Here is a 144179-nt window from a genome sequence, read left to right on the forward strand (position 1 = left end):
TACTGTGTTGACAATGTGTTGAATCACAGGTGACATCCATTTTGAAGACATAAGGAGTAGGAAGTATAGATATTTATGTTAAAATACACAAAAGTAAAATAGTCTGAGACATAAATAAGTACAGATACTTGAAATGGCAGATTGTTCCGGCAGCACAGCAGTAAGGCCTGACCCTTCAGTAGAACTAAAACATAAACCAGCTGCTTAACTCACTAGATATTATCGTTAATTAGCACATCTTCACCAGCAGAAGAACAGGAGATATTCTTAGTGGAAATGACACTGCAATGTGTTTATTAGAACAATTTTACATTTCATTTTACTGCTGTGAATGTTAGAAATGCTGGCACTGGACAAATAAAAACAGGTTTCCTTATTCCCTTTATGTATCGTACCAAGAGGAGTTCTTTTTAATTAATTTTAATTTTTAATCTTTTCTATTTGAGCAGGTAATTAGACTTTAAATTTCAGTTGTGTGCTGTAGTTTGGCACAAGAGTGTTCCTTAATGTCATGAACAAAAACAACATGAGGGTAAGTTATGACATTTATTTGTATACATCAGGGGCACGTGGTGGACCCTTCATAAAATTCTGTCGAAGTGGTGGTAGTGGGGGTGTTAGTATACACGAGGGGGTGCGTTCCATAACTAACATCACTTACGCTGGTGTTAAATGAAACTGAAACTTAAGATACTTTCAATGTCCAACTTCCGACTTCTGTTTCCTCTATTATACAGCGGATCTTACATAAAATTTTCACAGCTTCTAACCTGAATCCACTGGACCCCCTCCACTATTTTAAGGGCCCCCCCACAAATGCTGGGCCCCATAAATTTGTCATGTTTACTCCCCCTTTACGGCGTCTCAGGTATGCATCATAACATTTTCATGTACAACTGAAGTTTCTACTTCATAATAATAATAATGGATTGGATTTCATATAGCGCTTTTCTAGACACCCAAAGCGCTTTACATTATTGATCCATTATTCATTCGCTCTCACATTCTCCCTCTGGTAGTGACAAACTACAGGGTGTCCCATAAGTCTCCATACATAGGAAAAATAAACGTTTCTTGACATAAAACATTTTTATTTATATAATATGCTCTATATGACTGCCATTTTGTCGGGAACACATTTCAATGCGTGTCCTCCACTGCTGAAGAACTATAAAGAAGAAATATAACGAAATACATGTTAGAACCATATATGTATGGAATATATTATGTCTCCTATGTATGGAGACTTATAGGACACCCTGTACATATGTAGCCACAGTTGCCCTGGGGCGGGCTGATGGAAGCATGGCTGCCAATTCACGCCTACGGCCCCTCCGACCACCACCAAACATTCATACACTGGAGGCAAGGAGGGTGAAGTGTCTTGCCCCAGGACACAACAGACTGACTAGGATAGAGTGGGATTCGAACCGCCAACACTTCAGTTATTGGACGACTCGCTCTACCACCTGAGCCATGGCCACCCCTATTTATGACCAGAAAATATACATTATTTTCATTCCAGTCTAGATGAGTTGACACTAGTTGACAAGATGCAACAACTCTGTGGTCTAACCATAGACTGTATACAGGGTGGGGAAGCAAAATTTACAATATTTTGAGGCAGGGATTGAAAGACAGTGTATGACCATTTAGTTTATTGAAAGTCATGAGAATTTATTTGCCACAAGAACATTTACATAATAGAAAATGTTTTTATTCTGTGTCCTCCTTCTTTCTCAATAACTGCCTTCACAAGCTTTCTGAAACTTGCGCAAGTGTTCTTCAAATATTTGGGTGACAACTTCTCCTATTCTTCTTTAATAGTATCTTTAAGAAAGTCGACATTACTGTGTGATGTTCTATTGGTAGCATGTTCTAAAACGCCCCAAATAGCAGAATCCAGAGGGTTTAGATCTGCGCTAGAAGGCGGCCATAAACATGATTCCCAAAAATTGCTAAAGTTGGATTTGTTGCTGTTGTCAACAAGTGTTTTGGTGTTCTTGTGTAAGATTTTAACTTCAAATCATATTTTACTGCATTTCTAATGGCCTTGTTGTCTACCCCAAGTTCAATTGCCATTTTTCTCATGGATTTGGTTGGATCCTTTAGGATTTTGGATTTGAGAGCTTTAATAAAAGCTTTGGTACGTTTTTTGTTGCTTCCTCCACTTCCAGACTTTCTCGTAATAGTTTTGCTCATAGTCATTCTCTTCTTTACATTATAAACAGTCTTTATGGACACTCCAACTATTTTTGAAATCTCCTTTGGTGTGACGAGTGCATTCAGCAAATCACACACTCTTTGACGTTTGCTTTCCTGATTACTCATATGGGCAAAAGTTTCCGAAAAGGTATGGATAATAGTGTTAGGTATGATTATGACATCAATATATGTTTGGTTTCAAAACAATTGACGTAGTGCCTGCTGAGAAAAAACAACTAAATGTTCATTGGAAATTTTGCTTCCCCACCCTGTAGATTTGGACGTTGTGAGAACCAAAATTTAGAGCCATACATGGATTATATGTAATTAATGAACAGAAGAACAGTGGCATCAAACATTTGATTCCAGTAGTTTGCAAATTTCAGTAGCTGGCTGTTCCTATGTTGACTTTTTGGAGGCGGAAGTGACCGTATGTGGAAAAAAGTGTTGGAGCTGTAGGGATGGCAAAGAGTCAGAGCCATCTGTGGTAATGCTAAACGCTATCTTACTGCTTCTATAATATGTTCAACTTCAGAAAGTGACGTTTAAGTCATTCGCAGCAACAACAGTCTGTCTGTCAGGGAAAATTTGATCTAATTAAAGGAGGAAAATTTTAAAGACGGTCCACTCACATGGGGCAGAAACACCAGTGCCCTTGTGAAAAAAGCACGGCAGCGCCTGTACTTTTTAAGGTCACTGAGAAGGGTGAACCTGTCCCAGGAACTGCTGCTGTCCTTCTATAGATGTTCTGTGGAGAGCATCCTTACCCACAACATCTTAATGTGGTATAGGAGTAGCTCTCGGGCTGACAAGAAGGCTCTGGAAAGAGTCAGGAAGTCAGCCCAGAGCATTATAGGAGTCCATCATAGGAGTCCAGGTACAGGTCCATCCAGGCCCGCACCTCCAGATTTAGCAGTACATTTTATCCATGTGGAATACGGGTACTGAACACACTGCAATGACAATACCTCACAAAGGACATATATTTAACATATGTCATAGTGTTCAGCCAGGGTCAAAGTGCAATATATACTTAGCTCTACTGTTTTCTTGGTTGATGACGTGCCTGGTTTTATACTGTATATATATATGTCTACACTTCTTAAACTTTTGCACTGCGCGCCACCAGAGAGTTGTCTCTTATAATTTCGTTGTGTATATATATATATATATATATATATATATATATATATATATATATATATATATATGTATATAATGACAATAAAGGCATTCTATTCTATTCTATTCTTTCATTCATTTTCTGAACCCGCTTTATCCTCACTAGGGTCACGGGGGTCGCTTGGAGCCTATCCCAGCTACATAGGGGCGAAGGCGGGGTACACCCTGGACAAGTCGCCAGTTCATCACACCTATGGGCAATTTAGATTAACCAGTTAACCTATCAGTGCATGTCTTTGGATGGTGGGAGGAAGCCGGAGTACCCGGAGAGAACCCACGCAGACACGGGGAGAACATGCAAACTCCACACAGAAAGGTCCCACCCCCAGTCGACTGGTGTTGGAATCGAACCCAGGACCTTCTTGCTGTGAGGCACGAGTGCTAACACGAGTGCTAACCACTGCACCACCGTGTCGCCCCTATTCTATTCTATTCTATTCTATTCTATTCTATTCCAGATTTCCTCGGAAAAAAAAAATCATAAAAAAAATTCAGACTTAGTATGTCTAGAGCGAAGTTCAGTGTAAATATGGGAGCTTAGGCTTTTTTGGCACCAACCTCAGGGTAAGTCATTGATATTAAAGGTGCCCTGCCACACAAATCTGTTTTTACTTGTATTTTTTGAAATATGTCAGGTCCATATCCATAGGTGTTTGTGATATGTAGTGAATTTGAAAATGAACAGCTACCTCCTCTGTCTGCTATTGCCACTGAAAAGAAATTATTGGAGAATTCAGGTCAATTAGTAGAGCTGATCAGTGTGACGTGTTAATGCCTGAGCTAATTACTATTCATGAGCTCACATGTGTGAGACCACACCCACAGAATTCATCTAGCTCAGTGACAGTTTTCGTATGAAGCAAGCTGGGGCGCCATAAGGGGGGGTAAATATGACAAATTCGGGGGGCCTGTAGAGCAGTGGAAGAGGTCCAGTGGATAAAGGGTAGAAGTTGTGAAAATTCCGTTTAATTTCTGCCGTACAAGAGCGGCATAGAAGCTGGGAGTCGGACGTTCAAAGCATGTTAAGTTTCACTTCGGGTTTCTGCCAGTTCCTCTGTTGCGCAGGGTAAAGGATGCTGAAAAGCCAGGCTCTCATTGGTTAACTGTTAGCCAATCAGAGTCAAGCTGATTAGCATGTTGAATATTCATGAGAACTGGAACAAACTGAGCTGAGTCTTCCAGCAGGCTTTCATTTCATTTTTTTCATTTTATTTCGAACATGCAAAGAAAATAAAACAAAACAAAGCAAATTAAGACATAAACAAAATAACATTTAAATGGACAGAATCTATCTTCAAGCACATACAAGTCTGAATTTTGCATGGTTGAAGTAAGAAGTATAAACTTATTTAATCCTACCCCTCAGGGCTTTTACACCTTTATCGTTAACTTTATACAGCAATCAGCCTATACTATTTCCCTAATTTTAGCATCGAACCACAACAATCCATAATGGAGTAACTGAATTATCCACAACAGTATGTTCATGTCAGTATAGTCGTACAAACAAAGACTCAACAAATCAAACATTCTCTTCAATAATTACAGCAGATTTATCAGTACAACATCATTCATAAACAAACAGGCCTCATTGTCATTATTAAATACTGTACCTCTCAAGAATCAATTCTTTATATTTTTTTTAAACTGAATTATGTTTGATATTTGTTTTATCTCCACACACAATTTGTTCCACAGTTTTACTCCACAAATGGTGATACAGAAACTTTTTTAATGTAGTGTGTACTTTATGAATTTTTAAATTTAATTTTACCTGTAAAATCATAGCCTCCCCCTCTTTCACAAAACATTTCTTGAATATTGCCCGGTAGTAAATTGTTCTTTGCTTTATGTACGATTTGAATAGTTTTGAATTCCACAAGGTCAATGAGTTTTAAAATTTTAGACTGTAAAAATAGTGGATTTGTGTGCTCCCGAAGACCAACATTGTGAACAATTCTTATTGCTCTTTTTTGCAGTATAAAAATTCTATGTAATGAACTTGTATATGTGTCTCCCCATACCTCTAAACAGTAACTTAAGTAAGGTAAGATCAATGAATTATACAGAATCTGAAGTGATTTCTGATCTAACATCCCCTTTGCTCTGGCCAGGACTGAGATGCTTCTGGATAGTTTGTTTTGTAGATATTTTATGTGATGTTTCCAGCAAATTTTATCATCAATTATCACTCCAAGAAACTTGTTTTGATTCACCCATTTCTATATCTACACCATCTATTTGTACCTTTATCTCATTACTTGTTTTACATTTGCAAAAAATCATGAATTTTGTTTTACACAGGTTTATCAAAAACTTATTTTTGTCAAACCATAATTTAGTTTTATTTAGCTCAGAAGTGATTATGTCCAAAAGTTGCTGTAAATCCTCACCGGTTCCTAGAATATTTGTGTCGTCAGCATATAGTAGAAATTTCATTTGTTCAGACACTTTACATATATCGTTAATATACATTAGAAACAGTTTAGGGCCCAACACTGACCCCTGGGGGACACCACACTTTCTATACCACGTTAGAATGGCTTGAAATTTGGCAACCAAGGCATTTTGTCCATGGTAGAACTTCAGACATGACCACAAAAGTAATGAAATACATGTGGCAGGGCACCTTTAAAACTTTGTGATACTTGCACATTGACATCATTTTACATATAAAGTTCTTCCCCTGTAAGCCAACATGTCTCAATCGCTCTCTTGTGGCTTTGTGCAGTATAGATCGTACATTGCAACACTCGTTTAGTCAAAGAGACGACAAATTAAAAAGAGTACTTCCTATAACTTTCTCCTCATGGTGTGTTTGGACAGATTTCATCAGGTAGATTTGTGTCCAAATCATCACCTTTCTTAATAGCATATTTTACTATTATTTATGTGATGTTATAAAAATTAGTTGGTGACATCTGTACTGACCTGTTGTGGTGTCAGATCCGTCAGGTTTGCATCAGGAAACCGATTAAGGAGGTTGGATGTGACACTCCTATGTCCCTTACGTCACACAGGAGGAAACAACATCGCTATTTACACCTTTATGTGCAGTATATGGTTCACTTTTATATCTTTTTGTGTTTAGGTGTAATTTGTAGCAAAACCCTAAGATCAGGAGAAAATCAGAGCTCCTGTGAGCAATGATCAATATGTGTGAATTATTCAGAATACTGTGAGACGTTCAAGGGCTGCACAAACAAACACAACACACTCAGGCAGTTAAATATCTGAGACCTGATATCTTCTGATCTACGAGTACCTGTAATGTCAAATATCGGTGACCCAGCAATAACAGCAGTAAAGACAGCCGACCAATGAGAACGCAGGCTTCTCTGTTTCAACCACATCAGCTCCCTGAACACAGTCTCACCTCAGCAGTGTAATGTATGGTGAGCATAATGATTGTCTCAGTCAGAATAAATTCACACATAGACACACACAAGCTTTTCAATTACTTGAAAAAGCAACAAAGCACAAACATGTTCCTGTTGAGTCACAGCAGGAGCAGGAAGGTACCTGTATTCATGGCAAACTTATTTATTTACCTCCATCTCTTTGTGGAACAGTCAGTCCCTGCTGCCTGCTTCTCTCCAGTTATTCTCTTCTCCATATTCCATTCTTTTCTACTTTTTTTTGGTGCAAATATATATACATATCAACTTGGGTCACTAAGCTTTGACTGAAATTAAGTTCAGTATTGCAGTGTACGTTGGTACGTTGTCTTACAAGTACACCAACTTACGAGTTTTCCGAATTACAAGGTCATTTTTTTGTTTTGAGTTGCAAATCAAAATCTGAGTTACCGGAAAAGATCTTGGGCATCTTTTGCATGCAGAGGAAAAGGAATTAGAGACCCTCAAGAAGTGGTTTGATATTAACAAATTATCACTGAATCCATGTAAAACATTATATTTGGCAATAGTAAAATGAATATGTAGTGGGAGGTAGATTGTCCCTCGGCAGCTCCTGTACCAGGTCCGCCCTGGTTTGCGCTAGCTTCCGCATTCCAGTCATTTAGACAGAGTATATAGATGTGGGCGGACAGGGCACCGGTAAGCTGCCGTTTTGTTTATTTTACCCTACTGCTGATGTGACTGGTGCTGCGTTAAGCTGGACACCCTGTAGACACCAGCCTGGGTCACTGCGGTGGATGGAAGGACGCCTGTGGGCCACGCGTACCTGTTTCTTTGTTTTTCTTTGGAGCCCAGCCATTGCTGTTTTTATTTGGATCTTGTTATTATGATTTGGGTCTAGCGTTTCCATGTTGGTTCTTGTTTTTTTTGTTTGTTTGGGCTACGTTTAAATATATGTTCTGGCGATTTATGTGGTTGGTTGTTCACCGTGCAGTGCCCTTTTTTGTGTGTGTGTTGATCCATTTTTCCTTTGTATGGTTTTAACCTGTGTTCCTTTTGCTGCAGGTTCTGGTCTGAGCACAGTTGCCCAAGCCGGTGGAGGGTCCGGTGATAGAGTTCCTCACTGGTGCCCCATCACTCCCCGTGTGCGGTATTTTGCACGTCCTCACTCACCTTTACATGCTTTTGTTGTCCTCGTAGTTTTCTTGTTTTGTGTGTGTGTGTGTGTTGCACGGAGCGTGTAGTGAGTACTCTGCCCCGATTTAATTCTGCCTCTCGCCGTGTGCACCCATGGCCAGCCAGTCCCTAGCATTTTACATTACTGGAACCTTTTACTGTGTTGTGTTTTTTTGTGGTTTTATCCTTTTTACCATTTTTAGGGTTTAGTTTTTAATAAAGGTCATTTTGTTTAATGATATAAACATTTATAAATAAATTTATGAATGATCATTTTTTTGTCTCAGGCTTTCTTTGACCACTACATCCAGCTTTATTAACTTAAAATGTTTACATGGGCTTGTGCCTCCCTCATGCTCGGTTACAAATACAGGGTGGGGAAGCAAAATTTACAATATTTTGAGGCAGGGATTGAAAGACAGTGTATGACCAATTAGTTTATTGAAAGTCATGAGAATTTATTTGCCATAAGAAAATTTACATAATAGAAAATGTTTTTATTCTGTGTGTCCTCCTTCTTTCTCAATAACTGCCTTCACACGCTTCCTGAAACTTGCGCAAATATTCGGGTGACAACTTCTCCCATTCTTCTTTAATAGTATCTTCCAGACTTTCTCGTAATAGTTTTGCTCATAGTCATTCTCTTCTTTCCATTATAAACAGTCTTTATGGACACTCCAACTATTTTTGAAATCTCCTTTGGTGTGACGAGTGCATTCAGCAAATCACACACTCTTTGACGTTTGTTTTCCTGATTACTCATATGGGCAAAAGTTTCTGAAAAGGTATGGATAATAGTGTTAGGTATGATTATGACATCAATATGTGTTTGGTTTCAAAACAATTGATGTGGTGCCTGCTGAGAAAAAACAACTAAATGTTCATTGTAAATTTTGCTTCCCCACCCTGTAGATCAGTCAAACTATTGATAAATGGTGTGAAAATCAAGAAAGTTTATGAACATACTGTAAATTCTTGGGAATCATTATAGACAGTAAACTCAGCTGGAAACCACATGTAGATAATATACAAACAAAAGTCTCAAAAACAATTGCAATACTACATAAAATGAAGTACACACTGAACAAAAACTCACTTTACGTACTGCACTGCACCCTCATACTTCCATACTTAACATATTATGTGGACGTATGGGGAAACACATATAAAACAATCAGTTCGACAGTTTGGTTCAGGTGAACGTTAGTGCCAAGGTTCAAGGTTCACTGTTTCACTTTTATTGTCATTACATATAGTGTGCACATGAAATGAAATCAGTACTCAGGTCCAGCAATGTACATGATAAAAATCCTATAAAATGAGTCCTATATTAAAAATAATAACAATAAAATCTGATAATAACAGTAAAACCTAATAATAAATAATGAATAAATATGCATAAATACAACAGTGCAAGATTAAAATGTAGGATACAGTGATGTAGGATATAGGTGTAAGAAAACTCAGTCACAACCTGCCTGTTATTTCAATTGGTTGGTTGCCCCCCCCCCCCCCCCCCCCCCTTGTAAAAAACAAGAGGGGGGGTTGATTCCCCCCATCCCCCCCAACAAATTGCACCCTGGCTACATGTCACATAACTTGCGCTATCTGCTGGCACCACAACACAGGTTAGGTTATTCATATCGAGGATGTTTATGGAAACACATAATTAGCATTTTTGTCTTTGTGCCTTTTTGCTCAACATTTCATAAAAACACAGCTAATTTTATTATTTTGTCCCAGGTCACATTTCACTGCCTAACAAAAGATCATGACAAAGATATTGTATTTTTTCCTCATCTTTCAGCTGGGATGAACCGCACCATACCTGTCTGAAAATGGCTTATATCGTCATGCGTCTTTGGTTCGTACTGTCATTTGAAGTTATCATGTAATTTGGAAATGTAAGAGCTGAACAAACCTAATGGGGTTGATTGCAGTGGATTCAGTGATGAAATTGGATTTACACTACTGTGACACACTTTCTTAAGTGCTGATTGAGATGTTTCAAGTAGCTTTCATCATACATGTCTGCTGAAATCAATGGAAATTGGCCTCAGTGGCCAAAATCCTACCAATGATGGTGTCTATCATGTTTAAAATTATGCTGTGATACAATAGTGATCCATATATTTCCTGTTATTTATATGTCATTGTTTGCATTTGAGGTAATCAGGCTGATTGCATTTTACACAGCAGTCTTGGCCGGGTTTTAGGGCTTCTTGCTCAAACAAAAAGATGAAGGGGGAAAAAAAGGAAACATTCATAATCCATATTCAGTGGCTGCTCATGGGTGATAATCACAAGTACTGGCACTAGCATACTTATTCAGCCTCCCACAGAAGTAACACACTTGAAGGACCTATTACAGCATCAAATGAATATAAATTAAGGATGGTTGTTTTGATCTAAGGACCTCATTGTGCCTTGACTGGATATGATCCCCCACGCAAGGGGACTAAAACCCTAACCCTGCTAAAGCTAGCCTATTCCTCAAGTGGTTTCACCTAACACACACACACACACCAAAAAATGAAGCTACTAACTCAATGAAAGTTACATAAACCTTCCTCTAGATAATTACATGCAAAAAAGCAAGAAAATAATTAGAAAAGAAAGGGATTTTAAAGCTAAATGAGAAGCGACACAAAGGGAAAGTAGAGTAATACCCTGCATATTTCATCAAAGCTCAATGGTATTGGTATGCTCATTGAAAATCAGCCTTTGACACAAGAAACAGACGTGTGTGACCTGATGAAGAATAGGAGCATCTAATGAATATGAAATAAGTAATAATTTGTACAATTTGATGGATTCTTTGATCCAAAGTGGCCTCAAAAGTCAGCAGTGGGTGACCCCACAATAGGTTTAGAGGTAAGAACCTGATGGTGTCACGAGGGGGGGATTGGCTGAGGGAAGAAGAGAACAAACCGAGAAAAACAATGTTTAATATTCTCAAATTTGCACAGGAAGAAGAAGAGCTACTCCAGACTGTTAAGAGGGACCCAAAGAACATTTGGTGCATGAACAAAGCCCTCCCTCCCCTCCTCTGCACACCTGGCCTTTGTTAGGGATGTTTAGCAGATATTATTGCCGAGTAATGATACGTGCACATCTGGCAAAGTACTTTAAAGCAATGTCCCATGACTGCTGTTATCAACAGCTCTACACACCTGGTTTGAGAACATCATTACATCACATCCCCCATCAGCCATCTGCATTTGCATAGCGTCATATATCATCATATATTTGGCATTTGTCAGCAACAGATTTTATATTTTCAGATGACTTCTTTTTGAATCACTTAATTTTACCAAATGTTGCTGCTTCTTGAGCCAAAATACACAAACTAATTTAAACTAATAGGACTTGTATTAATAATCCTGATACTATGTTGTGGTTAAATTAGACTTTTTTTCAATTTTAGAAGTGACAACATAACTTCTATTTAGCCAGATAAAAACAAAGCGTTGATTACATCCTCAGCATATCTACCATTCTTTTAAAGGGGTCATATGTTGCTAAACGCACTTTTGTTAGTCGTTGGTACATTTATTTGTGTATTTGGACCCTAATACTTCATAAAGTTTGAATTTAAACCCTCCAGGTGCTGCAAAGCTATCTTTATATTAATTTTGGCAAAAATCAAGTGGATTTCTACAACCTGTTTCAATTCCTACTTAATTTGTTACGTTTTATAATTAGCTACATCATAACATTTGCACATATAAGGTCAAGACTTCGACAAACATTTCTCAGACTACGCCATAGTTGTTTGTCAGCAGCAGCGGTTGTAGTCCATACTTAAAATATGTCCAAACTTCGAGCCTATTACCTAAAATGTTCAGTTGTTGGTTGTAATAACGAACTCAAGTAGCTGAACGGGACACAGCAGCACAGTCAACAACCTGGAGGGGGCAGGGCATGAAGTTTGCATTTAAAGGGCCAGTGCTCAAAATGACCTTTCTTGACCTTTCCTCTCAGAAATATTATTGAAGATGGACCTGTGGAGTTTAATTAATGAAGAATTCAGACCCAAGCATAGCATTTACAATTTATGTAGACCACAGGGAAATGTTTTAAAATGTATAATTCCATTTTAAAAAACTAAATATCACTCCTTTAATACATCATAAATGAATCTCAATGGTCTTCATAGCTTGTAAAATACACAAACTGTGTCTGCAGCTGTAACTCAAGATCTACAGCACCTTTCAAAATGAAGACTTTACACAGTGAAGGTCTGTGCAACATCTCAATCATCCTAGAAAATGGTTCAGATCCAAATCTGGATTCTTTAGAGGATCTTTTAAATGGGCTTTTTTTTTTTGGACATTTTTGTTATGAAGACAACTATTACACTGAAAAATCACATGTAGTGCATGACAGTGTCTATTTACATGATCATTTTTTTAATGATGCAGAAAATGATGCAGAACTGAGTGCATTTTCAGTTCTCGTCCATTCTTGTTGCATAGCCATGTCCTGGGGTGCCGTTAAGGGAGGGTAAACATGACAAATTCATGGGCCCAGCACTTGTGTGGGGCCCATTGAGAAGTGGAGGGGTCCATGGGATGCAGGTTAGAAGTTGTGAAAATTTCGTGTAAGATCAACTGTATAATAGAGGCATGGAAGTCAGGAGTCAGATGTTGAAAGCATGTTAAGTTTCAGTTTCATGTTGCACTAGTGTAAGTTATGTTAGTTATGGACTGGACCCACATGTATTCACTCCCCTACAGTCCGACAGATGAACAAGATAGTGAATTTTATCATGGGTCCACAACGTTTACCTTTCATGCCTCCCACAGTTGGTAGCAGCGCCCCTGGCAATGCCTAACCTCACTTTGGAACAAAGTAAGTTTTGCTACTTACACTCCGTTTCACACATACAGCATGTGTGTAGTTTTAGCTAAATACATGCTGAAACAACTGAGGACAGAATCATGAATCCAAACCCTTCCATCCATCCATCCATCCATTATCTTCCGCTTCTTCCGGGGCCGGGTCGTGGGGGTAACAGTCTAAGCAGGGATGCCCAGACTTCCCTCTCCCCAGACACCTCCTCCAGCTCTTCTGGGGGGACCCCGAGGTGTTCCCAGGCCAGCCGAGAGACATAGTCTCTCCAACGTGTCCTGGGTCTTCCCCGAGGTCTCCTCCTGGCAGGACATGCCTGGAACACCTCCCCAGGGAGGCGTCCAGGAGGCATCTGAAACAGATACCCGAGCCACCTCAGCTGGCCCCTCTTGATGCGGAGGAGCAGCGGCTCTACTCCGAGCTCCTCCCTGGTGATTGAGCTCCTCACCCTATCCCTAAGGGTGCGCCCAGCCACCCTGCGGAGGAAACTCATTTCGACCGCTTGTATCCGGGATCTTGTCCTTTCGGTCATGACCCAAAGCTCATGACCATAGGTGAGGGTAGGAACGTAGATTGACCGGTAAATCGAGAGCTTTGCCTCTCGGCTCAGCTCCTTCTTCACCACAACTGACCGATACAACGACCGCATCACTGCAGATGCTGCACCGATCCGTCTGTCAATCTCACGCTCCATCCTTCCCTCACTCGTGAACAAGACCCCAAGATACTTAAACTCCTCCACTTGGGGCAAAGACTCCCCACCGACCCGGAGAGGGCAGACCACCTTTTTCCGGACGAGAACCATGGCCTCGGATTTGGAGGTGCTGATCCAAACCCTGTGAGTATGTTTTAAGTGTCTGCAATCACGTTTTGTTTTAAATTTCTCTCAAAAAATGAACCTGATGTCATGTTTGACCTCCTAGTAATTATAAGTGGTTTATGCAGATAAATACATAGCAAATGTTGCCAAACCATCATGTATAACAAAAAAGTCAAACAAATCATGTAATGTGATATTTTCTAATTCCCATGTTTAGACATTATACAAAGGTGACATTCAATCACACACATAATAACTTTAATGTGTTGACATTTACCAAGAAGATAAAATCAAATGGTTGTTCTACTTCTGCTTTAAAAAAAACAAAACAAAAAACATGGTGGTGCCCAATATGTATTTAAGGCTTCAAAACTGTTGCTCACAATCCTTTAGGTGATATTACAGCATGTCCACTTATGTCAAGTTCACAGCCTTAACCTCATCTCTTTCCGAAGCAGCACCTGTTGCTGATAACATGAGTATTTTAAGACTAAGAAAAAAGACAAAGAAAAGAAGAAGGAATTAAAGGGCTTTATCTCTTTTATGTTGTCCCATAGAATGAGATGTGAGAATGGACATTCATGACAATCCAAACAAGTTATTTTCAAATAATTTTGCCTCTGGTGTTTCCATAAAACTGCTCTGCCTATTCTTTCTAATATCGGCTTTTAAACTAAAATGATTTGTACATTGTTAGTTAAATGTAGACTAAGGCACATAGAATACGACAGTAGTTATATCCCTGATATAGTCATGGTGGATAATAAGTTACTTAGCAGATAAAACATTGTGCCGGATGATGAGTTTTTTCAGAGCTTGTTAATGAATTTGAGCACAGGGCAATACTCTTTTGTGGCCAACAGAGGGGTTAAATTAATTATTCAAAGGAAGTTACATGTGATTCTCTTTTTTTTATCCTTGCTGTAACTTTCCTTGTTGCGTAGCATAAAACAGAAGACAAAAGCTCTGGAAACGGTTCATGCCAACACTTCAGGTAATTAAGGGATTTCTGTCCGACAGTATTTCCTTTCCAGCCTTCACGAGCTGAGCTAAAGCTGAGACATTGTCTGTTGAACAACAACGTGGAGATGTCTTTGGGTTAATTATGTGCCAAGATGTAAGTTGCTGCAGCCAAAATATCCAGTCAATTCATCTCTTGGCATTGGTGCTCGGCTTATTTTTTTCTTTGTTAATACAGTCACTTTTAATACCCGTGAGAGTCATTTGGCAGGCATGTACCATAACTTCATTTACATAAACATCTCACTAAATAAATCACAAACCACAAATGAGAAGCTTGTGTAACTTAGGAGTAAATGAAAACTTCAGAGTTCGGTCATGCACTGAAGTCTGAGTGCGTCTGGGTCTTTGGAGCGTTTCTGTGTGCCAACACAATAGGCTAATGTTTGGAATAAAACCAGGCTCGCCACTAACCCACTCAACAGTCTGTCAAGTGGCTACTTAGGTAGTGTGCTTAGAAGTGGCCACTCATCTGCTTTAGCTTTTGTATGAAATTAGAAATTAACACAGTGACCACTCCAGTTTGCAAATGTATTTCAGAGGGCCACAAAAACGCACACTGTTGCCATTAAACAGGAGTGTTACAATACAGCGTGGGGTGGTCATGCTGGGTTTAGTGTTGTGAAGTGTGTGGACCAACTAACAATAATACTAGTAATGGATTAGATTTCTATGCTTTATAGTAGTGATCCATTATTCATTCACTCTCAGATTCACACACTGGTGGTGGGAAACTACGTTTGTAGCCAGCATGGCTGCCAATTCGTGCCAAACGGCCCCTCTGACCACCACCAAACATGCATACACATTCATGCACCTAAGACAGGTTCTAGCAGAAGAGTTTCATACAGTTGATCGTTTCACTGGTCTATTCCAGCACATTAGCCCTGATTCTTCACTTGTTTTGTTCAGAATTCTTGGTCTTGGTTTATTGAAAAGGATCACAAATCCAATGTCTCCCATGGTCAGAGGAATGTATGCATATTTCTACTTGTAGGGGGGTTGTAATTATTACCTCCGCCAAGGAGGTTATGTTTTTGCCAGGGTTTGTTTGTTTGTCTGTCTGTCTGTTTGTCTATCCGTTAGTGTGCAACATAACTCAAAAAGTTATGGACAGATTTTGATGAAATTTTCAGGGTTTGTTGGAAATGGGATAAGGAAGAAATTATTAAATTTTGGTGGTGATCGGGGGTGGGGGGGCCCACGGGGGGGGCCCATTTCCAACAAACCCTGAAAATTTCATCAAAATCTGTCCATAACTTTTTGAGTTATGTTGCACACTAACGGACAGACAAACAGACAGACAAACAGACAGACAAACAAACAAACCCTGGCAAAAACATAACCTCCTTGGCGTGGGGGGGGGGGGCGGGGGGCGCTGATCAGCCTTGGCGGAGGTCTGCGCTCTCCGAGTGCTTCTAGTTCATTGTGGATTTATTGATGACTTAGTGCTCAGGTAGTTGAGATACTGATGAGCTGTCATGTTGTCACGGTTCATTGCACATGGGTTGGTCTCTTTGCAAAAGTGGACCAAATACACATTGAGCAATACTCAGTGGGTATCTGCACAATTTGAGGATTGGTTTTGAAGGCCTATATAAAGGCCCAAAAAAGGCCACCATTGTTAGTCCAGCATCATGCCACGTCTATCATGTGAACAACATCTCCAGGAACTGGGTATGGTGGAGGCCGGTTTGAGCTACAGTGATATAGCCAGGCCTATGTATGGGCTGTTCCCAACCCACAATCAGAAACCTGGTTGAACGCCTGGTTGAATGCCGCAACACCACAGGCTCTGTTGACGATAGACTGTGTCCAGGGCGAGAGGGAGTGACAGCTCCCGATCAGGACCGCTACTGGTGTGACTTTGTGTTTGGCAGGTGCCATTTTCTTTTCTTAAGTTGTTTGTTTTGAAAATATTCTTGAAACTTTAGATTTTTGTTTCTGTATGCCAATATCCTAAACAAATGATTCATATGAAAAAATTCCAGTTTAGGGTTTCAAAATAAAAATTATGTCGAAAAATATGGTCTCAAAGTTTTCACTGATTGTGAGTGTACTTCAGTGTCCTACTCTATGGGATTCCTAGAAAGCACATCCAGAAACTGAATTTTATTTGAAACAGTGCTGCCAGAATCTTGATGTGAGTCCATAAATCTCTTTAGCTAAACCAGTCCAGTTGAACCAAGAAGAACTACCAAGAAGAATGATGACCTGGGCAAATGAGACCCTACACAGACATTTTAGTCCATAAACAGGAACGTATCACACCAATTCTCCATAACCTCCACTGGCATCGACTATAAGACGGCTCTCTTCACCTACCAGAGCATCCATGGCAATGCCCTCGACTACCTCAAGGACTTCCTCACCTCTCATACATCTCCGCAAAACCTCTGGCCCCACCGCACCAACCAAACCACCCTCACCCCGTCCCCCAGACCAAGCTTCGGACCATGGGGCCTTCTTCTGCCACTGAGGAGGACCTTGGAAAATTCACAACAGATCATAGTGTGGTAACATTTTATCCTGTCTAGCCTACCCTTTGTGATGTCTTGTCCAGGGTGTTGGGCAATATCAAGGAATTACAGATTAGATTTAAGACTCCCAAATGTCCCATTAAACTCAAACACATCTGATGTTTAGGAATCTGTACTTTCCCAATAGGATGTCACCAGCCAATGACAAACGCAGCAGCATTAATACCAATGAACAATAAAGATCCTAAATAGGTTTTGAACCTGGTGAGGCTAATGTTAGCTAGCATATTTCCTATAACAGGTAATAAATGTTCACTAAAGCCGTATAATATGTATGAAAACTGGTGGCTAAGTTGAAGATCCCAGCCAAGTGGGTACCCACAGTGTATTTCTACAAAGTATGTGCAACTTACACATCAGTACCAAAATCAGTGTTCAATGCAGCAAAACAACAGTTCAATGAAATAACAAATTTTGCTTGATATGAGACTCCAAGTCACTGTCTCAGTCTAAGTCAGTTTTTTCAGAGTCTCTTTTTCTGGTGTAGAACAGTCAAAGTAGTGTTCTGGCTTCTGCAGGGGAATTTCCAGTATGTGATTGTGAGGTTTGTTTTCAGGATGACTGCCAGGCCAATGGATGAAGTGTGGGAAGTATTCGGTGAAGATGGGAAATGCATGTGTTGAGGTGGACAGATTATGTGAATGAATGCTAATAAATAACAGACTGAATATGTTGGTCAATCAGTCAATCATATTTTATTTATATAGCACCAAATCATAACAAAAGTTATCTCATGACACTTTACATATAGAGCCATTTGAAACAAGACTCTAAGCCAATTTACAGAAACCCGACAGAATCCTCCAGGAGCAAACACTTGTGACTGGTGACAGTGGTGAGGGAAAACTCCCCTTTAACAGCAGAAACCTGGAGCAGACCCTGACTCCTAGAGGATGTCATCTGCCATGACCAGTTGGGGTTAAAGAAAGAGGGTAAAGGAAGAGAAAAAGAGAGAGAGAGAGAGAGACTGGGGGAGAGGGAGATGGATGGACAAGTTACAGTGGCCTGGGATAAGCTAGTTTTGTGCCTTGTCTTTGTGTTTAATTCTGACCATTACAAGTCACTGGTTTGTCAATTCTCCTTTTTTGTTAAGGGAATATTAACTCTGGACTACAGTGAGCTATAATGGGTTCCAGTAATGTGTATTAACCCTTTATTGGTCAAGTGACTGTTTTTGGTAATTACCGCACTCATTACAAGACAGTGACAACAACAGTTGGAGTGAGGACAGTGAGTCAACAATCTCAGGTCCAATGTGGTCTACAGGGTCTATAAGGTCCACCTCTGCATGAACAGTGAGTGCACCTGCTTTGTTAAGGACCATGAAGTAATGGTACTAATGTAAGGAATGATGTTCAAAGGGATAATGTGGCTGTTGACAGGTGTCTGGATCAGCACTCAGGATGTGTTCTAATGCTCTAAAATACATGTTCCTTTCATCTTACATGCGCTTTTCTTGTATTTTTATATAAACTTCTCAGATATATATTTTTTTTTTCTCCCAGGCAAGGAACCAAACATGGTAATTTCATTGACTTTGATTTTCTACATGACATTAATAAATTTTTGAAAAAATTCACAAAAGTAATAAAGTCTTGTCCTGGTAATTTCCGCACACATCACAAGACAGTGCCGGCAACAGTTGGAGTGAGGACAGTGAGTCAACAATCTCAGTTCCAATGTGGTCTACAGGGTCTGTAAGGTCCACCTCTGCATGAACAGTGAGTGTACCTGCTTTGTTAAAGCCCATGACGTAATGATGCTAATGTAAGGAATGATGTTCAAAGGGATCATGTGGATGTTGACAGGGGTCTGGATCAGCACTCAGGATGTGTTGTAATGCTGTAACATACATGTTCCTTTCATCTTACATGCACTATTTTTTTTTTAACATATACTTCTCATATATATATATATATATATATATATATATATATATATATATATATATATTTATTTATTTATTTATTTATTTTTTTTCCCTAGGCAAGTAACCAAATATGGTAACTTCATTGACCTTGATTTTCTACATGACAATAAGAACATTTTGAAAAAATTCACTGAAGTAATAGTGTCGTCCTCCAATAACATGCTAACATTTAAATTTTGAATTTCAGAGTATTTCTATGACTGCCCTGTGTCATGTCGGCTCCCAGACAGTGTCTGGATTTTTGTCTGTCTTTGATGTTGTCTGTCATTTCCTGTTTTATTTTGTTAAGTTTCCCTCATGTGTCTTGTCTAGTGTCTTTACTTCCCCTCTTTGATTGTTTCACCTGCTCCTGATTACCTGACTCCACCCTGATGTGTTCCACCTGTGTCTAATTGTCTTCCCACCCTCTTGTGTATTTAAACCCTGTGTCTTCCCCTGTTTCTTTGCTACACTTGTTGTGCTTACTCATCAGCGTTTCTTGGATCCTGTCAGTCCGTTGTGACCCGTTTTATCTACCGACCACCGATTCTGCCTGCTCGTCTGTTTGTGATCAGGTTTGTTCATCCGACTTCCGATTCTGCCTTTTCCCCTGGTTACCTCAGCCTCCAACGATTACCTGTGTGTTTTTACCCTCGCCTGGATTTTGACTGTGAGTAAGCCTGTCCCTCATGTCCCGTTGCCCTCTGTTTTGCTCTCCCGTGTGTGACCTGGCCTGTTTTTTGACATCTCTCTGTTTTGCCCTAGTCGGGTTGCTGTCGGGATTACTCTGGCTCGGCCATGCTGACCGCCCACTGACCCCGCTCACAGCCCGGACGTCGAGTCCAGATACCCACGCCTTCAGACGTGTTAACTATTGTGTTTTTTTTTTGTTTGTTTGTTTGTTTTTTTTTTGTTTTTGTTTTTCCCCTGTGATTGTGTTTAATAAACACTCAACTTTTCATCTTTTTGCTGGTCTTTCTTTGGGTTCAGGCTTTGTACTCAGTCCGTCACACCCTGCAAAGGGTTAATGGATGCCACTCACTACAAAACAATACAAAAGAAACCTGTTCTGAACTACTGTGGAAACTTGGTGACGTAACATGGCAGACTGAAGGTGACCCACTCCCTCCATTGGTTTATTCTAAGATAATAAGAACACAATGAGGTCACTTGAGGTGATCATACACTAATGACAATAACTATGAATATAAAAACTATGAATAATATATTGTATTGCTGCATTTAAGTCCCATTAAATATCACAAATTGAACCTTTAACCAAGTCTCGTCAACCATTTCTTCATCAAGTTTTCTTTTGTTGTTTTACTGCAAAGCGTCACTGCTTTCCCACAAGATTATGTTGCAAAGGTCTTCCCTGATAATCTTTAGAATATCCTCTAATGCACAGGTGTCAAACATGTGGCTCGGGGGCCAAATCCAGCCTGCTAAAGGGTCCAGTCTGGCCCCTGGGATGAATTTGTGAAATGCAAAAATTACACTGAAGATATTAATCATTTTAGTTCAGGTTCCACATACAGACCAATTTAATCTCAAGTGGGTCAGATCAGTAAAATTCGATCATAATAACCCATAAATAGTCACAACTCCAATTTTTTCTCTTTGTAAATGTAAAAATTTTCATGTCATTTTACTGGATTTACACTAAAACATTTCACAACAACAGGAATAACCTCAACAAATAAAAACATTTTGAAATGTCTGAAGTGTAATTTTACCAATATTCTGCCTGTTATTAAATGTTTTGTGTATTTGTTGATCTGCTGTGATCTGTAAATTGTAATTTACATGTTTAAATAATAAACTGAGACATAATATTGTTAAAATTGCACTATTTTTCTTAATAAATTTAAATTTGTTCATGTTATTCACAGTGTTTTAAAGGATAGTTTGTAGATGTAAACATTTTCATCACATAATTTTACTTTTTTTGCTCTAAAACATAGAAGAAAGTTTGGAGTTGACATTATTTATATATTATGTTATTATTTCACTGGTCCAGCCCACTGCAGATCAAATTTAGCTTAATGTGGCCCCTGAATGAAAATGAGTTTGACACCCCTGCTCTAATGTGTGATTATTTTCAAGTCTTGTGTATGTAGCTTTGAGATTAGTGAGAAGAACATCTGTAAAGAATGTCCTTATGTGTGTGATGCAATGTGATTTCAACACTGGTGTGGGTTTTACAACTCCTACAGTCTCAGCTTATATATTTGCACATTGTGGAACTATATTTTGTCGTGCTCCTCAAAGCTCAGGAGATGACTAAATTGCTCTCAAACACTGTTTTTTTTTTTTTTTTTTTTTTTTCATACTGCTGCACATTTTATCTTGTTTTTCTCCATCCTTTCATTCCAAACTGTAGGATATGACATCCCAACTGATGGTGTCAGTACTCACACTTCAGGTCAAGAAAAAGCTACTATTTTTTTCGGTTACAGCTGGGAACCAACTTTCTGGGTTACAAAACAATTTATTTTTTGATCAAAATACTCTGAAAGGTTCAACTCAACAGGACCCATTCAGTCAAGTGTTTTTCTTTATTTTCATTCTGTTTGTATTCAGATCTGGTACAACACCCACCAGAATATGTTATTTTGTGAATTGAATTGAACTGAATTAAGCTTTAAGAAGGTCATTATGAAAGTTTTCTAAAGGCTTTAAGCTTAAAGGGCATAAAAAGTGAATGACTTGTTGATTAAGAACGTTAAATCTCCAAATGCTATGGAATTGAGATTCTCAGACACGACTGAAGCTTCAGGTCTGAGTTGTTTACTTTTGGACTTGTTTCTTTGGAGAATCTCTTGAAAGGCCCAATCAATAAACCTGTATGTTTAGAAAGTGCTTGTTTGCCTTTTTAGATGCATAAGTAGTTTGGAAAGGCGGCTGAAAACACATACGCTCACACATGGAATTCTAATTTTCTTTTTTTCCAAATTTAAAAAGCAATATATTTCTTCTAAGAATGATCATACCAGACTATGTGAATGCATATGTCCTTTTCATACATAGCTGTACACGTCTATACATGAACCAAACTGCCTTGTGTTTCTATGTACTTCTTTATGAATATCTGACTGACTGTCTTGTGAAAGTACGTAACCAAGGTAAACTCAGCTCAGGTTAAGCACCACTCACATGGACCAGTTACCTTGACTACACTGCACTGTAGACCACCTGACTTTGTTCTTGGAAAACACTTAAAATACTTATAAATAAATGTAAGATAATATGTAAATGCCACAGACATAAAGGGGTAGTGAGTCACTCTGCAGGTCTTCTATGGAGTTGAATACCAACACTATGGTGAGTTGTGGATGAGAACGAAGATAAAATAAGAAATTTCATCCCTATTCCCCACTCCCCTCTGGGGGAGTGGGAAAAAGTGTTTCAGATGTAGCCACCTGGGGCCCAATGATGACAGGACCTGAGGTGACTCATCTGTACCTTGTCCTGACCTGTGACCCCGGACCTCCTCCCTCACCCGTCTGGTTGGACCTCCTCACCCTCATCCGATTAGATGGACCCCCTCATGTGCCCCCACCCTCCTGCATCCTTACAGACTGGAACTCCATCCACAAATGGACGTCCATCAGTCCTGGTTACATCTACAGCCTGTCCGTCCATGGGAGTGGATCTCTCCTTCACTGTGGTTCTCCCCAAGCTTTCTGTTTTCCTACTGGGTTTCTGGAGTTTTTCCTTGCTGAGAAGGAGGTCTAAGGACAGGGGATACCCGGGGCATTAATCCATTTCTTTCATCGACTGTTTATTTGACTGTTATTTATTTTTATATTCAATGAATTCTGTAAAGCCGTGTGAGGTGACCTTGTTGTGATATTGGGCTCTCCAAATAAAATTGAATTGAACTGATGAAACAACTTTTAGAGTCACAGTCGAAGTATCGCTACTGTTTTCACCATTGGACACCAAAGTAAAAGAAATCATTTTGATGCTGAAATTTCAGCGACACTTGTGTGTTTGATTATAAAACTTACGACATTATGAATATAGTACATTTTTAGGTTGGCAGTTTATTGATTCACATTTCAGACCTTGTTTAGATGATTCCAAACAGATCTTTAACAAACAACTGACAACAATTGACAACACAAAATGTAATGAAGGTGATTTGCGGTTTTACTGTGGCTGTTTTCCATCTAAAATCACAGCTAAGCTAACAGAGCTATAATGTAAACTATCAGCTGAACATACACTACCAGTCAAAAGTTTGGACTCACTTTATTTTTCTTTATTTTCATGTCTATTTACATTGTAGAATCTCACTGAAGGCATCAGAACTATGAATGAACACATATGGAATTATGTAGTTAAAAAAAGTGTGACATAACTCAAAGCATGTTTCATATTTTAGATTCTTCAAAATAGCCACATTTTGCTTTTATTACTGCTTTTGTACATTCTTGGCATTTTCTTGATGAGCTTCATGAGGTAGTCACCTGACATGTTTTCCAAAAGTTTTGAAGGACTTCCCAGTGATGCTGAGGACTTGTTGGACGTCTTTGGTCCATCTCATACCATTTAAATTAAAAGGTGAGTCCAAACTTTTGACTGGTAGTGTATGAATATTAGAAGACATAGTGTTCTTTTGATTGACAGTTTGGAGGCACAAACTCAAAGATACCATACAGATGGGTGTAAACCAGGGGTCTCAAACATGCGGCCCGGGGGCCAAATGTGGCCCACCAAAGGTTCCAATCCGGCCCCTGAGATGAATTTGCAAAGTGTAAAAATTCAACGGTCAAGGCTGTCAAATTCATTTTATTTCAGGTTCCACATACAGACTAATATGATCTACAGTCAAATAACTGCATAATAACCTACAAAAATAGTGACTCCATATTTTCTTCTCGGTTTGATGTAAAAAAAAAAACATTACATTATGTCTATAAACAATGACAACTTCAAATTTTTGTCTTTGTTTTAGAGCAAAAAATAACATTAAATTCTGAAAATATTTATATTTACAAACTGTAACAATAAAATGTGAATAACCTGAACAAATATGAACAACCTGAAATGTCTAAAGAAAATTAGGCACAATTTTAACAATTTCCTGCCTGTTACTATGTGTTTAGTGTCTTTGTAGATCCAATCCGTAATGCACATGCAGAAATGATAAGTTGAGGCATAATATTGTTAAAACTGCACTTATTTTTCTTAAGAAATTTCAGTTATTTCAGGTTACTCACATCTTTTTGTTTGATAAGTTTATAAAAGTAAGTATTTTCATAATTTAATTGTTTTTTTTTTTTTTTTGCACTAAAACAAAGACAAAAATTTGGAGTTGTCATTATTCATAGGTTATGATGCTATTATTTTACTGGTCTGGCCCACTTTAGAGCAAATCAGGCTGAATGTGGCCCCTGAAAGAAAATGAGTTTGAGACCCCTGGTGTAAACAATGAGCTTTTTACTTTATTTAGTGAATGATGCAATCTACAGAGGTATAGTATTAAAAGAGTGATATTTTGCTTTTTAAAATTGAATTATGCATTTTAAAACATTTCCCTGTGGTCTACATAAACTGTAAATGCTATGCTTGGGTCTGAATTCTTCATTAATTCAACTCCACAGGTCCATCTTCAACCCTATTTCTGAGTAATGACACAAGAAAGGTCATTTTGAGCATTGGCACTTTAAATGCAAATGAGCCACTTCATGCCCCACCCCCTCCAGTTTGTTGACTGTGTGCTCTGTCCCATTCAGCCATTTGTGTTTGTGAATACAACCAACAACTGAACATTTTCAGTAATCTGCTCAAAGGTTGGACATATTTACCTCTGCCAAGGAGGTTATGTTTTTCCCGGCATTGGTCTGTTTGTCTGTCTGTCTGTGTGCAAGATAACTCAAAAATTTATGGATGGATTTGGATGAATATTTCAGGAAATGTTGATACTGGCACAAGGAACAAATGATTAAATTTTGGTGGTGATCGGGGGTGGGGTGGGGTGGGGGGGCACTGATCTGCCTTGGAGGAGGTCTGCGTTCTCCGAGTGCTTTTCTATTTTCAGTATGGACTACAACTGCTGCTGCTGACAAACAGTTTATAGCGTATTCAGAGAAACGTTTGTCGGAAGTCTTGACCTTATATGTGCAAATGTTGTGATGTAACTAGTTAAAAGACGTAACAAATTAAGAAGGAATTAAAACACATTGTAGAAATCCACTTGATTTTTTTGCTGGAATGAATATAAAGACAGCTTTGCAGCACCTGGATGGTACAAATTCAAACTATGAGAACTGTTATGGTCCAAATACACAAATAAATGCACCAAAGACTAATAAAAATGGGTTTAGCAAAATATGACCCCTTTAATTCATTGGTAGTTTTGGTAGCTATGGGTGCATTCTAGTGTGCCTGCTGTACATATAACCACTTTAAACAATAAAACATGTGCCTAAGAGATGTGCTATAATAAACAGAAAAAAAATTGATTGGTTTACACATGGTTGCAGCACTTGCTATCTGTCCTAAAATGTGACTCACCAGTCTAAAAGTCACATAAGTTTAACATTGTTTGCCATCCAAACATGTTTTTGGCTTCGTGTCACCTGCACTGGCTCTATGGCTATAATATAATATGGCTGCAATATAACATCAGAAATTATTAGTTGGGGAGGAAAAGTTTTCAAATACTCCACACACTCTGACATTCAGCAATATCCTAGTAAATTGAGGGCACCTTTTCTCTAACCTGGTGATCTTTACAGCTGGGACTGTGTCATTCCACTGTCCTTGCTGCAGAAAAGGGAAAAAAAAAAAAGTCTGAAAACGAGACAGACGGGTGGGGAAGGAGGCAGACTGATGTATTGGGACTCTCCAGTGCACCCAGGGGGACCATTAGGAGCACATCAGCCTTACAGAGTACCACATCACCTTCTAATAGGCTGTTTTCACACACACATTATGGAATAATAGGTGGAGTTGTAGCAGGACATCAGCAGTATTTTCCTAGAAATGACTTGCAGTGATTGTGCAGTGTCTTCCAAGAGCGCAGGCACTGGCCCTTAAGCAAGACAATCATAACAAAGGCAAATTAGAGTTGACTTATAGCTAACAGCCTTTTGTCCAGTCTGCAGTTACATTTCACACAACTGTGAGGGTAATTAACCGTCTGTTGTGGACCACATTGTTGATATTTTCACCAGATACGCAGTTAATTAACATTCATTATGCTTACCCAAATGACCAAAAGTGTCGATTATATTTGCAAAAAGAAATAGAGGTAAAACTACACGTTCAAAAACCTGCATATTTGACATGATCATGAAGCAGTTGCAGTAGGGCTTGGATCAACAGATCACAGAAATGCTGCACAATAGGCAATTTAAGTTCAATCACAGCTGAATCCAGTCATAATCACACATAGAGCCAGGTGTTGTTCTTTCAATTACACAGGCTGTTTTGTATTGATTTTGTTCAGTGTCGATACACAACAACATAGAGGAAAAAAGAGACAGAAACATGTCTAAAGCCAAGAAAAGAGGAGCTGGATGACTCTATGTTAGTGTTGAGATGTCATGTTGAAGATGACCAGTTTTTCCCCTGTATGAGCTTTACTTTATGTGTATTTTATTTATACTTATTTGGAACCTAAAACCCTTTAGTATTAATTTACTGTATTTTTATTTTATTATTTTATGTATTTATGTTTTGTTTTTTTATAAGTAACTGTGCTGCGACTGTTTAGTATGATAATTTTATGCTTTGTGACAATGGCCCAATTCTTGAAAATGTTCAGAATTTGTGCTATTGATAAGACGTTGGATGGTTTGGCATTACTAGTGCAAATGCAGATCCCTTTCTTCTAATTGAAAGGAAATTTGTTCATTCATTCAGTCATTCATTCATTCATTCATTTTCTGAACCTGCTTTATCCTCACTAGGGTCACGGGGAGTGCTGGAGCCTATCCCAGCTACCTATGGGTGAAGGCGGAGTACACCCTGGACATGTTAACAGTTCACTGGGCCGACATATAGAGATGAAAAACCAGTCACCCCCACATTCACACCTGAGGCGATTTCTCATAGACTGCAAGGGAAGCTCCACTTACCCTAAAATTATGAAAATTAAATGGTCAAATATGTACGGTTGTGTTGACATTTCATTGACTACAAATGTGTTAGAACACGTTCATCTCAAAGACAAGTTCGTTCAGAATCAGCTTTATCACAAATCAACGATGTTGTTCACTTCTCATACATTCCCGTTGCGCTGTTTTCTCACATGATCTATGCTCAGTGCATTTGCCTGTAGGCGCCCGGCGTCCATGCACTTCAATGGGACTTCATAGAACAGTTTTTTTCATTGCCTCAATACTGGACGGTAATTGGATAAATGCCATGATGTTGTCCCACCCCCGGATGCTCGGCGTCTCTGGGGGTGAATGGAGCTGTGGGTGGACCTCGGCTGGGCTGGACGCTGGGCTTCCACATGCTGATTGGAGGATCAGTTGAAAGGCTGAATCCTGTTTGATTGACAACTATTTTGAGATCTACTCCTTCACTTGACAGAATTCAGTTTAATACTGTTGCACATTCTGCTATGAAATCGAGAGAGAAACCACTACGAAATTACTTGTTCATTTCTTGCACTGTAAATAAAAAACACTCATAATTTCAACGTTTTCTTGTTTAGTTGGTACGATAAGGTCACTGACCATTTCCTTCAAAAGGAACGGAGGGCCAAATTTATGTTTAAATAACTTGACTTTTTTTTTTTTTTAATGTAAGCTGACAATGAGCTTCCTCTCTCTGAAAGACGAGCAGTCGCCACTGATTCACACCTATGGACTATTATAGGTTGACCAATTAACCCCTAACCGTAACTTTAACCCTAGCCCAGGGGTTAGGCAACCTGTGGCTCCAGGGCCAAATGTGGCTCTTTAGCATCTCTCTATGGCTCCTCTGGTCAAAAAATATAAGGAACATTTTGAAATGAACTGAACATTGTTATAGGCTCAAATCTATTCTTATTTTGTCCGTCTGCAAAAATGCGCAGGCTTTACATGGAATAAAATAATTTTTTGACAGCATAAAAACCAAAATGGATTATTTTCTTGGCAAATTCAATACAAGATGCTCAATTTGCTTTTGTTCGTAGTTCGTAAGTAAGCTACTATACATGAAAGTTGCGCTTTTTTTCCATTACACAACAAAAATATGTTTTGGATATAGTGTCCATCATTAAAATAATTGTACAAATCTTGAATGTTTTCTTTCTTGTAGTTGTATAATTTCATACATGCACCAGACATTGCATTATTATAATGTAAATACAAAGTTAAATAGCAAACTAATCACAAATAGGCTACAGCAGAGCAGCCACCTTATGGTAAAATGTAGATGGATTTAAATATTTTTTTCATGGCTCTTGTCAGATTTCTTTCTTTTTTTTTTCCAAGACAAAATGGCTCTTTAGTTTGTAAAGGTTGCCAACCCATGCCCTAGCCGAACCACTGCATGCATATCTTCTTCTCGGCGTATGTCTTTGGATGAGGGGGGGAAGCTGGAGTACCCGGAGGGAACCGATGTAAACACAGGGAGAACATTCTCTAGTCGGAATCGAACCCAGGACCTTCTTGCTGTGAGGTAACTGTGCTAGCCACTGCTCCACCATGTCACCCCACTATTCATTCTCTAAAAGGAAATTTAGGTAGCCTTTAGTGCATATAAAATTAATTAAAATAATAAAATTAAATAATTGCTATTTTCTTTATACTGTGACAACTGATTTCAAAGTTTCCTAAACTGTCAAATATTCACGTCACCTTTTTTACATTGCTACAATGAATCACAGTATATTGACTCAATCTTTATTTTCTTATGAGACTCGTAACAAAGACAGTCCAAGACACTCACAGTCCATTTACAAAGATGGATCATGTAATGCTGTTTCCTCTTGCTGTGACGCCAAAATCCACAAGTAAAGGATATGCCATGTTGCATCTGTGTTGTAATCTGGAGCCACAATCTGAGCAGCAGAGATGTTGGGATATGGCGTCTACCCAGTGTCTGGCTTCCAGATTTGTTTCTTCCCCATCATCTGATGAATCCTAGACAATGATTGGCCATTACAGCTGTCAATCACCTACTTTTGTACTATTGAAAAAGTTTAAAAAAAAACAAACAAAAGATGACTGGAACAGTCAGCCTCATGAGCTGTGATTCTTTCTCCATGAAAGAACAGAAATCCTGAGGTAAAAAAATAGACATGTGTTTTGAAAGTCCTACTGCCTAACATTGAAGTGGTGAGATTTATGACTTCTACTGCTGCCAGCCACCAGGAAGAGACTGAGATGTTTTGGCTTCACTCTGAGGAGCTGTCACTCCATCCATCTTACGCTCTTCTTGGATAGACAGCATGTGTAGACTTATGAAATAATGACTGGATATTGAGTCCGGTTTGCTGTGTTTTGTTAGACTAGGTAGAGAATTTTTGTTTTGCATTTTGAAATGTAGGTGTTGGAATTGAAAAATGAACACCTTGTGGTTTTGGACCAGAATGGCTCACTGGGTACATTCTGCAAGACTATGAGTGGACACTTCTGCGTGACAGAACAACAACCTCCGAGCTATAGCTACAACCATCAAAGACACACCTTTTTATGTTCTTTCTTTTGTAAGGATTCATTATTAGAGGTGGGGTAGGAGATGTTTTCCTGGAGCATTTTTTACTGTATTGCAAAAAATCCCCTTTGCACCCCGATTACAACCAATTAATTTAATGCTCTAACACAAAATAAAAAAAACTTAGTCACCCGTGGAACTGACAGGACTGAAAAAACACCATCCAATTATTTTAACCGGCCCATTGAAATGATTGGATGGTGATATGTCTATCAAACTCAACTGTCATTTGTCCCCCCCCCCCCTGCATGAACCCCTCTTTGTGCACTCTCACAGGCTTGGAGCACTTGTACAGGAAACAAAGCCAGAGCTTGGCTAGCTGTATTAGCTATGTTAGGATGGAAATTTCACCAGGGCATTTGATGCTGTGCAGCACTCGTGAACCCTTGGGAACAAGCATTGCGCATTCCGGCACTCTGGAGACGTGGCTTCAGGGGGAAATCTGAGGAAAGGGGTTTGAACTTTTGAATTGTGTATTTTCAAAATGTAGCTTGCTCGAACCATTTTTTAAGGAATCTCCCACCCTACCTTTAATAGCATTACACATTTACTCATGTGCACGTTCCAACAAAACAACTTCTCTCCTGACACTGTTTTGCAAAGCCGCTGTTGTTGCATCCTGTGCTCAGTGCCGTCCAAGATGAGTGTGATTTGTTTAAATAATCAGCTGATCAACCTTTAGAAATGTTACTGCAATTCCAGAATGATATTTGATGGTACCAGATCAATCTACAGCAGTGGGAAAAAGCACAGCACTAATGGAGTGTGGAGATAGGTCTGGCTGTGGGAAAATTACAGTGAAAGTGAATGCTAAATCATGTTTTTGAGCTGAGTTATATGATTTAACCGTGATCAATAATACACATGAAAGTCAGCAGCATATACAGATAGTAATTTTATTGGTAAAACCTGCTATTAGCACTTTACCTGTTACTGTGATACCTGTTTTAAAATCATTTTGAGCCTTCCCAAGTTGATGATCAAGCTGATGAGGAGTCCTACATTTTGTACTACTCTACATCATGTGATTTGAATAAAAATCAATCTTTAAGTCCTTTAATCCAGTATGTGTGACCTTCAGTGGAGTCTGTCAAACGTTGTTCAAGTACAATTTGACTCCTTTCATCATATTATCACTGGATTAGTTTGAAAATACTCGATAATCTTTTAATGCTACTTCAATTGACTGCTTTATAGTAAATCTGGGATTGAAAGCGGGTATCAAAAGTGTAAAATCACAAAGTAACACATGCAGGTTTGGATGATTGAAGCAGTCAAAGAATTTTCATTATTGTCAGGTGAGTTTAGCTTGAAGAAAAGTTCATTTCCATAGGGGGAAGGACAGTATGATTGCAAGGAAGGGGCACAAATATTCTGAATATAATGTATAATTTAAGTGATCAGTTTGTAGGTGGGTCTTTTTCATAGGTGATGAAACTATGTAAATTCAACAAGTGGTGCCAGGCACAACAAACCCCGCTCCTTGCACGTATTGTAGCTCATTTTTGCATCAATCCAGCTGAGGTCATGTGTATGCATGTGCTGATATCAGCATATCAACCATCTCATATGTGCCAAGTTTGAAGTAAACTGAAACAAAACTTATGTTTTTATTAGACGCTTGAAATTTCACCCATTAATAGAAAATGGGAGAAGAAAAAAGATTTTAAAGATTCATAACAAATAAATGGAAGTTTGACCTACTTTTCCCAAAATGTAACCACATCTATTCTGAGTTACTGGCAATCTATAAACCCAATTTGGTATAAATTCAACCAGTAGTTTTACTGCTACAGACATGTGAAATATCACCCATTATACGTCAATGGGGGAAAAATTTTTTTTTTTTTAATTCTTAAAAAATTAGAATTTTAACCTACTGTTCCCAAAATGTAATAAGATCTATTCTGGGTCACTGGCAAGCTATAAACCCAATTTGGTATGAATTCAACCAATAGTTTTTCTCCTTTGGGGGCGGGGTGGGGCTGGGGGGTAACTTTCAGAGACTGCATAGCGTTAGCTTCATAGAATCACAAGACACTCTTGAACTACAGTCACACACGTCTATATATGGTCATACAGACCTGTGTGTCTATCTTGCGTTGTAGCTCTACGAACTGGTTGTCGTTTAACATTGACCAACTCTATTTCTCTGGTAGCTAGTGATGCATGATGTTATAACTGCAAAAGAGTAGAAGTGATGCAATAAGCACCGTCTTCTACAAAGAAACCAGTGTATCATGACTACTGTCATGGATGTAGGCAAGTGAGCATTTGCAAATCATTCATACGGAATCTTTAAAGGAGTGATATTTAGCTTTTTTAAATGGAATTATGCATTTTAAAACATTTCCCTGTGGTCTACATAAACTGTAAATGCTATGCTTGGGTCTAAATTCTTCATTAATTCAACTCCACAGGTCCATCTTCAACCCTATTTTTGAGTAATGTCACCAGAAAGGTCATTTTGAGCACTGGCACTTTAAATGCAAATGACCCCACCCCCTCCAGGTCGTTGACTGCTTTCTGTCCTGTTCAGCCACTTGTGTTCAATAATACAACCAACAGCTGAACATTTTAGGTAATCGGCTCGAAGATCGGACATATTTTCAGTATGGACTAGAACCGCTGCTGATGACAAACGATTATGGCGTACTGGGAGAAATGTTCATCAGAACTCTTGACCTTATATGCTTATATGTGCAAATGTCATGATGTAACTAGTTAGAAAACATAATAAATTAAAAAGGAATTGAAACAGGTTGTGGAAATCCACTCGATTTTTTCAAGAATAAATATAAGGATAGCTTTGCAGCACCTGGAGGGTTCAAATGCAAACTTTTTGAACTATTAGGGTCTAAATACACAAATAAATGTACCAAAGACTAATAAAAGTGGGTTTGGCAAAATATGACCCCTTTAACTAGTTGTGTCATGTACACTGTTGCATTAATAAATGAGAAAAAATCATAAGATGTCAGGTTTGTGTTTCTAAGGAAAGTATTTTCATACTAATCACTGATCTACAGTCTAAAACCAAGAATACAAAGTCCTTAAATTCCCAAAGAACCTTTCAGTTGACTTTATTGACGAAGTTTCCTGTATATATAAAATTTTAATTAAACACAAGCCTACTATACAGTACTTATTTATCCCATTAAACAACTCTGTATTGATTGTCCCTGAGTTTACATTCTTCTTAGCAATTATCGAAGAGAACTGAGGCTCAATAAAAATTCAGACTATGTTTCCAGCTATTGATTTAATAAAGGCCTATACGAGGGCGAACAGCCGGATTCTATAACACCAGTCACCGCTGACAGCATATGAACGCTACATTACTGGACTGAAGCCTGCCAGTAATCTTATAATGGCATGAATCAATGCAGCTATCAGATTTGTGCTTCTTCATCACACACTTGCTCAAAGTGGCTGCCGTGATGGATGTCACCAGCCGTGAGACGCAAACCGAAACATGATTATGGTCCTGAGTGAGTGGGTGTATGACAGTAATGAGGTTAAGATCCGTACGGTGTGTGTGTGCGTGTGTGTGTGTGTGTGGTTTTGCATGTGGTATGCATGCAGGACTTTGTGTGTGACTCTAAACTCCCTCATCTGTCCTGCCCAGACACTAACATCGTGCATGTATGAATCAATGTACATGTTTAATGGGCAAAACAGATTTTCTATTGTTATATGACCAAGACCATCCATTTGTTGAAGAACCACAGGCCATGTTTATTTATTTATTTATTTTATTTTAATCCTAGAAGAGGTCAGACATCATGCAGGGTTTATTCACTGCCTGTAAAGTAGTGATAAAAAATACCTTGAAGAAATTATCATCAGGTTTATTTCCAGCTAAGACACATTTGCAAGAATAATTTACAATAGGAATATGAAATGGACTGAATAAAAATCGAGGATATAAAAAGTCTGTTCTGATGGAAAAGAAAAACAATGACGAAATTAAAGGGGAAAAGACTCCAACATATTAATGCTAAAAGAGTAAGTTATTGTACAAAATCAGTGAAATGTTCTATTAATGTAATTAATGACTATATTTCAGCTGGAAATCAAACTGATGTATGGGGATGGGAATCAAGAACCGGTTCTTTTAGAGAACTGGATCCCAGTAGCTCAATTCCTTGGAATTGTTTGCCTGCCTACTTAACGATTCTGCTTATCAATTCCGCCTTCGTTGCGCATGCATGATGACGTCACGCGTATGCTGCATTGTTTTGGTCAAAACGTTGCCAACATGGTGTTGAGGAAGAAATGGTGTAAAAAAGACGACACCAGGTCCATTTGTAACACTGTCAAAGCTTCCATTTCTTCAAAAGGGTGGAATCCCTCCACTAAGCTCAAACATTTGTCCACATAGCATGTGATTCATTTACAGGAATGTCACATATTTGATACACTACTTAACAGCACTTGTTAATCTAGCGGCAGAGTGAACACCTACCTGTCATCCAGGCCCACTTCTGGTTCCAGTGTGGGCAACAAACATCGTACCCCCTCAAATACAAGTTTCCAAAGGAAGGGGAAAGGAAATGAGGTGCACAACAACAGGAAATGGGCCGAGTCAAGTCGAACTGGTTTCTGTGCAGAGATGGAAATATAAAAGACAGTTAATGCAAACACACCCGTTTGTACTCTTTTATTCCCTCACCCAATGAGAATCAATAATAGAATCGATAAGGAATCAGATTGATAAGCAAAATCGATAATGGAATCAGAATCGTTAAATTCTTATCGATTCCCATCCCTACTGATGTAGTCCCTAAACATCAGTTTGATAGAGAGCATAGAGGTTGGACTGTTTCAACAGTAAAAGGTCATGTGGTCTGATGAGTCCAGACCGATCCTGTTCCAGACTGACGGATGCATCAAGATGAGAAGAGAGGTGGATGAAGTGATTACCCATCATGCCTAGTGCCTACAGTACAAGCCTGTGGGGTCAGTGTTATGATCTGGGGTTGGTTCAGTTGGTCAGGTCTAGGTTCAGTAACATTATGTCCATAAAATGAGGTCAGATGAACTTGAATAAACTAAATGACCAGGTCTGAACATCAGTGGATTTTTTTCTTCTCTGAAAACACAAACATGTTCTAAGATGATAATATCAGGATTCATCAGGATCACATTGTGAAAGAGTGGTTCAGGAGCATGAGACATCATTTTCACACATGGACTGGCCTCCACAGAGTCCAGACCTGAACCCCATTGAATGTCTTTGAGACATGGTGGATGTGACGAGGATCAATATTAGGGATGCACCAATCTGACTTTTTCAGTTTTGATGCTGATACTGAAGCTGGGGCCTTGCGTATCGGTTGCTACCCGATACCGATTCAATATCATTGTTGATTTAGAGCAGAGGTTCTCAAATGGGCGGGGGGGGGGGGGGGGGGGGGGGGCATGAGTGACATCGTTGTGCATGCGTGCGGTTGGGTTAGCAAGTACTGTTGTACTTCATACCAGTATATGTCACGCAGCATATATTACCCCCCCCCCCCCCAGCTCATGGATTGAGGTCCTCCGGGGGGGCATATCATTCGGCACATCGCCCCACATCGCAAATTTGTTCAGTAGTACTCACTGATAAGGTGAGGGGAGCTCATTTTCACTTTCTCACACCTTTATCTACACAGCTACAGTACTACAGTATATAACCCACCACGTCCTCCACATACAGGTCCATCATGTTACTTTTTTTATTACATTCGGCATGCATGACATAGCCCGTGTCGCAAAAATTTAAAGGGGAAGGATCGGTCTTATGAATCGGTTGCTTTTACAGATCCCCAGTCTAGCTACAATGTTGATATCGGAGCCAATATTCGATCCTAATATCAGATTAGTGCAACCGTAATTAAAATAAGATCTTGGCCAAACATTAACAGACATATAGCGCATTTATTAGGCCTGTAACGGTACATAAATTTTCAGTTCAGTACGTTTTCGGTTTTGAAAGCCACGGTTCGTTTTTTTTTTTTTTTTTTCGGTTCCGTACGGGAAGAAAGAAAACCCCTCAAAATGTCTTTAAAGTATTTATTATGAATTATTAAACATTTTTCCCTCAATTTTTGGAGACAACAGAGTATAGAAAACCAAGAGTAATACAATTCTGTTGATATAAATCATATAGAAAATAAAATAAGTCAAATATTACTAAAAATACTTTAAACATTAGTACTGCACTTTTCCCTGAAGGTAATTTTAAACAAAGAACAAAAATCTAATCCCAGTTCTGTCAGTTCACATTCTGCATTAAAATAACAGCAAAACTCCACATGACGTGCAACATTAACAAGAGGGCAAACTAGTATTCTGTTTTAACAAACTGAGGAGCAACATTAACAAGAAAATTAACCAAATAATTTATTTTAGGACAGTGAACAAACTGTTTAGGCCACTTTGTGTGTTTGTGTGTGTGTGTGTGTGTGTGTGAGAGAGAGAGAGAGAGACAGAGTTAGTGTCAGTGTTTGAGAACTACCGGACATAGGCGGCAAACAACATTTGTCTTATCAGCATCTCTTTCCCCATTGTTGTCTTTCACTTGAACCTGTAATGATCCCAAACAGGACTGGACTGATAGTGGACGGTTTTCAGTCTCTTCCTTCCAGGTTCATATCATATTTGTTGTGGGTTTTTTTTACCTTATATCAGCTGCTATTTCATATTTCAGGTCAATGTACGCTCCTTCAATATGTCCGTATGAAACTTGCATGGATTTAAAGGTCCCATATTATGCAAATTTCACTTTGTGAAAGTTTTCTTATAGTAGTGTGTGTTGCAGTAGCCTCATTATGAGGTTCGAATTTGAAAACTGTCTGTTTCCTCCCTGCCTTGCTACACCACATTTAGTGAAAATACCTGCTCAAACGGCAGAGTTTGAGTTGGGTCCGCTTATGACGACATAAGCGGATTTAACTCCTCCCCCTGAGTGTGCCCCCACCCTGCATGAAAAGGTTAGCCCCACCCTGGCAAAGTACCTCTTGGACAACAAACATGGCGAAGGCGAGACACGCAAGTTGTGGTGTTGTTGGCTGCACACACCAACACGAAAGTTTATTTTTGCTCCCCACTTCCGAGCCTCTCCGTAAAAAGTGGCTGGATTATATCTTTGATGGTCATGTACCAAACAACATTCCAAAACGCTTGTATGTGTGTGCACGGCATTTCATGGACGAGTGTTTTTCGAACATGGGCCCATACAGCTCCGGCTTAGCACAAAGACTCCGAATCAAGAAGGACGCAGTACCAACGCTTCGTGACCCAAGTACAAGTGTGGGAGATGTAAGTTCTTATCATTTTTTTGGATCTTTACTGCATAACCCTACATTACGGACAAGCTGGTGGTTGTTGATGTGTACGTCTAACGTTAGCATGGCAGCTAACATAGCTCGGTTACCGCTGCTAACATTTGCATCCCCGTTAACATGCAAGAGCTGATAATATCAACAGACATTCAACATAACTACTTTGAACACAGGCCTTTTGTGGTTGGCATCAGTATAGTTAGTATAGTTAACATCAAGCTGGCTGATCTACTGCGTCTCGATGAGCCATGGCTTCACAGTCAACATTAGCGCGTAGTACCGCTAGCGTAAGCCGCGTCCTCTCCCAGAGAGGGGAGGGGGAGTGGGCGTGGACAGATGCGTTCATTTGCACACCCGGAAGCAGGCCCAGAAACAGCCTGTTCTGAGGAGGGCTGGTGAGAGTGACTTTTTCGACCGCTCAAACTCCGAACAAAGGATGATTTTGGGGCGAACAAACTTAAATACTATGTTTTTGGGCTTCTGAGACCTATATGACGTGACTGAAAAATAACATAATATGGCACCTTTAAAGTTCCGCATCGAACGACATCTTTAGTTCCTTTTTCTTTTTCTCAACATACTGTGCTGTTTCGGTACAGCTGTGTACCTAACCGAACAGGTGCGTACCAAAACAGTTCGATTCGGTACGTGTACCATTACAGCCCTAGCATTTATGGTGACATTACAAAACCAAACGCCCAAATGTGTCTCATTATTAAAGTGGCAGGCCAACAAAATAATGTGTGTGAGTTGTTTTGGCCAAGCAGCGTATATTGCGAGAAAACCCAAATTATGATGCAAAAAGTATTGTTTCCTTGTATTCTTGTCTGAACATCATATAGAACCAGTTATTTCCAGTTATTTCACTATATTTCAGAGTTTGCGGGTCAGGTCCTGTCCACAGACTTTCTAAAATGGGTCACGATGAGTCGATGAACCTGTTTTGCACGTCTACAGACATCCAAGAGATGTCCTAGTGAGACATTCACATATTGCACCGGTATTGCATGTCCATCCACCAGATGTGTAAAAGTAGGTCTGAACTGATGGACATGATCTGAACATAGAAGAGGTTATCGCTCAGAGTAAGAGTAAAGACACGCTTATATAAGTCTGGAGGTTTGTGTTGTTTATCAGTGTTAGAATAAGAACAGAAATATCAGCATGTCTGCGGTTGCATACATGTGTAATCTCCCTACCTTTTCCTTTCTGTCTTGGATTCTTTCTTTTTTTTTCCTCTACTGTCTGTGTGACTGTCTCCCTCTCCTGCGGGATGCTCCACATGCTGGGTGGTCCGATGTTTAATCCTCTGCTTTTCTTTGAAGTCAGCCCAACTTTCTCCTCTGTTCCCCTCTTTGCTTTTTCTCCCCACCCTATTTCCTCCACTCCCCATTTTCTCTCATCCTCCCCGTCTTCCCTTTCTTCGTCTCCTCTGCTCTTATCACCTCTCAAACTGCCTCCTCACACCTCCCTTTCCATTCCTCCTCTCCTCTTGTTTCCTCTCCTCCCCCCACCGGTGCAGCCGCCCAGCGAGTGGCTATACTGTGTACCCATGCATCACCGTGACCACACCGCCTGCACCCGCTGTTAAACTATTCCTCGGAGACCTCACCTGTGAGTGGATGGCTGTGTTGAGAAAAAAGGAGGACGATGCAGAGAGAGTAATGGAAAAACAAGTTCCATCCCCCTTAACAGCTGGAAGTGACCAGATACTGTGCTTTGTAAAAATGTGATGTACAGGTACATGGCATCAAATGCAAACCCTACTGAGGAAGACTGTATATAAATTCACTTTGAAGCTGTACATCTGTGAATACACTAAAGAACACATTAAAGGATAGGAGGAAGGACAGTATGGAAAACAATTGAGAGTAATAGACTCTTACTTTAAATATGAATATCTGACATGACAGGGCAAGGGGCACGACCTTTTGTGTCATATCCTCCTGAGACCCAGCAGTGTATTTTTGTCCTCTGTAGGGGACGGAGAAAAAAAAAAAGTCCACTGCAAAGCATGTTCACATTATTTACTGTGAATCTCCTTTTCTATGCATTATTTAATGTTGGGTTTTTTTGGGGTTTTTTTGGGTTTTTTTTTAAAAAGGCCACAACTTTTACTTTCTTGTTTTTGTTTATTTTAAAGGGGCTATATGAAATGTATCATTTAATTTGAATGTTATTTTATTTCCAAATAATTCATTTTTGTTTATTATTTTGACATTTGTTTATGTTGTAATTTACATATTAGTTCATTAATTATTTAGTCAATTTTTATTATATATTCTTTTATTATGTTTCTTCTTGCCTTTCTTAATATTTTGGTTCCTGCCTATTGTTTGTGGTATGACCTGTTTTGGCGTGACACAAGAGTTATGTCCGTGATGGTGTGCAAGCAGCCCGGTGAGACAAGCAATATTTCAGGGTTACAGTAATATGTCTACTTTGATATATAAAATATGGATTTAACTCATAAAGACCCCGTGCTACTTTCATGTCACTTCCCAAATGAATTTTTCTCTCTATTTAACCTTTACTACTACTACTACTACTACTACTAATAATAATAATAATAATAATATCACATTTTATTTGTAATGCACTTTCATTTTTATCTCAAAACCTCGAATTGCTGCAGGCAGGGTACAATACGATTAAAAGGGAAGTTGGACAATAAAAATAGAAAGCAAGTAAGACAGATAAAAACAGTTACAAAAGACAGTTAAAACAGGTGAAGCATGCCCAGATGTGGGCAGATTATGGATCTGCTTTCCTGAATAAAAAGGTCTTCAGACCTTTTTTAGACATCTCCTCAGTCTGTGGGGCCCGTAGGTGGTCAGGCAGGGCGTTCCACAGACGGGGAGCAGCGGCCGCGAAAGCCCTGTCCCCCATGGTCTTGAGCTTTGTCCTTGGTGGGGGGGGTGGGGGGCTCAGACAGTGTGATTGGCCTGACCGGGTTCTGGAGGTGGTGTTGGGTGGGAAGAGTTCAGTGAGGTAAGATGGGGCCTTTCTTAATTGATTTTTTTTTTGTCATTTATTACAATATTCTCCACTGTATTTAGATTTTTTCCAGTAAAAATCTAATATTTTCCTGTATTTAATTTTCTGATCATGTAGATGTTCATAAAAATTCTGATTAAACTTGAGGAATATTATATCAGAACCAGAGAAAACTGACAAACCTCTGTCTCGGACCACTGATTCAAGTCAGTGAATCTGTCCATCCCTAGTGTGGATGTGTGCAAAAACAAAAGCACACTGAGCCCAAACCCAATCCAGTTACTACAGCTTCTACTTCACTAAACGAAGGGCATTTTCACACAGTGTACCCGTGTCTGCACCGTACTTGGGTACGTTCACACCTTTCCTGGAGATGTTTCGTTCAAAGGCATGTACCATGGCCCGTGCCCGAGCACAGGTGGGTGTGACAGGGCCGAAACAGTAGGTGGTGATGTGGAAGGAATTCTGTCGCTGTCCAACAAACACGGAAGTCAGAAGACGACAAACCCCTACGTCATCAACTGAGCGACTGTTCTGTGTATTTGTCTACAATCGTGACATTACTTGTATCTGTTAGCATGTTTGAGGCAAAGTGAAGAAGAGCAACTGTCGTTGTCCCTGATATATCACCGAGTGGTTCGGTCGATAAGGCGGGCCCGTGCCGCACGATCTGAGGCTTTTTCAGGAGACAACAGGAGCGCCGTCTATAGTCTCGTGGTGATCAGGTCACTTTCGGTCTTGGGCACTAGGGTGGTCCAAAAAAATTTTTTTAAGATTCTCTGGATTAGAACCCTGTATTTGGTTCCATATCTGGTCCAAATTACTTCGGTCTAAATTTATGCAAATTAATAAATATTTAGAGGTTGCACAAAACACATGAAGATTGCGCTATATACTATAACATAACTAGCCAAATGAATAAGGCATATTAGAATAATTTGTAATTTTATTCTCAAAATCAAACTGCAACTCACATAAAAATGTTACTTAGAAAGTCCAGCAACCACTGTTGCTTTATTGAAATTACAAAAAATGTTCCTGTGTTCTTTGACAACTTGGAGCAAGTACTGTTTCTGATCTTCATGTTTTGTACAGCTACAGTTGAAGTCTTGAATAAGCTCCACCCCTCTTTCAGCAGCATCATTGCCAACTTTTCTGGAATGCACAATTTTAGCAATCTTCTGAAAGTCTTCATCATCAGCCCAGTCTTCTGGAGGAATTCTTAAGAATGTTTGTGGCAGATCCAAAGTTTCAAAGTGTGCTGGTGGTGACAAAATCACTGATCTTCTTCCCTTCATAATCTGCTTGATTAAGGGCATCACAACACTTTAGTGGAACCTCTGAACCTTCATTTTCCATCATGTTGTCAACCATCAGCTGCTTCTGCTCTTGTGTCACACTGGAGTCGAAGAATGCCAGGCCAACCAGTACTTCACTCAAGTAACAAAGATGTCGGCCGAAAGCTGTTAAGGCTGCTTTCTTGACAACTGAATTTTCATACTGTGACAGCTTTTTAAGGAATGCCAAATCATTTGCAGGGGCTTTTGCTGGTGATGGGGCTTCAAACCATGCTCTGATGTAGAGGCTTTGTGCAACCTCTAAAACATCTCCTTTTTCTACCAAATTTTTTCCTAAATCATCTTTTGAATGCCAAACCTAATGCAGGGTTCTAATTGAGGTTATCTGAAACTTTATTTTTTGCCATGATTGTTGGACCACCCTATTGGGCATGGATGGATTTCACAGGGCAACGTACCGTACTGGAGTCCACACAGTCCTACCTTCTCAGCTGGACTTGGGTACAGTACTCGAGCATGGAACGTTTGCATTCACACTGTAAAATTAAGCGGACTTTGGAGTCAAACGGACTCGGGTACGTTGTGTGAAAGTGCCCCTAATAGGTTGAACAGATCCAAAAAAACAAACAGAAGAGCAAACAGTTAGGTTTCTACTGACGTGTTGCAAATTTGGTAATAATTTGCAATGCATGTGGATGGAAACATGACTGTATTCTTCTTGAACTTTAGTATTCTCTCCAAATTCAGCATGTAGGGTATTATTTTAATATTAGGACAGAGTGCCCGTTTCCAATCCAAAGTCGTCACATTCTGCTGCTTGGTCATTAGCTCCTGGTGTCTGATTGCAACTCCCAGGATACCCCTATATTTGTCCATTTACCTTATAGAAGTCAATGTTAAGTACTTGTTAAGTACAGCTGACATTGTGAAGGAGCAAAACCATTAGGAGGATGTGGTTGGGACAGTAATGGTGGAACATCAAAATGTCACAGAGGATACCAGGGTTCTTTCTGTCTTTCCCAATTTAGCTGTTCCCCCAACTCTTTTTTTTTTCTAACCCTAATGCTGTTGTCTGTATGTCTAATGTGTTTAACAATTATACCTACATTACATGCAAAAAATAGTTATTGAGAGGTGCTCTATGCATCAAAATGATCTGATCACGTCACACTGCAAAAATCAAAGTGCTACCAACTGTATTTTTCTCATTTCTAATCAAAATATCTCATCACACTTAAAATAAGACAATCACCTAAAGAGTAACTTGTCAGTGAGATATAAGAACTTATTTTTAGACAAATGATCTTGAAAATCCTTTTTCAAGAAATCTTACCAAGATCCTTTTCACTTGTTCAATTGGCAGATTTTTTTTTTTTTTTTTTTTTTTTGCTTGAATTAAGCAAAAAATCTTGAATTAAGCAAAAAAAAAAAAAAAAAATCTGCCAATGGAGCAATTGAAAATTATCTTGGTAAGATTTCTAGAAGTAACATTTTCAGAATTTATTGTCTAAAAGTAAATTCTTATATCTCATTTATAAGTTCCTCTTTAGGTGATTATGTCTTATTTTAAGTGTGATGAGATATTTTGACTAGAAATGAGAAAAACACACTTGGTAAGATTTAGATTTTTGCAGTGCAGTATGAGACAATGTACCTTGAGGGTAAATTTTGGTGTAAATAATGTGGGTTAAGGATGATAACATTCATTCTCTTGGAGTTCTTTTCTTTTTATATTGTGTTTACCTCAGCAAACATCCAAGAGCAATGGAGTTCAGGGGAAAAAAAGGGTGAAATATAGCAATGAACATGTGAGATTAAGTAATAAATCATCTCCTTTCTACACAACAAAACTAAAGGCCGACCAGTGAACGGAAACATATTATATTAGAGTTTTTCCATAAACAGTTTATTTATAGGTCTCGTAATTAAAAAAATAATCCACCTGTGTATATGATTCATATATCCGTGTACATATGCACATATGTTGCACGGATCTCCACACAGAGCCTGAGGCCGTCCACCAGCTGCACATTTTTTTTTTTTTTTTTTTTGCATGAAGCCTAACAAGCAGAGCAATGATGCTGTGGATGCTGAGGCAGCATTCGTATACGTTACTGTCTCTAACACAGAGCTATCTGACTAATGCGTGTTGTTGCTGAGAGCCAAATGAGCTGAGTCTAATGAATTAAAATTAGAATTGTCGGCTTACAGCATAAGATATATGGTATGCAAAGGCTGCATATTTACCACCGCAAGAAGCTGCACGTGTTGAACACCTATACATGAAGCTACCTAAAGGCATCGAGATCTGCTCCCATGATACTTGCTTCAGCATCAATGCCTTGTTTTCCCATCTATTTTTGATTAAAGACGTGAACGGTTCACAGACTGCTGAATGCTAAACACCCTCTGTCGTCTAAATTTTATGACTATGGGTTTTTCGCTTGACTTAAATATGTGGCTTAAATATTATTGGAAATACTTTTTTTTGTTAAAGTCTCACATAACTAGATCTGCCTCCACACTTTCTTTTACCACTATGCAAGCACTGGAGAATCTAATCGAAATAGAAAGCAATAGTAAATAATAGTAATAAATAATAAAAACATAATTGTAAATAATTATACAGTCTACTCTCGTTAAACCGCCCGCCGTTATACCGCCATTTTCGCTCACCGCCAACCAAAACCATTGCACAAAAATCCCCAATGCATTATTCCATTAGCTACCGCCATTTCCGCCTATCCCCATCCGCCAGCCCAGTTCCATGCACAAACAACACTTATATCATTGATTTCCCGACCGTTATACCACCAGTGCCGCGGCGCGGCACCTCCGAGGTGCGGAAACCGGCGTGGAAACCGGGTCGAAATGGCTCTTTGAGTGTTAAAGGTTGCTGATCCCTGCCTTACAACATAACAGAATCAAGATTTATTTAGAAACGCAATTAGAACGGGTTAATGGAGGCAGCATAGACATCATATAGTAAAGACATGCACATTATGGACGCAACCCGTTGTAACGCCATTTTCGCTATACCGCCAATTTGGCCGTGAACGGAAGTTGGCGGTATAACGAGAGTAGACTGTAGTAATAATATACAAGTGATAGTAAATGATAATAGAAATAGTTGAAAGTAGTGCTGTTAAACGATAAAAAATGTTTTATCAAATTAATCACAGTATTGATGTGGATTAATTTCCATTAACCCTGTAAAGCTTGAACCATTAAATCATTGACAGAAAATTCCAGTTCTTTGAAACTGGAGCCTTAATTGGTTTTTCTGAACAGCCAAACTTTTTTTTTTTTTTTTTTTTTTTTTCCAAATATCAATTTCTATACATGAGTTTCAGTTTTGTATCATATTTGATACATTGGGTCTCAATGCTCAAATAATATTATTGTTGAACAAAAACATAATATAACACAAACATGTCTAACAAATTGGTAATTCCTTTTCAAAATTGGCAAAGTTCTGCCTCCTTTCTCATTAATGACAATCTTGTAGTGTCACTGGAAAGGCCTCTGGTGAACAAATTCCTCCCCCCGGTGGATTATTTGTGTATAGCATGTATCTAATTGTATACATCAGGTTTTTCGAGAAAGAAAATATCACACTGATCATGTAGAGAGCTTCAAAACTCATGTATCAGATATGATACGTTTGGCATTATGGGGTTACTCATGATTAAATAGAATTCAATTTTAATCTATATTTGCATTTTATTTTGCCTGAGCAAACAGACTCAAGAAAGAAGGGAATATATATGCACTTAATGTGTTTATTAAACACCTTCAGCAGTTTCAATGAAACAACTTAAAACAAAACAGCAGTCTTAGTTTTTTTTGTCCTCATATTTCCAGCCAGAGGTCCAACGCACCCTTTAGTGTCTTCCATCTTTATGGGTTGGTTCTGCTGCCTGTCACTACCAGATCAACTGCCCTTTTGCACATGTGCGGTGCTAACTCTATTTGGACGAACTGTCCTAAATGTGTTGGCAGAGACGTTCAGAATCATTCTGTACTGCAGATGGGTTAATTGTGTTAACATTTTTAATCAGATTGATTATGATGATGGATTAATCTGTGTTAATGTGTTAATTTTGACAGCCCTAGTAGAAAGCAATAGTAGTATTTCAAATTTGCATTAAAACCAAACAACAAAAGGATTATATAAAAGAAAATCCAAGATTTGAAAAGGAGTGGGATGGAGTTTAATTGATAATCTCCTGCCCCCTTACCCCATCCTTCAGCCTACCCTTAATTCCTACACAAAACACAAAATTGTGATACATGTCAAGGATAGATTGTCCAAAAAAACAAAACAAAACAAACAAAAAAAAAAACAAAAAAACAAAAAAAGGATAGATTGTCCATTTTGCAGTAGCATTTCACATTTAAGTAAACTTGTTCAAATTAATCCCAGTTGTCTTGGTGGAACTTTTACTCTGTAAGACCCAAACTATGGCATTAAGGAATGAGTAAAGCCCCATAAAAATAAAAAAAATACATGAATTAAATGCTGACTATGTCATATTTAAGATGTGTAACACGGAGGCTGCTTACTTCAGTGTTCACTGGGGGCTTTAAACATGCAGATAAGACTCTCCAGCATTCGCACAGGGCTAAAATAAGAACAAATAGCAGGAGAATGCCAAGTTCAAGTCAGCCGATGGCAGGCTTATTGCAACAAACCACTGCCTGTGAGTCAGACTAGTTTTGCTCACGTTGAAACCTGTAGGGCAAAAAAAAAAAAAAAAAAAAAAAAAAAAGCCAATGTGAGAGTGAGAAAAACATGCAGTTCTATAAAATCCTGAGTAAATTGTAAAAAAAAAAAAAAAAAAAAGCTTAAAGGTTAAGAAAGGGTGTCATCCCAAGTAACCTCAGCTAGTACAAATAGTCCATTTTTGGATCAGATGGTAGGTAGATGGAGTCAGATACTAAAAGGGTAAATGCCAGAGCTACTACTACAGATCTTTGAAACTACTCTGCAGAAGATATTTAAGCTCGGACTAATTTCCCAATTTGATGCAACTCATTGCAGTCAATCACAATTTTCTTCTTAATACTGAAGGTTGAAATGATGGATATTAAAATGTAAAATCACAAAAATTATTAGAATATCAACACAAAAAAAGTGCTTTTAAGACCAAGTGTTTTTTTGTTTTTTTGTTTGTTTGTTTTTTAAACATGGAGCACAGGTTCTCACCTTAGGAGATATACAATGAGTTCATCAAAATCAATATCAAAACAAAACAGAAATAAAAGTAAAAATTCAAGACCATGTGTTAAAATGCCATAGGAATTTCACAACTATCAAAGCCATCCAAGTCAGATATCAGCTTAGATGGCAAGAATTTCTTACATGTACTAACGTAAAGGACCATCGTGTCGTTCACACAAATATGATTCAACTGAGAGGAATCTTTTGACTCTATAGGAAATAATTTGGCTTTGTTTCCGTTTGCATTGAGATTTTACAGTTGCTACAATAGAAGTTATGTAACTCAGAAAACATCAGGTTACCACCAAACTACAAGGACACATTTAATAGAAACACTACTACTTGTAAAGCTGCTACCGCTCTGCAACGCATAACAGGAGGTAAATAGGGCACAGCTGCCTTTTAAATACTTGAAAAAATTCACAGAAATGAATACATTAAGTTTAACTGCACTAATTTCAAGTTTTTGACTCTGTATCAATCATGTCAATTTTGATGAACAGTCAAGAGTGTAAGATTTGTTCTAATAAATGGATAAACAGGGGGTCCATAAAGTCACTTTACAATTTAACAAATGTATTACAAAGCAAATGAAAAGACAAATCTGTGTTTAATTATTACAAAATGAAAAGTAGATACTGAAGTTGTTTTGTTTTTTTTTTGGCCTCATTTAATACACCTCTATACGGGCACCCTTTGTTGCATGAAGCACATTAAGACAGTACTGTAGCATAGCCTCATCATTCGTGTCACTGGCGTCAGTGATCTTTTGCTTCAGGTCATCGATTTCCCGTATCTTTATATTTAGCATAACCCCATGGAAAGAAACCCAAAGGAGTGATATCTGGTCTGAAAATGTTTGATTTAGGGTGTTTTCACACAGTGTACTCGACTCTGTATCCGAGTACGCGGGACCCCAAAGTCTGCTAAATTTTATCCATGTGAATGCAGCTGTTCCGTGCTCAAGTACCGTGCCTGAGTCCAGTTGAGAAGGTAGTCCAGGGTCCAGACTGCCCGTACTCCAGCACGGTACGTTGCCGTGTAAATGCAGTTCGTGCCAGTCCAGAAGTGGCCTCATCACCAATCCAACAACAGAAGTGGGTTAAGCACCATGAGAGAATATGTGATGTTCCCCAGTATGAGGGTCTCTGCACAAGCCCGACAAACAAATTTAACCCAGGTACAAGGAGAGCCGGAGACGTGCATTCAAGTTCAAAAAATATTTATTATATAAAAATGATGCCAAAGCATGATGATGGCCTGATGAAGAAGGGAAGAACCAGAATTAGTTTTAAAAACAGTACTTTTAATACCACATGATTTATAAGTATTTAAAAACTACAAAGTAACTGCTAGAACAAATTACAATAGATTAGGACCAGCAAGATGTGTAGAACACTATCTGCTGGTGGAAAAGAAATCAGGCAGGGTTAGGGTTACAATTCCAACTAAACACAATAACCCATTACTAATTTCTCTGACCATCGCCAAGAAAATCATTTTTCAAAATCATTTTTCAAAACTGGAAATCCAAACACTCCTGCCATATCACCCACTGGACAAATTTACTCTCAGAACACATATCAATAGAAAAAATAACAGCTTACAAAACAAACAATATATCAGCCTTTGAGGAAATATGGAACCCTTTCACAAACTATCTAAAGTCCACCCAGAACTCGTACCAAAGCAGTAACCAAAACCACAGCCATGTACACGATCACATATCAGACCACATCCAACCCATAACAAACATTTTTTAATTTACATCATCCACATTAACTTCATTCTTTCTCTCTACTTCCACATACAGACAAACCAGGATCCCTGCTCCCTTCATTCCCACCTACACTTCTTTCTCCCCCTTTCTCTCCCCTCCCCTCTTTCTCTCTTCAACCAAGCCCCCCCCTTGCTTTTTTTTTTTTCCTTTTCTTTTTTTTTGGATTAGAAAGTAATATTTTTATTGTTATCATTATCATCATGTTATCATTATTATTATCATATTGCTATTTACATTTCTGATCTTTTTCATTGTAATATGACGTTGTTTGTCAATACTCTGTCATTGTTGTTGTTTTTTGTTTGTTTATTTGTTTGAGTTTCCTTTTGTTTATGTGTTGTTGTTTTTCTGTCCACATTGTCTTGTTAACTATCACCAATAAAATTAAAAAAAAAAAAAAAAAGAAATAGGCAGGGTACTCACCGCGGGGAGACGCGATCGCAAAACCCAATAGCAACCACCACGTGCACACCGTGATCACTGCAACTCACTGTAAAATGACACTGCAACAATTGAGGCAGACCTACAAACTACTAAGGGTGCTCACCACACTTCAGACCTACCACACTGCATGCAAAAAACGGGGTGCAGATACCACGGATACTCCCCGCAGCTCCTCCCGCTGCCTGACAAACAAACAAAAGAAAATGCAATATTCACAGTCGGTTGGTTCATAGATAATAGCAATTGGATCACACAATAAAACCAAACAGCAGAGCAACAATGACTGACAGTAATAATAATAATAATAATAATAATAATAATAATAATGGATTGGATTTACATAGAGCCTTTCTAGACACCCAAAGCACTTTACATTATTGACCCATTATTCATTCGCTCTCACATTCTCCCTCTGGTGGTGGTAAACTACATCTGTAGCCACAGCTGCCCTGGGGCAGACTGACAGAAGTGTGGCTGCCATTTTGCGCCTACGGCCCCTCTGACCACCACCAAACATTCATACACCAGTGTGGGTGGCACTGGAGGCAAGGAGGGTGAAGTGTCTTGCCCAGGGACACAATGGACTGACTAGGACAGAGCGGGATTTGAACCGCCAACCCTTCGGACCCGCTCTACCAACTGAGCCATGGCCACCCCAAGACAGTTCATTACCAACTAGGCTAAGTCCACACTAAAAAGAATGTATCTTGAGACTTCAACTGGACCGCATGGCACATCGGTCCAGGCAAAGCAGCAGTCTGACAATATGTCTTTAAGACACTGGCAATGGAAGAACTGACTGGCTAATACTGCAGTTCAAGGAGAAAAGGGTGAAGGCCAACTCATGTCCTCTTCAGCATGGGCCTACAGAACACTCAACAGAGTTGACAGAGGAAACAACTGCACCACAGTTCTGCACAGACAAAGCAGTCCCACCACACATCTACCAGGCCTCAAACGAAGAGGCCCTAATTGCTGACAGCTGTCTTTATAAAGGAGAGGAGCTTTCTAGCCCTGCCTACAAAGGGCGGTAACCGACCCAGATACCAGGCCTCACCCTGAACAGTAGTTTAGAGTGAGTGAGTGAGTGAGTGAGTGAGTGAGTGTGTGTGTGTGTGTGTGTGTGTGTGTGTGTGATGACATTCCAGCTCTCACACATAGACGACGCTTCTGTTGTCTCCTGAAAAAGCCTTGGATCCACGTGGCCCGGGCTCGCCTTATCAACTGAACCACTCTGTGATATATCGGGGACAACGAAGGTCGCTCTTCTTCTCTTTGCCTCAAACAGGCTAACAGATAGGTAAGGGTTTGTCTTCTTCTGACTTCCACATTAGTAGGATAGCAACAGAATTCCACCGCCACCTACTGTTTCGGCCCTTTAACACCCATTCATACTCAAGCACGGGACACACGTGTGAACGCGACATCTGCGTAAAAGGTGTGAACATATCCAAGTACGGTACAGACTCCAGTACACTGTGTGAAAACACCCTTACGAACCCATCAACATGCAGCCCCAATGTGGTGGTGCACAATCTACCTGGAAAATCATGCCACGTATTCAGTCAAAAGGTCAAGGTAAACATTTGCAGTAATTGATCTCTAGTTGAAGTAAAATGGACCAATGATTCGATTGCACATGATCCCACAATATGATTAAAAACTTTGATAACCACTGAGTACAAAGAACAAATCAATTGCTTTTGAAATTGCTTTGTGGACACCCTGTACTTGATGCGAATGTCCTGCAAGAATATGAAGCTAAATGCAAAAGATGCTGTATTAAAAGTGTTGCGATCGCAGATGTAACATCTCCTCAGGGTTTCTTTTCCCGTCCTGTCTGAACCAAGAGGACGCCCTCTACAGAAATGCTACAGGACCCACAGGACCCACATCCATGTCTTACTCCTCTGAACCCTAAGTCACACAATTTCACATTTTATGTTTCTATTTGATGTAGGTTTGGTCGTGTTATTTAAAAAATAAATGTAACTAAACATAACACTTCCATGATTGACATTTGAGCAGTCGGTTCAGTCTGCACTCAAAACTGTTCACAGGTTTTTGTGGGTTGATAGTTTGACCTTCAGTTCCATCAGTCTTCATTTTGTCAGCACTTACACAGCTTGATAATAATAATAATATGGTAATAGTTTAATAATGAAGTGGTCATTATTAAGTAATATGTCATAATTACTTAAAGCTGCGCATGACTTTCATCACAATTTTTTTTTTTTTTTTATTTGTAAAACCCCAGTGATATCCTAATTATCACTAATCCATTACTCTTTCCGTGCTTACGGACCTGAATCACTTCATGGTGAACAACTTTGAAGATGACTCCATCATAAACACAGTCCACTTGTTTACATGACAAACTGAAATGTCACTCTGGCCTTTTTGGAAATTTTGTCACAAAGTGCATTGTGGGAAGCAAAAGCAGTTTCTCACAGATTTGGCTAGAAAACGAGCCAGATCGGTAGAACAAAAAATTCTCCAGTCCACCAGGGTTGTTTTAAAGAATGAGTATATTCGGTAGATGGAGGTAAAGGCGACATTTGGGTTCAGCACTCATGAAGAGACAGCGGAATTACTGCTACATGGAATTCCCATTCCCAAAGTGCACTTCACGACAAAATTTCCGATAAAGCCCAAGTGACGTTTCGGTTTGTTATGTAAACAAGTGAACTGTGTTTATGATGGAGTCATCTTTGAAGCTGTTCATCACGAGGGAAGTGATTCAGGTGTGTAAGCACGGAAAGACTAATGGATTAATGATAATTAGGATATCACTGGGGTTTTACAAATTTGAAAGGAAAATATGTGATGAAAGTCCTACACTGCTTTAAATTAAATAACAAAATTACTGCGCGCTACCTTAGATCATAAGATCTAGAATTATTGTGGAAGTACGGTGCAACATGTGCAAAACCAACCTCCAACCATTATGCACATATCAAAAAAACAAACAAAAAAGATAATAATACAGATAAACAATACAGGATATCTGGAGCATACCAATAAACTATACTTACACATACATACACACAAGTTTAGGGAAGAGAGAAATAATTTACTTCTTGGTAATATACAGAAGATATTCACAGACAGAGAAAGGAGTTGTAAATAACTATGGAGAAACATTATATATGAAACAACATTTTGTAAGAACAAACCTTAAAAAGATGTGCATTTCATAGTGTGGAGTGGTTTTGTGAAATGATATTGAAGAAAATATCAGAGTAATATTGTTCAATTTTACAACATGTATAAAAAAAAATTTTCAGAGGTATAGTAATGAAAAAAAGAGTGGTAGCAGTTAGTATAGTTAGATAGAGATGGGCTTATAGCCAACTTTGTTTTGTTTTCTTTCTTTTAGGAACTGAAAATTGACCTAATTTTGTTTATTGTATTCACACTGTCATGGTGGCAGCCCATGCCCTGTGAGTGGGTTGAACCTGTGTCCTTTGTTCTCAGGCTCTGGGCCTGGTTCTGGGTTGGAGTGACAGGGGGAGCATGGGTTTGGGCCTGCTAGCTTAGCTGGTCTAGTTTTGTTTGTTTCTATTAATCATATTTTCATTTCATATTTATTATTTTTGCATCCTTAGAAATAGCTTCATAATGGGCCCACAGATCAAAACACATTTTGCATAGCTTAAGTCTGGTTCTTTTGTTCCTTTTGTTACCTAACTGTTTGATGCTCACTCCATGCTCTCTCCATCCCATCACCAGATCCCAGGCCTGACAGACAAACAGGAAGAGGGAGGTTCCCAAACCTTTTATAGTAGAGGGCATCAGGAACTTACCAAGGGTGGCAGCCATCAGAGGGGAGTTTTGTGAGTTGGCCAGTAGTTAACCTTAAAAATGCTCTAAACCAGGTTTAAACTGTTAGAGACTTTTTGGGGAAGTATTAAATATAAGTAGTGAAATGAGGTATAGGTCAAGATATCAGTAATATTCTGGTAAATGTTAATTGAAAGGTAAACTGAACATTGGGGATTGGTTTGTTCATGTGGGAGGGGCAACGGGTATAAAAAGCCTGGAGTAGAAGCTCCTCGAGGAGAAGTGTGACTCTGCTTGAGTGAAGCAGGTCACTGAAGCTGGCTGCCCTTAGCCATGGGCTGAGCTTTATTTTCTGTGGTTTAAGACTGATTTTTCTTATGTTTTGTTACGCTGTTTTTCATCAATTAGTTGAGTTTTTTTCTGTTTTTAGTTTTTTTTTGTTTTTTTTTTCACTAACATAGCTCAATCGGCGATGTCACCTGGGCAAACACTGTAAATAAATCATACTGCGGTGAAGATTATTCCAGCCTCCTGGTGTGTTTCCTCCTCCACATGGTCAACCATCACACACACATTGATCTGTCAAGTAACACAACTTGGGGTAGGACAAGATAAGCTTGGCTTCGTCCTTTATTATTCATCACATAGTGCTATTAATGTGCTACGCTGAAATGGTTGTACATTGTTTCATATTTTTGGTCTTGGCTGGTGGGTTTCTGTATTCTGCAGTATTCTGTTTTTGTCTTTTCCTTTCATTTACTTTAATCATTTAGTTCTTTCTCATGTTCAAAATAAAGTCTGTCATTATCACCAATAAGTATGTGATAGCCCTGTCTTAAAGGGTGATATTAGACTAAAGTGTATGTAACGGGGTAATAATGGAGAAATACAGTTAAAGATAGACTGAGGCAAAGTGATTCCATTCCCTTTTGTGTAAATATAATACTATTGTGTACTGATGTTATACATTTAATGCTTTGACTTGTTGCTTGGAAACTTTCAGAACTCAGCATGTTAGTTGTTATCTTATCAGCAGTCCACAAAGCAGGCTAATTGTATTTTAGATTGTGCTAAAGAGCCCTTAAACAGCTTTGAAGGGACACATCAGGACCAGCTGTTCTCTCAGCTGGAGCTGAAGAACTGGATGATACAGTTTATTACTCGGATAAACCCATTCTTAATACAATTACCTGCTGATTATTTTGGTAATTACATAGCATTATTGAATAATTATCCCTTAATTATTAGCATTAACACATTTCTTATCAAACTGTGTGATATAAAGTAGTACCTTAGTTTGTTATACACAGGGAAATATTAAAGGAAAAAAAAAAATCAGTCATTTTCTGAACCTGCTTTATCCTCACTAGGGTCACAGGGGTCACTGGAGCCTATCCCCGCTACTTATGGGCGAAGGCGGAGTACACCCTGGACATGTCACCAGTTCATCACAGGGCTGACATATAGAGACTAACAGTCACTCTGACATTCACACCTATGGGCAATTTAGATTAACTGGTTAACCCAGGGGGGTCAAACTTATGTTAGTTCAGGGGCCACATACAACCCAATATGACCTGCAGTGGGCCGGATGACTAAAATAATAACACAGTAATACAAAAATAATATCAATTCCAAAATTTGTATGTCTAATTTCTATGTTTTAGAATGAAAAAAGCAAAATTAGATTATCAATTTTTTTTTACATCCTTTAAAAAAATGTGGAAAAACATGAACAACCATGACCAAAATGAAATTTATTAAGAAAAAAAGTGCAATTTTAACAATTTATGCCATTATTTGGCCTCAGCTTCTCATTTTCACATGTTCATTACAACTTACAGATCACAGTGGCTCTACAAATACACAAAACATTCAATAACAGACAGAATATTGGTACAATTACCCTTAATTCTCTTAAGACATTTCAAGTTGTTCATATTTGTTCAGGTTTGTCACATTTTTTGTGAAAGGCAAGTTTGTAAATGTTAACATTTTTGTGTAATTTTCCTTTTTTTAACACTAAACAAAGAGAAAAAATTGCAGTTTTCATTATTTATAGATTACCTCCGCCAAGGAGGTTATGTTTTTGCCAGGGTTTGTTTGTTTGTCTGTCTGTCTGTTTGTTTGTTTGTTTGTTTGTTTGTTTGTCTGTCCGTTAGTGTGCAACATAACTCAAAAAGTTATGGACAGATTTGGATGCAATTTTCAGGGTTTGTTGGAAATGGGATAAGGAAGAAATGATTAAATTTTGGTGGTGATCGGGGGGGGGGGGGGGGGCACTGATCGTTAGTGTGCAACATAACTCAAAAAGTTATGGACAGATTTGGATGAAATTTTCAGGGTTTGTTGGAAGTGGGATAAGGAAGAAATGATTAAATTTTGGTGGTGATCGGGGGTGGGGGGGCCCACGGGGGGGGCCACTGATCAGCCTTGGCGGAGGTCTGCGCTCTCCGAGTGCTTCTAGTTATGATGGTATTTTACTGGTCTGACCCACTTTAGATGGAACTGACCTAAAATTATTTTGACATCCTTGATTGTTAATATCTTCAGTGTAATTTTTGTGTTTCACTAATTCATCCCACGGGCCGGACCGGACCCATTGGCGGGCCGGTTTTGGCCCCCAGGCCGCATGTTTGACACCCCTGAGTTAACCTATCAGTGCATGTCTTTGGATGGTGGGAGAAAGCCAGAGTACCCGGACAGAACCACACAGACATGGGGAGAACATGCAAACTCTACACAGAAAGGTCCAACCCCCATCGACTGGTGTTGGAATCCAACCCAGGACCTTCTTGATGTGAGGCACGAGTGCTAACCACTGCACCGCTGTGTCCCCCCTGAGAAAAAATCAGTTTAGTGTTAAAATATGATGAAATAAATCCACATTCGTGTAGCCTTGAATTTCCAATGCAAGACCTCTGCATAGTAATGCACAAAAGTTCTCAAATGTCAAGTTAGGTCAATGAAATGTACCTCCTAGCCAATGAAGAAATAGCTGGAACTTGTTGGATCAAAGGGAAACAGGAGACAATGGAGGGGGGAAAAAAGCAGACAAAGACAGAGAATCCATGTCACACCAGGACCAAAAGTTAGCACAACAGAACAAAAACATAACGCTGGAGAAAAACAAGGTTAAGGGTTATGAAGACAGACGTAGAGATAAGAGATGAGCAGATGAGAGGTGCAGATAGAGGAGAGGCAGACTGCAGAAGAGAGGAGAATACACGGCTGCACTTCAAAGCAGCAGCACATTCAAAAGTGGACCACCTTTTCATGGAGACCGCCCACTGAGAGACGGATTGGCAGAGACACTGAGGGGGGAAATGCAGGGAAATGAAGGAAGAAGGGTCGGGCGGTGCAGAGAAATACCGAATGTTAGGCAGGTTGTTAAAGGTACGGAGGAACAGCGAGGGGGACTGTCCAAACCCCAGTACAAGTGGTCTGGAAACTGGTTCTATAACAGATTTGACAACTTTGAGCCTTTATTGTCCTTTGGTGATGATCTAACAGTATCTCACATATGCAGCTGCTCACCATTTCTCCATTTGTTTCATTGATGCAGACATTCGGGCAGAATATTTGGCTCCTACTCCTACTGCTTTTGATAGTTCCCTTCATATAGACCCCATCAAGGTTCAAGGTGACTTTATTAATACCCGTAGGTAGATTTGTTCTGCAGTGTGGAGAGGGCATTTCAAACACAAAAACCATTAAAACCACAGGACTAGGGATGGGAATCGATAAGAATTTAATGATTCTGATTCCATTATCGATTTTGCTTATCGATCCTCGTATTGATTCTCATTGGATGAGGGAATAAAAGAGTACAAACGGGTGTGTTTGCATTAACTGTCTTTTATCTTTCCATCTCTGCACAGAAAATATAACATATACAGTATGCACAAATGATGAAACTTGAGACGTTTTACTAATTACTGTGTCTCCCGTTGTTGTGCGCCTCATTTCCTTTCCCCTACCTTTGGAAACTTTTATTTGAGGGGGCAGGACATTTGTTGCCCACGCTGGAACCAAACCAAAACCATGTCTTATGTCCATTTCAATCCTTTTTTCCTTTTAAACCCTTTTATATTGATGTTTGTTTTTGTTTTTTTTTTGCATTTATTTATTTATTTATTTGAAATGACAAATGTGCACCCCACCATGCCTGTTCTAGGGAGTTTAGTTCTTAATTGTGTATTGTAAAAATTAGATCTTTGGTATTGCTGGAGGACAAATGATCCTTATTTGTATTGTCTGAGGAGTCACGGATGCATCGCTATGAGAGTCAATTGTAATTATCAGATGAATGGATGAGAATGGTGAATTGCTATGTGAATAAATATGTGAACAATGGAAAATACCAATAAAAAGAGAATTGAAAAAAATAATAAACAAATAAAAAATAAGCCAGATCCCAAGAATTAAAATAAAGTGAAGTGCATCAAGGCTTATTTAAAAGAGAGACAGCAGCAGGAAATGTGACACTATTATATTGTCAGAAATTATTTTCTTTTTTTTTTTTTCTACAGTTGTCTTCATTGTGTTCGTTTTAATGATTTAAGCAATAATCTGAGACAATGTTTATGTTCATTCTTTTTTCATAATTCATATTTCTTAGGCACTTAAAATGTTACACTGATGCAACAAGTTTTTATTACATCGATAAAACTGAAATGAATCTGGAACTTTACCAGATATCTATATAAACCTTTTCAAAGTTAGAATTCTTAAAATACTTAGAATTATTGGAAAAAGTGGAGAACTGTTTTTGTGGTCAGACTGCTGTAACGGGATTATTTTAGTTCTTTAAACAACATTTTAAGGTTTTTTTTTTTGTTTTTTTGTTTTTTTTTTTAGCTCCCTTTAAAGGGTAGGTACTTTCACTGCACAAGGGAAATTAACAGTGACATGGTACATTTTGTTTGGTACAAATGTGAGCATTGGTTTATTCCGGCACTGAAAACTGCAGTGTTTAAATACCTTTAACCATATAGTAAAACAGTGATGTACACAACAGGCCCATAGTAACCAACAGCCTTAAAAACATAAATCATAAATTAGCTTTAACCCTTTACAGCGCACTCATTGAAATACCTTTATATGTTATTGGACATCATCATCTCTCTCCTCTTGCCATAAAACATCCAAGCAGGACTTGCTAAAAGGTAAAGACATGCAATAAAACAACTGTTATAAGGTCATAAACTAACAAAAATCCCACATATTCACTATTTGTAGCGTCAAAATGTCTCTAAAATCTCTCTGAATCACTGTATACTGTTATAAAAACCAACATGCTTCTTGACCTCACTGAGGTACAGGATTGGCCCCATATTTAATGTTTGTGAAAATGACTAAAAATAGTCACTTGCCTGTTAAAAGGTTAAAATGGAGCAAAGAAATGAACCGATGGTGAAGTTCAGACTTTATGGAGTCTATAAACCAGTGTTTTTCAACCTTGGGGTTGCCTGAGATTTAAATGGGGTCACCTGAAATTTCTAGTAATTGATAAAAAAAAAAATTAAAAAAATAAATAAAAACTTACTAATCAAAATATATATGGTGAGCTGAGAGAGACAATCACATACATAAAAGACATGACAAACTGTGGTACTGTTTATCTATCAAATGTTCATTGTGGTCAGTTTCAGATGCTGCAGCTCTTTCATAATTCATAGTTTGAGTTCTTGTTTGTTCAGTATTAATTGTCAGCCTTGTAAGTCCAAGCTGGACTGACTGTACATATCCTGACCAAGGAAAATAAAATTCTCACTTTGTGTAGTAATCTACGCCTGGCTTTTCTGCCTCCGTCCATATTAATATTCATTATATAGACTAAGAGTCGCCTAAAATTGACACTTATTTGCAACATAGTACAGCAAATTATTACATGATCAAAAATAAATAAATTTTAGCAAAAAAAAAATGTCTCTGTTTTGAATGTCTGGGGTCGCCAGAAATGTGTGATGTTAAAATGGGGTCACAAGCCAAAAAAGGTTGGGAACCACTGCTAAAAATTGATTATCATACAAGATCTGATCTGATCTGGAAGTGAAATGTTCAAATCTGCCTTTTAAGGCAGCCTTAGATATGGACCACAGAACACATCATAACACATCAAAAGATGAAAAAACTGAAAAAGGATAAAAGAAAAAAAAAAAAAGAAAAAAAAGTAGATGCGATTGAAAAAAACACAGTATGTATGCTCTCCTTATCCACAGACCTGATGATTCTGTGGTCAGGAAGCATCTGCAGGAAAAGAATGGCTTCGAGTACTTATAATGAAAATACAGCAGTAGATAGAGTAAGTAGATACTTTACTTTAAGTTTAATTGGACGGATGCAGCCTGTTTGTATGAACAGTAGCCTAAAGCTGGAGGCTGCGCAGTAAAGTGCTCTCATGGTCAACTGTCTAAGTCTTATTTTTTTCAGGTTTTAGTCAATGATACAAATGAAGCAGCGGTGTTAGGAGGGTGAAAGTTCCACACAATTTAGTCAAAAATATGACATAGACAACAATGCTATGAGGCTAATGATATGTTTTTTGTTTTTTGTTTTTCTGTTGTAATGGTGCGTATATAGCATTTTTACGTACAATAAGGCTCAGCTCATTTGATCAACTTTATATACTGTTAGTAGTTTATCCTTCTTCTTGTGTCAGCTTTCTGTTTCCATCTCTTATGTTAACAGGTTAATCAGTTTTGACTCATGTCTTAAATCAACTGTAAAATACACTAAAAACAATTATCTGCCATCCAATTTGTATCTCATCTCTTGGTTTCCTTGTTAAGCTTCCTTATCCTCTTTTTTTTATGGTGGTTTTAATATTTTTGGTATGAGCCTTTTTGTTTTGTCAGTATACCCCTCAATGTGCACTCACCAACTCTACACTGAATTGACCTCACATGTCCAGACACACAGCAAAAATTGGAGAGTTGAATCGACTCCCACTGAGTTGATTTTATGTCTTTTTCAGAGTTTATATACATCCACACTTTACAGAGTTAAATTAACATTTTCATTGGAGTTAATTATTTAACACTATTCCAGAGTTGCCTTTTTAACTCAGAAACCTGAGTTAACTTAACACTGACTGATTTAACTACCAACACTAACAAGAGTTCATAAATGGTAAATGGACTGAACTTATATAACACATTTTCTACATCTTCATGGTGCCCAAAGCGCTTTACAATTTCTCACATTCACACACACTCATACAGTGACATCAGTGTCTTGCCCAAGGGCACTTTGACACATGGCTAGTCAAAGCCAGGATTCAAACCACCGACCCTTTGCTCTACCAACTGAGCCACAGTCCCCCTTCATAGTCTCACTGACCTGGGTTAAATTAGCCCATATGGATTTATTATTTACACTGTCAGAGTTTCTCCTTTAACTCAAACAGAGTTAAATTAACACCATGAAAGTAACAAAAATAACACTCATTTGACTTAATTTTCACTTTGAAAGTAGTTTTAATTTTAATCATAAAAAAGTGAATCCATTAAAAATGACTTAAAATTCAATGTGAACAGGATGATTCAAAGATAGCTAATGCATTTTTTTTTTTTTTAATTTAGTTTTCCTCTTTTTTCTCTCTGACAGTGACAGTCTGATAGAAATCGCACAGGTTCACCTGGTTTGAAATGCAGGGGCCAGGAAAATTAACTATGGAGAGACGCAAAACTACACTTCTCCTGAGTTAGTTTCCACAGGCTTGACTAACTCTTTTTATTAACCCCAACTCTGAGTGACATTTAACTCAGTGAGTTAAAACTACACTTTGAGAGTGAAAATTGACTCTCAAATGTTTAACCCTGAAATTTCAACTCCAATTTTTGCTGTGCAGGCTCATCTTGGCTTGTTTTGTTGTTGTGCAGGTAAACTGGATAAGAAGGCAAAATGAGAATCCCAAAATCTCACATGGTTGGGAGAGGAGCTGGGTGTCAGTGCATTTATGATTTCAGTTTTGGCTCTGATTTTTGCTTTATAATCATATTTTTATAACTAGGTTGAAAGCAACCCTAACAACACAAAAGTCATAACTTCAACCAGAGCATTTCATAATTTAGTGAAAATAATTTTTTTGGTGTTATTTTATTGAAATAGAGGTAAAAAATGTAAAAGTAAAAAACACCTTGATGCAATACACACATTTTATATGGTTCATTTATGCATTTAAAATCTAAAATGGGTCGATGCTGACCCTAACACAAGAGGAAGGTTCATCTAAAAAACCTGTTTTGTTCAATGTGTGGAAGTGTTGCTTTGACACATTGAATTTTTCATTAAATGTCAGGGGTTCCTGGGGTCATTCCTTTTCAGAAAATTCCCAATGCAAAAATGTTGATGATATATTGTTCATCTTTATTCTAAAACCATCAAAGGTTGAAAAAACAAAAAAAAAAACTATCAAACACCTCTTTATGTAAGAACTTGACAAAATGTAACACCTTTTAGCTACATTATGTAATAACTCCAGGAATTTGGAATAAGCTGATCAATTTTGTCATTCACAGCTTGAGCATAATATGTAATAAACAATGCAAAGGCTTGTACAATATATGGGACTTAGATATTTTTTTCAGTGATGAAAATATTATAAAACCTGTTCACTTTGAGCATTGTCCTTATCGTTACATAGAAGGAGTAACAAGAGCGTCCTTTTTCAGATTTTTCTCATAAAAAAACATAAACAGAGAGAGCTCATGTCTAAAAATTAACTGGAAAAGTCATTCACACTATTTCTTGCAGAGCTGAGTTAGAACTTGTCTATTATGGTTTAACCTATGTTTTGTAACAACCACTTTATAAAACTGTTTATTACAAAATGCAGGATTATTAATTAAAAAAAAAAAGGTGTTATTATGCATTTTAAAATATTTCCCTGTGGTCTATATTAATTGTAAATGCCATGCTTGGGTCTGAATTCTTCTTTAATTTAATTCCACAGGTCCATCTTCAACCCTATACAGCACAGGTGTCAAACATGCGGCCCAGGGGCCAAATTCGGCCCACCAAAGGGTCCAGTCTGGCCCTTGGGATGAATTTATGAAATGCAAAAATCACAAAAAGATATTCACAATCATTTTAGTTCAGGTTCCACATTCAGACCAATTCAATCTCAAGTGGGTCATAATAACCTATAAATACTCACATCTCCAAATTTTTCTCTTTCTAAATGTAAATATTTTCATGTTTTTACACTAAAACAAAGTATAATATTGCAAAAATATCAGAATAACCTGAACAAATATGAACAACTTGAAAAGTCTTAAGAGAAATAAGTGCAATTTTAACAATATTCTGCCTGTTACTAAATGTTTTGTGTGTTTGTAGATCCACTGTGATCTGTAAGTTATAATGTACATGTGTAAATGATAAACTGAGGCAGAACATTGTTAAAATGACACATATTTTTCAGTTTGTTCATGTTATTCACATTGTTTGACAGGATAGTTTGTAGATACAAAAATCATAATGTAATTTTACTTTTTTCACTGTAAAACATAGAGAAAGGTTTGGAGTTGACATTATTTCTATGTTATTATATCGGTTCGGCCCGCTTCAGATCAAATTTAACTGAATGTGGCCCCTGAATTAAAATGAGTTTGACACCCCTGCTATAGAGGGTATGCACATACGTCACTTCCCCCTTGACCCACGCCCCTCTAAGTCAGACTGAGTGGCAAAAACCATCCTGCTCAACATGACGGAGTATAGCAGTAAACACTGCGAGACCGGGAAAATGTGAAATATGAAAATAAATTAAAGACAGTTGGACTGGACATGGATCTGTACGAGCCACCAAAGAACAAGTGGTCCACGAACACTGACATGTGGACACAAATGGAGTATCCTGACATCCATTGTGTAGGGGATCATCGCTATTTTTACCTGAAACAAATATACATGGTTTCATCATTACTGACAACCAGGGGCTAAAACTAGGCAGAGAACCAGCTGATCCAAAGTGCATTTACAGTAGACCGTGTTCTGAGCCCAGTGAATATATGCAGGATCTACTGGTACTGAGGAGCTTTACTGAGTCTAGTTCAGATCAAGTACTTTATACAACACAGATACTACTGCTGTGGACCAGCAGGGTATGACTTTAGTCTGGTAAATGATGATATTTTTCCCACCTGTTTTTAAATTACAACATTATTCTTGTAATATTATGGCTTTATTGTTGGAATATGACAACTTTGATCTCATAAACGAATGACGTTTTTGTTAAATTATGAGTTTGTTTGTTTTTTAAACTACGGCTTTATTCTCATAACATTGTGATTATTTTTGTATTCGACTTTATTATCATAAAATTACGGGTTTTTTATCGATATTTTATGACTTTATACTCGTAGTGACAAGTGTTTTTATTTTCTCATGTGGCCATAATACTCCATCATAGCTTTATTCTCCAGTTCCCTGTATTTGAAAAACTAGGTTAGCCTCAGTTTAAGCTAGTTTACTAATCATGTAAGAGCACAAGGTTCAGAATCACAAAATGAAGACAAAAACCATGAAAGATCTGATCATGAAACCGAGACCTTTACTGAGATGTAATGTTAGCCAAAACAATACGTAATTTAAGGTACGATTTGACCCAAAAATACAGCATGAATTAATGTTATCTGACAAGAAACGGGATCCACGGATCTAGGTTTGGTTTTCTGGATTTGTGGATCCATCTTCTTCTCTTTTCTTTGTCTTTCGGTGTCTGTAAAACGATAGCTCCGACTGCTTTTTAAACCTGTTCATACAATGAATTGCACAACAGCTCTTCCCCATTTTTTTATTAAATACTGTTCTCAAGTTTAGACAGTATTGAAGCCAACGCTGCTCTTCATCGCCCTCTTTCTGCCACTCAGTGGGCGTAACCGCGGTGACTTCCGCTAGCGGTGACGTCACATGCATAACCTGTATTTCTGAGTAATAACACAAGAAAAGTTTTTTGAGCGCTGGCCCTTTAAATGCATGAGCCACTTCAGGCCCCACTCCCTCCACATTCTTGGCTGTGCTGCTCTGTCCCCTTCAACCAACAACTAAATATTTTAGATAATCGGCTCCAAGTTTGGACATATTTTCAGTATGGACTCTAACCGCCGCTGCTGACAAACAATTACTTGGAGAAATGTTCATCTGAAGTTTTGACCTTATATGTGCAAATGTCGTGACGTAACTTTTTATAGATGTAACAAATTAAGCAGGAATTAAAACAGGTTGTAGAAATCCACTTGAGTTTTGCCAAAATGAATATAAAGACAGCTTTGCAGCACCTGGAGGGTTCAAACTCAAACTTTATGAACTATTAGGGTCCAAATACACAAATGTACCAAAGACTAATAAAAGTGGGTTTAGCAAAATACGACCCCTTTAATATAAAAGAGGGGTTAGAATAGTGTTACTGCACCTTATGAGGCATTACTTGGACAATATTGCACTACAGGAAGTAGTATATTTCTATTATTATGGTGAGAAAAAGGCACTTAACAAAGGCAGTAAACATGATAAACACACACACACACCACACACACAGTCTAACAAATGGAGCTCTTTGCTTCAGGAAAATGGAAATCTTCCAAAAGTAGAATACATAAAATATGTTACATACACCACATTTGGCATAAAGTAGGAATGATTCTACAGGAGAGATGACAAATTTCATTGCTGGAGGTTTGACAGGTTGTTTGGAGAGTCAGTGCAGGTTGACATCACCTGCCTTGTGGGCATCTGACGCTACATTTCATTAAGGCCAGTTAACAACCCTCCGCTGTCCAGAACATCATATAAATAAGCCCCTGCTGTATCTCTAATAACAGGTTTTGGGTTTGCCTGTATACTGTATGTGTGTGTAAGCACTTATAATTAATATGGATCTTCCCTATAAGTGTAGAACATGTATTATTTATCGTGTTTTTTGTTTTTTTTAACTGTCCCTTCTTTTTAGCTGACCACTACTTTGTATGTGCAGGTGTGTATGAGTACAGTCGGCCTGTTTCTTACACCTCTACAGAATAAAAAAGGTCTGTGTGAGTGTGTGTGTGTTGGAATACTTGTGTGCTAACAGTCGTTTAATTGTCCAGTTCCCATGGTACTTGTAATACAGCCACAGTTCATTTACTGTCTATGTGTGCTCCTATTAGTGAACACTAAAAAAGGGATTTTGCCCCCACCTTTTATGACAGCCACACTAAAAGCAGCTCACAACAGAGGAAACCACACTAATCTTGATTATTCTTCCCTGTTTTTGCTCCTTCTTTTATTTACCTATGGTTATTTTTAAAAAAAGAAGGGCGATGTTACGTGTGTTTTTAACTGCACTAGAATGATTTGGCACCGGCCTTGACGTATTTAAAGATACAGACCTAAATAGGGGGCAGATAACCTCATGCAGGATCCACTTTAACCTGCACCGCTGCCTGGTGGCAGGTCAGCTGCTGTCTCACTACTAAGATGAATTGCCTAAAAAATGCACAATTTTAAACTCCCCGAAAAAACACAGTGACAAGCAGTGGAGACATGAATTATAACACCAAGTCCTCGAGGGTGAGTAGCATGGCGGAGGGATAGACCTCAGCCTTTTCTTATATGTTTAACTACATTTAGTCATTATATCTATTCTGTTTAGCATCAGCCTCAGCATATGTGCTGAGAGAGAAATGGATTCAGCATTGTATTTGTTGTCACAGTGACACGTCAACCAATGCAAGTGACCACTAGAGGGAGTAGGGAGTCACTGTTTCGGTTCCCAACATGATATCGTGAATTGCAAACAGATAACACGCCACTTTTTAATTGGCGTGTTGTCTGTGCGCATTATAAGATTTCTGCATGTACGTTCAAGCCACAAAAAATACCACATGATTAACGGTTAGAGGTTAGGTTTAGGGTTAGGGTTACAAAGATGTAAACTGGAGATCTTGACGTACAATGACACACGATCAAATGCCGTTGAATAGCTTACGAAAGGATGAAAATCAGCTAAAATTTACTTAGGGGGTGAAATGAGTGGCCATTTTTGTCAAAAAAAAGTTGTAAGAAATGCATAGAACTGTGTTGAAATAATGCTAATACATTTGTGCACAGTCTGCTGATATTATTTGACAGTGGAAGCTATATTTTCAGAAATATTGGATTTTGAATATCACGTGCATGTGAAAACTTTTGCTGATGGACGGACGTGACATTACCCATGATGATCTGGTCAGTACCAGTACTTTATTAGTAATAAACTTATATACTTAGTATTGCTAATACTCCTCTTATTCATAAATGTTAGTATTGTGGATCTAAAACAATAACAGCTGACACAAAAACACAAAATGTGGCAGTGGACGGATGTGACATGGTTGTTACAGATCCCATCATACTGATGCTCGGCAGCCATGTCACCATTTCCACAAATGATCCCTGTGCAAAAACTTATGTTTATGTTTACGCATTTGGCAAACGCTTTTCCAAAGCGACAAAAACTTGGCTCAGAATTATTTATTGTATAGTTTATCATCATACTAAAGAGCAAATAACAATATAGAATTGTTATTTCTTTATTAAAAAAAATGCTTATTATTAGAAAACTGTTGATTTAAAAAGTGATGTGTGACATTCTTAATGTATGTATTGGCATAACATAAGCAGGATGGATCAGCACCATACTCCATATTGCAACCTGTAAAAATAAAACATGTGATATGTAGTGTATAATCTTGTAAGCAAAATTGGGGAATGTAAAAGAATAGAATATTTGTTTTTCAGGTACATTCAGTTAAAATATAACTTGGCCATTTGTGACATGAAAATATAGCATTAGTTGTGATGAAATTGGACATATTTGACCTGAAAACATAGTTCATATGATCATCAACATGTTGCCACAGAAACTGAAATCCTGTAAATTTGCATAACTTGCATTTACCAACACAAAGCTCCTTTGGGGATTCACTTATATTGATTTGTTATGCACAAAGACATAAATAAGACCTCTAAGAAAATTTTAGCCGAAATGCATATGTATAGCATGCCAACTGGCATGGCATACAATGTGATTTCATGAGATCAGTCTGCAGTTCCCCATGGTGAGGAAAACTTACACCAAGGCTGAGTTTGGGATGAGAACTGGGGAAGTACAACTTTCAGAACCCGCACAAAGTGATTAAAAAAAAAAAAAAGAAAGAAAAAAGTGGTGAAAGCACAACAAACCCTGCCCCTCACATGTATTGGAGCTTATTTTGGCATCAATCCAGCTGATGTCATCATGTCTGTGTGTGGTGATGTCAGCATATCAATTGCCTCTATTTAAGTGTGATGTTCATTTTTCAAAAAATGATGTTTTTATAGACATTTGAAATTTCACCCATTGTAAGTAATGGGGAAAAAAAAAAGATTTTAAAAATTCATAAGAAATGTGAACTTTGACCTACTTTTCCCAAAATGTAACTACATCTATTGTGGCTCACTGCCAAATTATAAACCCAATTTGGTATGAATTCAACCAATAGTTTTGTTTCTACAGACGTGAAATTTCATCCGTTATAAGTAAATGAGAAAAAAATAAAAATAAAAAATTGAAACTTTGACCTACTTTCCCCAAAATGTTATCAGATCTATTCTGGGTCACTGTGAAGCTGAAATCGCAGGTATACAGTTAAGGCGGCCATACACTGTGCGATTATTTCGATCGTTGCACGCAGCTTCATCTGAAACTGTGCGAATCAATCGTAAGGTCAGACTCACAATTCATGTTCTCACATTGTACGGACCGATGCTCGTATACGACCTGACTGCTCACACTGTAGGACCATACACCAGAGGACGCACGACACGTTTGAGTGTTGTATCCTGAAATACAACGTTAAAATACCAAGGAATCCGAAAGTGCATAGATGATTGTGTATTGGCGTGAGCCACGAAATGGTAGTGCTAAACAAAAACCAACGAGCTGCTTTGGCAATATGTGCCATTATCTGAGGAATCAAAAAAGAAGAAAAGTGTTTGGTGCAAGAATTGGTTGGCCAGACGTGGACAGTATGGGCTGTCAGTCCTACAGCAAAGGGAACTAGAGGTAAGCTGCAAAAGCTAAACTGCACTAGGCCAATAGCCAGCTACTGTTAGCTTAGAATTAGCTTACAGTAGCTGGATAATATTGTATTTGCACATGCACAGTGTGAGAATTTGAGGCACATCGGTTTGTGGCACTGCTTTGACAGTACGATACACTCACGAGGAGCGAGCAGGATTTCAAACAGCTCTGTTTTCCTTGGGAACACACGATTGCTGGTCGTGAGGTGGTCGTGAGGTGCTAGTCGCTTCTCTTTACCCAATGTACACTGCACGAAGCACGACACACGATTAGAGGCACATCGGGCCCGATCCCAGAAATAGTCGCACAAGTGAGAAATCGTTTCTAAACTCGCACAGTGTAAGGCCGCCTTTAGCGTGGTATACATTTTTGTTTGTTAAGTTGGATAAACTGCGCCACTTCTGCCATTGTTTGTACAGTTCAAAATAGATCTTATAAACTGAATTTAGAAAAAACAGAGCTAAGCTAACAGAGCTATAATGTAAACTATCAGCTGAAACAGCATGTGAAGTTTATAAGACACCATTATTTGACTGGTTGAATTTTTGATGGAGAAAACTTATAATAATAATACATCAGTTTTATATAGCGCTTTTCTAAGTACTCAATGATGCTTTACAATAAACAACCAAGGGACAAACATACATCCAACGGGTAAGCAGATACAAAGTTAATGCTAAATGGTAATCGAAGAACAAATACAGAGACAAATACTAACAAAAGAAAAACACACAAAAGAAGGTAGGTGAGAGTGGAGGAGGTTGAGCGGGCGGTCAGTTTTCGAATGATGATCTGAAGAGGTGGGATTTGAGTTGGCTTTTGAATGAGGTGATTGTGTCGGAGTTCCGGATGTGAATGGGTAGAGAGTTCCAGAGGGTGGGGGCGGCGATGGCAAAAGCCCTGTCACCCAAGGTGCAGAACTTAGTCTTGGTGATGGGGGCGAGAAGATTAGCATCTGCAGAGTGGAGGCGGCGAGTAGGGGAGTGGCGGTGAAGTAAATCAGTCAGGTAAGGGGGGGGCAAGGTTGTGCAGGGCTTTGTAGGTGATGAGGAGGATCTTGAAGTTAATGTGTTGTATAATAATAATGCTTTATATAATAATAATTAACAATAAGCTGTCTACTTTATTCATACATTTTTATTAATAGTTAATGACAAAAGAAAAGAGAACAATTTAACTTGATTATATGTTGAAAAGATTTCAATGCCAACAATACATCTTCTTCAGTATTCTTTTCATAACATTTTTTAATGGTTTTTAAACAGAACCTTTTGCACAATTCTTGCTGCATTCAAGACATACCTTGCATTCTCATTGAAATCCCCCGATCATCAATGCTGTTTCTTACTTTTTTTTTCTCATAACAGACTGAATGGTCTTTTTCATCTTTGACGCGAACAGCTCAACATGTGGTTTACCTGAAAACAAGATGAAACAGTGATTGATCTGACCATGGCAGATGCATCCACTGTCTTTCAATCCATCTGAGATCAGACAGAACCCAGGGACCTCTGCTCTGTGGTGTTTTTACAAAGAACTCATATAGGGCTTCCCTCTTTCTATTTCTAGATGTAGCGGGAGTCTGTGTTATGTGACAACAGTTTCCCTCAGTCCTCCTGATCCCATGTGGCTACATTGATCGCAGAACCACGGAGGTTTTTCATGCTATGTCACCTGAGGGTCAAAAATCACAAACATTCAGCAGCAGTTCCGACAGCTGGTCTTTACACAACCCATTTATATACCACCACCCATAGATCCTACTCCTTTACCTGTTATTGATTAACCTACTTATCGAATCTGACATAACAGCATAACTTGTTCATTTAATAACGTGTTCAACATAATTTGGCTTTGTCCCATTTTTATTTCTATTTTTACCGGAATCTACAAACTACAATTTAGTTAGTGATATATGTTTTCCGAAGTGACTATTGCCACAGTACTGTGGGTCTCACTTACTCATTTGTCTATTACCACAGAGCCAATCAGCATCCTCGTTATATCATGTGTAGACTGGTAACCTGTAACCCTGCTGCCACAGTACTGTGGAAATAAGCATTGCACATGTGACACTGTACACAAACATAGACAGAGCTGCAGTATACATTAAAATCACAGAGGAATGCAGTGACCATGTGCATGGTGTTACATCTGGGGTTTTCTTCTTCTGGTCACATGGTACTATGGAGTCATCATTTCCAAAAGGTGGTGTTTTGCCTAGCCATACGGCAACATGAGGGTGGCATTGTGAGATTTTTCTGCTCTGGAACCCGTTCTCCAAAAATACCATTTCAGGGTACTGACAACGCTGGTGTCATGTGGACAAAAGGCCAAAACGATGTTAACCTTTTGCAGATTGACATATTCTCGTTGTCATGTGTACATGACACCATATATCACCACAGTACTGTGGCAACAAGAGGCTAATTAGTTCACGTAACGGTATCAATGACTGGCTCTGTGGCAACAACATGTTGTTACTGCTGATTGTCACAGTGCAAAATGCTAACATTTGATTGGCTCTGGCAATAGACAAACCAATATTTCGTGCCACTACTGTGGCAGTGGCCATTGTTTTTTTTAGGGACCGAGCCCTTATGGGGAGAGGCCCTCTCTCTCACACAGTGAGATATTGTATTATTGTATGTATATTGTATTATATTATATTGTATTTCATTCGTTTTTTATTATTATACCGAGACGCAATAAACTGGAATTTGACCCCCTTAACATGCTCGAAAACTCACCAAATTTGGCACACATGTCAGGTCTGGTAAAAAATTTTATAAAATGTAAAAATTAACCCAATAGGAACCAAAATGAGCTCTATAGCGCCCCGTAGAAACACAAAAACGGCCCTAGCAGCCAGTAGGAATGTCGTAGAAACATGAAACAAACGCCAAAATTTTCGTCTCATCAAGCCCGACAAATCATGTGCTGACACTCATGACCTAACTCCAACAGGAAGTTTGCAAAATGCCGTTCAAACTAAAATGCGCAAATTGCAAACTTCCACTACGAATGTCGTAGACACACGAAACCAATGCCAAAACTTTTGTTTAATAGAGCCCAACAAATCACGCACTGACACCTATGAGCTAGCTCCAACGGGAAGTTCACAATATGCCTTTCAAAATATAATTTCTAAAACTAACTCCTATCACACCGTTTGTTGTATCGTCTTCTAAATAGCGCCAGAAGATAGAGTGAACCCTTCTCAAAAAAGTGATCTCGCACTTTTTTTATAACTATCTTTTTTTTTTTTTTTTTTTTTTTATAAGCCTTGAAAGTTGCGAAGTCTGAAACTGAAAATTCAGTTTGGACTTTTCCCCCACATATTATATATTGTAGCGATCACAAAACACAGCAGAACACTCCTGTGAAAAAAATTTTTGAGATACGACGTACGGTTTTCGAATTACAGCAATTTATGTGAAAAATGGTGTCTGAGTGTATTACAGTATTAACTCTATTGAGTCACATGTGTCATCTATAGGAGCCATGTGAGATGAACGTGCGCATGCACACACATGCTGACAGCTGATTGGCTGAAATCTTGCTGCTCAAACAGTGCAGAGGCTGTTTTGGTTTGAAAGTCTAGATACAACTCATCATAACTCTCATATTTCTGGGGTTACAGGAACAAATTATACATCAAAATGTAGGAAAATGTCTTTTCTTTCCCAGACTGTTGACATTTGAATGTTAAAGTGTTTAGTTTTTGATCTGTGGGCCTCCAAACACAACAACTGCTGCTTTTTCCCTCCTTCCCTCCTGTGTTCCATTTGTCTCACTCACATGTTTGACTAACTCCACCTTCATACACTCACTGCTGATTCACTTCTGACTTTGTTTCATCACATTAGAGATTCAAATGTTGCTCCAACCTTCCAGAAGTCTGACATGCAAGAATTTTTCAGATAGGAGCTACTGTTCTGGATTGATGTCAGTTTGTCTGACAGGTGGTTTTTAGCTCATTTCTCTGAAACTCCAGTGTCTCCTCTAAGTCATTAGTGTTGATCAGGTGCACCTGCCATGTTTATGCTCCCATAGTAACCATGGAGAGTCCATAGCAACTGTGTGAGTGAGTGAGTGAGTGAGTGAGAGAGAGAGAGACTACTGCTCCTGCTATTACTTATCCAAACCAGTTAATATAAAAAAAATGATTATAACTGATTCTGTCTCTCTCATTCACACACACACACACACACACACACACACACACTGTAGAGTCCATAGCAACCATGTGTCTGACATTACTACGACTACTGCTATTTATACTAATACTACTACTGCTATTACTAAAACTACTACTGCTATTACTACAAATACTACTACTACTACAACCACTGCTGTTATACTTCTATTACTACTGCTATTACTACTACTAGTATTACTGATCTAACTTACATAATTTAAAAAAAAATGATTAGAACTGCTTCTCTCTCTCTCTTTCTCTCTCTCTCTCTCTTACACACACACACACACACACACACACAGAGTAGGGTTTTTCAAAATAAAAGCCTTATTATAAATGGGGGAAAAAAAACATTAGCCTGCCAAAAAACGCCAAACAACAAGAATGGGTGGAGGGAGGCGTGACCAGTAACGGGTGGTGGCATGGGAGGGGGAACCCGGCCAGAGCGCGAGGTCCCGACCAATGCTGCTTGCAGCTTTAATTTTAATTTGTACTTTTACCAGTTAAACAAAGATAATAAAGTCAATAGTAAATTTAGTAAATATCCCTACTGGAAATAGGGTTTGTATTTTATACACTAATGGTTATCCTGTTTGGTAAAAGCAGAGCTGAGAAAAAGAAAAATGCAAACTAAACATGGGAAAAAATAAAGGACACATCTTCTGTGGAGCTGTTGTCCTTGGTTTCACAGGCCTGTGTTGTAGTTTGTACCTTCAGAAGTGTATTTCACACTCAGGAATCAGACTCAAGCATCAAATAACAAACCCTGAAAATGCTTAACAGCCACATCCCACCCAAAGTCAATTAAAGGTGTTTTGAAACCTCAAACATCCCATCTCTTAAAAGTCTTGTTTGTATTACCGGTTACTTTATTACTCCTTCTTTGATTATTTCCTCTCATCACCGCTCCGTCTTCTTCTTTCATTTATTTCACACTCTCTTAATCCTTCGCTCTATCTTATTATCCTTCTTAGTTATCATCTAATCAAGGTTTTTTCTACACCTATTTCTCACATCTGTCCCCTTTCTTTCTTTGTGTGACCCTGAAACTTGTGCCTAATGAGCTCTATCGGAGTGTGTGTGTGCCTTTCAGATTGTATCTGTTTTGCAGTACGTTGTGAAGTGGAAGCTAATGATGGGGTAATTAGTGACAATGTCTTAGCTATTATAACGCGCAGCCTTTCAGATGACATAATCAGCAATTTTTTCACATCGGTGAGACAATTTATTAGGGCTCAAATATAATCTGACAACATCCTATCATTTTCCCGGTTCCCTCTATGCATATGTACACACAAAAGATATGTACTCTTATTTACTGTTTAATATGGAAGTGACTTGTTTTCCAGACATAGCAGACATAGAGTTTACAGTAAAGCCTGGGGGATATTAGTCAGGGGGAAGGGGGAAGATTTCCTGCCTGTGATTTATATATCTCCATTTCTCCTCAATGTCGACAAAATATATCCATCCTCATAGTAAGTACTTTACTACTTTACCAACGGATCATATCAAATAACTAAAAAATAGGGGCAATGTCCCTGTATCTCACTGGTATTTTCTATCAAGAATCAATAACAACTTCCCTTTGTGAGGTTGTCAGGTTCTGCTGCTATGTTAGAGTCCTGTGGTCTTGATGGATGCAGGAAATCAATCTCCCAGTAGAAGTGGGTGGTACTTCCACTGGAGGAGAACTAAATACATTAAATACATGTATGACTTCCTATTAGTGCACAATAGAAACTACACTGATATCTCTAACCATTTCCATGTTATGAGCCATCAAAATATGGCCCATTATAAGTAATTGCAAATTTTTTTAAGCATAAAAAATTTGCTATTACTTTTAATGGGCCATATTTTGCCATATTTGGCAAAAATTTAAAAAAATCCAACATTTTCAAAACTATGAGCAAACTTTGTAGACATTGTCCTAAGCAGGCTACAGGAAAAAAAAAAAAAAAAAAAAAAAGAATCAGATCAGTTGTTTCGGAGAAAAAGATTGTTACCTCCATCAAGGAGGTTATGTTTTTGCTGGCGTTGGTTTGTTTGTCTGTTTGTCTGTCTGTCCGTCCATGTGCAAGACAACTCAAAAAGTTATGGACGTATTTGGATGAAAATTTCAGGAAATGTTGATACTGGTACAAGGAACAAATGATTAAATTTTGGTGGTGATCGGGGGGTCCTGATCTGCCTTGGCGGAGGTCTGTGCACTACGAGTGCTTTACTAGAAAACCCGCCAAGGCAGATCAGTGGCCCCCCCACCCCTACCCCCAATCACCACCAAAATTGAATCATTTGTTCCTTGTGCCAGTATCAACATTTCCTGAAATTTTCATCCAAATACGTCCATAACTTTTTAAGTTATCTTGCACACGGACAGACAGACAAACATCTGGGGGGGGTGGGGGGGGGGGGGGGGGGGGGGCACTGATCTGCCTTGGCGGAGGTCTGCGCTCTCTGAGTGCTTCTAGTTAAGACTGAAATGTAGGAATTGGTGACTTTGAGTTTGACCCTTCAAGGTCAAGGTCAAAGGTCATGGACCCAAATCAAAATCCATATATGACGTCCAATCAGTGTTCAATAGTAACTATACTGATATCCAACTCTAGCTCTAATTTACTGCCTTGAAAACCATAGGTTGAGATTTGGGCATTGACATGTTGGCTTTTTAGGGGACATAAATGACCGTATTTGGAAAAAAGGGGTGAAGCCGAGGGAGATGTCAGAGGTGAGCTAATGTTAACCTTTAAAGACTCAAACATCCAACGCTGAACAAAAGCATCTACAGGGCTCAAAATTAACTTTTTGACCTAAGAGCACTGTGCTCCTAACCCTAAAAAGTTAGGAGCACAGGCTAAAATCTAGGCGCACCACTATTATATAAAAAATTTGGAGAACAAGCAAAACTCTTGGCCATACCAAGTAATATTCCTATATGTATTTAAGCAATGTTAACAACCTAGAATAAAGTATTTGAATAGAGTATGAAAGAAAAAGCTTACATTGACACAGGTGCAAAACAATTGTCAATGTGTGGTATATACTTTAGTTGGTTCTTGGAGAAGAAAGACGAATCTTTTGAAACAGAAGCCATCAAAAAATAATCCGAAATAGAGCGCTTCATCTTCCCTGTTTACACAAACAACGCCCACAGGCTCACAGAAACTTTTGACGAATCATGTACACGTCTGGATACCGCTTGTTGTTTATTCATTAGCCCCTTGATTCGCTGGTTACGGTCAGCTGATCATGTAGCAAGTTGATTCGCGCAACATGATCATCTGACTTGCAGGATACATTACGTCATGCGAAAATACTTGGAACAACGCCAGCGCTACTAACCGGGTTTGGCGGGAGATTGTTTCAAACGTCGGTGGAGTTATTTGATCCCTTTGTTTATGCCGTCTGCGCACACGAGGGGGCGGGGACTAGATTTTCCGCTTCAGTCAGCGGGGCGTGGAGCTTGTTTATTTTCAGCTGACGAGTTACTTCTACAGCCATTATTCTAGGCGCACGTATTAATTTTCGCTCATTTTTTTATTGGCGCACCGTACGATCGTAATCTCAAAAACAGTTGCACTACCGAAATTCTCAGGCGCATGCGACCGTAATTCAGTTGCAGTCACGAGCCCTGATCTACTGATCTAAAATGTTTAATAAGTGTTGATTCACTAATCCTATGAACACAGTCACAGTTTCCTTCTCTGCTGTCTCCTCCTGACCCTGCCAACTCATCAGCTACATTGGTTTCACCTGGGACTCCCTGCTGTTGTCCTCTCCCTCACCATTCCACACCTAATCAGCCAAACCCATTCCACCTGTCTCTCCCAGCTGTGTTTAATCACTAGGCCAGTATTTACGCAGCACAGGAGGTACAGGGTGGGGAAGCAAAATTTACAATGAACATTTAGTTGTTTTTTCTCAGCAGGCACTACATCAATTGTTTTGAAACCAAACATATATCGATGTCATAATCATACCTAACACTATTATCCATACCTTTTCAGAAACTTTTGCCCATATGAGTAATCAGGAAAGCAAACGTCAAAGAGTGTGTGATTTGCTGAATGCACTCGTCACACCAAAGGAGATTTCAAAAATAGTTGGAGTGTCCATAAAGACTGTTTATAATGTGAAGAAGAGAATGACTATAAGCAAAACTATTACGAGAAAGTCTGGAAGTGGAGGAAGCAACAAAAAACGTACCAAAGCTTTTATTAAAGCTCTCAAATCCAAAATCCTAAAGGATCCAACCAAATCCATGAGAAAAATGGCAATTGAACTTGAGGTAGACAACAAGACCGTTAGAAATGCAGTAAAATATGATTTGAAGATTTAAATTCTCATGACTTTCAATAAACTAATTGGTCATACACTGTCTTTCAATCCCTGCCTCAAAATATTGTAAATTTTGCTTCCCCACCCTGTAGAGCGGCAGTGGTGTAGTCCAGGGTATACGGCGGTATGCAACGTATACCTACTTAATTTTCAGTCATCATTGCGTATATCCACTTCTAAATCCCCTTGATGTGCACCATTCAGTAGTATCTGAGCCAAATTGCTCATTTTTTCTCAGAGAATGGTGAAGCCATGACCCGCCCTACTCTGCCTCTAATTGGCTAGTACTCGCTGCCTTCACTGATTAGATTGGTTAACTTTAGGCATGAGGACTGATGAGCCAATCAGAAGTAGAGTAGGGTGGGTCATGCCAAGGAAAGTATTGCTAACTAGCGCTGGCCACCTCTGGAACCTGATTGGACACTTGCCAGTGACTGACAGGTCACTCTAGTGAGCGACACATATTTGAGAGAACCTACTTTCGTTCATAATTCTGAGGTAAGTTTTAAGGTGGTTTCCAAATGAGTCACTGTTAACCCTTTCATGCATGAACTATGAGAACCTTAATCATATATATATATATATATATATATATATATATATATATATATATATATATATATATATAATTATTATTATCATTATTATTATTATTATTATTATTATTATTTTTTTTTTTTTTTTTTTAGTATTTTTATTCCTCTTTAGGCATGAAAAAAACAATGTGGTTGAAAAAATTTTTATGAACCTATTTTTCATGGAGTTGTAAAAATGTCCACTCAGCTGGATACCATGGGTTTAATTTTTAAAGCAAAAAAAACATGTAGTTACTGAAGTACCATGTAAAAACTATGATTTTTTTTTTTTTTTTTTTTAAATGCTGCTAATCTGATGTTATGTCACATTTTAACATACTGGAGAAAATATGCAAAAAACAAAAACAAAAAACGTTTTGTTTAAGAAAAAACTGTTAATTACAGTCTAATAACAATAACAAGCAATTGATTTACACTCAAACATGTTGGAGCAGATCAGGTTTACCAAGAACAGCAAAGTTATAGTAATGGTCTGCATGTCAGTGTATGGGATGATCCACCTTGTTGGCCGATATGGAACTAAAACAATACAAACCATGAATATACACGAGAACAGCTTTGAATAGCTGTCCACTGTAGTGACCACTATGCATGAAAGGGTTAAACTACTGGTCATGTGACTGCACATTTGGAGAAGAGATGTTGTCACCTAAGTTAAACTGTGTGAGTAGGCTAACGTTATGAAAGGCTAACGTTATCCGATGTTTACCTCATGTTGAATACATTTCCATTCATGCAGCTGCTTGTGTGACCAGTAATACCTACAAACTGCTCCAGATCAAGTCATGATAATTTTATAATAGTGAGCAAATACAGCTGACAGATTTTTGGGTAAACTAAACAGAGCAGTCTTATATGTCACTGTTTCTAAAACAGGGTGTTTTTTTCTGGACTACTTAAAAAAAAAAAAAAAAAAAAAGCAAAAATTGAGAGTATACCAACATATCCAGGGACCACAACACCACTGTAGAGTGGGTCGTCCAATAACCGAAGGGTTGGCAGTTTGAATCCTGCTCTGTCCTAGTCATGTGCCGTTGTGTCCTTGGACAAGACACCTCACCACCTTATCTCCAGTGCGACTCACACTGGTGCATGAATGTGTATGAATGTTTGGTGGTGGTTGGAGGGGCTGTTTGGTGCTAAATTGTCAGCCATGCTTCTGTCAGCCTGCCCCAGGGCAGCTGTGGATACAAATGTAGTTTACCACCACCAGAGTATGAATGTGTGAGCGAATGAATAATGGATCAATAATGTAAAGTGCTTTGGGTGCCTTGAAAAGTGCTATAGAAATCTAATCCAGTATTATTATTATCAGATATGACCCATTTGGACGTTCAGAGGCTCTGTAGTGAATGCGGAAACACTGATATCTTCTGAAACATTGATGCACCAGTAAAATCTATGGAGTTTGATAAGTGACCATGATTTCAGACACTTGTTTTTGCATTCAGTTATTATTCACTCTGTGAATTAAATATTGGAAAATATACAATTTGCCCTGAAAAATGCAAAATACAGAGTATAATAGTATGATAAATGGTGATAAATTACTTAAGAAAGGTTAAAGAGAGAGAAAAACTCATTACTACAATAGTAGCACTGGGTCTTTATGGGTTAAATGCTAACTTATTTAGTAGTATTTTTATTTTCTTGTTAGTGTAACCTGTTAACCAATCCACTTCAGTTCAGTTTTATTTGTAGAGCCCTATATCACAACAAGGTTGCCTTACAGGGCGTTACAGAATTAGTTGGATATGAAAACAATCAATAGTCCTACGACAACTCTAGTTGAGTTGTATTCACTATCATACACCAGTCATTTTAAGTCTCCTAAATCGGTATTGTTATTTTTCAAAGCAATTTTATTTGTATAGCACCAGTCATAGAAAAGGCAATTCAAATTGCTTTACGAAACACATAAAATTACATTAAAATCATAGAGAATAAAACTTTAATCCAGTGGTTCCCAACCTTTTTTGGCTCATGACCCCATTTTAACATCATTAATTTCTGGTGACCCCAGACATTCAAAACATAGACATTTTTTGCTAAAATTAATTTGTTTTTGATCATGTAATAGTTTGCTATACTGTGTTGCAAATAAACGTTAGTTTTAGATGACATTTAGTCTATATAATGTATAATATTCTGGACGGAGGCAGAAAAGCCAGGTGTAGATTATTGCACAAAGGGAGAATTTTATTTTCCTTGGTCAGGATATGTACAGTCAGTCCAGCCTGGATTTACAAGGCTGACAGTTAATACTGAAAAAACAATAACTCAAACTATGAATTATGAAAGAGCTGCAGCATCTGAAACCGACCACAATGAACATTTGAAAGATAAACAGTACCACAGTGCTTCAGTTTCAGCTTCAGAGTTTGTCATGATTTTAATGTATTGGGATTGTCTCTCTCAACTCACCATATATTTTTTATTAGTAAGCTTTTTTTTTTTTTTTTTTTTAATCAATTAGCTATTAGAAATTTCAGGCGACCCCATTTGAATTCCAGGTGACCCCACATGGGGTCCCAACCCCAAGGTTGAAAAACACTGCATTAATCAACAGGAAAGTGCAGCAAGGATAAAAAAAAAAGAAAAAAGAAAAGAAATTAAACCAAGAATAAGAGACAGTTCAAACAAAAGCTAAAACAGTCTTGATTAAAATGTATCAGAACAGTTACAGTTGTGAGTTGCAAAAAACAAAAACATTTCAGAATGTACGCTTCGATGAGTATACGTATGCTGTAGGTTCTTTACTTTTATGTTGCCTGTATAAAACACAAAATTCATAATATAACTGCATTATGCATTTGATAATGGCGCTTCAAACTGTAATCTACAGAAGAAATAACTGACACAGCTAAAGTTTTCTCCTTCTGTCTTTGAATTTCTGTTTGTTCTGAAAGGGAGACGACGAGGTAGAGGTCAGCGGCGGCGTTCCTTCTATTCCTCTTGTCTTCTATTCTTCTACATGACCCGCCTGATGGGAGCTGACAGCGGATCACAGCTTACAACTACAAAAAGAAAGGAAAGGGTAGAGGATGCTGCCGCTGCTGCCGGTGCACAGATAGATAGTAGAAAGTAGATGGTGCCGGGCAGGTTTTCACAGAAGGAGGGACCTGTTCAATCCCTGCTGGGCCTGTAGATTACAGAAAATAGCAGCTGGGGTGGATGGATGGGTAGGGGTGCAAAATATGACAGGACATCCCAACCACTATTTCAACACAGCCTTTCCTGATGGAATACAGAGTAAAAAAAGAGTAGAGAAAGTATGTTAAGGCCTGGTTTAGATGAGTTTTTTTTTTTTTTTTTCTGTGAGTCGGAGTCGAATATTTGATGGAACCCAGCAGACTTTAAAAGTGTTCAGCCTCTGAAGTCCTTCTGTTCCTCTGTGTCTTGTAGCTCGAGGCAATTTCAGCGAGGACACTGATTTTGACTTTTTTTTGGCACAAATAAATTTGCTTTTCCAAGTTTAGATTCTGATATGTGCATGCATTAAGGCTAAGTGCCAATGTTACTGTCCTCAGACAAGAGCGTGGGTATAAACAAGCACACAGAGGTTGGATACTCATAGTTATGTGGCTCTAGAAACGTGCAAGAACTCTGAACTCTCGACAGACTCTAATGGGAGTCATTTAAATCCAATAAACTCAGATGAATGTGTAATTAGTTGAGGTGGAACATAGGCATTTGAGGCTGTTAAGGCTTGCCACAGGCACTCAATTTGGTTATACCAGGGGATTTAGAGATGAAGATTAAGAATTCTTTCTTTTAATTGACATGAACCCAGTTTAGTGACAAATGACCATCTGGTAAACACCCAAGTCATCTTGAGCACACTAAACCATGTAAAGGAGCAATAAAAAACAAAAACATAATGTTTCAGTTTCTTTGATTTTTAGATCCAACATCAATCCATCATCAGGGTCCCTGCAGATCCATAAAAAATCTTGGCAAATTTGGTTCTTGATTTTCAAATTCTTAAAATCTGACATTGTAGGAGGTGAATACTAAATGTGGAGTAAATGAAGGAATGCATTCAAGTTACAGTCAGTATTTTAGATCATCTGACAATGACTATTTCTGTTCATACAAACACAGTCTAAAGCAGTGGTTTCCAACCTTTTTTGGCTCATGACCCTGTTGAGCTGCATTATGTAATAAATTCCCATTAAGTTATAAAAGTTCAAAATGTAATAAGAATGTCACGTTATCTTGTAATAAAGCCGCATTATGCAATAAACTGACGCATTTTGTAATAAACTACGTCAACACATTATGTATTCAATTTTTTCACATTATGTATTAAGTTATTACAATTTGAGAAATTTATTACAAAATACACTTGACACATTTTTATTTTCATCTTTAAACTGTGTGGTTAAAGTTCTGATTACATTACCTGTAGCTCCTGTGACTAATTTCTTCTAAACTGCTCTGAAATTATATTAATTTGGATTGTTATTACATAATGAATCATGTTATTACATTTTTTTTTTTTAAATAAAAATGTGTCAAAATCCGTTGACGTAGTTTATTACAAAATGCATCAGTTTATTACATAATGCAGCTTTTTTACAAGATGACGTGACATTCTTATTCCATTTTGAACTTTTATTACATAATGGGAATTTATTACATAATGCAGCTCAACAGACCCCATTTAATGTCACAAATTTCTGGTGACCCCAGACATTCAAAACAGAGACTTTTTTTTTTTTTTTTGTGGCTAAAATTAATTTGTTTTTGATCAAGTAATACTTTGCTTTACTATGTTGCAAATAAATGTTAATTTTAGACAACATCATTATTATACAGAGGCAGAAAAGCCAGGTGTAGATACTGCACAAAGTGAGAATTTTATTTTCCTAGGTCAGGATATGTACAGTCAGTCCAGCTTGGATTTACAAGGCTGACAATTAATACTGAACAAAAAATAACTCAAACTATGAATTATGAAAGAGCTGCATCTGAAACTGACCACAATGAACATTTGAAAGATAAACAGTTCCACAGTGCTTCAGTTTCAGCTTCACAGTTTGTCATGTCTTATATGTATTGTGATTGTCAACTCACCATATATTTTTATTAGTATGTTTTTTGTTTTTTTTATTACTAGAAATTCCAGGCGACCCCATTTTAATTCCAGGCGACCCCACGTGGGGTCCTGACCCCAAGGTTGAAAAACACTGGTCTAAAGTAAATGTGCCCCATATCATGAAAGCTGGTCATTCAGCACATTTTTTACTAGTTTTATGATACTGCAGTATTGGCATCTGCAGCAGCTCCAACCACCATCAGATCTAAACCTGGAGTCACATCTGTTACCTAGGTTACAGCGGCACTTACAGTTTCTTACTTTTATAGATACAGGTGAACTTTATTGATTCCCAAGGCATTTTTTTTTTCATCAGCTCAATAAAGAAAGAAAAACATAGGTAAATATATATTATATAACTTATGTATTACTGTACTTTGTACTTATTATTATACTCTTATATGTTACACCCTAGTCTAGGGGTAAAAAAAGGCATAACATAAAATGACTCCCCACTCGATTCCCACTCCCAAGGAAAACCGTGACAAATAATGTTAAATTAAAACCGAGCAGCAGTTTATTTAATGTAGGGTGAGCAGTGATAAAAATAACAAACAAAACCAACTCAATCACTCTGTACTTCCCTAATAAAAATAAAAGAACAGAAATACACAGGACTAACCTGGCCTCCTAACTCAAAAACAGGAGAAAACGTGATGAAAATAAAATTGACTTCTGCAAACAACTGGGAAAACAGCAGCAATGTTGGAGAGGATGTGGACACATGAATGCCAATCACTCACATATCTTCTCGACATGTGTAAAAATGCAAATGTTTTGGAACCATGTTTTTCAGACAATGGAGAATATTTTAAATTATAAAATTCCAATGGACCCCCAGACTATCTACCTTGGTCTAATACCTGATGACATAATTAAAAGAGAAGACATTTACTTATTTAAAATTTTAATTCTTGCCTGTAAAAAGGTAGTCACAAGGAACTGGTTAAAAAGTGACCCTCTACGACTACAACAATGGCTGGACATTATAGAGGAAATATACTCAATGGAAAAATTAACATGTCAACTGAGGATTAAGATGGGAACTTTTAAGCGAAGATGGGAGAAATGGATCATATTCAAGGACAGAAATTCTTGATATCAGATTGAGTATGGAAAAACTGTCGAATGTATAAGGAACAACATCCCCCTTGTTTTATTGTGTGGGTTTCCCGCCGCCCCCCCCCGCCCTTTTTTTTTTTTTTTTTTAATTTTTTCCCTTTTTTTTTTTTGTTATTAAGCATTGTTAATGCACTGTAAAAGTGATTCAAAACATTAAAATAAAGAGTATAAAAAAATAAATAAATAAAATTGACTTCTCACCCTAAACAAGTGCTGCGGTGTCCATAAACTATTTACAATGTGCATAAATACTGAATTCAAAATGTCGAAACTCTCTCTCTCTAAAAATGCGAACTGGCGGTGTTAGTTGGGAGCAGGACGAGGACCGCGGCCGGGTTGTCGACAGGCGGTTTCAAAGGCGGACTCCGTCTTCCTCCACCAATTAGCGGCCCGTGCGCTCCAGGCTGGCCAATCCCCAGGACGCGTGTCCCACCAATCCAGTATAGCCACCTGGACTTCAACACACATACATAAATAGACAAATACACCACTGGCCCTCTACAGGCCAGGGTGGGATACCAGAACAAATTACAGACACACATATATACGACCTCAGGGTCGTAACATATATTACAAAAATATAAAAAATGAAACATATGGGTCAATAAATCCATGTCAGTATTTAAAAGATTATTTACCATCCTCCTCCTAGTACCATTTAGTTTTCAGTTCTTTCAACTTCACATTACTTGTCCTATATTTATCCAGTGAAACCAGCCAAGGTCATTTTGACCTCAACATTATTTCATACCAGCTCATTTATTGGCTCCAACTATGGATTTTCTCACACATTTTCTAGTGATAACTTATATTTAACTTCATGGGACCTTGAAAAATCCTAGACTTCTACTATTTTATTTGGTGTGAAGTTTTAAAATTTGTAATGTATGTATGTACAGTCAGCCTCATGGTTTTATATTAAGTCAAAATTTGTTTAACATCAAATGTTACTTACATCATGTATTAATGTAAATAATTTTTGCAGAAATCAAATGGGGGAAAAAAGTATTTTATAGCCAAATAAACAATTACTATGTCAGTGGTTGTTAAGATTGCGCCATTATTCTGTATTTTTTGAAAATAGTTAATTTTTATACTTTTCACCAACTGTAATATTACATTCTGTGGATGTACTTCATGAAGAACTATGTTGACTATTTTCTCTGTGTTACCTACTGAATATGGTTTTCTTTGGATTTTGAGAATTTGTGATTTGTTTATACATAAATCATGTTACATTTTCAGACTTTAACGAACTAATAATCCACTAATAAATCATAATTATTAAATATTTCCTTTGGTGGGTAACAAGCATTAGGGGGATTAAATATATGATTGACATCTGATATTTTTGAGTCAGATGTGAAAAAATTCCCCTTTACACAGGGGCATCAGTTTGATCTGTATTTATATTTGATTTGTCCAAACAGGAGAGAGCTGTGAAAGGTGATGCTGGTGTTCTCTGCCCTAATTCCAGTTCCTGCCACTTTAAAGGGTACCTGTAGTGAATGAATTTTCATTGCTAGTTATTTCAAAGATCATGTATAACACTAGCGGTTCCGTTGGGTAACTTATGTCTTAGCCTATTGTGAAGTATGCACACGTACTAAGTCAGTGCTCCATCAGTTAGACATGGTCAGCGACATTTGGAGTAAAAAAAAAACAAACAAACAAAACAAAACCCTGCATTACCATCCAAGATTTTAAAAAAAAATATTGCAAGGCACAGTTTAGGATTTGTGTAAAAATAAAATGACTTTATTACTCCATGGCAATCATTTAAAATACAGCCAACGCGTTGTGACCTCTGGTCTTCATCAGAGCTTTTTTCACCAGTGAGTTACACACCTTCGTACAATCACTTTTATGAACTGAAGGACGGAGGTGTGAGGGGGAAGAAAGAGAAAAAAGACAGAAAAAAAGAGAAAAAAGAAAAAGAAAATTACATTTAACATAAAAATAAATGAATAATAATAATAATAATAATAATAATAATAATAATAATAATAATAATAATAATAATAAATGAAATAAAAATTCAAAAATAGTACAAGTAATAATTAAAAAATATATATAAAAAATATAAATCCCAAACTTCTAAGGTTAGGTCCCACTGTTAGTGCCACATGCTCAAATGCAGTACACTTGGTCCACATGGTTAGCGACATGTTTCCTCTTTCATGTGCTGTTCCAGTACCAGCACTGATACAGACATGTTGATTTGTCTGATTACCTGGGCTGTGATGGACTGGTCACTGACCTCGTGCAGCAGACACCAGTCTCAGATGACACATTATCAGCCAGTGCTGGGTCGTTTCTCCAGGACAGTAATGGAGTGTAAAGCTTATGGCTGCACAAACAACAAGCATAAACACATGCTTTCCACTCAGTCTCGCTCACTGACTGCTGCTTGTTTACTCACACTTGATCACCCAGAATCAACACGTGTGTCACTTCTGGCCAGTAATGGCTGCTCCCCATAGGCTCTGCCCCCGCATGTAATTCACATATTAAAAGGGTCCAGTGTGGTGCATTTATGGTGATTTTTTTTTTTTTTTTTTTAACTGAATTTGCGCTTCTCTTGCTTATAAGTAATACACAAAGCACAATTAATGTCATCAGCATGACCAGTACAGGTTCACTTTAATGCTCTGCAAAAGTAACTTCTGTCCAAATGTCCAACTTCAGCTGCTTCAGGGTTCTGTTTTTTTTTGTCCCTCATCCTCAGGCTGTGGACCCTCTGACCAGAGCTCTGCTGCTTCCATCTTGTAAAACAACTTCTTTCTTCAACAATATCTTTCATTATGTTTGAGTTGGATTCTGACACCTATTGAGTACAACCTCAAAGTGTTCAGTACCTGCCAAATACTCCTTTGAACACAAGTTTCACACATCTTGTGAACTCATTAACTTTACAAAAAACACTTGTTCAGTTTTGGATAGTCTTTTGCTGTATTATGGTCAACCTTATTTCTGTTCTTTAGGCTGTGGCCGGGCAAGGTCAAGAGAAGGTTAACATCTTGTCCAAAAATTTAATTACAATAATCTGCAATAAACTTATATTTTTGGGTAGGTAATTATATTTTCAGGAAAATATATTTTGAAATGAGAAAAAAATTGTGGGAAAAAAAAAAAGAGAGAAGTTTTATGAGTATGAATGTTTGGAAAGTGACAAAGTTTTTTGCAGTCATTCTGGGTTCATTTTATAAACTCTCATAAATAAACTACATTCATACCAAATACATCGATATTTTACTGTTATATTATTTATGTCATATTCCAAACATTTGAGTATAATGTTAATATTATTTGTATACTGTAAATATTGTTAAAAAAAAGAAATGTATATGATATTGATCATTGAAATTAAAAATTGTTTAATTTTATATTTACTTTTGTTGTCCATCTGTGATGCTGCCATTTTTAAAAACTCGTTCTATTTAGGTAAGATATTTTTTTTCCTCTAACCAATTATTAGGTTGTAACATAGAGGGTTTAAGGTATACACTGAACACATTTTAGGATGAAAATGCCATAGGAACTTCACTTTAGAGAACTTTGTAATTCTTGCAAAAAATAGACGTTCATTTTTTGTCCATCCGTGACGCAGTAGTTTTTGATATTTTTCATTTAAAAATGTTTGAAACAAAGTTTTGCCCTTTGAGTATGTTTAAGATGGAATTTATGTGTAATAATTGTCTTAAACTTGCCTGGTTCTAATGTTACGAATCAAAAAGTAGTGGACTGTCCATCTGTGACACCTTGCCCGGCTGCTGGCATCTGAAATTAAAAGGACACCAACATGGGTCCTCGCCTTGTTAAAAAAATATTTCCCTCAGTTATGGCAGAATCTCAGTTTACATTTGAGTTAAATGAAAACACAAGTCTCTAATAACTCAGTAATGAAAATAGTGTTGAGGCTACTACTTCTCATACAAATCAGCCTTATGTTCTAGTTTAACAACTGCAGGACTGACCTCAAACTGAAATATAAAAAGAGATCATTTGGTAGGACATATAATAATGGTAGGATAATACATCTGTTTTCTCTGCTTTTAGAAGACTGATACACAGCAGAGAAAACATGGACGAAAAAGTCTGATTATGTAGTATTATACAGGAAGATAAAAGTAATTATGTTAAAAACAAAACAAAACACCTTTTTCCATTTGATGAAATCTAAGGCTCCTGATGCAACCTTGGAAAAATATGTGACTTGTGTTTGAACCTTTCACATCCAGTGACGTGCAGTCAGAGGAGGCAGGGGAGGCAGAGCCTCCCTTGTCAATCTTGAAAAGAAAAAAAAAAGTTGACTATAAAATATAATAAATGTTGATAGTTGTCAGCTGGTATGTCCTATAAACTCATTTTCCATTCAAATCCAAAATTGTTATTATTATTATTATTCCTTTTTTTTGTCGATTAGAATAGCAGAATTTCCGCATGCTCCATTCAAATACAGGGAGGAGATGCGTTGTGAGGCAGTGCTGTGCTGTGCCTCCCGCAGAACTGTCTACTCCCCCCATGAACTCTGCTGGTACCCGATGAAAATATTGTGTCGCTGTCCCTCTGTATATCGCAGTTAAAATGCTTTCAAACACTCTGATTATATGCTCTATCCTTCCATAATCTGCATAACGTATGGAATGTATTTCTGTAATGTGTTTAGGCTCACAGATTAATCATAAAACCGCAGTGAAAAAGTCACTAGGGGAGGCAAACAGTACCCCTGCCTCATGATAGATGGCGCCTGTGAGTCCACAGATTCATGCGCTTATAATCTTCTTCGTTCTTTTTTATACACTTTAATTCACCAGGATCGGCACATGGATTTCATGTACAAATAAAGGTAAGACCATAAACTTTTTTTTATTTTTAGTTTGAAATGGCTCTTTTTGAAGGTTTCCTGTTGAGTTCCTGCCAGTCTACCTATGCTGACTTGATGCAGAGCCCATATACCCAGACCATTCCTTTTGCTCACTCTCTCTATTCCAGTTTCTCAGGCCACCATATATTTGTAGATCTGGCTCTGAAAGAGTCAGTGCCTCCCCAGCCATGAACCCCACTGCACGTCACTGTTCACATCTACAGTGACGACATTAGTGTCTGTATCTGAGGACTCTTCATCCATCTGCTGTGACCTTAAAGTACGTAAATGAGCAACTTTGCTAATTTAAATATTGTTCATATTTTGGTATGTGTATGTGTTTTGATGTGTTTATATGTAGTTTAGGGTTTCCATAATATACCCTGCATAGTTTAGTTTCTATTTGTTTATTTTTTATTTCTGGCAGAATGGTTGTGCATTGGTGATACAACCAATACAAAGGTGCTATAACTAGTTATTTATTGGAATCTATTGATGGTATCTATCTGTTACTTCTCAAACTGTGTTTATGAGTTTATTCATGTAAACATTTATGTTAAATTTATTGTATTTCGTTAATTTTTCTGTGGTTAATGACCATTGATGGGTGCATATGTAATTGACTTCTTGCTTTTATTGTTTTTTTTTTTTTTTTTTTTTTAGTTCTTTTTTTTTTTTGTTTTACTTCAAAGTTTGAGACAAATAAAGAAATAAATAACTTAGAATAGTTCATTCAAAATGAGCATGGTATGATCCAAGAAAACACAGACGTGACTTTTTCATGTAGAACTTGAGGCACAAGTAATTGTTTTAATTGTTCTGATTACTTTACTTAATTCTCAGAGTAGACTCAACAAAAGCTAATAAAACTCATTAAAAAGGAAATGGTTGTCATCTGAACTTCAGATATTATTTTACATCTGTTTTTGTATGTTCTCTCTTTGTCTTTATAATTTCAGCTGCTTCTCTAACCCTATTCCCCTAACTCCACCCAATTTTTTTATATGCCTGTAACGAACTGGATGAGTTGGAGGGAAGGTGTGTAGGTTCAGTGTACAATTAACCCTTTAGGTACCAGAGTTTTGTTTTTTGTTTTTTGTTTTTTTCCAAACATATTACATTTTGATATCAAGATTTCAAAGAGCTGTTCTATTCAGTTACGTTGCATGTCGCAACATTGCGACTTCGGCGCTTAAAGGACTGATATTTTGCTTTTTTAAATGGAATTATGCATTTTCAAACATTTCCCTGTGGTCTACATAAACTGTAAAAGCTATACTTGGATTTGAATTTTTCATTAAATCAACTCCACAGGTCCATCTTCAACCCTATTTCTGAGTCATGTCAGGAGCAAGGTCATTTTGAGCGCTGGCCCTTTAAATGAAAAGGAGCCACATCACACTCCACCCCCTCCAGGTTTTAGGCTGTTGCTGCTCTGTCTGTCTGTCTGTTCAGCTACTTGTGTTCATTAATACAACCAACAACTTAACATCTTAGGTAATCAGCTCAAAGTTTGGACATATTTTCAGTATGGACTACAACCGCTGCTGCTGATAAACAATGATGGTGTAGTCGGAGAAATGTTCGTTGGAAGTCTTGACCTTATACAGGGTGGGGAAGCAAAATTTACAATATTTTGAGGCAGGGATTGAAAGACAGTGTATGACCAATTAGTTTATTGAAAGTCATGAGAATTTATTTGCCACAAGAAAATTTACATAATAGAAAATGTTTTTATTCTATGTGTCCTCCTTCTTTCTCAATAACTGCCTTCACACGCTTCCTGAAACTTGCGCAAGTGTTCCTCAAATATTCGGGTGACAACTTCTCCCATTCTTCTTTAATAGTATCTTCCAGACTTTCTCGTAATAGTTTTGCTCATAGTCATTCTCTTCTTTCCATTATAAACAGTCTTTATGGACACTCCAACTATTTTTGAAATCTCCTTTGGTGTGACGAGTGCATTCAGCAAATCACACACTCTTTGACGTTTGCTTTCCTGATTACTCATATGGGCAAAAGTTTCTGAAAAGGTATGGATAATAGTGTTAGGTATGATTATGACATCAATATATGTTTGGTTTCAAAACAATTGACGTAGTGCCTGCTGAGAAAAAACAACTAAATGTTCATTGTAAATTTTGCTTCCCCACCCTGAATGTGCAAATGTTGTGATGTAACTAGTTATAAAACTTAAACAAAACTGATTGTAAAAATCCACTTGATTTTTACCGGAATTAATATAAAAACAGCTTTGCAGCACCTGGAGGGTTCAAATTCAAACTTTTTAACTAGTAGGGTCCAAATACACGGACTAGAAAGGCACTCAGAGAGCGTAGACCTCCGCCAAGACAGATCTGCCCCCCCCCGATCACCACCAAAATTTAATCATTTCTTCCTTCTGCCAGTATCAACATTTCCTGAAAGTTTCATGAAAATCCGTCCATAACTTTTTGAGTTATCTTGCTAACAAACAAACAAACAAACACGCAAACACACAAAGCAAAGTGATCACAATACCTCCTGGAGGAGGTAATAAATGTACCAAAGACTAATAAAAGTGGGTTCAGCAAAATCTGACCCTGTTAAAGGGTTAAACTGTAAGTATGGTCAGTTTGATATAAATTAGATTTATTGTAAAATTTACTTACTTGTATATGTATTGTGTCAGGTTATGAGACGTTGGTTACTTTGCACAACCCTTGGAGCACATACATGTGAATGTCTACACATGTCAAAGTGTGGGAAAGATAAGCTTTACCAAAACAATGAAATGTGACCTGTTTTATGATGGATGGAAAGTGATAATACGTCATTATCTTCACATTTGTCTGCTTCAGTGTAATCTGTATATCTATATTTTTGTCCTTTATTTTATCTCTAAAACCATATTTCTGCTGAATTCTTTGTGTCTGTGGAAAAAGGGTAGAAAGGCTGAAAGGTGACACTAGGAGGGCCACAGTTTTATTTGGAGGGCAGATGCAATCCTTATGTTCTCAATCAGGTCATCTCCTATCACTGCCACAGCTCAACCTGCCATTCACCCTCTGTCCCTGCTGTGTACACTCGCTTAATATATGTAATATGGTCCAGCTTCGACCTGAGCTAACTTCATTACACGTGACTGAATAAGAACCACATGACGTCTGTCACAACAAATGGGTATTAGCTCAGTGTGGACAGTGTGTGTGTGTGTTTGCTGTGTGCATGGCTGCTGTGTTTGTAAGTCCAGGTTTAAGGAAGTTCATAGGGAAATCTAAACCATTTAAAAACATTACAACCATATTATGTCTGGCTACTCTACACCGGCGAATCCCTCGCATTCAATTTGAGGTCAAGACCCTGAAATTAGTCTGTTAAACCTTATATAGAACAGATGTACCACAGTGGGTATAATATAAATACCATGCTACGCACTAAATAAAGTGTATTATATTTGTTTAAGCCAACATTATGGCTCAGGTTCTGCACAGACAGATTTACAGACATGTTACAACTTAAAACAAAAGTAAATAACTGCAAATGTTCAGCAGTTAATGGAGTTTTTCAACACAAAATCTGGTTTGAATCATATAACTGACACAAAGACTGAAATTACAACAGATTGCTACAGATATCCAACACTGTAATGTCACATAACTGTTTTAACAAGAACAATTTGTATCCATACTGTTTGAATATTGGTGATATGTTAAGAAGGACCTCCACTCTTGTTTTTAAGTGACATGGCTTCCCCTTTAGATTATGCATCATATGTACTGCAAAAATCTAAATCTTACCAAGTGTATTTTTCTCATTTCTAGTCAAAATATCTCATCACACTTACAATAAGACATGCACTGCATGAAAAGTGGGGTTTTTGTCAGTTAACGTCACTGTAAATTGCTTCGGATCTTCAAATTAACACCTATTAGTGGGAAATTACAATCAGCACTGAAAATTCTCTCCAACTGCTGGGAATTGCTGTGACGTGAGCATATATAAATACAGTATGTTTACCAAACCATTTCATTTCAGTCTACGGTATTTGAAATTATAAACTTTGTTTTTACAATGGCCAGACATCGTCTTTCTTTTACTCCACAAACTCCTTTGCATGGACTGGGTGATGTACCCGAGCAGACAATGTGACAACTTTCTCAAACTCCAAATCAAGACTTTGAAAGGAAAATACTGTCTGCTATTAGTGGGCTGTCTTGTCAAATATAACAACAAACAACAGTTTCAGGAGTTTTCAGTGGAGGTGAAGCAACAACTGACGTACTTGAACGCCAGGCTGGAATTCCTGGATGACCGCTGAGACTGTGGCTGTGGACATGAACCAAAAAAAAGGCGTGCGCACAGTCCAAAAATAGCGGTAAGTTTTTTTTTACAGCAATGTAATTAATTACGCAATGTATGACGTTTTACTTGTAGGAACTGAATAAAGTAATGAATCTGTCACACTGACCTGCTTTAACCTGGACTTATTTGTTCCCCAAAGTGAGTTATTTTTTGTCTTGTATTTTTTTAGGAAGCTGAGTGCCGTCTGCATAATTGTGGGAAATAGCAGACAGTATACCCCACCACCGCCACCACCACCTTTGATGCTCCGTTTCTGGCAGTTTCCGGTATAGCGGAACTTCTCTGTAAAGTCATGATAATTCCCAGGAATCATTGAAGTTGGCTGGTGTTTACAGGGCCGATAATCTGTTTTTTCATGCAGTGACATAATCACCTAAAGAGTAACCTTTCAGTAAGATAGAGCTTATTTTTAGACAATAGATCTTGAAAATCTTATTTCAAGAAATCTTACCAATATAATTTTCACTTGTTCCATTGGCAGATTTCTTTGCTTGAATTAAGCAAAAAAATCTTGAATGAAGCAAAAAATATCTGCCACTGGAACAAGTGAAAATTGTCTTGGTAGAGCCGATCATGTGAACTTGGTAGAGGACATATAGTGAGCACGCAACTCAATCACACTGTAAAATGTTACATAAAATTTAATCAATTAAGATGCAGTTGCACATTGGCGTGTACATTGTTAACTGGCGTCTGCAGACGTACGTCCATACTAGCGATATGCTGATCAGTGGGTTACTCCACTACTCCACTACGTGGTACCGGCTCTGCTCGACTCGACTCAACTCGACCCAACTCGGCTTTTTTGTGTTTCCATTACGAAAAAGGACCTGGACCCAGTACTAGTTTTTTAGTATCACCTCCACCACGGTTCCAAGACGGGGGACCAGATACTAAAACGTGACGTGTAAACACTGCAGACCACTGATTGGTCAGAGAGTTGTCTCTGTGACCCGCCGTTTCACAAAAACCAGATGCGGAAGTTTACAGTAAATGTAGCGGTAGGTTAATCCACATGATGACAGTCCAAAAAACTACACCATTCAGTCAGGAGATTCAGTCTTTGGTGGCCGACATAAAAATTCAGCATGAGTTTGACAAGACAACCCACAACGAGCGAGTTTATCAGCAACTGTCTGAGCAGACGACACGGAAGTAACGCGCCACATCGCTCTGACATCCAGGTACTGTGAAGTCGGTAGAATCTTGTAATGGAAACGGTCTCTAGGAATAGTACCTGGTACCCGAGTTGAGTCGAGCTGAGTCGAGTCGAGCCGGTTCCACATAGTGGAAGCAAGGCATTAGGGGTCGGGTTGGGGTGGGCCAAAAAAATGTCACTTTCAGGCACAGAGTGAGAGAGACACTGATATATACAGAGAGAGATAGGTAAGGTAGACAATGCATTAATGTACATGAGGATGTTCACGAATTCTGAAACTGCTGACAGTTCAGTTCAGGTGAAAGTCCCAGAGTCATGCGCACTGTGCACGTACTGTGGGCGGTCTGCTTTGGGTCTGCCTTGAGTATGCATAGATGTCTGCGGAGTCAAGTATGCCTGACTCTGAGGGACCGTTAGTGCCAGCAATGTAGGCTACAGGAGTAAGAAAAGTCAGTCACAACCACCCCATCCCACCCCCAGGATGTAATTCATTCAGCAGAAGTAGGTGTTACGCTCTCCGCCCATACGGTCAAGGGACATGGCTGCGTTGTATGTGTTACTGAAATAAACACGAACTCGCTTCATTTTCCTCACTCGTCCGGGGTTTATTCAGCAGCCGCCATTACAACACTCCACTCAACAATGCACATCCGCACAGCAACTTCGTTCCAGACAACATGAATCAATTAGGCATGAAACATTGAACAAAATTGTGTATTACTTGTTTTAAATAAAACCTTTGTAAATGCATTAGATTGTTAAATAAAATATGTAATGATTTTAATAACATTTTTAAAGGTAATATTAAATTTATATAAACCCATATTTTCCCTTATTAATTAAATACAAATGTAATTATACAGTACCTGTGTAGTTCAGTAACAGTATATATAAATCTATAATAATACCTGAGAACAAATAAACGTATCAATGACCTCTGAAGAACATTTAAAAAAAAATAATGTGCTTTCTAAATTACAAAAAAGTAAGGCATTTTAACCTGTCTCATAGGGACATAAAAACCAGAAGGGGGGTTGATCCCCCTCAACAAATCACACCCTGCATACATTTATACATATACACACAACATACAAGTACACATACGCTCATACAAATATGCATGTTATCTTTTACCTATGTGTTTCTTAATCGTGCTAGCAAAATATAAATAAATAATAAGTAACTCAAAGAAAGAAATTTGTTCATTTGTTAGAAAAGCCACAAAAAATAATGATGAATAATAAACTGTAATAAGTTAAATAAAAGTTATGATTAGGTTAGCAAAATAAAATGCATTGCTTTTTACATTGTAATCAGGTAATAATCCATTTCTTATTTACCACAGGTTTTGCCATTCATATTGTGGGAGTCAGTTTATTGTGTGTATTCTTTCTATGTGCATTGATATAAAAATGCACTGGTGTACAGTATGTGATTACAAACCAGTCACCCTGGGTGCACATTAATGCCTCTCTAAACTGCCTCCTCTGTTTCCGACTGTCTCACTGTTTTCCATGGGAACATCATTATAGTGTTTAAAAGACTGTGTGAATAGAGAGGAGAATGCTGTGGATGAGATGTTGATATGAGCCCTGAAGCAGAGCACCAATATAAGCACCATCGATTTTGCTCTTATTGTTTTTTAACAAATGGCCACATTTGGGCCCTTGGCAAACAGCTGGTGGAGGAGCAGGTTTTAGATTAAAGAGTGTGCAAAAGACTCAGTGAATGAATAAAATATGGCATCAAATCCGATTAGTTCTTTATTCTGTCATATGATGAGATAAAGTAAAGGTGTTTTATCCTGTGGTGGAATGTTTTTCTCTGTTAATTTGGGAGTATTTTTAACCCATAAAGACCCAAATATTCATCACAGACCTATTGATCTACAAATCCTATCAATACATGTAAATAATTGGTGTAAAATGCAGTTTGTTGTCTTTTCATGGTTATCAGATATGACCCATTTGGACATTCAGTGGCTCTGTAGTTACCATGGAAACACTGTCATCTTTTACAACATTAGTTCATCAGTAAAACTCATGGAGTTATTTAATGACAGTGGATGGAGACACTGGGTTTATGTTTAGTTAATGATATTTTTGCTGAAAAAGTCACTTTTTCTTCAGTTTTCTCTGTTTTGTTATAATTAACTTTGAATTTACTCTGACTTTTCATTAACATCTACACGATCTGTGAATTAAATACAGGAAAATACATGATTTACACCAAAAATAGCAAAATATAGAACATAATATTCTAAAAAAAAAAGGAAAAAAAATGGTGATGAATCAGTTAAGAAAGGTAGAAATGAGAAAAATTCATTTGGGAACTGCCACAAATGTAGCACTGGGTCTTCATGGGTTAACTTCATGTTTACATCTTCCCTCTCTTGATGGATAGAGTGTAATTAGATGTGAACCTTCTTGTATTGAATATTGGTGACAGGTTATATGAAGCAGAAGCCCCAGTGGCATTGTGGTATTCGTAGAGTATACAGTGATGATATTAGGAAGATGATAAAATATGAACCATCTTGTAAGTATAGTTAGTTTCCCCTACATAGAGCGCCTATGTTACACTGATGTCTTACACAGACTCAGATCACAATGTACAACATTTCATGGACACAAGCCAAGATAATAAACTGGGCTATATGAGTGCTGCAGGGATGATGTATTTTTGTAGGCTAACCCAGAAGTTAGCATCGCTCTGGTTCCCCTGACCAAAATCCAATGGAACTTTTCCATTGGCTTTTGGATTATTGTGGAAAATAAACTCTGTGGCAAACTTTATTAAGCTTTAGTGTTTCTTTTAGCTAGATAACCTTCACAAATGAAAACCACTTCTACGGGCTTGGAAGTATAAATATGATCCTCAAATATTGGTGTTATTGGTCTATAAATGAGGCTGTGGGTCTTTAATATTACCACATGTTTTTTTTTAATTTATTTATTTGCACGTCATAAAACAGCAAGAGAAAAAAAAAAAAAAAAACAGCATTCAAACAAGTAACATCATTGTGCAGGAGAGGATAGAAGCCAAAAAAAGGCTTATGTGAATGTTACGACGCAGCCTAGGGGAGAACCAGGACATATAATGTGCGCTCTTTGTCCTCTCCCAACTCTCAATCACAACACCAGTCCAGAACTACAGTCCAAATAATTTATTTAAACAACTCAGAGAGAGTTAGGGGAGGGCTCAGCTAAAACAACAAACAAAAAGTCTTCTTCAAAGTCAAAACTAAATTCCCTAATCCAAAAGAAATTCAAGAAATAAAATACAGTAAACTAACCTAATCTCCCAAAATGAAAACCAGGAGAAAAAATGTGCAAACAAAAGAGCCACCTCCCCCTACCAGCACATTAGGACTTTTTCTCAAAATTACTATATACATTATTTACAACACCAAAGTACTACAAACACACAACTATATATCACGAAAGCTGGAGATCACAAACACAAACCAGAGTCCTCCACATATATCAGAGTCGCGACACTTCCATAGACTCCTGTTGTCAAAGAAACATGCACCTTCATGGAGGGGCCAATAGTTCCAAACATTGAGTGTAACGCCTTTGGAACACATTCTTTTCTATTGCAGCTGATCTAGCAACTCCAGCAGTAAGTTTATAAGATATCGTCATCTTTCAAATCATCGAGTGTATGTCCTTTATTAGTGGACATTCATGTTTTAAATTCAGTTTTCTTTGGTTAGAGTTTTGGTTTGTACAAATGTCTATCTTAAATAACTGTTACGTTCGATTGTCAGCTGTAGCTCTATAGTTTGCTAGCTGACTTGGCCAGCTGTTGAGATTTAACCACTATAATCAAATTATGGAGTTGTTACGATAAGGTAACGCTAGTAAAAATATTGTTAAGGGTGGGTTTTATTTTAGTTGTTTTGCTGAACCTGGTGGTGTCTGATTAAATTTGTCAGCTGAGGTCACGTGCTAATTAGGAGGAGAGTTGCTGTAGAGCTGAGCTCTGCCAATAAAAGTTCAGTAAAGTTAGTATTCATGAGTTAAAGCAGGGGTGTCAAACTTATTTTCTTCCAGGGGCCACATTCAGCCCAATTTAATCTGAAGTGGGCCAGACCAGTCAAATGATGGCATGATAACCAATAAATAATGGCAACTCCAAATTGTTTTAGTGCAAAAAGTAACATTCAATTATGCCAATATTTACATTTAAAAACTATCCAAACAAAAAGGATGTAAATAACCTGAAAAAAATGGAATTTGTTAAGAAATATAAGTACAATTTTTTTTTTTAATCAATATTATGCCTTGACTTATCATTTATCCATATGCATTATAAGTCAGATCTACAAAGGCACAAAACATTTAGTAACAGGCAGAAAATTGTTAAAATTGCACTTAAGTTTCTTCACTTATTTCAGGTTGTTCGTATTTGTTCAAGTTTTTCACATTTTAAAGGATAGTTTGTTAATGTACAGTAAACATTTTCATAATTTAATGTTTTTTTCACTAAATCAAAGAGAAAAAAATTGGTGCTGTCATTATTTATGGGTTATTTTGATATTATTTTTGAGTTTGATGCAACTAACTTGCACTTTGCAAATTTATCCCACGGGCTGGATTGGAACCTTTGGTGGGTCAGTTTTGGCCCCTGAGCCTTATGTTTGACACCTGTGAGTTAAAGGATGCGAAACTTCTGTCACTTGGTGTTTGTAAGATTCGATTCATCCTATAAGGATACTGTTGAGTTGGAGTTTGCTAATGTTGAGTTATTAATGAGTTTAGCATCTGTGCAAACGCTAACATGCTATACTGTCCGCTGGTTAATGTCTTATTGTGTGTGTTATCAGAGCAGAGCTTGGCAGACACACAGTGTTCACAGATAAACACTGTTTTCTGATTGGACCTCAGTCCTATAATAGTAAAACTTAAATGGTAAATCGTCCATCTCCTTACAAGTACAGTACAATTACAGAATGAATGAACTTGTAAAGTTAGGACCACTCATGTTAGTAGCCTATCCAAGCTAACACCAACCTTTCCCCCCGAAATTTAAGTTTTCAAAGTAATAAAGTCAGTCCTTTCAGTGGTCAACCCCACTACTCAGACGTACAACACACACAACAGTACAAACAGTAGTGACGCAACGGTTGTGTGTGGTTTATTTTCAGATTTACCATGCTCACTGCTGTCTGTCCCATTAAATAACATGGGAGCGCTTAGTTTGTTGGACCTATTCAGGCTTATGTGAACCACGTGATCACCGGAACAGTGACATCAAAGCGTGTCATAACTCTCTTTATAGGGCTCTGCCAGGGCCATTTTTAAAGGGCAGGGTAATCTGGTTCCACCAATCAGCAGCTTCCTCCTGCAAGGAAAACAAAGAAACACAAACGGGCACAGCACCCCTGCAGGACTGGGGGAAAATTCACACCATAACGAACACACACATATATACGTATAAACATAAATAAACATAAATTATGACCCAGTTAAACTTAACCTTTAACCTTACTGCCATCAAAACAGCAGCTCAGATGTCACGGCTCTTCTGCCCACTATTCATTTACAATCTATGACAGCATCCCAGTAAAAAGCACAAACTATTTTACAGTATAAATACTCCTAGTGTAGTTATTTGGTATTTTCTTCAGTTCACTGTTTTGTCATTTTTATGTATAGTTCATTAAAAAAAAAAAAAAAAAAAAAAAAGTTCCACACAATCAACACATCCACCATTGTTGTTGTGACATGATGTGACACAGCTTGATTGGTTAATTCCTTATTTGTAGTGTGAAAGCTTACAAAAATCAACCTTTTTCTGAAAACAACAGCTTGAAAAAATAGGGCGTGCAATTCAATCAAACAAAAACATTCCCCGTGGTGTGTGAACAATATTTTTTCTCCAATCTTACTTGTGAATAAATGTTCGGGCATAGTAAGTTTGAAAAGAAAACATTTCGTGACAACTGTGAGTGACAAATAATTGTTTAAAAACTCTTCAGAGACCCTTGAAATTTTTCTGTCGAGCCTTTCAGATGATCTACATGTGCCGCCGATCTTTTTTTTTTAACAAAAAGAGGGGACGCATTATTAGGCATCAGTGTGTGTGTGTGTGTGGACTGGTAAGTGAGTTAAAAATCACTGAGCTGTGAGATGTCAAGTCAGTGCTGACAGGAGTTGAAAATGTCAGAAAGACTCCAGATGCTTCGTCCATACACACACACACTCATGCAGACTTGTCACAGATAGCAGCTGTGGCGCTTGGACCCACCTCTGAAGTGTCAGCGAGACCCACCTAGTCAATCACTGTCTCCGTCTTTCTGTCTGTCTGTGTCGTTTTTGGTCCATCTGTCTCTCTCTGCCTTTCCCTGCAGACGTGGAGAATAACCCCCGGTGCAACGCCAGCCTGCCAGAGAATCAATTTAGACCTTATTAACAGACACACACACACACTCACAGAGATGCCATCCTCTCCTGCTCTATACGACAATGAGTCAATTTTAACCCAATTAACATACAGAGACTCTAATTTTCGCTCACACACATTTCTCTTACTCACATGCAGGTGCCACCTCATACCGTTGCCTTGATGTGCCAATGAATCAGTTTCAATCCAATTTCCACTAAGACTCTCTCTCACACATACACCTACACACACACACACACGCAGGTAACTAATTGAACACCTGGTGCTGCTTGGCCTGGCTAATCGGAGATTAATTGTCACCTTGTTGTAAATGGCTAGGGATATGTATGTGTGTCCGCGTGTGTGGCGTTAATCCGATGCGAACTCAAATTAAGCAAAAGTGTGTAAGGCTTTCTTGAGTGAGGGCGTGTGTGTTTATATACACATTGTGCATAAGGGATATTAGGCTCAACGGTGTTTTGAAGTTCTGCCACTCAATAAATCTCATGCATTAGCTTCCCATGGTGGTGGCTCAAACAGGCCTCATTCACTTATATACATGCTTTCTCCTCCATAAAAAAAGAAAAAAAAAAAAAAGAAAGAAAAACCTATTACCTCTTCTTACTTCTTTCAGTTTGCTACAAACACAGAAGTTATATGTAGATTTAAAAGTTTGACAGAACAAATTTGTGAAATCGTGGACTGGGAGTGTTGACGGTCCAAATATACAAACCATAGACCAGTGTTTCTCAACCTTTTTGAGTCACAGCACATATTTTACATTAGAAAAGTCATAAGGCACACCACCAAACAAGAATTTCACAAGAAGTGTGTTTTTTGAAATATAACACAAATCTAGTCTCAGTTTACTTAGTGTGAAACCTGGGCCTGTTTAGTTGAACACAAAGCTGATATTCTTGCAGGAATTGAAAAAAGACAGACATGAATCTTCCTCAGCAGCTCTGAGTCTTTTTTCGTCTTTATATCAATCGTGCTTGAAAAGCCCACCTTACATAGACAGGTTGGAGAAAGGGAACAGGACTGAAATAGCTTTGTTTTCCAGAATGGGGGACTCCTTTGTAGCAGTCACTGGGGGGAGGCGGGGGTGCACGGGTGACATTGTCATGGGGAGTTTGGAACAAGAAACCTGAGAGGGGTACATCAGTGACCCCTCGGACGGACCCCCTGTCTTACAGATTGAGATCGGTCTTATTATAGAATGTGAGGCATACCCCCCCCCCGCCCCTATCCGATACCCGGGGTTCACAAGCAACCCGCTGATCCGCATGTCACTAGTGAGGGGGGGCTTTATAAACAGAATGCACCACATCGGGGATGGTTCACTTTCACTTTTATTTTGCAAAGAAGACTCTTGTTGTAGAGTGGATCATTGGTGCATGCAGTCATACGTATTTATATCACGCTGCTCGCTTACAGTACCAGTCAGGTGAAACTGGATAATCTTCCACGGCACACTGGTTGGGAGACACTGCCATAGACGGTATATAATTGGTGGAAGGATGACATCACCCTTTGTTTTCGGAACTGTTATTTTGAAGGCAAATGTTTGCAAACGTCGTCAAGCACTGACTGACAAAGTCATTTCAGAGTCTTGTTAGTGGAACTTATTAACCACAACTACAGTGGAGCTGACTGTCAGTAAACTGGGTAAACAGAAACTCCACCAGTCTGACTGGGCAGGAAAATGAACTGTCAATCAAAGCCTGACAGCAGATATCATAGCTTCTATTTGACCTGCAATCTGATTAATAAAGAAAAAACAAAATGGGAATAAAGATGGACCAGATTGTTTATTAAAAAGTGCCAACAAAATGAAGCCAAACCCAGTGGCCATCAATGGTATTTAAGATTTGAAGACTTTTAAGACTTTAAGATACCAACACATTGGCTTCATTTCGGAGCTGAAACCCTTGCCCTTCAGTGTGAAAATATCTTCTAGAAGTAAACCCATGTGTAGGGATGCAGATTATTTTAACTGTTGATTAATCTGTTGATAGAGTTCTCAAGTAATCATTTAATTTGTTGATAAAACATTAGAAAAAACTGGCAAAAAGGTGTTTCCTGAAGCCCAACGTCCTCAAATTCCATGTCTGGTCATGTTTGATCTTCTAGTATAAAAAAAAAAAAAAAACATTGTTAGGGGTTGCTCCTTACTATTCCTGGATAAACATAAATAAGCCCATACAAGGTAGTAAAATTAAGTCAGGAATATTCAAGGCCTATTATAACCTGTGTCCATTTTTGCCCATTTTTTAAGGCTGTATCCCAAGAGAATGAATCAGGCTCCTGAAGGTTAAAGAGGTTCTCTCCAGGGTAAAAGAATGTCAAGGCAATGCCTTTGTTCAAGGCAATTATGTAACATTTGCATACAGTTCCGGTCATAATTACAATCGTCTTAGTGGGAAAATTACATTAGCCTCCTAGTGGTGGAAAATACATAAAGAAAACATGGACATTTCTTAGACAAAGCCTCACGAGAACACTAAAACAGTTACTTCAGCTAATTAAAAAAGGTACCACTGGCACTGGTACCACTACAAGGGGATTTATGGGGGTAAACGTCTTATGGTAATGCATGAACCCAGTCCAAGCAGAATAACTCAAGGTTTTCTCAGTTGTTCTTTTCTGCCAACATGGCACATACACTATGTAGCTCCCCGACAGAGTTACTCAGCAGCCAGAAAATGAGTTTGTTGTTATACTTTGCAGCTCCAGGTGTGAATGCACCGAACAATGTATGTGTGAAAGGAATGAGAGCATAGAAAAAATAAAAATAAAAGAACACCCTAAAGTCAGTCTTTGAAAAGAGAAGTATGGGAAAAAATATGTCTAATATTCAAAAGGCTGAAGAAAACAAAACAAAATGAGAGGAGAGAATTATGAGCAGACAGAAAGATGAGAAAGAAACAGAATAAATAAAGAGTTGATTTGTTAAGGGTTTCACAGAAGAACGCTGCATTCTGTGCAGTTGGAAGTCTAATCCGTGCACACACACAACCACACACCATACATCAAGGTTAATGCATTCCTAACTGAGCATAATTTGTTCCATGTACGACAGGTAACAGACTTTAATGCTTTAATAAGGCAGCGCCGAACACTGAGTCTTTCACTTTAGCTACCGCTGTGACTGAATAATCATTTTTATGGGTGAAACTTAATCTACCTATAAATTGCTTTGTTACAGCCTTCAGTGCATTTACACTGAAACACTCTCATAGTGCACGGGCTACAGCGCTGCTCTGAAAACCATTGTGTCTGAGTGTGTTTGGCTGCTTTGCATTTTCTCCAGTCCTTAACCTTGGACTGATGGAGCAGGTTTGGTCCAATTGTACAACACATGTATTTGTATGCATGATTACGCCTGAAGTCATCTCTGCTAGTTCATTTAAGCTCTAATGAGTGTGTCCTGTTGTCCATTATGAGTATGAGCTCCAGAGTGACACCTAGTGACTTCACCCCGTCCATATACTAGAGGGCTTTAAAACACTCTTAAGATAATTGGCCTCATGTAAGAACAATACATAATGGGAATATGGTTCATAACTGCAATTTACTCATGGCCCAGATGCGTTGTAACATACAGTTTGCTGTAATTCAAACTTTTTTTCATTAAATGACAGTATATTTCATTACTTGGAAACAACCCTATGGAATTCATAACTTAACATTATGTTTGGCAATATGGTTAGTGTCATGTTTATTTAGTCCATGTAGGTCACAGTTTACTGAAGTTCTAAGCCTTTTACAGAATCTGATGTAGCATGCTTATGCAAGCTGATCACACTAAAAAAGGTTAAGATAAAGTTCAGACACAGCAAGAATGTGAAATACAGATAAATATTATATTCTTCCTTTAAACTAAATGAATGATAACTCACAGTTTTGAACTGATAAAATGTACTTTTACTAAATATACTGAATTTAATGGCAGCAACCCATCTAGAAAAACAGGACCAATGGCCCTGTAGCTTACCAGCTAAATGAAAAGCTTTGGGAAATGTATCCAGATGCCATTTATTATCACCCAGTTATGTGCATTTATTATATTAAAGAAATAGCCCATGTTTTGGTCATATTCCAATCAGATCTGTAAAAAATTCAAATTCCAACTTGATATCATTGATACTTACTGATTTATTGTATCAATCCACTTCGTATTTGTTTTAATGGGAAAATTTGTCAAAGTTGCACCAAATCCAGAATCAGATCCAGATCAAAATAATTTCAATACCTTGTGTTGACATCATCATACAGAAGCTGTATACCAAGTTTGAAGTCAATCAGAACTGTAGTTTCGGAGAAGAAGACGATTGAAATTTTTTTTCCCATAAGAGCCCATGTTAAATTTTCTACAGGGTGAGTCAGAAAAAAACGTTCTTTTCATTTCAAGAAATTGTACCACTGAAATGGAAATGCTTTTTTTTCTTTTGATTATACAGTCATATTGATGTGGTTATTGAGCATGTCTGGCGATTGAATCATTGATTTATGGCATAGCATAACAGAGGGAATGTCCATTGTTTATTGTGCACCGAAATATCTGCCAACACAGTTTATGCCACCGTGAATTAAATTGAAATTGTCAACCATTACAGCATGTTTACTCGCCATCAAAATGTTTTGTCTCAACGAAGTCATCTGGCATGACCTTCAACCTGGCTACCATTCAGATTGATGCAAATCTGTGCTCGTTGTCGCATCTCTAACACAGCTCTTCTCGCCATTCGTGTTCGTCGTAGGGCTTGGATTTCAGCCGTGATGCGATTTCGGAGTTCCTGAAGAGTTTGTTAGGCGATACTTGATCACATTTCTCCTCACTGATGAGGCAGCTGGGGCACAGACATCAGGGAAGCGGTCTTGAAACTGCCCGATGGTTTCTTGGATGCTACCAGTTTCACAGAATTTTGTCACCATGAAAGCTCTCTGCACATCCGTAAACTGTGGTCTTGCCATGATGAAAACTCCCTGGGCACTGTCATGTAGGCCTATGTCCTGAGTGTGAAAGCAAAGCCCCGACTCCTGTAATTGTTGTCAATTTCAAGTTTGTTCACTGTGGCATACATTGTGTTGGCAGGTATTTCAGTGCCCAATAAACAATGGACCTTCTCTCTCTTATGCAATGCAATAAATCTATGACTACATCACCAGACATGCTCAATAACCACATCAATATGACTGTATGGTCAAAAGAAAAATCAGTGTTTCCGTTTTAGCAGTACAATTTCTTTAAATGGAAAGAGTGTTTTTTCTGACTCACCCTGTATAAGTTCTCGGATCCAGAAGAAGATCCTGATTGACATGTGACCATTATGGTTTGGTCATCTCCCCATCAGGGCTGGACTGTAGAAATTTACACTGGATATCATTTATATTTACTGAGTTATTGCATCGATCCACTTCCTATCTCTTATAATGGGGAAATTTTTCAAAGTCGTACCAAATCCAGAATCAGATCCAAATCATTTCACTAACTTTTGTTGACATTATCATAAAGAAGCTGTATACCAAGTTTGAAGTCAATCAGAATTGTAGTTTCGGAGAAGATGATTGAAATTTTTGTAACGGATGACAGACGACGACAGACGCCACCGCCGGATGCTGTATGACGACAATAACCTACGGCCTGTCGGCTGGTAAGCTAATAAAAAGGGGAATGAGCCCATGTTTACCACTGTGTTTCTTTTAACAACAGTCTGTAAACATTTGGGAACTGAGGAAACTAGTGGCTGGAGTTCTGGGATAGTAATACTGCCCCATTCTTACAGTCTGATATAGGATTCCAGTGGCTCAACAGTCCATAGTGGATCATTTTTCCTTTACGTAGATTCCTTATGAGTTTAGTTCAGAGGTCAAAGGTGTAAGATTCAGCGGGGCGTACAATGATCTAATTGCAAAAATGTAACATATTAGTCATGTTTTTATTAGTTTATAATCACATGAAAATAAGTTAATCCCCTTTGAATGAGCTGTATATGTCTACAGAGGACATCTTGTGTGTGACTTTGACATTTTACATAGGGCTGTCAAAATTAACGCATTAACATGGATTAATCCATCATCATGATTAATCTGATTTAAAAAATTAATGCAATTAAGCCATCTGCAGCACAGAATGACTCTGAACATCTCTGGCAACACATTTTGGGCAATTTGTCCAAGTAGAGTTACTGTTGCGCATGAACAAATAGGCAGTTGATCCGGTAGTGACAGGCAGCAGAACCAACCAATAAAGATGGAAGACACTAAACAGCACGTTGGCCCTCTGGATGGAAATATGACGACAAAAAAAAAAAAAAAAAAGACGGAACAGTTATTTCAAGTTGCTAAAACTGTTGAAGGTGTTTAATAAACACATCAAGCGCATATATATTCCCTTCTCTCTTGAGTCTGTTTGCTCATGCAAAATGAAACGCGATTAGTATAGATTAAAAATGAATGATATTTGATTGTGATTAATCGAAGTTAATCCATAGTAACCCGGTGATTAATCTGATTAAAAATTTCAAAAGTTTGACAGCTTTACATTTTAAATAATGGACTGCATCCTGTGTCACATCTTTGTATCATCTTTATTAAAAAGTCCAAATATTGACTTTAATGAGACCCTTTGTATTTTTTGTGGCCACCATATGGAGGGTTGAGTTGGTTGCAATGTGAACTTTCACCACTAGGCATCACTACATATACATAACACACTCTAATCACTCTAATCAATATTTAATCAAATTAGATCATCAAGGGTGATGATTTAGTGAATAAAATTCAGAGTTTGTGGTTGATTCATTTGAGGTCTGGTGGAAAAAAAGTCAGCTACTAGAGGTATAGCCAACAGTCCTGCTTCTAGGGGGCGCTATAACCACATCAGAACAAAGAGCAAAACAGCCTAACTTGTTCTCTCTGTTGATCATTATGATCAGTCTCGGTGCAGAAATAACAGGTATCAAACTGGAATCCGTTGTTGTATTTCTGCTTCAAATCGAACACCTGACATTAAGTATTTATCAAATCGCATCAAACGATCACAATGACAGGAGCACGCCTCAACTCTGCAAAAACTCAAATTTTATTCTGACAGTGATAATTTGTCTGCAACAGTGAAATCACTTGAGATATTGCTTAGTGTACTGCAAGCAAACCTAACAAGACAGAACAATGTCTGACACTGTTTATGTCCATAATGGGATAGAGATGATTAGGGTGGGTATAACAGAAGTACATGACCAAAGCCAACTGACCAAAACTACAGCCGAAATGTGACAATTTTGTAATTCTTCTGTAACCTTTGTCTGCCATTTTGTGCATTTCCTCCAGATGCCTGTAGGGGCACTAATCCACACTAAGGGCATTTTCACACTACGTACCCAAGTCCATTGGACCCCAAAGTCCACTTAATTTTATCAATGTGAATACAAATGTTCTGTGCTCGAGTGCTGTACCCGAGTCCAGCTGAGAAGGTCGTCCTGGGTATGGACTGTGTGGACTCCAGTACGGTATGTTGCAGTGTGAAAGCGATTCGTGCCATAAACGGCGCTTTTGTCGTCTCCTGAAAAAGCCTCGGATCTGTACGGCACGGGCTCACCTTACCGACCGAACCACTCTGTGATATATCAGGGACAACAGAGGTCACTCTTCACTTTGCCTCATACAGGCTAACAGACAAGTACTGCCACCACTGTAGACAATTGAACAGAACAGTCACTCGGTTGATGACGTAAGGCAGGGGTGACAAACTCATTTTCTTTCAGGGGCCACATTCAGCCCAATTTAATCTGACGTGGTCCAGACCAGTACAATAATAGCATGATAGCCAATAAACTGTCATATCAGTCCCCAGACTCCAGCCTGTTTTGTCTGTCTTGTCTGTCATTTTCTGTTTTATTTTAAGTTCTCCTCTTGTGTCATGTCTGGTGTCTTTGCTTCCTTTCCCTAATCTGTGCCACCTGTGTCTGATTACCTGTCCCCGCCCTGATTTGTTCCACCTGTGTCTCATTGGCTTCCCTCCCTCTTGTGTATATAAACCCTGTGTCTGTGTTTGTTCGTTACCAGTTCGTATTCTCCTAGTGTGATTACTTACAAGTGTTTTTGGATCCTGTTCGTCTGCCTGTCTGTTCTTGACCTGGATTGCTTCTGATCGACTCCTGAGTTTCGCCTGACCCCTGCCTGTACCTCTGCTTCTGATTCTTCTCCGGTGTTTGACCTTTAGCCTGGATTTACGGTACATGAGTTTGCCTTTCCCCAGTGTCCTGTTGCCTGTCTGCTTGTCCTCCCGTGTATGACCTGGTCTGTCCCCTGACTCTTGTCTGCTTCCTCCTAGTCGGGTTCCCCTCGTGTGCTCCCAACCCAGGCTGTGAGGCTTCACATTCGGATTCGGAAGCTGTGACGAATTTACCACGCAGTTTCACTGAAGACTCACCCATTATCTTTTTGTGTGAACTGTATTTACTGATTGTGTTTAATAAACACACTTTCTTTGTATATCTGTCTGAGGTTCTTGCATTTGGGTTCAGATCTTGTACTACCAGTCTTAACATAAATAATAACAACTCCAAATTGTTTTAGTGCAAAAAATACCATTCAATTATGCCAATATTTACATTTACAAACTATCCAAACAAAAAGGATGCGAATAACCTTAAAAAAATTTAAATTTGTTAAGAAATGTGATTAAAATTTTATCAATATTCTGCCTCGACTTATCATTTATACATATGCATTACAGATCCGATCTATGAAGGCACAAAACATTCAGTGAAAGGCAGAATATTGTTAAAATTGCACTTACTTTACTTTAGACATTTCAGGTTATTCACATTTTATTGTTAAAGGATCGTCTGTTAATATAAACATTTTCAGAATTTGTTTTTTTGCACTAAATCAAAGATATTTATAGGTTATTATGATATTTTTTGAGTTCGATGCCCTAACTTGCACTTTGTAAATTCATCTCATAGGCTGGATTGGAACTTTTGACGGGCAGGTTTTGGACCCTGGGCTGCATGTTTGACACCTGTGACGTAAGGGCTTGTCTTCTTCTGATTTCTGCATTAGTTGGATAGCAACAGAATTCCTTCCACACCCCCACCTACTGTTTCAGTCCTGTAACACCCACTCATACTCAGGCATGGGTCGCGGTACGTGCTTGTGAACGCTGTGTGAAAGCGCCCTAACACGCCTCCAAACATTCATATATGTCATTGGCCAAAACTATGCTTCCATCACTGTATTCATCTGTGTGTTAGAAAAGTTTGATTGAAAAGAAAAAAAAAAAAAAAAAAAAATTAAAAAGCTGCAAAAAGGTTTTCATGCTGGCTTAAGGTGATGTTTGACTTTTTGGAAAATGTGCTTTGTGGGTGACAATGAACTTGCTTCTCTAAAGAAGTTGTAATAGTTGAAGAGAAGTGAGCTCCTTCCGCTTCCTGTTGTGCACCATAGGACCTCATTTCAGAAAAAAAGTCAAGAAAGTTGCAGTTTTGTTTAAAACCCTTGAAGCTTTAGACTGTGAAACACTAAGTACAAACACTTCAAACAGGAGATTCACAGAGGTGACATCATCTGAAGTGTCTCTCTCTATGATCTGTTCAGAGTGTAGAGATTTTCTACAGATTACAGTGATTTTCACTTCTTTTTAATATGTTTTTACCTCCAACTCAGAATGAGGTGAAATATGCCAATGGAGGGACCATTTAAAGGTTGGTGATGTGTGTCACGTGCAGTCCATTTTATACCAAATTAGACGTTACTTTACTATCTTTACAATAAACTGAATTGTTCCATTTACACATGCAATGTCAAGAGAATTGCTAATGAGATCACATTTCTTTGTCTCTGAGTTTGATCTCATGGAGGACAATGGACAGTGTAGGTCTTCATCTCTCTAAAGTGAACACGCTACTCATACACTGCAAAAAAAACAACCAACCAAACAAACAAACAACAAACCTTGCTAGAAATAAGCCTAATATTCCTAAATCTGGTCAAAATGGCTTATATTGAGAAAAAAATAAAAAAATAAAAAATCGGCCAATGGGGTAAGAAAAAAATTCTTGGCTAGAATTCTTAAAACAAGCAAAAATTCAATCAACTAATAAAAAAAACATAATATGCCTCAAAACTAGACAAAAATACAGAATTTTAGCAAACAGTACTTAGTACAAGAGGCAATGAAGCCGTTTTCATGTTTGCTGCCGCTGAAGCCATAATGCGGCTACATGGAGCTCCGCCTCCCACAATGTACGTTGCAACAAATTTCCGAAAATGCCTAAGTGACCTGGGGCCCATTTCACAAAACTAGGATAAGGGATTAAGCCGGGATATGCTGGCTATCCTGGCTCAACTTATCCATGATCCGGTTTCACAAAAGCAGGATAGGGGAAAGCAGGATATGTTTTGATATGAGTTACCATGGAGATTTAGTCTGTGGAGCTAGCCTGGTCCAGACCAGGCTAAGTTCCAGGATTTATTTTATCTCATCCCTCATCTCAGTCAACAGTCACCACAAATGGAACCAATAGTTATTCCACTGTCCATTAAACAATGGAATCACAGTAACTAGACCCACTGTCAGTATATAAACATTTGTGATTATTAATTTCAATAATTTTACATAAATGATGATTTTAGATGATGTTGCAATTAGTAGATCAGTTCAGTTCAATTGTGTTTATTCAGACATTTCAAACATTAGACATTTAAGCAGATCCAATGTTTAAAAACTACAGAGTCTGTAACGGAATAGGCTGAAGCCTAAGATCATTCTGCTCCCCATTCATATCACCAAACAAAATTAAATAAAATAGATACCAATGCCTTTAGCTTAGTAATGATAGTAACAACAAAAAACTAAACAATTCAATAGTTTGAGTCATGCAAAAATGAACATTCACATTCTCCATATATTTTCATGACATTTAAACATAGTTTTAAACATAAATAGTGTTGTACAGTCTTTGAACACAGGATATAACTTGTTCCAAACATTTCCTCCAACACACAGACTAAATGTCTTCATTTGTTCCAACAGAAGGTTGACTGAACACATGACGTCCTCTGAAATTAGAAATAATTTCCCATATTTCAATCATGCCCTGAATATGAACAGGCAACCGATGTTTTTAAATTTTCAACATGAATTGTTTTGTTTTAAAGTGGACTAAGTTACCGAACTTAAAAAATTTTAATTTGATCATAAACTGATGTGTGTACTGTGTTCCCTATAGGACACTTTATTGATCAGTGGTATTGGCCTTTTCTGGATAATGTTGATTGGATTTGTATTAGTTCTGTCAGTATTCACCCACACCTCCATGCACATACAACAACTTCACTTCTTTTGCATAGTTATTCCAAGGAATTTGATTACATTGACCCTTTCAGTCTCTGTAGTCTTCATACTTAGGTAACTGACAGTTTCCCATAGACTATATATGTCATCTAAATATAAATACACAAAGAGTAACATGATGTTCCTTTATTGAATAAGGATAAATCAAAGCATGTAAAACCATCAGCTCCTTTAAAACTGAAGTCACAGTGACTGTACAAGATAGAAAGAACAGAACAATAAATACACATTCAAAGGTAGAATACAGCCCACATGTCTGTACACTGAAAGAAATACACGTCTGTACACTGAAAGAAATGCAGGACAAATCCATACATGAAAAACGAACAGACAAATGAATGGATGCAGTAGCCTCCCTGCAACACAGTATATAACACAAACATCATGGGAGGCCAAACACTCCAAACTGAAGAAGAAGGCAACACATTCCTCTGCCAAAGCAGGACATATTTAACTTAAATTCACAGCATGTGACCCTGCCACTGCAGGACATTTGTCAACGTAAAGTAAAAGCATCCATATTAACTAAAAAAATTTAACACATATTGGTCCCTGACCAGCCGACCACTGTCATCATTGGGGAAAATGGCAGGATTGTCCCAGTCCATGTGTGACATGACTCTGGGGGCCCTCTCCTTCCTCAGACAGGCCACATTATGGAGGACGGCACAGGCCACAGTGATGTCACATGCCCTTGAAGGGCTGACCCTTAGGTGGTGAAGACATTGGAAGCGTTCCTTCAGGAGGCCAAAGGTCATTTCAATCCTGGCCCTCGTCCTGGCATGGGCATGATTGTAGGCCTGCTGTGCGTCCTGGGGGTCTGTATATGGTGTTAGGAGAAAAGGCTGGCAGGCATACCCCCTGTCCCCCAGCAACACACCAGAGAATTCACCTGTCAACCAAAAGACTCTGCATCACAACCTCAGAATCACAGTCACATTCTGGACACAGATATAAATAAAAAGCGGTTATTAACAGAGGTTGTGTGGCTCACCCTGCGATAGGCGCTGATAGATTCCAGATGCCCGAAAGACTCGGGAGTCATGGACCGAGCCAGGCCACTTAGCCACAACATCGCTGATGACACAGTCAGCACTGCAGACCATCTGAAATGAGGAGATGACGAATAATAAACCAATCAGTGCACATCACAAGCAATGCAGTGTTCCCTCACTAACAATATCATAAATATCATGTTCACCTGAACATTAATGCTGTGAAAGGACTTCCTATTCACAAAATCCGCCTCCTGGGCACCTGAGGGGCATTTAATCTTTATGTGGGTGCAGTCCAACGCACCAATGACATTGGGGAAACCTGTAACACAAAGCCATGAGTATCCTACTATGACTGTTCACATGGTAATAGGTCATAGAAAAATGGGCAATGATGACTGGGAGTACAGTTGGTGTCGGCTGCTGCCTTATCGGTACAGACAGCTGCCTGTCAGCCAGCTGAGCCCAATTAAAATTAAAAAAAAAAAAAAAAAAAAAAAAAAAAAAAAAGACATTGGGGAAACCTGTAACACAAAGCCATGAGTATCCTACTATGACTGTTCACATGGTAATAGGTCATTTGTCATTTGTAGTGTCTGGTACCTGCAATCCTGTAAAACTCCTCTTTGATGTGGTGGAGTCTTCTGTGCCCAGGGAAGGAGATGAAGACATCCGACATTGCTGTGAGCGCCAGACACACACTCCTTATAGTGTGGCAAATTGTGGCCTTGCTTAGTTGCTCTGCATCCCCCACAGAGTAAAGGAAACCTCCACTGGCCAAGAAGCGCAGGGCCACACAAACCATCTGAGTGACACTCAGTGCATGGCTCCGCACTGTGCGGTGTCTGATCTTGGGACCCAGCAGTCTGCACAGATATCTGATGCCATCTGCAGAAAACCTATATCTTTCATACAGGTGGTCATCAGAGAAGTGCAGTGGGTCTGAGCGGTCCCTGAAGACCCTCTCTCTCCTGAAGGCTCTCCTGAGCAAGATCACATTCATCTATCACCACTAGTAGGAATGAGCACGCCATTGTTAGAGTAAGGAGGAGCACAACATTTTGGCTCTTTATATAGGCTATTGGCTCACTTGACTTTACGAGGAACACCCTTACACCCTCACACCTCACAAGCTGCAAATGGTTATTTAGTTATCATGATACCTACTACCTGAAAGGATTGATGGTTGATTATGACTATTAAAACTGTTCCCTCTACTCACTTTTTACTGCCATGAGGTGTTTTGATATATCTGAGGAATTGCATTTCGGGTACATTATGTGCCTTTCTTCTGGCCTTAATGATACAGCCAGCCTTTCAACTTCTAACCAATCATAACACTTAGGTAGGAAGACAGATTCCATCATCTGTGTGCCCAGTGTTATCTCTATGGTGACCCTAACTGTGCATACAGTGAACAGACACCACCAAAATTCCATTGGAATTGTGATTTTAATACATTAATCTGTGTCCTCTCGGAGCTGGTGGAGGAAAGGAGGATGATGATTAATACAGTATTTGTGTTACAGTTGCCATACAGTGCATTGAAGGCATAACTCACCTCCCACTCAAGCTTTTTGATTTCCAGGTCCAATTTTCTCACCATCCTCTTTTTTATTTCTTGCATCCAGTGTGAGGTTTTCCATCTTTGTTTTTTTGTACTGAATGTCCAATTCAGTCATTTGGATTTGCCGCCGGAGATGGTCGGCGTACAACAGTCCGATTGCTTGGGAGTTCTGTGAACACATGACAATTAGCACAATGGGCAATGTGCGTAACAGCAATGTTCTTCCATTAATACTCACTATGTTGCCAGGCTGGCCTTCTCCCTGCATGTCATCTGGGTCCTGTTACAGAAAGGGGATACTGTGTGGGTACAAAGTGATGACTTCTCACCATCGTGGACTGTATGATACCTCCAAAAGCTTGACATGATACCTTGTCCCTCCTGGAATCCAGAGAGATGGTCTCCTCATCTGCTGCTGCTGCTGCTGCTCCTCCACTGGTGCCTTCACCCTGTCACATTTAATGGGATCCTTATTGAAGATGGTAAACGAGCCATGCCAGGCCTACAGTGTGCCTTTGATGGAGTACTCACTGGATCAGCATCGTCTAATGTATGTGTTGGTGACCCTGGTGTTGGTGGGTCCAACAGTTTGACGGTGGCACCAGAAACTGCAAGGAAATCCAAAGTCAGACAGTCCAAATGGATTTGATATGAATGTGTTATGTCCCACGTAGAGATGGAAGAATGTACCTTGTATGATGCGGGTGGCATCTTGGGACGGACACATGTATGTGTCTGTCCCCCCAGGGATCCCCTCCAACACAGGCCTGCCCTTGTTCTGGGCCAAAGCCATGTCCTCTGCTGTGGTGAGGTCAGCTGTTGGTGACCCACCACCCGTACCCTGCTGGTGGGGTTTTTTTTGACAGCTGACACATCACAGACAATGTGTGAGCAGACACCTTCTGGGAACAATGTATACTTGTGTGTTTTTGAGTATTGGTCAGTGCACTTACCAGTCTGCAAGATGTTCTTGTATTTGACTTTGACTTGCTGCCATGTACGTTTGGGCCCAGACATGTTGGATCTCTACATGCATACATACACACATACACACAGATATTAATTCATACATACATGCACACAGACACATACATTCATACACATATTGAGTCATTCATACACACACACACACACACACACACACACACACACGGATTAAACATGAGGGAAGATGACAAGACATTGGATGTCTTTATCCCAACAGGTCAGTCAAAGACGTCAGTGAGTTCATTTATTCATCACAGTTCTCCGGTCTCACATAGTCCCATTTACACACTCTCACATCCAGTTTCCACTGATTCGTAATGATAGTACAACTTTCGGAGATGCTGATAAACTATTTGGGTTGTGACTGCGACGGTTTCAGCAGAGCAGTGGGTGTGTATTTGTGCACTACTTACGCATTCAGGCGGTCTGCAAAACTTTGCCACGCTTTCTCACGTTGTTTTATTACCGTGGCGGTGTTTCCTTTCTTTTTAATTGTGTCTTTCACCTCCTCGTATGCTTCCATTTGTAGCTCTGTCTCAGAGGGGGAAAAGTACGCTGCTCGCGTTGCCATGGTGAATCGATGAATCTGTGATCGATGTCGGGGTCTATTTAAGGGATCCGGTGCGCGCACTTATCCAGGATGAGTTACACCTGGCTTGATGAATCCGTGTCCATTCATCCTGGCTTGGCCTTTGTGAAACCAATTGAGCCTGGACTCCCATGTTTTGGATTCGTTGAACGCGGCTTAGTCAATCATCCTGGATGACAGAATCCTAGTTTCGTGAAACGGGCCCCTGCTGGCTTTGTTTGTAAACAAATGGATTGTGTATGGTGGAGTGCACTTTGAAATTATTCACCGTTAGGGAAGAGGTTCAGGTGAGTAATCACGGAAAGACTTATAGATTCATGATACTTAGGCTTTGACTGGGGTTTTACAGATTTTACAGAATTGGTGATGAAAGTCATATGCAGCTTTAAACTATGTTATCATTTTTGTCATGTTTTAAGCCTGTAAATAACAACAAATAGTTACCTCCGCCAAGGAGGTTATGTTTTTCAGAGCGTTGGATTGTTTGTCTGTCTGTCTGTCCGTGTGCAAGATAACTCAAAAAATTATGGACGGATTTGGATGAAAATTTCAGGAAATGTTGATACTGGCACAAGGAACAAATGATTAAATTCTGGTGGTGATTGGGGGGGGGCACTGATCTGCCTTGGTGGAGGTCTGCACTCTCCGAGTGCTTTTCTAGTTAAAAAAAAACAGTTTTTGCTGTCATTTCTTAAGATTCTTAAATTAAGAAGTTGTGCAAGTGGTTTCAGTCTTAAAATAAGATAAAAAACAATAAAAAAACAATGTTGATCCTTTGCTGCGATAATTTGCAAAACATTACCCTACCTTCTTACTAGTAAAATCTGGCTTGATATTAGCTGGAAAATCTTATTAAGAAAAAGTTAGATATATTACTTTTAAAATAAGAATATTTTTCTTGATAAGCTTTTTTTCTATTTAGATGAAAAATGAGAGAAATGTTCCAGAAATAAGGCTTTTTTCACTTTCTCAGAAATCATTTTTTGCAGTGTATGACTGATGAGCTGTTTCTGGATATTCAAATAAAGCAGTAAAACGGGATGAGTTGGACCAACGCATACATGTCATACATGTCAACTGATGAGGAAGCCAAATGACACCTTCGTTTCATCTATGGAGAGGGAAAAAAAAAAAAAATACACGTCACAATTTTTGACAGAAACAAGCATCTGGAAGGTTGACAACTTCCACTTCTAGTGCCACCTTCTGATGACACGGTACAGCCTAGTTATTTTCATTGACATGTTTGCTTCACATTGACACTTACATAAGCACACCTGTTGGCAGTTGACCTGTTCTGTTGTTCATGAGGATGTGTTGGCAGTGGGATAAGGTCCACCCACACTACAGAATCACAGTGTAATGTCAGTTATGCCTGAGTGCGATACTTTCCAACATTATGTGGATGTTTTCTGGTGTGACAGCCCCCACAGGCTTCCCACTTTGTAACTTCCCCAAATCGAATCAGGGTCATCGAGGAGGATTTGGCTCACCTGGTTGGATTATCTGCTTCACTACTTAAGGTAGAACTCTGACCTGGACCATGTCTCACTATATTATAATTTGTTCTAGTTCTGCTCAGAGCCTTTCACTTTTCTAACAGGAGCTCTCAGGTGAGACACTTTCACTTTTGCTGCAGTTTCTATTATTATATGCTAACCTACATTGTTCCAATAAAAACAGGAAACTGCAAACTACTTTGGAAAATTGTAAGAAATTATTGAGTAATAATCTGTCTTTTGGCAGAAAACATAAACAGGTGGCTGTTTTTTGAAGCCAGAAAGGTAAGTATGTTAACTAGTTTTTCCATTTGAGTTGGCTGTTTTCCCATAAACATAGTGTTATGCTTTGTAACTGTTATCGCTCTGCGTCCGATCAGACTTATTTTTCATTCCCTTTCTTCCTCTACTCATTTTCCCTTCTCCTTCTCCACAGCCTCTTTTCTTAATGTCTTTTCCCATCACTCCCAGGCTCTCTGAGAATCCCATGTCTGTTTTCTTTGGTCTCTCCTTAGTCCGTTTGCAGTCTCTCCTTTCCTTTTTTCATCAGTCTAGAGCATTTTACTTGGATCTTGTCCATGTAGGACAACATATTTCTCCACCGCCCCCACCCTTCTCTCCAATGTGCTTCCATCTCACTTGCTCTTACATTCACCTCCTTATTTTTCTCCTTTGCATCTGTTCTCTGGTTTCTGAATGTACTTCTTCACCTTCCTAACCTCTCGGTGACCCCTCTTTCTTCCGCTGATACTCTTTGTCAGTTCTCATCTATCCTGTCATACCCTTTTGCTCTCCCCCATCCACTTCTTCTGGGTCAGTCCATGTAGTGTACTATAAGATTGACTTTCTGTGTCTTTCTTGGACAACGTGCTAAAACACCACAGAAAAAAAAAAAAAAAAAAAGCTTTACTGAATAAATATATTTAAATGCATGTTGCACACAACATATACACACCATTAGCTTTAATAAATGCATTCTTAAAGGCTCAAGATGTATGATTGCACATGCCTACTCGTGGAAATCAAAGGATTTACTGAATGAATATACGTAGTGTAAGTCATATATAATTGTATAAATGCTGTTGGCTTCAATACATGGAACTGTTGGGGTTCAATATGTATGATTTACATAAGGTCATGTACAGTAGATGCAGGTGAAGTCCTTCACACAGACATCTATCTACTATCTGTCATTATGAATAGAAGAATTAACAGACATTAGCTGTGAATGGAGTTCGCAAACATCCTATTTAAAACACTATATGTAACATTCATGCACATGTGCTTTTATAACATGTTGAGTCTGAGTGTCTGTATTGTGCTATTGCAGTTTATTCATGTTAGCTAAGTCCATTTGTAAACTAACAGTAGGCAGTATTGCACAACATATACTTACATATTTTCCAGGAATGTCCACCACATAGAATTCAGTCTACACGTTATTATCATGGCTGTAACAAAGACTGTAAGTAGTTGTGTAGAGCTATTGAAGACAAAGTCATTTCATTTCATAAGAAGTGATAATGCCTTTTGACTGATGCCATGCTGACATTATGGAGACAGAAGTGACCATATTTGGACAAAAGGTTGCAGTGACAAGGAGCACAAGAAGTCAAAGGTGAGGTAATGTAAATGAGATGGAACAAGGTTATTCTTAAAACATTTGTCTTGTTAGTGAGTCTTATTAACCACAACTACCACAAAGCCATCAGTCTGGGAAAGTAAAATAATGCCTACAAAAACTCTGAAGGTCTATTATGGCAAATACACTTACCAGTCAATGGCAATAACAGGGTCTAGATCAGTGGTTCCTAACGATTTTTCCTTGTAAGCCCCCCCCAATCGAAACTACCCTGTTCTTCATTAAAACCAAAGTTAAGGTAACTCTCGATTTCCTTTTTTGATACTGTTGAGTCATCTACATTTTTTGGACATGGTGTTTTATACATCTGATGACAATACACTGACAACAGGAAAAACAAATCTGAAGAATTATCTATCTGAGCTGACCAGACTGACAAAATATGTTTTGAGTTGGTTCATATAGACTTTTGATTAACTTGTTGGGTGTATGAGTATTTTTTCTTTAACAAGCACAAACAGAATTTTCCCACCTTGTAACCTCAATGAGGACAAAGCACCCCAGGTTAAGGCGAAGAAACACCAACCCAATTTTCGGCGGTCAGACGTCGTCAGGCAGTCTGGCGAGGTCGGTGACATGAGTCTGGTTGGTGTGTTCTCTGTGATCGGCCATCGTTAATGCAGTCGCCAGTCCTTTTGGCCGATTCAACATGCATAATCGGCCACAACCCATCGTTCAGTCGGACCAATCTGATTGGTGGAGAGATAGCCCTGGACTAGTGAATCAGTGAACGAGAAGTTTCCATGTGAATACAGCTATACCAAGGTACTTCACATTATTATGTCTTCTATAATAGGCCATGAACTGCTCATATTATATCTGAATGAGTGCCAGTCAGTGTTGCCTATGGACTTCATTCATTCCATGGAATGAACACTGTTAGCATTGTTAGCATAGTGCGATTTCTCCTTAGTTTTTGACTGCGACATGTTTCTTCTTCCACAAGAAGAAACCCGAGAGCTGACAACGCCAGTATCTTCTCATAACTAATCATCTGTTCAACAAGTACAACAACAACAACCCTTCTTGACTATTCAACATTCTCTGCTGACAACAAGGTTATAGTAGTTTTGGATACGTCATTATAGTTTAGTTTTATTAAGCTTTGACTTTTTTTTTCTCTAGTTCAGTTAGTTTTAATTGGTTTTTAGGGCAGGTTTGCTAGTTTTTATTAGTTTTCATTTTTTTCTAAATGCTCAGTTTTAGTTTAGTTTTAATATTAATTTTAGTTTTGTCATATCTTTTATCTTCTTCACTGTCGTATTCACATAAACCCTGTACAGTACTCTGCTGCTTTCTCCCAACTTTAGTCTCCATGTTTCCAGGTAGAGTGGGGACAAGAAGCTGACTCTAAACAAAAAGTGACGAGAAGTGACTGACTGTGAAGTACCGTATGGTGCCACTAGCTAAAATTGCTAGAGCGAAATAAATTGCTTTCGTATCAATCAGACGTTGACAAAGACAAAAATGAAGGGAATTTCATCCATAATTTTTATACGTTTTAGTTAGTTTTGTAAGCACGCAATGCAGTTTCAGTTAGTTATCGTTTTTTTTCTTTTAATTATAGTTTTTATTTATTTCAATTAACGAAAATGTTATTTCAATTCTAGTTTTCGTCATTTCGTTAGTTTTCGTTAACGATAATAACCTTGGCTGACAACAATGACTGATGACAGCGAGCTCTGTGTTTAGAGAGATGTTCCGTCATTTTCCGGTTTTACGTCTTGCGAAAGTGCAGAATGTATGCTGAAGTAGGTAGATGATTTGGTGTGTTCTTCACACTTTTTTGACCATGTCAGGGAGACGGGAGCCGACTGATAGTCGGGCTACCTTTTCTGGTGACGATTGGCAGTTGGGTTGGTATGTCTTCACCTTAAGAACCACTGGTCTAGATGAAACAAATAAGACCAGAGTGACAGTGACTCCGAAGAAAAACAAATAAAATAAAAAAATAAATAAAAAATTCACCAGACAGCAGTACAGACTGTCTATATTGAATGGACCAATGCAAATCAAAACCCAAACTTTGCAGCCATCTGGCAGTATCCCGACTCAGTACAGCAGTGATCTGTACAGCACACTCATCCAGCTGTGTCAGTGATCCTCTCCATTTGTGATGGACCGTGCACTCGATACAGACAGAAAGGTAATTTGTTCTTGTTGTTTGGTGAATTGAGTAACAGAAGCTCCCAGGTACATGAAGCTTCTTTGAGGCTGGCCGTGAAGAGGCAGCACCTGACAGCGTAGGAGGGGGTTGTCAGGATGATCAGCTGGTGAGTCAGTGCCATGACCTACAACATGAATGGGCTCTCTATCAAACTCTCCTGAAGTAAAGTGCTGCACTGAAGCTGTTCGTCTGACAATACACAAAGACAGAGCTGGCACACATCCCAGCCAGCAGGCCATCTGTTCCCGGAGCGATGGAGGTGCATCAGGTGGGTGCAGTGGGTAGAAGTGAAGTCATCAGGAACGATGTAAGAGTGCCTTGAGCAAAAATGTAAAACAGACTGCTGCTGTATCTTTCTTGTTCTTTCTCTTAGATATGCATTATCTCCTGAGATACAAGGATCAAGTGAAATGACATGTGTTTAATCTGAACGCTAAAGCTAATAAAGATGTGCCTTGAAATACACTTTTTCTAGTACGAAAATATCTTATGTAGTTGATTAAACGCACACAACAACAATAACAACATTCTATCAAATAATTTATTAGAGTATTTATTCCATCAGGTGTGTGTGGGTAGTATTACAACACATACATCTAAAGAAGTATCACATCATCTAATCACAAGCAGAAAAAGGTCTCAGTTTTGTTACACAAGTACTACTATCACACATAACTGAAGGTAATTTCAGCTACATGACAAACCGAGCTGGCGGGTTTCCATGCCAGTACCAGTTTTTCCAAATTTAGTTGTTTTTGTCTTGTTTTTTGCAGGATTCAAGCTGAACATTGCCACTCAATAAGTCAGTCTTTGTGCAACTCAGTGGGTGACAACCACAGTGATTCATGCCTATTGCACTGTCACATTTTATTTTTACACATTACACATTTCCACACTCCATACGCAATCATCTGCCTCATGTTACAGTTTTGGCAATAAACACAAACTATCGTCTCTTCATACTAAACTTTTTAAAACTCCATCTTTAAAGGTTCATCATGTAAGATTAACAAATTCTCACTTGAAGTTTGTGTTAGGGTCTATTTTGAGCTTGATGTTTGTTCATGTTAGGTATTTATACTCCTAAGCTAACAATGGTATCAATTTCAAGCTTGCATGTTAACTCTGTAAAGCCTGAACCATTAAATCATTGACAGAAAATTCCAATTCCATTAAAATGGAATTTGAACAACCCAGAAATCTTTTTTTCAAATGTCAATTTCCCTGTATGAGTTTTAATTTTGTGTCATATTTGATACATTGGGTCTCAATGCTCAAATATTATTTTTGAAAAATAGGACCGATGGTCCTGTAGCTTTCCAGCCAAATTAAAAGCTTTTGGAAATGTATCCAGCAGTGGCGATTTCTCATAGACTGCAAGGGAAGCCCGGCTTCCCCTAAAATTACGAAAATTAAATGGTCAAATATGTTCGGTTGTGTTGACATTTCATTGACCACAAATGTGTTAGAACACGTTCATCTCAAAGATGACTTCGTTCAGAATCAGCTTTATCACAAACCAACGGACGCGATGTTGTTCACTTCTCATCCATTCCCGCTGCGCTGTTTTCTCATTCGATCTCTGCTCAGTGCATTTGTCCGTAGACTGCAGGCGTCTCTGGGCTTCAGTGGGACTGAATGGAACAGTTTTTTTCATTGCGTCAAAACTGGACAGTAATTGGATAAATGCCACGATGTTGTCCCGCCCCCGGACGCCGGGCATCGCTGGGGGTGAATGGGGCTGTGGGCGGAGCTCGGCCGGGCTGGACGCCAGAATCCCACGTGCTGATTGGAGGATCGGTCGAAAGGCTGAATCCCGTTTGAATGACAGATAGTTTGAGATCTCCTCCTTCACTGACACAGTTCAGTTTAACACCGTCGCACATTCTGCTGTGAAAGAGAGAGAGAAACCACTATGAAATTACTCGTTCATTTCTTGCACTGTTAATAAAACACACTCACTGTACTTCCTTGTTTCAATTTAACATAATTTTGGCGTTTTCTTGTTTCGGTTACATAATTTAATCATTTCTTGTTCGAGGTTAATATCGTTTTGTAGATAGTTAAATCAATCAAACTGTCGGCTAGGTCGGAGTGAAAGGAGCATCTGTAGGTTAAAAAGGCTGAAGTCTTACACCCACAACACACTGGGCCAAGGCAATCTAAGCAGCCCAGCTCTGCTGGACATTCCGAGGACAGTGGTCCAGTCCCTGGAAAAGACGCCTACTTAGTACGATAAGGTCACTGACCATTTTCTTAATTCTTTTTTTTTTTTTTTTTTTTTTTTTATGTAAGCTGACAATGAGCTTCCCCTGTCTGAAAGACGAGCAGCCGCCACTGGTATCCAGATGCCATCTATTATCACCCAGTTATGTGTATTTATTATATTACAGAAATAGCCCATGTTTTGGTCATATTCCAATCAGGTCTGTAAAAAAATTCAAATTCCAACTTGATATCATTGATACTTAGTGATTTATTGGATCAATCCACTTCCTATCTCTTATAATGGGAAAATTTTTCAAAGTCACACCAAATCCAGAATCAGATCCAGATCAAAATAATTTCAATACCTTGCGTTGACATCATCATAAAGAAGCTGTATACCAAGTTTGGAGTCAATCAGAACTGTAGTTTCGGAGAAGAAGAGGATTGAAATGTTTTCCCCATAAGAGCCCACGTAAAATTTTCCATAAGTTCCCGGATCCAGAAGAAGATCCTGATCAGCATGTGGCCATTGTGTTTTGGTCATCTCCCCAACAGGACTATACTGTAGAAATTTACACCGGATATCATTTATATTTACTGAGTTATTGCATCGATCCACTTCCTATCTTTTGTAATGGGGAAATTTTTCAAAGTCGCACCAAATCCAGAATCAGATCCAGATCCAAATAATTTCACTAACTTTTGTTGACATCATCAGAAAGAAGCTGCATACCAAGTTTGAAGTCAATAAGAATTGTAGTTTCAGAGAAGAAGATGATAGAAATTTTTTGTAACGGACGACAGACGACGACGACAGACACCGCCGCATGATGACAATAGCTTACAGCCTGTCGGCCGGTAAGCTAAAAAACAAAAACATAATATAACACAAACATGTCTAACAAATTGGTAATTCTGTTTCAAAATTAGCAAAGTTCTGCCTCCTTCCTCATTAATAACAATATTGTAGTGTCACTGGAAAGGCCTCTGGTGAACAAATCCCCCCCCGGTGGATTATCAGTGTATTGCGTGTACCTAATTGTATACATCAAGTTTTTCAAGAAAAAAAAATATCACACTGATCATGTAGAGGACTTCAATTATCAACTCATTTATCAAATATGACACGTTTGGCATTATAGGGTTAGGAGGCTGGAAACAGGTTTGTGCAAGGCAAGCTTACCTTTGAAATAGATGCAGCTAACAGCTATCAAAAATGACCACCTAACACAAATACAAACTTCACATACTGAACCTTTAGTATCCTAAATAGTATCCTAATCAAACAGAAGTAATTCTGTTGATTTGATCAGTTTTCTCCATTCATGCAACCTAAAAGCCAAACAACAAAGACAAAATCTTCCCAGAAAGCTACGCAGTTAACCTTTACGAAGAGGATTACTAAATCTTTCCATGATAATTTCCTTCCCACAAAAGTCCTTAGAATGACCCTTCTATCTATTCTCCTGTCTGTCTTCTCAGTAAGTCCGTCATATTTTTGTTGGACTACTTCCTTCTCTGCCTCTCCATTCTCCTCCTCCTCTTTTTCCATCCCTCCTCAGCTCACTCTGTCATTCTGTTTATACTGGACTGCCTCCCGGTGGGACAACATTCTGAAGGTGCTTCTGACAGAAAAAACCCACAGCTGACTTCCATTAAGGAAAACTGGAAACCAACACAATCACATATTGTCAGGTAGAATTTCATAGACTAACTCCGTCCAGAGGCCTAAGCCGAGAGAAAAAAAAAAAACAAAAAAAAAAACTAAAAACGTGCAGCTGAGTTCCACTAAAAAAAGAAAACAAAAAAAAATCAAGTGTGTCTTAATCAGTAGTAAATATGACAGAATATGCAGTTTTCAAGTCACCTCTGAACATCAACTGAATGGACTCCACCATCCAAAAGGAGCAGAATTTAACTATGACTAAAATGTATAATCTGGGAATTCCACAAGAGTTACTCACACAGTAGGAAGCCAAATATATCCACTGACATCTGTAAATCTCACTATTTTTCAAAGCCGGCGTTGCTAAGTAACAAATACACTCAAAGCGGACTTTTGGCTGTTTGTTTTGAAGGGCCTTTAATTTATTGATCTGTCAGAACTTTTGCTGGAGCGAGACCAGTAGCTTTGGTCGCCTTTCCTTGCCAATATAATTAATTAGAAGAAGTGACGAATCCCCATTTCCGACACCGTTAACCTGTCATTAATGGCGCTGTGGTTTCTGTTTTAACAGTCTGATGTGGTACATTATCTTAACTCCAGAGATGTTTAGGCCGCTGTCGGAAAGTTGGTCAACCAGGACTTGAGCAGTGGCGGTTGAAAATAAAACTATGAACTAGATATGGGCATTCCTGTTTGCTAATGGATTTTCTACTGAGAATACAGAGGTGAAAGAGGTGACCTACAAAATAAAGGATGGAAGAAAGAAGGAAAGAAGTGACTAATGAATCACTGCAGGTAGAAAACTAATCTAAATATATATATAAAAAAAAATCTTTGTAAATATTCACCAAACACCACTGTCTATGAGAGAGTCTACAGATTTAGACAAATATCTGCATTTATTTTGTGTATTACACCCTTGTTCAAAGTCAACATGATTTGAAATTTTCAGAGTAGGTTTAGTTAAAAAAAAAAGTGACCGCTTTGTCATTGGAAACACGTAATGATTCAATTCAAATCAATACAATGTCAGGTCAATGACAATGGCCTAAAGTGAAGTTGACAAATGAACTAAGGCCAGTCCCCAAATGCATGACTGGGAATGAATAAAGGTACATAAACTCCTGGTAGTTTAAGGTGGTTTAATATGGTACATCTCAATTAAGCATAATGTATATCTCTACCACTTAGGCTGCCTACATAGTCGACACGTGCGACGTGCGCAAGCAACACATGCGACGTGAGGGACGCATTTCTTTTCATAGTTAATACATTGAAGGCAAGCGAGCCAGGTGATGCTTAAAATGCAATACATCGCTAGCGCAATGGGGGTAGCTCTAATTTAGGTACAGTCCAGGTGTCAATAGGTGATATTCAGATCGACATGGCTACTGAAAAAGTGTGTATTCTGATGTTTAATGCACCGGACATTTTAAGTGTAGGAATACTGTGGTAACTCACCCAATTCATGGGGGAATAATGACACACACACCCATTGGTAATGTTGGACTGGAACTCACTGAGCCTGTGTCACTTTTTATTAGTGAACATCCTGTTTGACCCTTCAGTTTCAGGGCACAAAGAACACACAACAGGGTATAATTAGGGATGCACCGATACTGCTCCGATACTCATTGTGTGTACTCGTACTCGTAAAAAACATCCGATACAAATGCACCGATACCACTTACGGCCGTGTGACATTCACAGATAAGGGCAGCAGGTATGTGGCGGTGGAATAATATGTGGGGAGTGTGAAGAGAGTGGAGATTTTTCAAAATAAATGACGGTGATAAAAGTAACGCTGACTGCAAGTAACGTTAAAAGACACAGACAGATACGGACGCAGCGTTCTGTCCGTCCTCTGTGTACATTCCATCTGTTTACCAGGTGCTTGCGGATGCGGGAACAGAATGAGAATACCAGCGGGTGTATGGAGCGGTGTGGACCGCCGACAACAGAAGTGAAAACGAAACTTATCGCTCATTTCTCTTTTCTCTACCTGCTGAAGCTAAGCTTTTAAACCTTACCAGTGAAAACGCTGCAATATTAGTATCACATTAGTGTTGCCTCTGTCATCTCCATGTTTATTATTACTGACTTTCTTCTTCTTCTCAAAAAACTTTACTCTTCTTCATAGTATTTGTCCAGTATGGTTAATTCAGAGTGGTGCCCCCTGGTGGATTAATTGAGAAACGCTCATTCCAACACATTAAATGTCAGTAGCAGCACTTTGTTCCAGTCAGACTAATGATAATGACAATAAAGCACAGTTACAAAAGGAACTAAGAACTGGAATGGGATTATTAAGTACTCGTATCAGTACTGGGTATCGGCAAGTACTCAAATGTAAGTACTCGTACTTGGTCTGGAAAAAAGTGGTATCGGTGCATCCCTAGTTATAATATGTAACAACATTGATTTTCAGTTGGCAGCGCAAAAAACCCCCCCGAAACATGCCACATATAGACGGTGGTATGTCCAGCCTCTAAACTGCAGCAGAGGCAGAGTCATGACGGGGTATTCCAATCTCTTGTTCAGCCCATGCAAATTCTAAACAGGGACAGGTATTTCCAATATTTCCGAATGTCAGTCTCCGACCTGCTGGCTCCAGTGACTCGCTTTCTGCTGGAGACTCTGGTGAATCACCGTCATCTTCTTCTTCTGTAATATAACGTATTACACTACATCGATTGCATATTGCCCCCGCCGGTGACGCATGATATTACACACGTCGATGCGTTGTGCATCAAAAAAATGGATAACACATTTTGCGACGCAAGCACGCATCATGGCGGCCAATGCGTTTCGATGCGTTGTAATGTGTTTGTATCTATGTGCCCTTAAGTTGACTATGAAATGGCCCTTAAACAAATTCAGTAATCTAACCATGAAGCATTTTTGTCCATTTTCCGTCACCACATGTGCATTGTTATGTCCATTTCAACCAAAGACAGCTTGAAAGTGTATCTGACGGGTTCTAATATCAACAAAGGTCACTAGACAATGACTCCAAAAAGTCCAGGCTCTCCTTGACTTGCATTGAACCTCTCTCTAAAAATAGTCCCTTTTTTGAGGAAGGATGGTGAGGAATGTCTGGGTTACTGCAGGTGATGAGGTGCAAAGATCCAGTGCTGTATGGCCACAGAAAAGAACCTTCTAAGCAGCTCCTAACGATAAGGAGCTGTGGATGTGCAGCACCAAACAAGTGGATGAAATAGTGAGTGTGATTGGTGAGGAAGGGGTGCGCAGCAACGCCGGAGCGGACCGACTACTGACCGGGGGGTACGAGCGTATGCCGGGTGTGTGTTGCCGTGGCGGCCGGTGGAACTCAGCAGGCCATGAGTATTTGTGTATTCTGAAATGTGAATATGTATATATTTACAGGGTGGGGAAGCAAAATTTACAATGAACATTTAGTTGTTTTTTTCTCAGCAGGCACTACGTCAATTGTTTTGAAACCAAACATATATTGATGTCATAATCATACCTAACACTATTATCCATAACTTTTCAGAAACTTTTGCCCATATGAGTAATCAGGAAAGCAAACGTCAAAGAGTGTGTGATTTGCTGAATGCACTCGTCACACCAAAGGAGATTTCAAAAATAGTTGGAGTGTCCATAAAGACTGTTTATAATGGAAAGAAGAGAATGACTATGAGCAAAACTATTACGAGAAAGTCTGGAAGATACTATTAAAGAAGAATGGGAGAAGTTGTCACCCGAATATCTGAGGAACACTTGCGCAAGTTTCAGGAAGCGTGTGAAGGCAGTTATTGAGAAAGAAGGAGGACACATAGAATAAAAACATTTTCTATTATGTCAATTTTCTTGTGGCAAATAAATTCTCATGACTTTCAATAAACTAATTGGTCATACACTGTCTTTCAATCCCTGCCTCAAAATATTGTAAATTTTGCTTCCCTACCCTGTATTGTTGACTGTTTGTTAGTGTTTCATTATTGTGATTATTATATGCTGCTGTTGCATATATAGAGTTTGAAGTGTTGCACAGTGGTTTGTGTTTCAGTAAGGATGTTGAACTGTGAAAGTAGGGAAGTATATGGCTTTGCTGTTGATGGATTTGTGGCTGTGGTGGCACAGGCCAGACGGTCATATTTTTTATCCTGATTTAAAGAGCTACTTCTATGCACTAGGCCCTCTGCTTGTTTTGTATTTGTGTTTTGTTTGTAATGTTGAATTTCTCAACAAGCTGTGATGTGGTCATTTTGTGGCGGTCCAACAACTTGAATGAATATAGAGGACACACTTCACTTTTGGCTGTCTCTATGTTTGTGTATGACAGTTCACCTTAGTATTTGTATGTGAGCCATTTATGGCAATAAATTAATTTTCCGGTAAAGCATGATGAGTAAAGGGGGGCCCCACACATGACCACCTTCGTCCTCCTCTGTATGTACCTAAAAATACTTTTACTCTCAAGCTTTCTGTGCAAACTTGTCATCCTAAGAGCGCCCTCATGCTGTCCTCTGGTCCTTCAACAGTGAATTCTACCTTCATTTGCATAAATACCACTTTTGTTGACTTCACCAGTTCCAACTGTAGTGGCACTGATTAATGATGCACTGTTAATTCAGTAGGCGTTATTGTTGCGTGGTCTGGAAATGTCGTGTCCAAGTTTGTAGATCCATGTCACATGGTATTACTGGCAATAAACATATTAGTCTGCTAAAATCTGCTTCTATAGAGTCTGTGGCATCAGCTTAATTGTGAATCTGCCTCAAGTAAAGCCACTTTTCTGTAGTTTATGTACCGTAATGAAATGAACTGTAACACTGGTCTACAAGTAGAATACCTCCAGAATAAAAGTAGTGAAAGTTTACCAAGTTGGAGTCACAAATAAAGAAAAATAAAGTCAAAAAAACTGGTTGGTTGTAGTTTCCAAGATGCAGTCACAATGTCAAAATGAACTTCTGAAAATGAATGAGAAAATAAGTATTCAATCAAAAGGAACGTTTATCTCAGAGCTACCAAATCTACTTCAAAACACTGTCTACACGTTAGAATGCTTCACTTTTCAGGGTCTTTGCAATAGAAGATGTGTAAATCTGTGTGTGTATGAATGTACAAAAACCAATATATATATATATATATATATATATATATATATATATATATATATATATATATATATATATATATATATGTGTGTGTGTGTATATATATATATATATATATATATATATATATATGTGTGTGTGTGTGTGTGTGTGTATATATATATATATATATATATATATATATATATGTATACATATATATATATATATATATATATATATATATATATATATATATATATGTTATTAAAAAATAAATAAATAAATAAATATATACACATACATGTATACAGGGTGGGGAAGCAAAATTTACATTTTGAGGCAGGGATTGAAAGACAGTGTATGACCAATTAGTTTATTGAAAGTCATGGGAATTTATTTGCCACAAGAAAATTGACATAATAGAAAATGCTTTTATTCTATGTGTCCTCCTTCTTTCTCAATAACTGCCTTCACACGCTTCCTGAAACTTGTGCAAGTGTTCCTCAAATATTCGGGTGACAACTTCTCCCATTCTTCTTTAATAGTATCTTCCAGACTTTCTCGTAATAGTTTTGCTCATAGTCATTCTCTTCTTTCCATTATAAACAGTCTTTATGGACACTCCAACTATTTTTGAAATCTCCTTTGGTGTGACGAGTGCATTCAGCAAATCACACACTCTTTGACGTTTGCTTTCCTGATTACTCATATGGGCAAAAGTTTCTGAAAAGGTATGGATAATAGTGTTAGGTATGATTATGACATCAATATATGTTTGGTTTCAAAACAATTGACGTAGTGCCTGCTGAGAAAAAAACAGCTAAATGTTCACTGTAAATTTTGCTTCCCCACCCTGTATATATATATATGTATATATATATACATATATATATATATATATATATATATTCTTTTATAAATTAAGACGTAATATTCTTAACATTGCACTTATTTTACTAAAGTATTTTCAGGTTGTTCATATAGGTTGCACATAACATGAACAAATCATGTTATGTTCAAGTATACATTTTCATTACGGAATTTTAATTTTTTCACTCAAAAGTTATTATTATCCTATTATTTATATTATTTTACTGGTCCGGCCCACTTTAGATCATATTAGGCTGAATGTGGCCCCTGAACTAAAATGAGTTTGACACCCCTGTTCTACAACATTGATTCACTAGTAAAACCCATGGAGTTTGATCAATGACAGTGAATGGAGACACTTGGTTTATGTTCACTTATTAATATATTGGCTGAAAAAGTCACTTTTCTTCAGTTTTATCTGTTTCGGATATAATAACCCTCAAGTTTAATCTGAGTTTTTATGAACATTTACCTGATCAGTGAGTTAAATATAGGAAAATATCCAATTTTCACTGGAAAAAATGCAAAACACATTGGATACTATTATAATAAATGGTGATAAATAATTTAAGAAAGGTTAATTAGAGAGAAAATACAGTACAAGTAGCCCTGGGTCTTTATGGGTCAAGTATCATAATCTGAAATTGTATAAACCAGGGGTTCCCAAAGTGGGGAACGCATACCCCAAGGGGTACTTGGAAGAAGCCCAGGGGGTACTTGAATTTAAAAAAACAAAAACAAAACCCAAAACATTAAGTGAGTCATCATGTACCGAATAGAAAATAAATAATGAGAATTAATGCTGAAATATAAAACATAATTAATACATTCATATAATAGTTTTATTGTCAATCGCATTGTTTAAGCTTCGGTAACATTTTAAGAACATTTCTATTTCATATTATTCAAAATGAGTTTATTTGAGTAGCTAAGTCATTATTTTTTGTTAATGAAAGGTTCATTTATTAATTGATGACCAATTTATTTTTCTTATCAGTGAAAGAGGGCACTTTTCAGTTTATATATTCCACACAAAATTTACTTTAAAAAATGTTATTACTGTGTTACAGTTAAATATATGTTGTTTGTGTACAAAGTTTTGAAAATATAAACAGACATCTTTAGTTAGTTTAGTTTTATTTTGAGCACATAGAATCATCAGATAACAGAGAACCACACAACATGGTCAAACAAAATTTTTCAGCACTCGAAAAGGAGTGGGAAGAAGTATGACTTATAGACTACCACCCCATTTACAAACTAAAAATTTAAATTTATTCTGCTTCCTTTGCTTTGTCGACAAACTTTTTGTTCCTGTATATTTTTACGATGACACAAAACATCCATACAAACCATTGTATGGATACACTTTTCATACATTTTTCTCAGTCACCTCACACACAATCAGATTTGCATAATCAACCATTTTTTATAGAAACTATGTTATATTATTTATATTCACTTTAAATATTTACTACAAATGCAATCATTAATAAATGTGATAATATCTCCTAATCATGATAGTCTGTATTAATTAATTAATTACAATAATATCTTATTTTATGCATTCTTCAATATTACAACTAGATATTCACTTATTCAGATAATGTTCTCTATTTTGTTATTATAGTGGATTTATACATTCTTTTAAATGCACAAATTGAAGAAGACATTTTAAAGTTCTGGTCCAGATTATGACACAGACCTTTGGCTCAGGAACAAATTTTGCCAAATTTTTTTCAACCAAAAATGCTGAAGCGAGAGTTGGATGGTACTTGGCTAAAAAAGTGTATTTCAGGGGCAGTGGCGGCTGCTCGTCTTTCAGAGAGGGGAAGCTCATTGTCGGCTTACACAAAAAAAGGGTCTAGTTATTTAAACATAAATTGGGCCCTCCGTTCCGTTTTAAGAAAATGGTCAGTGACCTTATCGTACCAAGTAAACAAGAAAACGCTGAAATTATGTTAAATTGAAACAAGGAAGTACAATGAGTGTGTTTTATTTACAGTGCAAGGAATGAACAAGTAATTTTGTAGTGGTTTCTCTCTCTCTTTCACAGCAGAATGTGCGACAGTGTTAAACTGAACTGTGTCAGTGAAGGAGTAGATCTCAAACTAGCTGTCAATCAAACGGGATTCAGCCTTTCGACTGATCCTCCAATCAGCACGTGGGATTCTGGTGTCCAGCCCAGCTGAGCTCCACCCACAGCTCCATTCACCCCGAGAGACGCCGAGTGTCCGGGAGCGGGACAACATTGTGGCATTTATCCAATTACCGTCCAGTTTTGAGGCAATGAAAAAAACTGTTCCGTTCAGTCCCATAGAAGTGCATGGACGCCGGGTGTCTACGGGCAAATGCACTGAGCAGAGATCGAATGAGAAAACAGCGCAACAGAAGAAGTGATCAACATCGAGTCCGTTGATTTGTGATAAAGCTGATTCTGAACGAACTCGTCTTTGAGATGAATGTGTTCTAACACATTTGTAGTCAATGAAATGTCAACACAACCGTACATATTTAACCATTTAATTTTCATAATTTTAGGGGAAGCCGAGATTCCCTTGCAGTTTATGAAAAATCGCCACTGTTCAGGGGATACTCCACTGTAAAAAGTTTGAGAGTCACTGGAATACTGATTTTTGAAATATATTGTTTCTTTGCATTAAATCTAAAAGCAGATTGTAATTCGATATGAAGTAGTGGTTTTCAAGTAAATGTTCCTGGTTTTCTCTGATCCAGTCCTTTCAGGTGTGGCTCTCAGCACCGAACGCCTTAATTAAGATGGAGTAGATTCCCTACGCTGAGTGACCGCAGACGTCAACTTCTTACTTTTGTGCTGCTGCTGTGCGTTACCGTGCATGTGTTGATGTGAGGGGGTTTCACTTACACTGGGTTCAGGAAGTCGAAAAAGCGAGAGGGGGGGGGGGGGGGGGGGGGGGGGGACTGTCTGGGACTGTCAAGACCAGCTTATAAAAAGACCCCAAGAGAGACGGGGGGGGGGGGGGGGGGGTGATTGAGCGAAAAGAGGGAGGAAAGAAAAATGAGGGAAGGAGCACGGAGGGACAGGGAGAAGGAGGTGAAGAAGCAGGAGGAGGACAATAAGGCTTTTGATGAGGCCTTTCTGGGGAGCATATGTGGGTCACGGCATGAATAAACAGACTTTCACTACCCTGAATTGATGATTTACACACACACAGGCGCACACAGAGCCACGTTGTGTTGTTTATGTTCCCCATTTTACCATTTACACTCAGGCTTCACATATCACTCTCGTATGGACACACACAGGCTCGTACAGACACAGAGCCACGTTGTCGTGTATTCATTGTTTATGCCTCTCATTTTCACTCATTTATGGACGTGGCCCCTTCGTGCCCTTTCTTCAAATCGCCCCGGCTTAGTCTTAGACATAAAATTTGGCCATTTCTTTCACACATCGATCACGTAGCCCTTTGGCTCGCTTTGTTTATTCACATGCCTAACAGCGCCGCGTGGAAATATGAGTGTTTGCGCCGATTACAATCTTCAAAACTGCTTTAATACAATGAAAAGAGGCATAAGATGAGGGCAAAGTTGTGGCGTTACAGTCAACCCAGGAGACTACGCTTCAATCGTGTCACATCGCTGAAGTGGCTTTGAGCTAAAAAACCCACAAAAACGGTCAATTCCCGGCGGCCGCGTAACCCGCGACGCTGACCTACACGAGATCCGCAGGCACTAGTGCCGCTGATCCGCTGACAAAATAAATCCTCAGCTGAAAAATGAGCTCCGCCGCAGTTATTTCTTCTCGAAAATCTCAATCTAAATGCAAAAATTGCTTTCATCTTACAATAATGATTCACACAGCACACTGTAATTGTCAAGAGATCAGTCATTGTATTGTCCGATTATTAGAAGATTAATATTGTAAAGAGTCCTGAGGCAATTACCATTCCCATTCAGTGGCTGTTACTCTCCATCACTTGATCATTCACAATCATGTTCCCTCTGCTGGGGCTGTGTTGTTTTATTGCTTTCATTATTTCTGCATGCTTTTCTCCTGTATTTCACATTGTTAACTTATGATCTCATTTGTTTTCCAGATCAAATTCTTGTCAAGTCTGTCAGTATGTTTTCTTTTTTGGTTGTTTTTTTTTTTTTTTCCCTTGAATGTTTATCCTTTGGGAGGGCAAACAAACTTGAACCTAAACATATGTATTCAGCTACCGCATAAGAATAGTGCTATTACAGTATTGTTGCATCATGCAGTTAACTGTACAAGACAGCAGATGGGGGGTGACGACAGTGCAGCCTACTGCACCATATAAGCAACAAGTGGACAGTGGCTCTTTTATTTCTAATGTAACTAGGCTGTCACAGACGTATTATTGGATAGATTATTAACATTAAATTTAATTTGATACAAGAAAATTTGTTTAACTCATTTTACATTTTCTTCTTTATTTTCCTACATCAAAGTTTCAAATCACAAACTGTACAAAAATATTTTTCCAAATATTGAAATGCCCCATATCTTAAAATATATGCTTTGGTCTATTGGATTTATATGTTTTTTCTTTTTTTTGGGGGGGGGGGGGGGGCAGAATTTTTTTTTTTTAAGTTTACAATCATGAAAGCACAGCATTCACTTCAATCACAATTTACCCTCCTTTACAGAGCTGTACCATTTTAATTCAAAACAAAAATAAAAATAACAGCATACAAAACATCAAACAGAGCTTCTCTTTTTGATAGTGGTAGTTCAACTAAACAAAAATCAGAATCCACTGCAATCCTCCGTGTCCAGGGTATACAAGTGTACTTGTCCATGTAAAACCAGGAACTGCAATGCATATACCGTTAACAGTCAACTGAATTGCCTATTAGATCTAAAGGCCTGATCACAATCAAGGGTAACAGAAAGGGTGCACATATAGATAAAAAATAATAATGCTTTATCAAAAAATCAGACAGGTCATTTTATTTGTCTGATATTTCTCTTTTAAAGTCCAAAATATTTTTCTATTATGGTGTGTACTAAAAATTTCACAGGCTTGTACCCCTGTCAAATCAGAAATTATTGGGTGTACGGACACTCCAGCCTAATAGCCTCCATATTTAATGCCTACAAAGATATACAAATGTTTCAGCACTCAGGATAATCATGCATTGTTTACTGCATAGATGTCGTGTCCAAAGCATGCTTGCTGAAAAATTCCATGTATTGACAGAAACAATAAAATTAGACCCACATATTTAGAATACGGTGTACGGACACTACTTGGTGTACGGACTCTACAAGATTGGAATGAAATCTGGCTTACCACATTGTGACAGTTTGAATTTGACGCTTTAATTTATTTAATTTATATTATTTTATTCTATAGATCTTTTAGGGGTGCCAGCCAGGTCTCTCTCCTGGCATTTAAGATGTTACGTCAGTCGTTTAATTTCAGTCAGTTATTTAGTTTTTGTCTGTCATCACTCAAACACCACAAAGGAAGTGAATCTTAATTAAACCCACAACCTACACATTAAATGACAAAAAAAGAAAGCACATATTCAAACCATTTAAAATTCAAAATCATATATTAAACAATGATTATATAGAAAAACACACAAATTCAAACCCACACCCAAAAAAAAAAAACAGTTCTGTCCATTTAAACCAAAAATTCCACTCCGGGTTTTCAGTTTTCTTAAAAAAGAAGAAAGAAAAAAAAAAAAAAATCAGTTCATTTCAGTTTGTTGGTTAAACAAAAAAACAAGCGCACAGTTCAGTTCAAGGTTTTTTCCAAAGAAAAACAAGAGGACTGAGAAAAAAAAAAACATAATTTACTCACACCACTCTAATGTCCGGTCGCAGTCAGTCATTCAGTCCAGTCCAGTCAGTCGGTATTCCGGTCCGGGGGTTCGTTGCTGAATTGCTGGTAAGTGAGGGAGACTGTCTTTGCTGCAGTGGGATGGAGGTGACGAGCCAAAAGGTGAACAGATGAAGATGACTGGAGTTGGTAAGAGGTATATCGGATTCAGCGGACGTTGTGACGGGGTTAACTACTGTACTATTATATTAGGCGAATAAGGTGACGACGCCATGGCAACAATTACTGGGGTGGATCCGGAGGCTAACAGGCATGTTATGGGGGATGTGTATGTGTTTGGGGCAACTTCCAAGTTGTCACAACATGGTGGCATCTCTGTTAGATCTGTAACTAAGTCTTCCTGGTACAGGAGTAAATAAACATTTGTGAACAAGTTATAACAATATATCTATAAGGCATATATGTGATACTATTGATGGAAGTATATTGGTGTACGAACATTGCATGAATTTTGGTGAATGACGCGCCATTGAAAACATGCGGTTCGACGTAAACATCTGTTTGACACATTGTTACCAAATTTTCTGCAGCCAAAGGAGCATACCAAAATCTCTGTAGCTGTGCATATTTAGTCATAATAATACTGAAATAACAGGTTCCCATTCTATTATTACAATTAAAGGGCTGTAAAAGAAGGGTTTTCATAACAAAATGGTTGATTGTCTTAATACTGAAAATAAGAATTGATAATCAAACAGCTGTTCAACAAAAATGATCAATAAATGAAAAGCAATATGATGTGTGTATTTTGTAATAAAAAAGACACAGGGGTTGAGTAGTAATTATTTATTGTGTTACAAAACATTATGGACAATAATTTTGCTCTCTTATAACAATAAAATTGTGCACGTTTTCACGCTCATTGCATCGCCATTTTATCAGTTTTTACCCAATTTTCTTCAAATTTGGAGGATTGGAAGATTTAGTAATAAGATGGCCAAAGAAACATTTTGTGAATGGTTTTGGGGGTATCTTTCTGATTAATACTGATACTGATTAATAACTGATGCAAATATACTGGTACACCTTGATTGTGATCAGGCCGCTAACTCTTTAACGTAGTTAATGAAGGATCTCCAATTTTTTTTCAAATACTTGCTGTTTGGCTTTCTGAATGTAGGTTATTCTTTCTAATGGAAGGCTACTGGGTGGTACTGGGTTTGTTGGCTTTTTCCAATTCCGTGCAATATATTGTTTTGCAGACAAAAGACTGAGATCAAATTTATATGTTTTTAATAAATGTTTATAGTAAGACTTCTCTAATGAGAAGACAAAACAGTGTAGATTTGTTTTTCCTTCACTTTTCCTTTGCCTTTCTGTCTTTACCACAGATCAGTTTACAAAACACCTGGGATTTTGACATGAAACTACTGTACACATATGATAAATGCATACAGTAAAATACATGTATAGCTAACTTTGCAGTTTATACTTCCCAACTCATTTATTTACATTAGTTCAGCATTAGCCATCTGGTTGTCAGGTCAGACGTCACTCATTTCCAGATCCCAGTAGTCCCTGTGAGAGCGTGTAACATCTACCTCCAATTAGAAACCAGGGTTCAGAAGGAGCTGAATTAATAAGATAATAAGATATTATTGCACAAGCATACACAGTACACTGAAATTAGAAAGCTGCTCCCCATGGTGCAGAAAAAGAAGGAACGCAACTTAATAACAACAATTACTAGTGGACTTTTTTTTTGTCATTTTTTTCCCTGCAGTACATTGTGATTTTAAATATCTTAAATACTGCTTCAGCCCTTGGTGCATTTACAGCAGTGCATTGCTTCACTTCATACTCAGTTGTGTGTTTAGATAAATCATCGTTAAAGCAGCAGATGACGTTCATCACCAGTTTTTCATCAAATTAGTCAAACCTGAGTGATAGCCTAAGTTTCATGAATCCATTACTCTTCCCATGATTACGCACCTGAATCACTCACCTCACGTGGAATTCCGTAAAAGGCCTGAGTGACGGTTTGGTTTCAGTTTCAGTATGTAAACAAACAAACTGCTTTTGATAGTCAACTTCAAAGTTGTTCACCGTGAGGGAAGTAATTCAGGGGCTCGTTTCTGGGTTAAATAGTGAACGCAGCCGTTTGTGCGCCCTTCAGCGCAAATAGTGAGTGAACGATGGGTCGGCGAATGCAGAGGCTTAACGAACGGGAAATCCGTTTCTGAGCTCATTGCGTTCACTAAGCCATTGTTTGCTCACTATTTGCATTCAAGGGTGTACTAAACAGGCGCGTTCACTATTTAACCCAGAACAACGCCTCCCCTCCCGCTGTTTCCAGTCATCTGACAGCATTATGGTTAGAATGAAGAAGTATTAGAGGATATCTGTGACCCCGGATCTGTGACCTCCTCCCTTACCCTCACCTGTCTGGATGGACCTCCTCACCCTCATCTGACTATAGATGGACCCCCTCAGCTGTCAAATCTTCTTTTTCAACTGTAAATAATATTTCAAAGGAAATAGATGACAGAAATGAAGTGAAATGAAGCTACAAGAATACATCCTCCTAACACGGACCTCCAAGGTCCGTGTTAAAATGAGCCCTGGAACGAGGAACTGGGCGAGCGCACACTTTTAACCAACTAGCCCAGAAACGGGATAGCGCGTTTTGCGTTGTGTTGGGGTTAACAAACTAACATACAAATGCATTTTGCGTTGCGTTAGTTGTTAACGAACAAAGAGCGTGCACAGAAATGGGATAGCGCAAAATACGTTAAATGGATGCATTTTGCGTTGTTCTGGGCTTAACAATTTAATGAGCTAGTGCAGAAACGAGCCCCAGGTGTGTAGTCATAGAAAGCCTAACGGATTCGTGATACTTAGGCTATGACTGGGGTGTTACCGATTTGATGAAAAGTTGGTGACAAACATCACACGCTGCTTTAACCTTTGACTGATCTGGACAGCACAAATAAACGGCTGATACATGAAGCATGAAATGAAAAGATGTGAGACACCCCATAAAAGCCTTATTCTATTTGACTGTAATCTAGAACAGTCTAGTTTGGCAGATGTAGTGCAAGATGATGCTAGTTAGTTGATGCACTGAGTCTGGTTTAGACCAGCTCAAAATGTAAACTGTCATGAGGCCACTTTTGTTATGATTTGATGCTATATAAATACAATTTGATTGAATGATTGATTGATTGTTGTCAGCTACCACCAAATGTCTTTCTTTTCTCCTTCGATTACAGTTTGTAACTTCTCAGCTTCAATCACCCCATCTACTCTTTTTTTTCAAATGTAAACTGGTAGAATGACAAGTGGGTGTGTTTTATGGACTCATGTATCAGATTGAATACAGACGGATGATTGGGCTTGGACCTGGAAGTAGGAAGTGACATCATGACTTTACAACTAGATTAGCCTGCACACTACAGCTAAACCTAACCAAAATATTTATTATATTTCTTTATTTATACACATATTTACAAAAATACCAAATTTCATATTTTTGTCTTTATATTATAATTTTTTGCTTGTTTCTGTTTTTTTTTTTTTTTTTTTCTACCTGTCTGTCTTTCTGCATTTGCTTGTTGTATGTTGCTGCTGTTAAACTGTGAAATTTCCCCATGGTGGGATAAATAAAGTCTTATCTTATATATAACACCAGCACTGGCCAAATCACCATAAGTCTTTACTTTCCAAAAACAATGCAAACAAAACAATCTGTGCTTTTTTGTTCTTCTGTTATTTGTGTTCTATATATAGTAATTAATAGATTTTTCAGAGCTAGTTTTTCCCAACAGTCTGTTATTCGTAACTGATGAGGGCAGGCTAGCAAATCTCTGCTTGAATATGATTTATTCTTCCTTATTATATGACAAGATAAGGATTTTGTCATTCTGTAATGAGCTTGTTTTGTCTGGAGGTCATTTTGCAGTGGGGATGCTAGAGGACTGGCAGTACTGGGCTAGTAAACCAAAAATATAGTTTATATAAGCCTCAAAACACAATAAAAATCCATTTTCATGATATAGGGGCCTTTAAATTATTAATTTTAGCATTAAAATCATGTTACCTAATGGCCTACGTACCACCTGCCTGGATTTTCTCAGATGATAGAACACTAAAGTCTGGAAGTAAACATTGTGGCATTTATTTTCTCTGGCTTGTTTTTCATTTACTGTGGCCTAGACTATTTCTGTGAGCAGCCTTGGGATAAAGCATCAGCCAAGTACATCAAATAAATGGAATAAATACTAGATAACTTTGCTCATTTAACTGTGACAATGTGAAGGATTTTTTTTTTCCTTTTTGAATGACTCTAACTACAGGAACCATCTTTCAAAGGTGCCAATAATTTATAATTAGCATTAATGAAACTAATAACCTAATTATATACTTAATCAGTCAACATCTGTCTTTTCTACATGCTACAAATGTAGTGTAACCCACTCTATGACTTATCAGTGCACTTTAAATAAATCATGGATATAAAAACAGAAAAGACATATATTTTGTGAGTAAGGATGCTGTTATTACAACACATGATAATTTTGTGTCAAATAAAATATTCTATCCAAAGTCTGTAAAACAGTTCAATTCTTGTTAATTTGAACTAATTGTTGTACTGCACTCACTTTGGTGCTCATATCATTTCTTTGAATTCTACAAAAACCAACACTTTGGCACCAAACTGATCCCAAAATTATCCTCCTGAGACCCAAGGAAAAGAAAAGTTTTGGCTTTTTTTTCTCCATTAAATAATTGTCTTGATCGGAAACAACACGATGCAACAGTTTTTTCAGATAGATTTTGAAATTTTTTAAAATGGAATGTCCTTTGCAGTGAACAGCATTTATTATTATTATTTTTTTGAACAAATAATGCTTTAAAACTCTTGTCCCCACCACAGGACAAAAATGCATTGTTGGGTCTCAGGAGGTTATGAAAGCATGAAGAAGTTCCAGATAATACTGTACTTTACAAGTACAGAAAAAGACCCTAAGAGGTACAGGTATTTTTACAAGCTGTGGGAAAGAAAACCACACCATTCAAACTTGTATCTCCAGCTTAAATCTAGATCTGTTCACATGAGAATACCAGATGTTAACTTCAGCATCATTTCAACATTTTGTGAAATAGATGTAATGGTACTGTTTGTGAATTGAATCAGATCCATCTGTTTAAGTAATGCTCCACACACGGTATGTCAGCTTGTACCCTATAACACCAAACCTATTATATTTGATACATGAGTTTTGAAGCCCTCTGCATGATCAGTGTGATATTTTTTTACTTGAAAAACTTGATGTATACAATTAGATACATGCAATACACAGATACTCCACCAGGAGGGGGAATTTGTTCACTAGAGGCCTCTCCAGTGACACTACAAGATTGTCATTAATGAGGAAGGAGGCAGAACTTTGCCAGTTTTGAAAATACATTACTAATTTGTTAGACATGTTTGTGTTATATTAGGTTTAAGTTTGTTCAAAAATAATAATATTTGAGCATTGAGACCGGATGTATTAAATATGATACAAAATGGAAACTCATACATGGAAATTGATATTTTAAAAAATAAATAAATAAATGAATAAATTCTGGTTGTTCAGAAGGATCAATAAAGGCTCCAGTTTTAAAGAACTGTAATTTTCTGTCATTGATTTCATGGTTCAGACTTTACAGGGTTAAAGGCATGCCATATGAGAAAATTCCACATTTCTTGAATACTGTTTTTCTTCATTTCTTCATCATGCTATTAAAAAAAAACAAACAAAAAAAAAAACTAAAATTGAAATTAATTCCTTTTTATAAAAATTGTCTCTACTGCAAAATACGTTCTTTAACCGTAAGCCAGTGGTTTCCAACTTTTTTTGGCTCATGACCCCATTTTAACACCACAAATATATGGTGACCCCAGACATTCAAAACGTAGACATTTTTTTGGCTAAAATTAATTTGTTTTTGATCATGTAATCGTTTGCTATACTATGTTGCAAACAGATGTTAATTTTAGATGAAATTTAGTCTATATGATACATATTATTATGGATGGAGGCAGAAAAGCCAGGTGTAGATTACTGCACAAAGTGAGAATTTTATTTTCCTTGGTCAGGATATGGGCAGTCAGTCCAGCTTGGATTTATAAGGCTGACAATTAATACTGAACAAACAAGAACTCAAACTCTGAATTATGAAAGAGCTGCAGCATCTGAAACTGACCACAATGAACATTTGACAGATAAACAGTACCACAGTGCTTCAGTTTCAGCTTCAGAGTTTGTCATGTTTTTATGTATTGTGATTGTCTCTCTCAATTCACCATATATATATATATATATATATATATATATATATATATATATATATATATACATATATCAATTACTAGAAATTTCAGGCAACCCCAACTGAATTCCAGGTGACCCAAGGTTGAAAAACACTGCCCTAACTGACACAGTGAGTAGCTTCTCATTACCTAAACAACCATCAGTTTGATAGAGAGCATAAAGATTGGACTGTGTTTCAATGGAAAAAGGTCATGTGATCTGATGAGTCCAGATTGACCCTCTTCCTGAATGATGGGTGCATTAGAGCTAGAAGAGAGGAAGTGATTACCCATCATGCTTAGTGCCTGCAGCAAAAATGAACTCTCTGCACTTTGCATGAAAGGGTTAGGCTAATTACAAGATACCTCGTAACACTGAAATGGACATGCAACTCACCTTCAGTTAGAAACAGACCACGGCACAGCACAGCATCAGTGGGCATGGTGCGTTTCTGATGTGCATTCCATGTGCCTGGAAATGTAACTTTTCACCCCTAGTGTAATGTGAGCTGGGTGATACTCTGTACATTAGTTGGCTACTGTCAGAACCATTCAGCCAGTCAACATACAGTGGTATATATGGTGTGCATATGCATGTTAACTTGCAGTGTGGGCAGGAGCTTCTGTGGTTTTCTTTGCACTATGTCTGATCGCTAAAATCTCCTAATTGTAACAGGAAAGACAGACACGTACACTGTAAGCCCCGACTTCGTATTACTAAAATGCTTTAATTACAATGTACTTAAATGATTTAAGTTTTATTACATTACTGTAATATGTTCAGTATATTCTACTAATTTATAGACATAGTCGAAAGTACGAAAAAGTTTAAGTTGAATGAAATTAAATCACTAAGTTTTAGTCATGACCACACCTTTTTATCTCTGCATTGCATTGTGGGTATTGGGCATGTTGTTGAAAATGTGCTATTTTTCTGTGCAGGGGTTCAGCAGTGTTGTGGTGTTAGTGTTAATTTTGACTTAATGTGTGTATGCTGATGTTCATTGGCCTTTTTGTGGTTGTTTTTGTATTGTTGTAGAGTTGCACCATGAGTGAGAGCCATAGGCTGAACAATTGCTTTCCTGTTCAGCTCTTATTGTCGTTTTCCAATGGGAATCTTTATGCCTTGCCAGATTAGAAGCACTTCCTGTACTGGCAAATTACACTGAGCTATTTTCCTACCTAACTTCCATCCATGCTACAATATGTTAAGTTGAATAATTTCATAAAGCAATTTATACTGCAAAAGATTTTAATTTAAATCAACTAGGAAATGAGTACAATGAACTGATGATATTAAGTTAATGATTATACAAAGCAATTGACGTCGCAACAAATTTTAAGTTAAATTAACTTGGAATTTAGTGTGTTGTACTTAAAATAGCTATTCCATTCAAATCAAGCATTTAAGTTTAATACACTCAAGTTTTCATTACTCATTACTTAAATTTTTTAAGGCAACCGGTTTGCTCAATTTTTTTAAGTAAACTCAGCTTATCCGGTCTCACAGTGTAGGAGACACACATACACACAGCAAACCATATCTGAAGCTCTGAGAGGCACAAAATATATGACAAAAACTCACATGAAAAAAGGAAACTGG

General features: G+C 38.2%; 1 protein-coding gene across 1 annotated transcript; it reads right to left on the reverse strand.

Annotated features, from left to right (window-relative positions):
* Window positions 1-40349: 40349 nt before the first annotated feature.
* On the reverse strand, window positions 40350-113162 carry LOC115433895 (putative nuclease HARBI1). The gene is made up of 5 exons (XM_030155453.1): window positions 112763-113162; window positions 112366-112481; window positions 112159-112270; window positions 111722-112056; window positions 40350-40529 (listed from the first exon to the last, which is right to left on the reverse strand). The coding sequence occupies exons 1-5, from the start codon at window positions 113160-113162 to the stop codon at window positions 40350-40352; spliced, it is 1143 nt and encodes a 380-aa protein (XP_030011313.1).
* Between the last annotated feature and the right edge of the window lie 31017 nt (window positions 113163-144179).

The sequence above is a fragment of the Sphaeramia orbicularis genome, chromosome 15, assembly GCF_902148855.1.
Source record: "Sphaeramia orbicularis chromosome 15, fSphaOr1.1, whole genome shotgun sequence".
In the NCBI taxonomy this organism is placed as follows: Eukaryota; Metazoa; Chordata; class Actinopteri; order Kurtiformes; family Apogonidae; genus Sphaeramia; species Sphaeramia orbicularis.

What these genes read in the sequence shown, in the direction of transcription:
- LOC115433895 (XM_030155453.1), bottom strand. Translation starts at nt 113,162, where the DNA reads ATGAATGTGATCTTGCTCAGGAGAGCCTTCAGGAGAGAGAGGGTCTTC. An exon ending in GGAGTTTTACAGGATTGCAG is followed by an intron (nt 112,482 to 112,762) that starts GTACCAGACACT and finishes TTTGTGTTACAG; the next exon opens with GTTTCCCCAATGTCATTGGT. An exon ending in CTATCAGCGCCTATCGCAGG is followed by an intron (nt 112,057 to 112,158) that starts GTGAGCCACACA and finishes TTTGGTTGACAG; the next exon opens with GTGAATTCTCTGGTGTGTTG.